The sequence below is a fragment of the Myripristis murdjan genome, chromosome 4, assembly GCF_902150065.1.
Source record: "Myripristis murdjan chromosome 4, fMyrMur1.1, whole genome shotgun sequence".
In the NCBI taxonomy this organism is placed as follows: domain Eukaryota; kingdom Metazoa; phylum Chordata; class Actinopteri; order Holocentriformes; family Holocentridae; genus Myripristis; species Myripristis murdjan.
This window is the reverse complement of record NC_043983.1, coordinates 25,849,218-25,960,830: the sequence shown is the minus strand read 5'-3', so window position 1 is coordinate 25,960,830 and position 111,613 is coordinate 25,849,218. Positions and strand designations below refer to the sequence as shown.

General features: G+C 41.7%; 3 protein-coding genes across 5 annotated transcripts; 1 reads left to right on the top strand and 2 right to left on the bottom strand.

Moving 5' to 3' along the window:
* Positions 1-663: 663 nt before the first annotated feature.
* On the top strand, positions 664-69,009 carry ddah1 (dimethylarginine dimethylaminohydrolase 1). Of its 2 annotated transcripts, none has more exons than XM_030050340.1 (6): positions 664-712; positions 50,408-50,507; positions 53,020-53,093; positions 57,910-58,029; positions 64,161-64,304; positions 68,098-69,009. In XM_030050340.1, exons 2-6 carry the CDS (start codon positions 50,417-50,419, stop codon positions 68,212-68,214), a joined length of 546 nt encoding a protein of 181 aa, XP_029906200.1. In that variant the 5' UTR covers positions 664-712; positions 50,408-50,416; the 3' UTR covers positions 68,215-69,009. The 2 variants fall into 2 exon arrangements, with proteins under 2 accessions (XP_029906200.1, XP_029906199.1); XM_030050339.1 differs by lacking the exon at positions 664-712 and adding an exon at positions 5,545-6,047.
* A 6,170-nt stretch (positions 69,010-75,179) lies between these two features.
* On the bottom strand, positions 75,180-83,670 carry mpl (MPL proto-oncogene, thrombopoietin receptor). The gene is made up of 12 exons (XM_030048910.1): positions 83,484-83,670; positions 81,911-82,034; positions 81,255-81,430; positions 80,387-80,538; positions 79,655-79,796; positions 79,439-79,550; positions 79,090-79,250; positions 77,313-77,455; positions 77,048-77,207; positions 76,801-76,873; positions 76,504-76,591; positions 75,180-75,927 (listed from the first exon to the last, which is right to left on the bottom strand). The coding sequence occupies exons 1-12, from the start codon at positions 83,581-83,583 to the stop codon at positions 75,460-75,462; spliced, it is 1,899 nt and encodes a 632-aa protein (XP_029904770.1). The 5' UTR covers positions 83,584-83,670; the 3' UTR covers positions 75,180-75,459.
* A 4,448-nt stretch (positions 83,671-88,118) lies between these two features.
* Positions 88,119-111,018, bottom strand: tie1 (tyrosine kinase with immunoglobulin-like and EGF-like domains 1). 2 transcript variants are annotated; one of them, XM_030050504.1, is made up of 24 exons: positions 110,750-111,018; positions 109,104-109,400; positions 108,781-108,891; positions 108,283-108,438; positions 107,228-107,359; positions 105,949-106,089; positions 105,342-105,470; positions 104,679-104,824; positions 103,766-103,910; positions 103,228-103,386; positions 102,241-102,381; positions 100,758-101,060; positions 99,928-100,218; positions 99,267-99,460; positions 98,910-99,056; positions 98,728-98,791; positions 98,399-98,509; positions 94,790-94,980; positions 94,130-94,243; positions 93,317-93,387; positions 92,035-92,075; positions 90,362-90,458; positions 89,902-90,001; positions 88,119-88,882 (listed from the first exon to the last, which is right to left on the bottom strand). In XM_030050504.1, the coding sequence occupies exons 1-24, from the start codon at positions 110,811-110,813 to the stop codon at positions 88,811-88,813; spliced, it is 3,417 nt and encodes a 1,138-aa protein (XP_029906364.1). In that variant the 5' UTR covers positions 110,814-111,018; the 3' UTR covers positions 88,119-88,810. The 2 variants fall into 2 exon arrangements, with proteins under 2 accessions (XP_029906364.1, XP_029906365.1); XM_030050505.1 differs by lacking the exon at positions 100,758-101,060.
* Positions 111,019-111,613: the final 595 nt, after the last annotated feature.

Here is a 111,613-nt window from a genome sequence, read left to right as displayed (position 1 = left end):
TTTTTCTCTGTGCGTCTTAAAGGAGTGGGTAGAAATAAGTTTAACAGCGTCTATTTCTGGCTCTCTATTGCCTTTATTCAGAGGAGCTAAGCGTTTCCAGATGCGCACCAGAGCTCAGACGTAACAATATTGCCATATTTGGTATGGCAGTAGCCTACATTATTAACATATTTCTCTCTCTTTTGGCCAGCCGACCACAAAGCATTCCTGACAGCTTAAAGGCTTGTTAAATATGTTCTTCATGCAGGGAAATTCCTTTGCATCCATTCCTTGAGTTAATTTAACTTTTCACGCAATCTGTCCATCACGTTTGGAGGAGAAAAAAAGTGGGTGTAAGAGTAGTGATCCAATTTTCCACAAGAGATGTTGGTTTTGTGGGGGGGAGAAAAATACTTGGTCTTTGTCTACTTTTTACATCAGGGTTCTCAAATAAGTCCCATTCCACCGAAGTTTTTAAATTATTCCGATTGTTGAAGTCTTGATCAAAGAAACGAGATGCGTAAAGACGCACCATAAGCGATTATTACCGGAGGCACTCTTACAATGCATGAGTACAGTTTGTTTATTTGTGTTTCTTAAGGTTTATAGAAGGACTGGGCATAAGCTATAACTGGGCAACTTTTCCCTTGTAACTTAATAGTCTAGACTGAATATGACGATAGTCAACTGAGAGAGCACAGAGCAATGTCAAGACGGCTGAAGAGCCACTCCGGTGAGTTTGTATTTCTTCTGCTTTTCAGTATTTCGCCTGTTACACTGATGGGTTGTGGAACAGCTTGTTCTCTCAAAACTCTGAATCACCCTGTTCCCCTTAGGAAAATGAACTAAAGCAATCCTGGAATAAATTTCATTCGACTATTATACAAATAGCCTATCACAGATGGAAATGGTATTACAACACATTTTGGTGCGTGTCGCTTTGTAGATGGATAGAAACTCTGATCGGTTGACATGAACACTGAAGTCTTTATCTTCTCCATGCGGGCTGTGTGTGTGTGTGTGTGTGTGTGTGTGTGTGTGTGTGTGTGTGTGTGTGTGTGTGTGTGTGTGTGAGTGTGAGTGTATGTGTGTGTGTGTGTGTGTGTGTGTGTGTGTGTGAGTGGGCTCATAGGTTGTCATTTTGTGGACAGTTTTCATACTTCCAGTTCAAGACACTAGATGGTGATGTGCTAAGGATAACTTTGTCGCTTGATTTGTCTAAAGTTTTTGATCTGGTATACAGACACAGAGATCGATTAGGAGATGACAATCAGCAGTATGATTCTTCTTGTAAATCGGACAGATTCTGATTATTGCATTGTTCTGTTTATGTGTGAGTGCATGGGACAACACGGTCCAAGGTGATGAGCGGATATTACGTGTGTGTGTGTGTGTGTGTGTGTGTGTGTTGTGCATAGCTCCTTTCAAGCAGTATTTAATCATATTGAAGGGCCAGCTGTGTTTTGCCATGCACTACATGAGCCTGATGTTCTTCAATACTTCAATAGGACCTATGTCATGCTCTGTTTAACTGTCCTGCTGTGTTTTCCTCAACGCTCCCATTTTCAAGTCTGCGCCTGTATGTGCGTGTGCGCGTGTGCACGTGCATGTCTGCATGCCTCGATGAGTGTGCGTGTGCGTGCGTGTGTACGCGTCCGTGTGGCTGCACATGGGCACCCGCCCCTGTGTTATAGGAAACAGTGTTGTCATTGTACGTCAGTGGAGAATAACATGTAATAATCTTCATTCCATAATTACCCATTCAGTTCAGGAAACACTCCAAAAGCTGGACATGTGCCTCCATGTAGTAATTGCCCTGGCATAATAGTTTCCACTAAGACTGTCTGAGAACCCCCCCCATTCCACACACACATACATGCAGACACACACAAATTAGCCCACATAAAATGATTATCATTATATTACCCCCATTGCTCCCTCAGTGTCTGACTGTATATGTGCTTCAGTGATTTCATCGTTCACCAAATTTTGAGAAATTGCATGTTTGTCCTCTGAGCTAGTGTAATGGAAATCGGTTGTCAGATCCCACCAGAGACTGTCCTGTGTCCCATAGTTGCAGAAACAGGGGGCCACAGACTCTGCTCACAGGAAGTTTGTGACTAAGCAGCCCCCCCTTCTCCATTTATTTCTGACAGATGGAACAGAACAGAACAGCTCTGTGTGTTTAAACAACAGATTCCACTGTAGTATATTCAAGATAAATGTCATAACTGGTATGCAGTGTGTGCTACCTACGCTTCCTCTCTCTGGCAGCTCATGGAGCACCAGGAAGTCTGCTGAGTTATGGTTGTTGTCATGTGCACCGGAGTGAAGATTAGGCCGGCTACTAAATGGCTGAAATTCAAATTCTCAGGAAGTAAACATCTTGATCGGACGTCAGGGAGCAGAACTCAAGACCGTCCATTCATATGCGCATTGCACTTTGTTTGTGTAACAGCTTTGATTTCTGCATACCAAAAACCAGTCCATCTCCTAACAGAACAAGTTTAGTCCTGGTAGGCAGATGTGCCAAGGAGTCAGCATGTTTTCCTTTCAGCCAGAAACTAGTCACACTTGTTGATGTGAAATAAATTGGCGCAGGTTACGTTCGACCTGTAATTATGCTTTTGGGCGGATGGTGGATCATTTTCAGATCTCCCTCCATATTTGCAGCTCTAAAACACAGATTTACAGATCTCACTACACATTTGTAGATCTCCCTACATATTTACAGTTTCAGACACACACTTGCAGATCTTTCTACACATTTGCAATAAAGTCTTGACTTTATTTCCATACAGCATCATGTTCGATGCCATTTTAAGATGGACAGCTGATCCAGATGAGTGACAAGTGTTGGGCTGTGAACTTGATCAGCTGAGTGGAGGAGGGCAGGCTGACTCAAAGTGAAGAGTTGCATGTTGTAGCTCTCAGTAGAAAGCAGCGGGTAAAGGCAAAGGTGAAGATGGGCCACTGTGGGGGGATGACTTGCAACACTGGCTGTGAGCTGAACTTCAGTCCATGAAATCACGAGTAAGTGGTATGTGCTATCCTGCTGGGCCAACAGGATGCCCTATGTTTTTTGTTTTTCCCAAGCTAAGATAAGGAACAAGTTTAATATGGCATTAGGAAGTGCATCACCTCTTCTTCCGCATTTTTAATGTGAGGTGGAACCTCTGTTGAATTTGTTGCTGCGTCATAACCTCCCATTAGATAGTTTATCAAAGTTATGTGGCTTTGCCTTGCCCAAAGCCTTTGCGCAGTATGTGAAAGGTGTGAGTTAGAGAACAAGTTACTGTAATCTTGGTGAAATAGGGTCAGTTGACAGCCACATCCCAATCCCTTACTGGAGGAATCTGAAGAATCTTAGGCTGCGTCAAAAAAAAATGATAAAAGAGGAACTTCCTTATTCTTTTCCAAGAAGTAATTGGCAGCTAAAGTTCCAGGGGAGTACTAAGAGCCATTTGTAAGTTTTTCAAGTACTCTAGTAATAATGATAGAGTGACAGTTAAAGGACCAATCCTTCCTCAGACACTCTTATACTGTTATACATCATCAATCTGGGATATGTTCAATAGATTCCAGGACTTTATTTATGGTGAGGAGTTGTAATTTACGTTTTTTTTTTTTAGTGTACTGGCTTTCCCTCAATCTTCCTTGTCCACTTCTACCTCAATTAGTGATTCTGTAGCTAAGTAAGCCAGACGGGTCTTGTGAGTTAATCACAGTGCCACAAAACCCTGTCTGGCTTGAGGCTAGATTTTTCTACATCTCCCAGAATGCCTTTCGTCACCCCATCTACACACACACACACACACACACACACAGAAATGCTTGCTTTCGATCAAAGATGGGCATATAGACACGGAAATATAGCTGCTAGGCAACTAGTTCATGCACATTGGTATGTGTGATGATAAATTCAGCCATACCCATTAAAGTGTCCCATAGCTGCATTGCATTATGGTCTGTTGAGGCTACTGTCCGAAAGTGGAAAGTGACTTCTAACAGTATATGTAATGCAATCAAACTTCATTGTAATGCCACTGGAACGTGATATCACTGCATCTGTGTTTTGGCCAGTCATCCACAGGAATTAGAAACTACTATACAGTACAGCACAGGAATAAGTAATTACAGTAATGAGGTTGTCTGATTGCCTAAAATTGGGCATGCTCTGTGCACCTGTGCATAATCTAGACTATGTCTCTCCAAAGCATATGTGTCCTGTGTCATTTAGACATCTAGAGTCCTGTCATTAGTCCAATCATACCAGACAAATACGAGGTGTTTTCGGTGCTGCTTCATCCGCAGCTGGAGGAGCGTCTCTGCTTTCAGTCATTTTTTTATAGCTGCAGAATGTACCAGCCAGGTGTGCCTGTGAGGGCTTTCCTTCGTCTAAACTAACCTAAATTCCTCAGCGGGGAGAGAGGACAGAAAGAGAAAGAGAATGTCTTTTCCGGGCCAGACATCCGTCCGTGATGTGGAATGATGGAAAAAAGTCTGGGTGGGGGCAGGTGCCGGCGGGGTGGGGTGTGGGGCGTGGGGTGTGTAGCGGGGAGGGGGGCAGTGGTCCTGGCTGGAGTGGAAAATGGAATGCGGGGCTCCTGGAATGTTCTGGAATGTTTAGAGCAGCCGGGGATAATTGAGTGAATCTGGAACAAGAAAAGACAAACTGAGGTCCCGTGGTGGAAGAATGTGCTTCTGGGATGTCTGAAGAAACATTCCATCCATTCAGACGGCTTCACCGGGCCCAGAGCCTTCCTTAGATGGCACCATGGGGAATAGGAGTACCTTCACACACACACACACACACACACACACACACACACACACACACACTGCACTCCCTTTACACTCCCCTTATTGTCATACACTCAAGTTTTGTCCCATGTGACAAGCCAGTAATCTTTTTCAAACATATTGTTCTTGCACTTGAAAGTTTTTAAAGCTATCTGCCCACATCTGACAGCAAAATTGGTTGTATTCATGAAGCTCTTAGGCACAGGAACAGAATCTAAATTGCATCTAGGTTTGAGCGCACCTCTTCTTAATAAATTCCGTGCAAAGTTAAGTTTTGTCCCAGGGGTCTCTCCGCTGTCTGTGGTGTTGCTACACGTACGCTGACTCCAGTAATAAACTGCAGCCTTGCACTTCACCAGGAAAAATAGCTGAGGTAATCCTGTCATAAATCTTAGGATCATATACAAATATTACAGCAAAACTGGAATCTCTATATTGCTGTTACATAATGAAAATACGATTTTGTATGATACAGTCTAGACTGGATCCCATAGAGAGTAAGTGCCCATAAGAATATTATAGGAACAACATTGGGATAAGATTATTATTAGCTGCTCTAAAGTCGTGAAACTATGGAAGTGCGACTCTTTTTCGCTGTTCCATGGTAAGAGGGGAGAGCTGAAGGTTTACTCCAAGAGCTTAAGGTTTACTATACTGCTGTCACTTGTTGGGCTGAGCGCCTCACTCACTGAGAGCTGACAGACTCGTACACGTGATTTTCGGTGCGCGTCACCGGTGCGCTGTCGCTCGCCTGGAGACTGGAGCGGGGCTGACACTTTATTTAGGAGGCTACTGTAAATAAAGAATAAAAAACCAAACAAAGTAAGGGGAAAACAAATAAACAAGCAAGGCTGCAAGATTCGGGGTAACTGACAGTGTTTCTTTTCATTCATTCGCTGGGTTCTCTTCTAGGGTTTTTGTTTTTTTTTTTTCTCCCAGGTTTTGAGGTTGCCAAGTAGGAAGAGGAAAACATGGCTGGTTTAATGGCAGGTTTTGGTAATTTCACCCACGCCGTCGTCCGGGGTATCCCCGTGTCCCTGGCCAAAGAGGCGCTGAGGGGCAAAGAGTCGGAGGTGGACGTGGCCAAGGCGCGGAGGGAGCATGAGGCTTACGTCGAGGTCCTGAGGATGAGACTCGGGCTGGAGGTGGTCGAGCTCCCCGCGGACGAGTCGCTCCCGGACTGCGTGTTCGTGGAGGATGCGGCCGTGGTCTGCGGTGACACGGCGCTCATTACCAGACCCGGGGCAGAGAGCAGGAGGAAAGAGGTAGGGAAGTGTCAGCATATGTTTCACAGCATGAGTCAGTGCGGTTAAAATTAAAGTTTGATGTGTGAAAGTGTGTAAATACACGTCCCCCCAGTTGTTGCTGCCTCTGTCCCGCTCATTTGGCACAGAATAAAAAGGCTGCGGGGATGTAGCGGGATAGAAGGTGGGTAAACTATATCCTGCAGCCGACGGCATCGCAACAACAATAAAACATCAAATCATCCACTGGACAATTAATTCACATCAATTTGATACCTCTAACAGTGATGCACAATATGAAATAATGTATTTGACGTTTGTGCCAGCCCAATAAGATAAGTAACAAACTTAAAAAAGGTGTGTCGCCTATACTGAGTTTTGGATGGGTTCACTCTCCACTTGTTCCCTGATAGGCTGTAAGTGAGTGCCATAGCGAGATCACAATGTAACCACAATGTAATCGTACGCCAGCCTGTACAAAGGGATATGGTGATTAGGCATCAGGCAACGCCCTATGAAAGATGACCAGCGGTCAATAGATGGAAGAAGAATGGATCAAGGCTTGTGTTAGTGTTCATTTGTAAAATGTGTGTGAGACTTGCGGTGCAGAGCATCAGTTTGCAGAGCATCTGATTTTTCTATGCCTCATAGCATAATGTATATTGGTCTTGTAAATAGGCTATTATAAAGTGTCACTTCATGTATTATGTAGGTTGTTTGCATACTTCATTATACTTAATGTTTTGTTTAAGTTAATGTATTTCAGCACCAAATCACATGGTAATTGGCTAATTAGATAGCATGGAAAGACATGGCTGCCTATATATTTTTAGTGTTAAGAGAAAAACTTTATGAATTGAGAGACTTCACAAGCCTGTCAGCCCAAAACTGGATGAATCAAGAGGATTTTGAGAACAAAACAATCATGTATGCACCCAGTTTTTGGTTGCCTAGTGAGAGTGGCTGCACTCCCTGTGTGTGCGAGTGACAATGAGAAAGACGGCAGGGTGGCTTTTGTGAAAGCCTCTGTCATTTCACATCAGAGTCACTTTGCGCGGCTCACTGGTGCTAATGGTCCCCAGCCTCACCAATGGCAGGGATATTGATTGAAAAGCTTGGTGCTGCAACCTTCACCCAGCGCAGACAGCCTTTATTTATGCAGGATGTGGTGCAAGATACATCCGCATGCACACATGCACAAATAATCAATACCCATCATTTTCCAGTTTAGAATTTTTTTCAGTTGTATTTATTTATTTATTTATGTTTCGTAAAGCAGTATCAACAGTTTATTTGTGATTCAAGTCCTGCTCTTTGGAGAGGTCAGCTGCCTTGAAACTAAAAAATAGCAAAGCCTGAGGTACAAGGTCTGCAAATTATGAGTAATATGTTTGTGTTGAAATTCAGTGGAATTGCAGCTGGATTTAGACAATGTATGCAGGACATTTCATTGTCTCGGTTGCCTGGTGTGTAATGTATTTTGCTGCATGTCATTTTTATCATGTGCAAGTCATGCATACACTTTCAGTGCACTAATGATGCCTCAAAGCATAAGTCACTTAAAATTAAATGTTACAAATATTATAATGTGCATTCTGCTTTACCAAAAAATTGTATGGCAAATCAAAGTGAACGCAGCGGTCTCCATTTTTGTCCACCCTCTTTGGAATAAATCCTGCGGTGGTGGAGGTGGGTATGTAAAATATGTTTGTGCGATCGATGACCTCCATTTACGCTTGATGGATGCTTTTCCTCCCCCGACATTTAGCCATACTGTTTGTCTGATAGTCACAATTATGCTACTGTGTTTGAAGGCTCTGTGTCTTAGCTTCACATGTCCCTATGTTGACATAATCAGCATCTCCCACTCTTTGTTGATTGAATCATGGAGGTTGATTCTCATCACATAATTATGTCTGACTTTTCGGCAGTCTTGCGTGTAGATCAGGTCACACAACAACACTGTGTCTTAATACTGTGTTATTAGCTCAGTATTACACTGAGAGAAAGTCAAGATTGATTCCCAAGAATCAACAAAGCTTTAATTGGATGAGTCTGTTTTCCAGCCTAAAAGATTAATGAAGCACTAGCAGGGAATGGCTTTTCTATCAACTACATGGTTGATCAGAGCTGTGTCTGCCTTTTCTGCCTTGATTCCCATATTTTTTGGTCTTCTCAGTCCTTGTGGCTGCAAATTAACAGCTGAGATGTATGAGGCTAGCTTCAGTCAGTTTCATTTATGTGTGAGGGGCTTGTTACTGATTCTTTCCTCATCTTGCCAGATTAGTGGACTTAGGCATGTCAGTCATCAGACATTGTCAGTGTTTGAGGTGGTTGAATACATTTAAAAATGTTTAACTTGTAGGAGAAAATTAAAACCAACTTGATTGCATGGTTTGTTATATATGTGCGCAGCCAGAGAAACTTTGGACTTTCAAGTTTTAGTAACTTATTAACTGGTAGGGAAGATATCTTCACTCCAGCCAAAAATATTTCAGTTAAATAAGTTGTGTTTGTGCTGCATGAGAACTGAGTAATCTCAGTTGGTAGCAGTCACGCTATACCAACATTTTTCACTTTGTTTGCCGGGATTATTTGAACATCTTGTATTTGTGAAGTCCTTAGAGGAAAGACTAACCAGCTTGTTCACAGCGTTTGATCATCCTACATCTCTGCATCCACAGGAGGAGGCCACCGTTCTCATATTTGAGCATTTGCATTGTAAAATTCTTTGTCACTCATGTCCATAAGACCAGAGGGAGTTATTACATATCTCTGCAGGTTGTAGGAATCTTCTGTCCATTAGGCTGTGGCTTAAAAGCATTTTTATAGGAAACGCTTGTCTAAATGGAATTCATCATTTTGCACTACGGGCCACAGCATTGCCTAAAACACTCCAGCAATAAGCCAAAGTGAACTTAAAATAAGCATTAGTCTACCTTAAGCAATTTAACTGAAGCAAGCTGTAGCTGTTTGCTCGCTAAGGTGGAGACACAGCTGCAGATAAAGTCAGCTGACCTTTAGTCTCTGTTTCACAGTGAGCCCATCTAGAAATCATAATGGGAAAATGTTTTGATAAGATTGTTTTCGAAAACTGCCATGAACCTGTTATTATTTTATGATTTAGTCTTTCTGAATGTAGCTGAGTCACCAAAGTGTTTTTAAAAAGTCAACTTAAAATCCCTTCTCCTCACACCGCTTATGGAATTTTACAGTGAACTTTATATTTTATGTGCCCTTTGGTCATAAGCCACCAAGGACCAAAACAGGAGCTACAAGGCTTTCATTTGACAGCATTGTCTCAAATTGTACGCAGTCACCTTGTGCAGTGCAGTTGCATAACTCAGGGACTGACCCACAGCCAGTGTCTGCCACTGGTTATGCAATGACAAATTGACAATTGTTTGGTTTCCATTTTGAATTTCTGCCGAACACATTTCTAGTAGACTCTTTGTGCTGCCAGTACTGAGAGATGTCATGCAAACAGAAATGGTTCAACTTCATATTATACAATGGAATATTGTTATTATTATGTTCCCAGTATTTCCCTATGGTCACTATTGAAATGGGCTCAGCAAGAAATTCTCAATCAGGCTTGCACGCAAAGCGACATGTTTTGTGTATTAATACGGCATGCACAGTATAAATTTGAAAACCTTGTGTTTGCGCAGCGCGATGCTCCACAAACACCTCTGATGAAGCAGTTCAGGTCAAACAGACAATGACATATGCTCCGCTAAATACTCAGAAATGCTGTCCTGACAGTTTTTGGTCATTTTCCCGCCCGTTTCACCATGTTTTCAACAAAGTGAGAAGTAGACTCTTTGCTTTCTGGTGCATTTTTGAGTGTTTAGTGGACTATATATATATGTCACAGTGTCTCCTCAGGGCATCAAACATTATCATCTTGTTAATAAAGGTGCATGCAGGTGTTGAGCATCATGCAGTGTGTGTTTCTTAGTCTCTTTGGTAAATATTTCTCTGTCCATTACCTTACGCAGAATGTGCATATAACCATGATTTTCATCGCAGTTTAACACTTCCCATAAGGCAACATGTAAGTGAAAGAAGGGACACTAAAGCAGAGCCAGGACACGCCAGAGGGATGACAGCTCCCAGGTGGCCCAGGAGGAGCCGGAGACTGTCCTGGCTGTTCTGCTTGCCTTGTTGTCACTGTGACCCTGACCCAGATAAGAAAGTTAGATGGAGGAGGATAGTGACATGGACGAAGTGTTGACACCACCGCAGACGTGTTATTGAATATTTATCCCGCGAGCTGACGTCCAGTTAGGCGCCCTTGATAGTGTTAGATGAAGCATCAAAAGAGTATTGTGTCTCCCAGTTTGCCTCGGTAATGTGTTCCTCTGTGTGTCTCAGCTGGCAGATGCAATCAAGGGCAGGGAGAGCAGAGCTGAAAGCGATTAGCAAGACACGCGAGTCTTGACTCAGCACAGTTGTGGTTAGAGTTTTTTCAGGCCAGTACTCTCTAGGTGATCCCTTGTGATTGCTTCAGTATCAGAGTTGCTAGTATCAAGTGTCCCGGAGTAGGAATGCAAAGTATGCATAAAAATTGAGAATAGGAGTGCTGATCTAAGCCCAATCTTCCTGTTTAGTTTTGGCCCCCGCATAATATTTGCAGTTTTTGATGTGAATGAATGTGGATGTATTTACAGTCCGACACAAGGGCCTGCCTTCGCTGGTTAGCTGCTTGATTGCTTTCATTTTATTGTAGGGAACATCACAGTTTGTCCTAACACAAACACAGAAGTATTTTCGGGCTGTTGGCCATAATAAATGAGCATCAGCAAAAGGTTGAATATTTGTTGGGGACAGCTTGCAAAAAAAGTTTAAAAAATCAATTTGAAACGGTCATTTGATCCATGAATGGACTTTATAATATTTCTTGTGCTCACTGAAGCTTTGGGTGCCTGGGTCCTAGAAGCAGTTCTGGTTCTTGGATGATTATGACTGAGATGGTCAGTGGGACCTGGTCACTGTTCTTACCTAGGAGCTCAATACAATATAGTCCAAATGAATAGCTCTGGTCAGACATAAAGTTTCATAACAGCTTATTGAACCTAGTCGCAGGCATTGGGCATCATGATAATTGAATATGGACCGAGATTAGAAATTGATTTAAAGCAATTGTAAACCCAGTTGAAAGGGGTATTTTCTGAGTTAGTGTTATTCTTGAGCACCATCATCATTGACCAAGATTTAATGTCATAAAATGGGGTTTTAGGGGCTGAATTTTGCGCAGTAATACAATCCATCTGTGTGCTTCTTAGTTCCCATCAGAGTAGTAATATCGTCTCGACCATGGTAGGATCAACCGACTGTCCAGCAAAGTGAAAATATCCATTTTGTTGGAGCTGAAATGGCTTCAGGTCTTACTAATGCTGCAGCAGTATGTCAGCTGATGTTTTCCCAGCTAACTTTGCTGTATTTCTCACTTTAAAAACTTTAGAGGCTTGAAGTTGATGAAGGTGATGTGAGAAAGTCCAAAATTGATGCCATTGCTAGCTAAAGCTCTACATCAGATTGAAACACTTTGCTCGCTCTCGCCTCTTTTGATATAACGTTAGACTGGTAATATAATCCTTGCTCAAACGGTGGATTTTGTTTTTCCAGGATTCCAGCACAAAATCAGTGCAGTGTGCTAACAAGCTGTTGAGCCAAGCGGAGCATAACAGGTGCAGTTGGCGAGAGGAATAAAACTTGTCTTCTTCTGATTGGATCGCTCCACTTATATGTGTGAAAGCAACTTTTAATCACCAACAGAAATGCTGGTTTGACTCGGGAGAAATCAACCAATAGGCCTCTCTTTGCATTCAGATTCAGATTCTCGCAGGTTTGTGATTTTTTTTTTTTTTTTTTTTTTTTTACACCCAATGATAACCAGAATCATTTTAATGAAAAATTGCACATTTTACCTCACAATACCTTTTAAGATTTTTTGAAACCTATATTGCCTGTATCCGCACAATAGATTATAATGACAGATGATGCCTGCTGTAGGCATATATGTTAATTCTCAGTTCTGGCGGTGATAAATGGACCTCAAGTCTCAGTCTGGCAGCCATGACAAGCAGCGATCTTGATGAACTTTAGTAATCTGGTCCATATTACTCTGGCTCTCTTCCAGGCATTTGAAAGCGTTTATCAGTGCTCTGATGCAGCCGGCTGGATTTTTCTCACTATTCATACGCTGAACCTCAGATTGTGGTGGCTGTCTTGCTGCCACTCTGACAGTGAGTCAGAGTTAATTGCCTTTAAGGAGGAGGACGCTCCACTCTTGATCTTCTACCCCTCCTTTTTTCAGTTTGTGCCTTTACCAGAGTGATAAGCATTGAGTTCAGAGCAGGCTAACACAGGACAGATGGTAGATCTAGCCTGACTGATCGTACATGCCGCAGCTAAAATCTTCCATGAGGCAATTAAAACCACTAAACCTGCTGCCTTTTATTAGTACTGTTCAATTACTATGACAGCATAATTATCTCAATTATAGCGCTTTACATTTTTGACAGTAACAGTCTTTAGTTCGTACTTACTGTATCATATAATGGTATATTTCTATAAGCGGTAGTTAGTTGCCATAAGTTAAGCTCACTGTGTCTGTGGAAAATAATAGTGATAAAACATTTGTCATAACGAGGGTAGAGGGGTTAGGTTGCGCTTTAAGACTGGAAACCGGATGGAAAATTCCGCTCCGCAGACACAATATTTAGGTCACGTTTTTACAGACGTAATATTTAGGTTCAGTCTTTGGAGTTTATGTGTCCATGCGGGCCCCTTTCCGGTCATGCCTCGCGGAGTTGGCCCCAAACTAACACCAGACAGCACAGAAGCCTTGTTTTGACTAGATTCCTCGCCAGCCTCCCCGCTCTTATATGACTTCCTTCACGGAACCGACCTGGTTTCCTTCAGGGGGGCTTGACATCCGTGTGTGAAAGGGGTGGAGAGGGATTGGGTGGCGGGCGGGTGGCGGGGGAGGGGGGGTAGCACCGCGAGCCCGCCGGTTACATGTGGGACGAGGTCAACGTGCCTTCCCCAACTGTCTGTCACATTCCGACCACATTCAGCCTGCCCTTCCTCTCTCTGTTTGCCTGTCTGACTCCTTGTCTGGCGTGCACATTGCAGTGTCCACCACTTGCTCGTCTGCTCTCTCTTTCTCATCCATTTTCATAGCCGGGGTATCGCCGAAGAACGGGAGACTGTGCGTGCTTGGATTAGTCTGGCTCTTGGCCATACTCTCATCAAAGTCTTAATCAGGTTAAGCTTTTAACATGCACAAGCAGCTCTGGCCATGAATTAACCAGTTAACAGAATACTCCCGCCCACAGATAGCACGGTACATCTGTCTTTGACTTGAGTAATATTCCAATACTGTGTATTTTTAGTGTCTTTTTTTTAATTGACGTTAACATGTACCTGCAATGTGTAAGCCAGAGTTTATACAGACGTGAAAACCAAAAGCAAAAGGAATGTGATTTTTACTTTTTGCAGTTAACATTTTAATAAGGCGGTAAGCCAGGGGTTTAACCTTGTTTCTCTTAATTAGAGGAGCAGCTTACTCTACTCTCCTCTTGGAGTGATAATTTATCTAAAACCAGGTTACTTAATTAAGATGCACCACGCAAAATTGCTAATGGTTTATGTAACTGCGGACCCTTGAGACTCAAAAGTAAAAAAAAAATATATATATATCATATAAGCATGTAATTTCTTATCATCAGGCTACTTATTCCATGTTTTTTGTCAGTTGAGTCTCACTCAGCAATTTTGCATAATGTACCTTTAAGAATAGAATATGCCAATGAAGGAAACAAATTATTGTCAAATATTTTTCTCTTTTATTTGCCATGTTGTCTGTCTGTTCCCCACCCGTTTCACTTTCATCACAGATCGTTCTGTATGAGTCGGTCAACACGTGTTGTGTGCCTTCACCTCTCGTGCACCGGGGAGGGTTGTGTAAAGGCGGCACAGCGTGAACAGACCAAATCTCTCTTTCCCCGTACGCAACGACCTTGGACCCTGCCCCCTTTTGGCCCCAGGTTCACCCACTCCGACTCCACCGCCCAGCGCAGTGTGGCAGGCTGCGAGACAGCTGCAGGACACTTGTGAACAGGAACTCCTCTCAGCCTCGCAGGATGACCGGGTCACGCTCGACTGTCACCGGGGGTGTGTGAATGTCTGGTTTGGTATGTGAGACTGAGGAGGGGAAGACACAGGAAGAGAGCCAGGCATGGCGTGGTTGGGAAAAGTCGCGCTAAGGTCAGAGGGGGTGCAGTGTAAGCTAGACAAGGACCTCTACTTATCAAGGATGAGATTTTTCTCCTTCTGTGGAAGGCTTTCATGTTTTAGACACAAGTTCCATTAATAATAGACAAAAAAATGTACGCTTTCACACTTATATCTTCCCAGCTTTTGTCTGTATGAGGAAATATATCGGGTGTATATTGGGAATCTTGGTTTGTTTAGACTAATGAGAGATATTTAAATGCTGAAACATACATTAAACACAAATTTGTTTGTATATTGCTTGATAAGTAGGGACCCTTGTTTCATTATGGTTTAATCTTAGTCATAAGGATGCTTTTGAGATACAGAGCAGGTTGTTGAATAAGAATATATCATTGTGTAATTATATGTCATTATATGTCAGCATGTGTCATTTTATTGTTGGAAATTATTGTTTTGAGTGCAGTCTTTTTTTTTTCTTTTTTTTAATCTGTCAGTCTTTATTGAATTAACAGCATAAACATATTACAGTCTTATGCAGCCACTGCAGCTTTGCATATTTGGTTTTATTATGTGATCAAGTCTAGAGGGCAGCCTCAATGTCAGCCATGATCCCAAGAGTGACGATGAGAATAACTATCTGAGCACTAGCACTCCAACAAACTCCATCCACAGATGAAGAAATATTGGCCTCAAGCTTTTTTTTTTTTTTTTTTTTTTTAAATATATATTTACTCATTTTCCCTTATTTCTTATATTTCCAGTCTACAAAAGTGACAGTGACATCCAGGTTGAAACCGTCAGCTTGCACTCAGTTTGTGTGTCTGTCTACATTAATTTGTAATAGGTGCATGCTTCGGGCACACTGGCCATTTGTTTTGATTGAATAGAGTTGACAAGTGTTGTTGTGTGTAGGCGGAGTGTGCAGCAAAGCAGCTCCAGGTACTGAGGAGTGGTACTTGTATTTGACATGCATTGCTTTACTCAACGGTGGTCCTCACTTGAACAAGCATCGGCGCCTCAGAATCAAAATCGTGATGGTTTCTGCCACTTTCTGCTTTGCACTGTAAATATAGCGGAAAGGATTAATTGAGAATTAAACTTTAAGAGATCCCATAATCTCTCTTTCTTGATCTCTGTGTCTTCCTCTCTCTCTTTCTCACATACACACATGCACTTTGTCTACCTTTATCTCTCTCTCTGCAACTTTTTCTGCTCTCTCGACCCCTCCCACGTGTTCTCTCTCGTTCCCCGCGCTCTCTGGAAGATACTAACTGTCAACATCAGCTTCATTGATTCAGGGAGATGCAGAGCCAAATACAATCCTGTGTGTCTCGCGAGCAGCAGCCATCAGTCTTGTCTGTCAGCCTTGTTGAGAGTTATGGTTAAATGCCCGGCTTTCTCTGCTGCCATTGAAGAATGACACAGGCTTAACAGCCTTCATTTTCTCTCAAGGCCAGCTGCTGTTATTGCGCTGCCACTTCTCGTAAAAGTTTACTGGACCGGCTGGTGTGTAAAGGAACTCGTATACTTGCTCATCCCTATGCTGCATCCATCCATTTTTGAAATTATGCTGATTACACTGTAAATTTCCAATGTGTTCATGGACAATAGGGTCAAACTACCGTCAGCTGTAGAGTGTGGTCAGGGCTGTGACGTCTCTTTCACTGGATGGTCTGTTGATGAGGAGTTTGAGATTTCATATAGGTGCTGCTCTTTTCCCTGTCAGGTCAGTAATGGTGGTTGTTGCTGCTCATGATAGCTACCTTGTTTTCTACTAGCCTATTTATTTGTCCCAGATTAACTGGTATTCCTGCTACAGGGAATGTAAAATGCACCACTTTATGCCCATCAGAGGATTTTGGCGGGAGGGATCTACCAGACATGTTCAGTACTGTTAATGTTGAATAATATTGTGATATATCAGTCAAATGTCAATAGTTATTACATCAGTGCAAACAGGTTTTGCTGTTAGTTATCGCTTAAAAGTCATTAATGTCAAAACATAATCACCAGATCTCACTGCATGTAAACTAACTTTCAATAAGCTGAAAGAGGCAAACACATAAATACCGCTTCTGAAATGCTAATACCATGCATTCATTTTTATTATCTGTTTACTTTTGGTTAATTATTGAGCGCACTGCAGTAAAAGCTGTGGCATTGAGGTTCAGTGAGAAGGCGCCTCAAATTGTGCCACACAGGTGACTTTAACTGCAAAACGTATTTTTAGGACTTTGTTTTACCCCACCCAAACAAAAGGTTATCTTGTGGGTTACAGCTGGACCTGTGCAGCAACCATGTCATCTTATACACTGAGAAATTTGCCTATTTAATGCTCACTAACCAGTTTTAAGTAAGTGCTCCACCGGCCTTTCACATTGTGAGAAATTCCTCTCAGAGCTACTGTAATTTTAGGCCGTCCATGTCAATTCCAGTTGAGCTTCCTCAGAGTGCAGTGCCTCCCAGACACTGAGTGTATTATAAACTCTTCACCCCTTTGCCTCCCATTACTCGGAGGGCTGGGTTTTGTATTTACGTGTCAAGATTAAGCCAGCATGAACCAGACCCCTGAGGTTCAATGGCACATCGCTATGAAGCCAACATCCGTTCCAACACACAGTTTAAAATAGACTGACCTTTCACACTCCCATTCAAGGTATAACTAGCAGCACCGTCTGGTTTAACTCTGGTTAAATGGGGAAAGGAAAAAAAAAACAACATTCACGCAGAGGCCCGTGCACGCAGTGGTCACCCACCGTGGCATGCATGTGAATGTATGCTAAATTCCACACTTTTAAAAGCATGCACCTGCAGACATACTTACATTACCCACCACCCCTCCCCTCCACAGCCCAGCCATCTATCTTGTTCACTGATATCGATGCCCAGCCGTAGTCAGCCTTGTCAAACCTCAGTCTCATTTTGGACGGCGTCCTGGGAGGACAAGCTAATGCAAGGCTCAGTCATATTTCCTACGATTCTCCGGCGGTGTCTCTTTAAAATATGAACCTTGCAGAGCACTGCCCAGGCAGAGACACTGTTTTCACATCTGCTTGACTCTCTCACAATTTAGGGAAGCCAAGCCAACATTGTTTCAAAATTATCTTCCTGACGGGAACATGGAGTGATTTGCCTCAGCAGCGCGCTCCAGTTTATGCTTTATCCTCGTCATCATTTCTCTCCCGTCGTGTTCTTGTGTGTAGGCTGAAATCTTTACTCTTATCTTTATCCCTTTTCCCCGCAAACCCTTTGTAGTGCAACAGATTTATAGACACCTAACCTGAAACTGGATAGGAATGCAGCCTTCTGAATCACATTTGTTGACACATGCACCAGTCACAAACTGATTGTAACTCATCACTCTTACGAAAAATTCATGTTTGGAGCATGCATGCACGTGCCTGCTTTTAATTCTTGCCCTATCCATCATGGTTTGCAGCGAGCGCAGCCTATTCCTGTCATTGTATGAACTTATTCTGCTCCCTGCTTTGTTGGACAGGCCTACTTTTCAGGGCCTTAGATAGAGATGATATATTTTGTAGATCCTGGAGCGATAGTTTTCTTTCCAGACCTTCGTTCTGAGTTAGCATTTTTCTTTGCTTCATTATTCAGTCTGAATAATGTTGTTCCTGGAATGCTTTTTAATCATGCGAAAGTAGAGGGCACTGCTCAAATAGAATTTAACAGTGAGAGAGTCTTGCCTAAGTAATGAGAGGACCTCAGTTATTTAACAGTATGAGCTCCTGCTGTATGTGGGTTGACCTGGCTGTCTGTGTGGTGTTTACTACATCGGTGTGATTGGCCATTTCCTTAGAAGAAAGTCATGTCAGACTCCTGAATCAGCTCGCAATTTGGAGTAAGTGGGATTAGCGCGATCGTGGCTAATGGCATTGTGATTCAGAGGATCCAGGCAAATACAATTCTGGAAGGCAGCTTTTAGGAGAGCACCGCTCATGTTCATTCAATTTTATGAGCACTTACGAGGTAGAAGAGAGCTGATACCGATCCTCCGTTTGAGTTTTGTATTACATTAGGCTGCAATGTCTCAGATAGAGAATATAGCCTCCCAATGTGAATATTCAGTCAAATCTGATTATTTGGATCAAAGTGAAGGGAGTGTCTGCGGCTCAGCCAGTGAGCCTGGTTTTATGGTGCCTTTCAGAATCAGGACTGCATATAAGCGAATATTTGGGTATTGACAAGTTTTTAAAGATTATTGTCCAGGCATTTCTGTTGTGTTAGACAGGCACAGCTTGGAGAGATATAGGAAAGACAGGGCAGTGAGAGGGAATGACGTGCAGCATAGGGTCTCGGCCGGGTTCAAACCATGGGCCTTGCAGCTTAGCCTGAATATTATGTGGTACTCTCTGTGGTGAGGTTTATACTTTATTTGACAGTGACAGTAGAGAGAGACAGGAGAGGACATGCAGCAAAGGACTGGATTTGAACCCAGGCTGCTGCAGTAAGGACTCAGTCTTGATGCTCTACCAGGTGAGCTACCAGGGCGCCCCAAGTTTTTGTCAATGTGCAAAAATTTTAAATCTAGTTTTAAGTTGCTGATTTTTGGAATTTGCTCTTAGTTTAGAATAAAAAAAAAAGTACCATTAATGTCCTTTCTGCATTAGCAGTCCCAGAATTGACAGTATACTGTAGATGAAGAAGTAACTGGCTAACTCCATTAATTCACGTCTTCCTCAAAGTGTGTTTGCGTATTCATTATTGTATGTGTATAAATAATTATGCATGGTTACATTCATTTGCACACACACACAGTTTCTGTGTGTGCGTGTGAGTCCATTCATTGAGAGGCTCAGGAGATGAGACCGAGGTGTTTAGTTTCCACGCTGGTCAGAGGCTGAGTCAGGAGGCTAAGTGTCGACTTGGTGCCACAGTGTTCTCAGAGTGTCAGCACAAGCACAGTAGGCCATTGGGAGGGGCGATGGTGTGTTTGTCTGCCGCATCTGTTGCACCTATGTGTAGTTTGTGCATGTACGTGTCTGTGTTGCTTCCTGTCTTTATTCTCTCACTGTAGGAGCAGATTCTGTTTGCAGCCAGCGGTACAGTCAGAGTGTGAAGCTTTGCATGAAGCTTTGCAATCACCCCCCCATATTCCACAGTACTGATACTTTTTATTAAGTAAGACGGTTGATTGTAACTCTTGTGCTCTTTTTTTTTTTTTTTTTTTTTTTTTTTAGTTAAACATAGGCACCGTAAAACCGTGACCTGGAGGCAGGAGCTGTACATGAGAGAGATGTTGATGAGGCCATTACAGCTCTCAGAGAGATGTTAATGAATGTGTTAATATCCATGTTCAGTGTTGGAATTTTTAAATTTGAAGTTTCATTTAAGATATCTCTATCAGTATTCCCAACACTCCTGATGTCATTTATCTCATTGAAGAACAGGGAAAAGGGCTTGTCCCGAGAATTTACCTCTCAGGCATGCTAACCACATATTTCAGTCCATATTTCATAAGTCTTTGGTGTCTTTTTAAAAATGATTTTTAAATTGATTATCCTTGTATTTGAGAAATGTACACAAATTTACTGGAATACTCTTATATATGGAGAGCATGGCTGTTTTAACCCTATAAAGCCATTTGTATCATATATGATACGCGTTATCAAATAACACATTCCGTTTTCAGTTTAATCAATACTTGACCAAAATACTGTTGTATACCTTTGGACACTTTCCCAGTTCACCCTGGACCATACCATTGGCACTTCAAGTACTATCATATATAATACAACAGAAAAATCATATGTAATAACATATTTTTTGAAAAATCTTTTTTTTTTTTTTTTTTTTTTTGTTATAGGACTAAATAAAGGGTTCAATTTCAAAAAATTGGAATTTCCTGCCACTTCTTTCATAGTTCAGGCTTTATAGGGTTAATAAACCATATTACACATTTTAAAAATTGAATATTGTGTACATCATGTGCAGTTTAATTAAGATAATGAAGCTGTTAAACGTGTTTGTGTGTGTGTGTGTGTGTGTGTGTGTACGTGTGTGTGCATGTTCACATGATGAATAGGAGTGTCTGTGTGCAAGCATGCGTATGCGTGTGAGGTCTGGAGGGGCAGGGCAGGTAGCAGGGCTGGGCAGGGCGGTGTGTGTTGCTTCCTCTGTCTGCCCTGGCCTGTCACAGTGTGGTGTGATGTCCGCTGTCAGTCTGTTCTCACGCCAAGGATCAAGCTCACAAAAACACATACTTCGTCTCTACTAGTCATTATACACACACAGACACACACACACACACACACACACAATCAGGCACATGCAAAAAAGTGCACATATGCATGCCAAGTGTGTGCAGGTGCATCAACAAAGTGTAGACGCACAACACGATATGTGCACACCTGGACAGAGTGTATAACCATCCAATGATAATAAAAAAAAAAAGTCACACCATGCAAAGCACATGGACATGGAATACAAATTGCACACATAACACAAGCAAAACACACACACGCTTGTGTAAGCTGACCCCACTTTTGGAGCTGACTTCTCAAAACATGCATTAGTGTCTGATCTCAAAAGCTCGTACACTCCGTTTTCTGGACTCCCACCGGTCTCACAAACATGCACTTGTAAGGCACGGCAGACAAGTAGGCCTGAAGCTAGAGAAGTACTGATATTTTTGCCAATATCTGTCTTATGCACTTAACTTTAAGCGTTGGTTGTATTGATACAGAAGACTGTTGTGATCCATTTCTTCGGCTGAACAATACAGACTGACGGCATTCGCCTGAGCTCACTGGACAAACAAACTGAATGACCTTTAAACAATGTCCTCTGTCAGGCAGATCTAAAATCTATCTAACTTTAATTTCTGATATATGATGATTCGTGGCTCTTGGCATTACATTTCAGGGAAGCTGGAAGTTCCTCTTTGACTCCAATACCAAAACCTTACATTGGCCATGGCCTGGTTTGTCATGCAGCAGTCAGTGTTGGTCAAAAGACAACATAAAATGGTCCATGGGCAAAATGTTGCAGCCATGCATGTGGGGTACATCGCCACTAACAGTGTTCAATAATACTTTGTCATGCTAATGCGATTCCTAAAAGGCCACTGTATCATCCGTATCACTTTCGTCTCGAGTATTGATTCTTTCCCGACTGAAAGCAATCACGCCCGTCTACAGTGTCTCGCAAAGATATCCGTGTATCACGTCCTAAAAATGTGATGTAATGTCTAAATATGATGCAGTGCTGGATTAAAAACACCCAAGCTGGATGGAGTCTATAGAGGATCTATCATACACAGCTGTATCGATGCTGTACAACAGCATACTTACTATGCAGCTTGTCAACACATCATGTCACATATGTGTTAATGTTGGCAGGGTTTTTTTTTTTTTATCACAAACACATGTTGCGTTATAACAGAGCATGTTGTAAAAAAAGACTAGGCATGTAGCATGTACGTACTGTATGTAAGCAGTAGTAACGGGGGAGGGGGGTGATGATGCTGCCGTAGGTATCATCCTCAGTACAGCGATAGGTTCCTGTGTACACTCAGATAGGTGTGTCCCACGCTCAGGTATTTGACGAGGCTCATCCACTAATCCCTGCAGATGGGATGTTTGTTCAGATGGGAATAGTTAACACCAAATACTACATAGAAGGTTGATGTGATGAATGTGTGTGTGTGTGTTGGGGTAGTGGGGTTTTGCAAGCTCATGGCTGTGAAAATTTTTAGATTTGAGAACGAGCATGACAGGTGTTACATAAGCCCCCCCGCCTTCCCTCCTTCCCATTGTGTAACTGTGTTTGTTTAGTTTTCCAGTGGATAGTTTTGTAAAGAGGTGAATCTCAGGGAGAGGGAGAGGGAGCCTCGGGAGGATACACAGGCCTCAGAGGTGCTACAGCTGAAGTGTTTTGTTGGCACTGCACTTGGAAAAAAAGACATTTACGCTGTTGGAAAAGGCTCTTTAGACGGCATTGGGAGGTGCGAGACAGATTTTTTTTTTCATTCATGTAAGGAATGCAAGTACTTTCACAGTTTAGAATGTTTTTTACTTTCTGCCTGGAAAGAATGTGAATTTGGCTCCTGTTCCGAGCCATGCCAGGCTACCTCAACATTGTTTGAATTTATATTGCTTTTGTAGTTGTCCTTGGTGGCTGGTGTGTGTCACTGATCATTTTCAATGTGTTAAGGTAACCTTTGTAGCTCAGTATATCACTGCCAGGACTGAGGAGCTGTTTGTCACTGGTACGAGGTGAACCATATGTTAGCCTGAAACTGGACAAAGACTTCCAGTTCTAAAGACTTATCTCAAATCACCAAGGCCACATCAGTTACTAATACTGATCAAAATAATTTATGTTGCCAGGCAATAAATTCACTTAAGGCCAGCAAGCATGTTTTGGTTCATAATGCTTAGCAACAAAATGTATTTACAGGAAGCAAAAACGGACTTACTGGAGGGTTGAAAAAAGTTCCAGTACCCTCAACTCTCTTTAATACATGGCTTTGGCCCTCGTCAACCCTTGGCAGCTCAGAGGGGTCAGCGTTTGGAACGAGGGGGAAATCAGCCTTGACAGAATGACAAGCTTCTCCGCTTCTTAGCGCTTACCATAAACTCATCTAATTGCTCTGTGGCTCCAAACCCACAATACAAACTCATCCGCTGGGGCCCAGAGGCAGCGGGAGGCTCATGCAGACTTCCGGAAAACTGGAGAAAAAGTTACCATGGGGAAAGGCATGTGTACATGCACACAGACACACAGACACACACACACACACACACACACACACACACACACACACACACAGATCTTGTTGTAAGTTTATCTTTAACAAATACAATTTCAAACAGACACACTGCACTACTTGCTGTTGACTCACATCGTGCATGTCTTCAGATCCACTCAGCAGGTGTTTGATAGCAGAGAACACAGGAGCATGGGTCTATGCAAGTGTGTGTGTGTGTGTGTGTGCGTGTATGTGAATGTGTGTGTGCCAGTATATCCTTGTCTTGAGAGCAGGTTAATAATAATAACACCGCAGGGGGGATAATCACACTCAGCCAGTCTCTCACTTGCTGCCAGTCCTCTCTGAGAACAGCCTTGGCAGGTGATCACAGGCCGAGGCTGCGGGGTCAGGAGGCTGACTGATCAGCCGGAATGCCGCATTTGGCCTTTTGGATGAAACTGGCTCGCAGAAGATGTGCCTATCAGTTTGCTAGCGGGCTGAGTCAGAGCATTAGCACACCAAGAAGCCTGATTTCCAGAGCCACCTGTATCGGCTTCAGAGATCACACACTAATATCAGCCACAGTCACTGGCGGGCTCTACACTTGTGCACGCCAGCTAGTGTGTTTACCAAATATAGTGTTATTAGTAGAAGCATAATCAGTATTATTAGATTAGTATCAGTAGGCTTCTTAGTTACCCTGCATGCTAATGGTTTAACTAAGGACAATCAACCCAGCTGGCCCAGTGGCAGGCTGAGTCGCAACGTTAATACATGAATTTTCATTAAACCACAGATCCCCTTCTGAAGTGGCTTTTTGGAAATTGATATGAAATTAGAATTTGGTAGGTGTGAAGTATTAAATGGTTTAGATGCAATACTTCAGCACTGACCAGTAGATTCAAAGAAGCGAGATTAAAAGGCATTGTTAAAATAAATACTATGTTTTTTGTATTTTCTATCAATTTTAGTGAATTTAAACTCATTTTTACAAGGGCCCCTGAAAATCCCTCAAGGACTGTTAGGGTCCGAACCCCACTTTGAAAACAACGGCTTTGATCCACTCACTGTGTGATTACAAATGATGTCAAGTTACATCACACAGTCGCCATCAGAGGTTTGCATGACTTCCGTACCTTGCATGACTCAGTGGATTTGTAAGGACTTTAAAGTTGGCGATGACTCAAATAGCTTCAAGCCTTAATAGGCTCCCTAAAAGACTAAAATAGGCCTTCTTGTGATGTGATGTGCCGGAGGGCCTCACCTTATCTGAGGGCCCAGATATCTTAGCAGAGGCTGTGGAGGACTGAGTCATGATCAAATACGTCCAGAAATGTCTTGGAGACAGCACAGTGCCTTGCAGGTGATCAGATTATTATTGCATGGCTACTAGAAAGCACCTGCTGCCCATTTTTCAGAATAAATGTCTATTGTAAAAGGTGAAGCACATGGCAACAACTGAATAGAATAAATTACAGCGGGGAGGTTGAGCAAAGTTTGTCGGACAGCTCTGGGTCACCTACGCCACAGCGATGACATGCGTGACGCTAATTGCCCATAAAACGAGTTGGGTGAAGCTGCCAAAGAGACGGCACTCGGGCTGCAGTTGGTTCAAAGTATGAAATATTTCTTCATTTCCTGCCGCAGAGTCATTTTATTTACCCTTTATAAAGAGAGACATTGAAGAATTAGATCATAAACGCTTGTCTCATGCCATCTATCATATTACGTAGGGAAACGTGTCTCCTATGAAAACAGCATGTGAAGGAGTGGAGAGTGCAGGTCACGTTTTGGGTCCTGTTTGCCAGAGATAATGTGGACAACCGCAGCGAGGGATTCACTCAGCGGTAGCAGCCCCTAAAATAGCACAATAACTCAGAGCACACAGCCAAGCCTCATTCTGTCTCCGTGGATTGGCTGAAAAGACTGTACTACAACCCAAATATGTGCACACACACACACACACATATATATATATATATATATATATACACACACACTCACAAAAGTCATATTCATACACACACACATACACATCTGTATGCATAAATACACAAATGTATTCAATATATATCTATGTACTGCATATATATGTATACAAACATTCCTGACATAAGCAATCGCGTCTGAAAGGAAGCTTTGAGTACGTGCTGAGCTGGAGCGCATGGGTCCTCTTCCTCACGTGTTGGATGGCCCTCAGACGACCCACCCCCCCAGCACACACTCACACACACACACACACACACACACACACACATATACACAGACGAACACTGGCACACACAGACATTGACGGATAAACACACAAATGCATCCAGAAGTAGACAAATACACACACGCTGTATTAGATAAGACGAATCTCATCCCATGCACCCGAACACAAACATGCACACACAGACATCCCCTCCAGACACACACACACACACACACAGGTCTCCGTGTCCCAGCAGCACATTCGGCTGTGAACAGAGCGAACACAGTGTCTGTTTCCTGTTGGCCAAGGTTGTCAGTCATCGGCCAGCCATAACAGATCCCAGAGTTCCCTGTCGCTGCTCTTGGATGCTATTGATTAACTTTTTTTTTTTGTAACCAGACATGTCAGGTCAGCCTTTGAGAGCTTTTATTTTGTGTGTGCAATGGTGAGAGACCACCTTGTCCTACCTCAATTTTTTTTTATTGTTAAAAGCATTTATTGCGATCATAATCTCTCTTGTTGGTTTATAACAAATCCTGTACTGGTCAAGGCTAATTCTTGCAGTATTTACAGTGTCAGTGTCACCGTCTGTCTTCCTTAATGTCCCTGTCAGAGATATCCATAGATTTCCCCGGAGCGCTCATCCGCAACTGCTTAATTCATCTGCTTCATTAACCCCCGAGTCTGTAAGACTGCAGCTGCTTGACTGTATTATGCATACAGCAGCCATGCTAGAGGTGCAGTCACTCTCTCGTTTGTCGACCATGTGTCTCTGTGTGTGTGTGTGTGTGTGTGTTGTGTTAAATATTGACTTGGAATTTTCAACCGCGGTTTCGACTTCTAACAAAAAGCAACACCACACGAACTCAAGATGTCTGACCCAATGCACTGATTACTTCACTTTCTCTCTCTCTCTCTTTTTTTTTTTTTTTTTTTTTTAACTTGTATTATGAATATTTTCTTTGGCCTTTCCCATTCCTGCAAGGATTCAACACCCTTCCTTCCCAAGATTATTCCTATACTCTTTGAATTTTGAAACAGTTTCAACTCTTACTTCTGATTACAGTCAGTACACTTTGTTCCGCGTGCTGAGCTAAAAGAAAGACAATAAATCGACACTACATTCGGAATGGTGCAAAACACGTTCACAATTTAGTATTTAGTAATGTGTTTTGGAGTCTTCCTTGGTGCAGGCTGTATTTCTTATCACTTCTTTCACCTCTGAACAGCTTGTTTGTCAGTAAGCTCCTGATGGATGTTGCAACAGAGGGCTGCTATTGTGCCTGGCAACATATTAACATGTCATGTTAATCTAGGCCAGGTACCAAACTTCCATCACAGCTTCTTTCTTGCTTCAGGCCTCTGTGGAATGTGTCGTGTGCCAGGTTTCCTTTCATCGCAACAATGCTTTAATGATTAAAAACCCCAACGCGGCTTTGCCAAACCCCATCATTCGCTATTCTTTTTACAAATCCACCCAGAATAGCGAGGAAAGTAAAATGTTTAGCTGAATGGCTTCTGTTCGAGTGAAGGCGATGCTTTCATGAATACCCAATGAACACAAGCAGCGTTTTGCAACTTGTTCTGACATTTTCTTTAATTGAGGTTGCAGCACTCGGGGATTGTAAATGATCCTCTTATTTACCGAGGTGTTAATAGATGTAACTCCCTCTGACTGCCGAGAACGAGAGTGAGAGCAGTAGTCAGGAAATGGCTGGTAATGTCATAACATGATGTCAGACACAAGCCTGTGTTTTGTCAGAACATTAGGATCCCCCATCGTATCGCCCCATGTAAATCCTAAACGTGTCCAACGGCAGTTCAACTCAAAGGTGATGACTGATAAGTTCTTCCAGTCTTGAATCCAAAAGGAGCCAAAGGGTGCCAAAGCCATGCTGTGACTTTCAATTTTCAAGCTGTTTCTATATTTTTGTCTTGTAAAACTGAAAGAATTTTTTTGGACACAGTGTTTGGCTATGAAACGATGAAAATGTTTGCAACAGATGCTTTAGTAGAGACATCATCTACGCGGATTGAGTGTCGCTCATCAAGGGAAGCAAGGCATAGTCATTACTCTGGTCATTCAGGTGACTTCATTGAGACAGAGTGAAGGCATGGCTTATTTAAAGTTTGGTAAACATGTCAGGAGCATGTCTCCATCAGGATCGCTGGGATAGCTCGGTTCTCAGATTGTGCGACCGCTCTTGAAACACTGACCTAAGCGGTGAACTTAGATAGGACGGGCATTACGTCAGCCTCTGACACACTGTCACCCACTTACTCTCTCGCTCTTTCTTACTCTCACTCCCACACACACACACACACACACACACACACACACACACACACAGACACATCTGCACATTTTTTTGAATGCTGTCATCCGCTTTAAATAGTGCATCCATGCTTCTCCTGGCATGCGTGTGTGAGAGAGGCCATGGACGGCTTATCCACAAACCTATCAGGTAACATCCGTTTTGCCCCTTTGACCTCTGCAACACCCATGACATCACCCTCAACCCCTCCTCCCCTCCTTCCTGTTTTCCCCTCCCTCTATCCTTGCCTCCATCCCTGCATCTATGAGGAAAGTATGGAGTCGACATCAGCACCACTGGAAGCTGCCACTGCGTGCAGACTCCAGTACTCGCATCCCTTATTTTTTCACCTCAGTTCCCCCACTACTGCCACTACTACACTCCATCAGACGTAAACACAGGCAGACAGATGAATAGACCAGACCAGGGGGCTGATGGAGTAAACCGACTGATCAGACAGCGTAGGCGAGGGGAAGTGGAAATGAAACTAGTCAGACGGAGTTGGGGTCTGGTCAGGAGAATAAGGTCAGAAAACTCTGTTGAGCCTCAATCTCAATCTGTTGCAGTGTGTTTGTCCCTCTCTCTATCTTTCTTTCTCCCACGCCCACTCTGGCACTTGCATAGCCCCAATCATAGCACCTGCTTTCCCCATCATCTCTTTGTGACCATCCCACTTGGTGCAGAGTGAGCGCTGTGCTGTTCTATGGCCCACTGACTTCAAACATGAGCTACTCCAGGAATGATAATGACAGAAACATGCCTGGAAAAATAGGTTTGTCCTCCAAAAATACACTCTCCTCTTTGTGTTGCTGGTATTTTTTTTTCTGTTGTTGTTTCGTATTACTGGCATCAGTGGGCTTTCAGTGCATGCAGGGATTGATGGGTGTTCTCTTCCTCCTGTTTACCAGTATTTGGATGTGATTGGCTTGGATGGCAGGCTACGAGGCGGTAGTAAAAGGCTGGCTAGGCAATAACAGGGATTGTTCCATCTCAAGAAGCACACCTGTCCCATGCCAGAGCTGAGCAGTTGTGTGCACAGGCCCACACTCACACACACACACACACACACACACACTCACACACATAGGGAGACTGTGAGACATTCCCACTGCGCTCCACTTCACATTCCTATCCTGTGACAGCATGTCTGCGTTTATATGATCATATTTAGGTTCAAAAAAAGAAATTACACCTTCTTTTTGAAAGTATTATTCATTTTTGTTTGATGCAGTCGCTGTGCTCAAAAAAACTCTCCTAATGAGTGTGTTATAAGTGGTTAATGGAGCCGATACTGTTGCACAGCAATTCAGGCAGATCAATCTGTGGCTCAGTAGCGGCATCTCTATTAAGTCTTTCACCCACTAGTTTTACATTTTATTGCATTTCATTAGGTGGAGCACCTTGGGAGTAGTAGGAGAGATCAGAGAAAGAAACTTTAATTTGGCATGCTGTGCATAGTTTCACACATTATGCACCGGAGCCCACTGGCCTTTGCCTGTGTTTGGTTTCTTGTTTCAAATGTAGACATGAAATATTGCATGTGTGTTGAGGTTGCTTAGTATAGCTCAGGCTGAAATTATACACCAGCAGCAATGTCAGCTTGATGAAGCACAAAATGAGCACAGTATATCTGCAGGTGTTCGATAGGGTTTCTGGGCAGTGCCAGTGACTCAGTGATTCCCTTGTTAGGATTTCTGCTTTTCAAAAAACACACTTTCCAGCCTGCATTCTCCATTTTGGACCAAAAATTTTCATTTACAGTTACTCAGTGACAGAAGATGGTGCAAGACAATTTGTTTTCAAGCCAAAAAAAGAAATGACTTAATTGACATATCTTGATAGGTTCAGACATTTCTTTTTTTTGGATCTCTTTATTAGCTACCTTGCTATCTCTCTTTTGAAAATATGACATATTATCTGTCAATTACAAGTGAGAAGTCATTGCAGTTCATTGGTTGCTACTATATACAACAGAAGTTGGTTATATCAGGGGGTTTGTTATAGCAATTAATATCACATCTGTGATTTGGTCACAGGCTGCTTTCACATTTGATGACTGAAAAGATGATCTAAGGGGAAAACTGTGTGAGTATATCTTTAAACCTCGGAGATTGGATTTGTCTATGTTGAATCATCACGTGTAATTGAACAATGCAAGGTCTCTAGCAAACTAATAGTCCATCGCCCCAGTCCAATAATGACATCATGCTTGTCAACATGCCTGCCACTCTCCCTATAAACGTGCAAGTAGCTGGAAAGTCATGCATCCCGGCACTGGAATGCTCCCACCATGGCTTCGTGGCATCAAGGTCTCTTCAGGAATGTCACAGAAGTCTGAGCCGTCACCCGCTTGGCTCCAGTCAGGGTCATTTGTCGACGTTTACTTGGACAGAGTGACCATCTAAGTCTCCAGTGCCAGTGTGGATCATGACTCAGCCTCCTATTCGTGGCCCCACTAGACAGCTTTATACATTTAGCAGTGACTCGTCCTGGTGTATTGTGGTCACATTTAGGTCATCTTTAATGGCTGTAATGTAATTTTGATTGTGTTATGGGAATGGCTGTTGTTCCATGAATATTGCATTAGACTTAAAAATTGGACAGCTCAATTGTTGGGGGACCTTTGGCAGTGATGCGGTGGTAAATACCTCCAACTGGTGATCATCATAAGACAAACAAAAGACGTTACAAACAAAATGCCCCAATATTATCAATAAAGCATTAGATTTTGCTATTTTTTGGAGAAAATACCCTATTCTCGGAAAATATACATTTTGTGATATACATATACAATTTGATATGACCTAGTGTATTACAAATTCCAATCGTGAATGTTTCCATCAGTGGGTAAGCACTGTCCCTGGGTGGATTTAACAACCAGTATTTGTTGAATCTTTACATATTTTTGAGACTATTGTCTATTTTAATGGCAGCTGTATAAAGCAAACCGACCAAATACTGTAGCAAGAATTTTAATCTGAATGGTAAAGCACTTGGCTGCCAAGTAAGGCAGGTGCCATAAGGGTTAACCCTGGGTATGATGAAGGTCAAGAGTGCCTGACCATTTATGGAGCCACACACAGTTGCTAGGGAGTCAGCAAAGGAAGTAGATAGGATGACTTATTGAATGGCTATTTTATGACAAGCCTGATCGACGTAAATAAGAAAGCAGGAATGCAAAATATGTGCCCATTTTCAGCGGAGTAGTTGATGCCATGTTTGGTATGTGTAATGTATTGCTTCGTTTGAACACCTCCTGTGTCTACACACTCATCTACGGTACTTTTGTCCTAGGGAATGTGTTTTGCCACACTGTGATTATCACCCTTTCCATTCATTGTTTAGTCAAGTCGATAGGACTATAGATGGATGCAGAGTCACAATAATGAAACTGCTATGTTCTTCCACCCCAATTGTTTCTCACACTCAAGGACAATGGCTAATGGGACATAAAAAATTTAATGTCTTAAAGATTGATTGTTTCTGACAAAGGATGCCAGTTTGCATGCTGTTCATTCCATTGTCTCAGACTTGTTTTGTTGGTTGCCTTGAAAACGCAGTGACTTTCGCCATAGGAAATGCAATGGAGTTTTACAATGGAATGATTTGGCGTCGATCCAAACCCTTTCCATACAGAGGAAGAGATGAATATGCAGCTAAACGTCATTCCTCCCTTCGGTTATGAGAGGAGTCCATAGTTTCCTTACACACTCAGTTCATCTGTCCCAAGTCAAGGTAATCCTCTCAAATTGGGTCCATGACATCATCTGTTGATAACAAGTAAAGAGTCACATCTTTCGCAGGGAAAAATCCTAAATAGAAAGGGCCAGGAATCATAACAAAGTTTAAGGGATTTGCAATGGTTTTGGCATGATGTCCAAGGAGAATGTTCCTGTCAGATCTTTTTCCTCCAATGATGGGTCTATGTGAATGAAAACATTTGGTCCTGTTTTCCAGTGCTTATAGCATTAGGGCAGGGCTGGTTGTACTCGGCCCAATAACAAGGAGCAGAAGTTCATCTGGGGTCCTTTGTGTCCAACAACCCAGCTTTCCTCCAGAGTGTCTAATTTGTAACAGCAACTTTTCTGCGGAATCCCTCCCTACTTCATTTGTAATCATCAATCAGTAACTGTCAATTTTTTTTTATTTTTTTTTTAAGTTTCATTGGTTATGAGTTCCACTGTGTTCAAATGTTTCAGTTGCCAGTTCACATTACGTGATTTGGTTTCACTCTTTCATTTTGTTATATATTACATAACTGTTTTGCTGATTCCTTGTTCCATCCAGCGAGGTTTCTGGTATCCGTGGAGACGCTGATGGAATAAGTGGAACTGAACCAGCAGGGTCACGATTAGTCACAAAAATGAACTATGGTCTGCACTCATTAGCAGAGCCTCGTTTATCCAAGTTTCAACCATCTGAACTGACTTGCTTTACTGAGAGGACACACAATAAATAAAGGAAGTAGAGCAGAGGACAAAAATATGTTACATTGATTACCGGAGTTTCCTGTGTGATAGATATTATTTCAATCCCTCATGCACTGCACAGGGATTTTGGGAATGTGTGCGTGTGCACTGGTTGCATTTTCTATAATCTTTGGCTCCATTTTTTCCTGGTTTTCAGTCATAACCATTACACCACTGCAAAAGTCCAGACCTCTGTTCCTGAGGGTTTTGGATTATCAAGGCTTTACTATAGAGTCTTTGCCGCTTCTCCAAGTGTGTCAGAGATTTACACCATGCTCTGGGATTCTTTAGCTCAAGCCCTTAGCAGAAAGCTAAAGATAGTTGGGGATCAGTCACTGACAGTCGGGAAGGGGTGAATTGACAGCCTTTGTTTGGTGCGCACAAAGATATTTATTAAAGGCATGAAGTCAGTCCACTTGTGTGTGCTCGTCAGCAGCTGTTGGTTCGATAGTTAAGAGTCTGACTCCAGCTCCATTTTGCATGTGTATTTGATTATGAGTATGCATGGCTGTGTGTGAGTGTGCATTGTCTCTGTGAATTACTACGTGTCCGTGGTTGACCTCTGTGGTTGTTGTGCCCCTTATAAGGCAGACCACTGAACATACCTACCATAATGAGCACATTTTTGGTAGCTGGTTCATCTGTCAGGCTTATTCATATGCCCAGGCATCTTTATATCAGTATTCAACCTCAGACTTCTTGCTGTGACTCAGCTGCCCTGACCTTAGATCAAACACAGGTGCACTTTAGTCTACTTCTAAAAATTGCAGCAGCTCCATTATGACATCAGAGTTTTTGTGTTAACTCAGATCTTGGTAGTGCTGGTTACAAGATAGTCCTTATAATCTTTGATAGATTTGTAATAGCGCTATTATAATAAAAAAAAAAATTATTGGAACCATAAAGGAGGATTTACTGCCTTTTAGGATTCAATTGTGAACTAGACCTATTTTAAAAATGTTTCCTTTGAAATCTCCAAAGTATTTGTTTCGAGTCTAGGTTTTAGTCCATGAACATAAAATTTGCACATGGACCATGCTGTTGATGTGACTGGCCTTGATATAATTCCCTTGGGGGAAGTCATATGCATTGTCCTTTAACTGTGGATCAGAGTCCCAGTTGGCTTGAGACCTGTTTCTTTTGTTTCTAATTAATCCCCAAATAGAAACTTTGCCTCCGCTGTTCCTGGAGTACGATTAATTTTCTAAAGTTTGGGAACTGATTTGTGAAGGTTTAAGGACCTTTGCCTGGGTGACAGCTGTTACTGGTGCTATTGTTGTTAGAGATGAAGGCTCATTGCAGTTCCCTGATGTTGTTCTCTCACCATTTTCATCCATTCTCCATAATTTAGTCATTAGGCTGTCACTTTCAAAATAGCTCAAAGTGCTGCCTTCAAACGAAAGACCTCATTTTTATTCTTGTTGCAAAGTGAAATTACCTCTCTTGTTATTCTGCTTAACTGGTAAAGGGAAGGTTAAAGATGTTCAGAGGCTTATGAGACAAATTTTCTCCGAATCACTTATAAGCCATTTCATGTAGTTTGCAGCTGTAGTAATATTAAGAATATAATAGCACTATCTGGGAGGTCTTTTATGTAACGTTGAGTAATGGTTTCAAAAACCCAATGACCTGCATTACTATTAGTAACAAATGGCAACTGCCACCCTTATTTCTCAGAAATGGAAAAACTGGGCTGAAAACTTCAAAGTGGGGGTTTGATTACAAGTCAGTAGGACAGTCTTTTAAAAAATAATAAACCTTTCAACCTGTGAGGTGTGGCGGACCTAACGGCAACCACAGAGAAAGGGAGAACACTGCAGCACATTCCCTGAATCAAAATATCAAACATTCGAACAAAATGTTAGAAATATCTCACTGATACAGAGCTACAACCCCTGTTGCACAATATTCAGCTCAGTCATCTCAAATTATAAACATCCTCCTCTAGCTCATCTGCTTTTATTTTTCTCCATTCTTTTCCTTTTGAAGGGATAATGACTTTTACCTGGATTCACGCCATTCATGTTTAAAAAAAAAAAAAGTCCCTAATATTCCCCTATATTGTCCCTAATATTCCCCTATATTGTCCATAATATGACGTGCATTCTGTATATAAATCTGAATGTTTCAGAAATGTAAATATGTTGAACTTCTGAGCGAGTACAAGGTTTGGAAAGCACACTCCTTGAATTCCAGCAATGTTCCAATCTAGACCTACCACCAGGAGGTGTTTTGTATGTGTGTGTGTGTGTGTGTGTGTTTGTGTGAGACTGGCATGGACTGCTGGAATGGAACGATGTTAGATCAAGTGGTGACCACGGAATTTTCTCTCTCTGAGTTAAGCTTTCCTAAACCACCGCTGATGCTGCCAGAGACACCATCCTTGGATGATAACAAAGGCTCACCAGCTGTGAGAAATACTTTCCTTAATCATAACTTAGCCCACCCCCAGCACACCTACATGCATGCACACACAACCTGAGGCCCAAACGTTCAAACCCTTATAAGGTAAAATCGCAGGTCCATTAGAGTGAATCTGTTTTGCAGTGTCCCGGCGAACTTCGGTATTTGCGTCTGGGAAAAGCATCAACTATGTAGAAAAGACATCCAGTGTTTGTTTTCTCTGCTTCCCTGTATGCATCCCGTGGTTATGAGTGACTGGCTGCTGGCGTTACGTAAAAGCCAGACTCCATGCTTATATATTTTTTTCCATCTCAGAGTTTTGGTAAATGATTCAGCAGAGCCTGACTAAATGAATGTTTTCAGAACAGGGCTATGAGTATGAACAGCTTTCTATTTCTGATGTGCTGATCACTTTAATTTTGAAGTTTGCCTGTGTGTATATGAAGTACATGTGGCACTGTATGTGCACATGTAATTTGTTTTAATTCTTATTATTTTTTGCAAATTTCTCACAGAAAATTATTTTGGATGTAGAATCAGTCCAGAGGGCATTCATCCAGAGACCATTATGTGCATTTCCACAGAATGGGTTGTCTGCTATATGCATTGAGTGCATGTGTCCAATGTGCGCATGTGCAAGTATGCATTTGTGTGTGTGTGTGTGTGTGGTGTGCATGCGTGTGTCAGTGCATACCTGAGCTCCCAGCTATGTGGTTCATCACAACCACCCAGGGTCATTGAATCAACCCTGGTAGAAAAGGCAAATCGAACCACAGCTATCCCACAATGCCCCCCTCTCCGCTTTTTATCACCAGCTAGTAATTATGTGCTCCGGTGAGAGGCATGCAAGCTCTCACTGAAGCACACACGCATAAACACACACACACACATGCGCATGCACACACTCAGCTTGATTAGCAAACCTAATGGATTCACTTGCTCTGTATTCCAAGAACATTCCATAAAGCAGAGAGCCATATAATTGCTTTCCACCATCAACACTGCGACAAGCGTTACTGCACAACCACCACATCCTCCTCCTCTTCCTCTTCCCCCCCTCCTCCTCGTTCCTCCTTCCCTTCCTCACACTCCATAAATCAAGTCATTCTCAGATGCCAATTAAGCCACTGCATTGTAATTTAATGTAATTATTTTGTGTCCTAATCATTATAGATCTCACGCAACACTTATATCCAGTGATCTCTGGTAGTTTGGTTCTCTCTGGCAATTAAGAGGAGCAAAATCAAGGTTCTTTACAAATGCAGCACCAGCCACGCTGAATCCCTCTGGTGATTTCACATTCTGCCGAGTAAAATATCAAATTAATTAAACATTTTTTTTTTTCACTTGCACATGTGAATCTTTTGAGCCAATGTCACTCCAGCATTAGCTTGTCACACAATCAGAATTACTTTATTCCTCATGCACAGTGAAGGTGCAGGAGTTTGTCAAAGTGGGTGCCGCTGGTGCAGAACTATATCAACAACAAGGTGCTGCACATTAACACAGTCTGTACAGCCAGACATGATTGAGAGACAACAACTGCATGCATCCAGGCTATATGCCATAAAGCATATTTGGGGTGTGTCATTTTTTATTACCTATTAATTTCTCATACTACCATTAGGGTTTGTTTACATTTTTGCAGTTCAGAGGTTTGATCTGTTATAGCTGCTTTCTAAGCCTGAAGCAATGCCCATGGCTCTGATGCCCAGATAGCTGCAGTGTCAGCGTGTGTGTATATGTGATGCATGCAAACGCTGCATTCAGATGGCAAACAGTCAGACTTGAAGCCCACAGATGGACACAGCTACTCACTTATATATGGTATTTGCTCCCACATATGGCATTTGCTCCCACAAATTCATCCACACACTGGAATTAACACATGCTCACATAGGAAAACATCTTGTTTTCTCTCGCTCACAAATGCACCCACAGTCAAGTTTGCACATACTCATGCATTCTTTGTTAGCTTAAGTTTCCATGTTGAAGCAAAGGCTCGGCCGGGGGCTATTTTCCTACCAGCTTCCCTCACCCAATGAGGTCACACTGCTCAGAATCCGGAGAATGTCAAGAATGGCGAGGTTTAAGAGCCTCTGAACAGCGCTATATGTTATCAGATGGAAGAGGGCTGATTGGGGGGGGGGTCGAAATACAATCCACTTCCATAAGAGACAAATGAGGGAGGGAGGAGGGAGTGACACGCTTCTTCTCCACTGTGTGTTATACCAGGCCGTGGGTCCTAGATTTCACTTAATCACTGCTTCACTTTCATTTTTGTTTAAAAGCCGATTTGGCCACATTTCACCGTTGGACACTTTAGATGATTGCAATATCCTGACACCAAAAGCAGCATTGTAAATTGCCTATCCCTGCTAAATTACGGTTTTCAAACCCAATTTTAATTCTAATCACATCCACACATGACAGGCAAAATGCAGGCCAAGTGAGCTGTTTTGTAACAGGGCCAAATGCATATCACCATTTAAATGACCCCTCTCAAAGGAATGGTCACTGTGTCTCTGAATGAAAATGGGCCATTTACACTAATTCCGTCTAATTCTATACAATTACACCTCTGTTAGCTGAGCACTTGTTTGGGTATAACCACTCACAGTCTTTCTTCTAGTCAGTCCTTGTGCTCTATACACAAACAACCCAGTGTGTTTATTGTTTACTGTACAGTACACAGTTGTCAGGTCACCCGTTGCAGTTAACATAGGGACATTGTAGGAAATCTGGAGTGGCAGCAGGCACATGCAGCAGCAATGGGAATTTAAAGCTGATATCAGTCTGGACAGTGTCAGACACTACAACCTCTCCAAACTCTGGCAAAAGCACAGGTGACAAATACCAGAAACTCTGTTTGTGAGACAGATAATGAACAGGGTGCATGTTTTTGCCCACATTCTTTTAAATATCCTGTAACCCTTTAGGAGGTCTCGACCCACAGTCTGCGAAACACTTCTTTATCACGCAGTGGTCAGAACTGAACATAGGACGCCGAAATAACAGACTTTTTCACTGGGTCAGACTGTGGAATGTCTGCGTTTCCAGAGAGAAGTTTGGAATTACAAAGAAACCTTGCATCACTGCAAATAAGCAGATACCTACTCTGCTGAGTTGTAACCCACACAGAGTGAGAGCACACCAGAGTCAGTGTCCTGCCTCCTTTGCACTGCTCACTTGAATCCTTCCCACCCCCTTTTTTTTTTTTTTGCTCAATCTTGTTTATCTTTGAAAAATCCTCTGACTAGAGGGTTTATTATCTATAATGTATTCTAATCATTATAAAATCTGCCCAGTTATTTCCTGAAAGACGAGATGGCCCGTTGTACAGACGGGTGGCTCAGGCGGGGGAACACTAAACTAAGGCGGGGTTGGAGTCTGTGTTTTTTTGAAGGGGCTCAGGCAGGGATGCTTGCTATTCCCTCAAGTGTCTGGAAAGTGTGCCGTTTCCATTACAGTCTGTCTCGTTTCGCCGCAGTGGTGGCGTTGTTTTTGCACAGCGGCCCGGGGGTACGAGACAGCCTCTGTGGCCTTGTATGCCCAGGCCTTAGCAGCTCTAGGCAGGGGAGGGAGCGCTTGTGGTCCTGCCGGACACACATGGGCTACATGTGGAGCTTCAAAGGCATAACTGCTGGATGGGCCTGGCTGCCTGCTATCATCAAGGAGAAATCAGAAGCAGGCTGCTAGGGACTGGGCTCAGACTAACTGGCAAACCTGCTAGATGGCTGGGTGACTGACTAGCTGGTTAACAGCCTTACAGCTTCACTAGTTAGCTGACTGACTGACTGACTTAGTGGCTGGTGGGCAAGACTGCTTGGCTGGATGGATATTTCTCCAGAGTCTGACTGTGGTTAGTTGTCTGCAAGAGAATGAAAAAACCTTCTCCTTTTATGTGCACTCTTGATCAAAATACAATATAGTGGCTTTGAGTGGATTTGCATGTGATGTGCACTATCAGGAAACATTAATGGTATGATTTTTTTCCAGTTCAAGCCTACATAAGGGCCTCTAAACACAGCAGTAGTCATAAAATTCCTTCCCTTTTTATTCAGTGTTTTTGTCAGTGGTAGTCTTGCTCCAGTGGTTCCACCATTAACTCTTACGCCAAAAGATTTGGCTTTTTATGACTATGGTAGTAAGTTTTAATGAGCTGGAGGACTGGAGACTGATGCATACAAATCAGTCAATAGCCCAACTTGGTTTTCCTATGAGATGCCAGATAAATATGCTGGCTTTTTCTCTTCAGTAAGAAATTCTCCAAATACAGCAACCGCAGATTATTATTAAAGGTATAACAATGCAGTCTGGGCAACTTTTCAGCAATGCAAATTCACCAGTCAAATGGTATTTAAATATCATATAACTAACTGTAATTTCACCACTAAAACTAACATCAACTTGTATTTGCTACACTGACATGGAATCAGTTGTTGCTTTGATTAAATGAGAGTAGAGCCACCTGCCTTGACTCCTTAATGAGATTCTAGCTAAAGCAAATATTAAATATTTAATAAGCTGAAAGATCATTGTCTCTGCTGTTTCCTGCTGTACTGTATTCAAGTGACATAGCATTTTGAAATGTTTCAGATTTCAGTTGTACAATTCAGATATAATATGGAGAATTGACAACAATAACAGGAAGAAAAGAGAAAAAACAACTTCACCCTAAGAAACTGGAAATGGATGACTATTATGTAAATGATCATGTGATTTCTAAAAGGAGAAAGGAATGTTCTCTCTCCCAGATGTTTTATTAACAGATACTGTGGCCGTAGCCTCAGCTTGTTTGATCTTTGTGTGCTTTCCAGTGCCATAAAGCACAAGATTTCTTCGATTCTTGTAACACTTCATCATCCATTGTTAGCCACCTGAGTACAAATCCTCTCAGTCCAGTCACTTTCAGTGGGTTTTATTCTAGTATGCAGAACTTTTTAGGCATATTTCTGGATCCAGCAGTTCTGGCTAACTTTAGCACCTGACCCCTTGTTTCATACTGGAGGAGGGAAAAAACTCCTTCTGGGAAAGCCCTTCATTAGCGTTTATGGGAAACCTTTTGGCCCATGTTGTTATTTTTTTCCCTTTAAAGATTAAAACACACACTCCTTTTCCTCATTTTTTCCATATGAGCCCCTCCCATACATCTAACTTTGCATGGCTGTTTTGGGAAATCCCTCATAATGGGCAGTAAGTCTGTACTTTGGCTGGCAAACTCTCTTTTTTCCCCTTTGGGAACACATCCATTGCATTCTTTGGAAAGTGTGGGTGTAGCCGTGTGGTATGATGGTGTTTTCTTTCTGCAGAACGTGCTGTGTTTCCAGGCTCTTTTTAGTTTTCTGGACAGAGCAAAGAGGAACAACCGCTGGAACACCTCAACCATTAAAAGAATGCAGATATGAAAAAGGGTCAACAGCTTTTCTACAGTCTAGTCACATTCTATATGAGGTGGTGAGATGTTTTAAGTTTGTTTATTCACAGATACAAAGAATTTTATACATGCACAATGGAATAAACAAAAATGCACAGCACTGAAGGACACAGGGTCTTTCCGTCATCTCCTGTGAGGTCAGAATTCTTTGACTCTGACTCACCATATCCTCCCTCGTCGGCAGTGTGGCTTCCCTGACCTCCAAACCGGGGGTTCCTCTTTCCTTGAGCAAGCCGGCACCATGGACTAAGAGAACTCCCTGTGTGGGAGGAGAGGAGAGTGCGAGAGAGAGAGGGAATCCTTCGGCAACAATCTCCAGCCACATCTTAAACTGGCTCACACCCGTCTGTGGATCAAACTTCCTCCTTCTCCTCCTCTTGAATCCCTCCGCAGAAGCTCTGATGCACTCAAACCGTCAAAATACAGCTTCTCCGCCTTTCTCCTCCTCAAGAGAGGTCATGGTAGGTCAGGCTCCGGGATGCATAAATTCAGGCGAATCCCGCAATGTGTTTGTTTGGACATTCCTTTCTGTGGCACACATTTGGCCTCACAATTAGGTGTGTGGAAACAATTTCAATAGGTTAGGACTCTGGGTATTCTTTACCTTGGTTTTCCAGAGGCCTCAACCCACTAAATTTAAATAAACACAATGGAGATTCCTATTCAAATCAGCTAAACTATAATACAACTGATCATCACTGAATGGTACACTTCAGGTGGGTGCCAAGTTGTGATTTTGTAAGAGTAGTAAGCATTGGTTAACCACAAAATCCTGAAAGCTTGACAAGTTACACCAGTGAAGAAACTGCAGCTGTCAGACATTGCAGGTTTCATAGTCTTATGCACTGCCCACAACCTTATTTTTACACAGCAAATTAATCAAAGCGCCACAGCCGACATCTGAAGCATTTAAAAATCATCATCATCGTCATAGAGTTTCCTCTCCCTTCGTCCTAAGTCTATGAATTGTCCTCCCTCTGAATGTCAGTCGGTGTACTCGGACTTTATTGTTCAGCCACAGCGTTTAGAAGTTCCAGACTCACACACAGTTTCTCTCTAACATGCGAATTATTATGGAAAGCAGTCACCCTTTGTAAATGTTTGTCCTACATGCAGATTTTCTACGGCTGCACATTGAGTGATAGTGATGGACACAGACAATGTGCCCTGAGCTTAGTATTCCTATCCTTGTCACCTTTCACCAGAGATGTGGGTGGTCCTGTGTCTGTCAGCCCAGGTAGGCCAAAGGTGGCCGCCTGGGAGTAGGGTTTCTCACTTTCTGGGTTTCACTTTGCCAGAAAAAAGAGCCCTCACTACCTGTTTCTTCTCTTTGTTGCTCTCAGCACTTATGTTGTTAACATGTGCATCCCAGCTGATAACACTGATCTGACTGTTAGCAGTTTATTGCTCAGGATAATACCGTCAGGTAAATGGCTGAGGTGTAAATCTGCTGTAACCAAAGAGCAGCTGAGGAGCTTTATAGCCATACTTAACCCTTTGGATGTGGGAGGAGAGTGGAATGACCTCTACCCCAGCAAGCACTCCTGGTGCTTACCTTCAGAGTCAAACCTCTGGAAAATTTGACTTTTTTTTTTTTTTTTTTTTCCTCCAAATTGATGTCATGTTCCCTGGTACAGGACATCCTGGCTATAACGGCACCTATACTGCTGTCTGTCAGTGGGATAGAGTGGTGCAGCTTAGAGGGAATGCAAGCTATTTGTCTTACTAAGCACCTATGGTCCTTCTAGAAATCCTTGCACCCTGCATCATTTCTACATTACTGTGCCACTGGGGTGGTTACCAAGTTATTGCTGTTGGAGATTAAGCAACAGCTATTCATCAAAATAAAAGTTTTCCGTGGAAACTACATTTGTATGCAGTAATGTCGAGGATGCAGCGCTCCTTCATAAGACGGTGTTTTTTTTCTGATCAGACGCATGTAGCCAGGCAAGCGTGAACTATAATTCTTTATGAGATGTGTGTATGTATTTGCTTTACTCCCTTATTGGGGTTCAGAGGTGCACTCTGGGGGGAGGTTCAGGCTCAATAAACAAAAGGGACCCAGTTCCCAGTGGAGGATGGATTTACTAAAACCCCCTTTGTCTCTTCTGATGGAAGCTCATGTCCATTCGTAACCAACAGCCCCCTCCTCCTCCTCCTCCTCATCCATTCCTAGCCTGCAGCTCTCCTGTATTTGTGGAGCCATCGCAGTGTGAGGTAGGCAGACACATTCTTTACAGCCCTGCTGATTGAAGCAAGGAGGAGGCACTTTATTTGCACTGGGACAGACCTAGGCCTCGTCAAACATACTCATATGGCAGTTTATTTTTGTGTTCCTTAGCTCTGCATGCATGTGTACCTGTGTGTGTGTGTGTGTGTGTGTGTGTGTGTGTGTGTAGTGCGCGTGTGTGTGTGTATAGTGTGTCCAGCAGGGTCCCACAGTACAAGATGTTTTCCATTTTGTTACCCTGATTTTCAAACTGACAGGATCACTGAGGGTTTGAGTCTCACTGAAGTAGATAGAGAAATTGCTTTATTAAATACTTAAGTTTAGTTCATAGTTTAACTTACCGGAAAATACCAGAAACACAAGAATCTCTTTCTCTTGGCAGACAGTCTTTCGTGTCCACCCAAGACCCAAATCGAACCATTGTTCAGTGAAATATACTAAGATTCTTATAATGAAAAGCCACCTGCATACAAATGGATCCTCTGTGTATTGTGTGGCCTAACTTATGGTATCAGAGACAGTGTAATTTTGGTATTATATTTCAATTTCACTTTTGTATTGAATAAGAATAAAGGCGGTGGTATTAACAGGATCAGAATGGGAATAATAGAAAACTGATTAGGTCTTTATCTCTGTAATAATGAGCCTGTGCAGTGTGCAAAGCCAGCCATCGACGGTTTTACATATAATTATATGAACTGAAACGCAGTCTTTCTCAACTCTTTGAATTAGAGATTTTATCTTGCCCATATAGAAGGTGCCTTTGCAAAGCATAATCAACCAATGAAGCTACCAATCTGAGGCATAAGTCACCCTACCCCATCTCCCACCCCCCACTCTTTGTGTAACTCACTCCCACTCTCCCTCCAATAATTTGTGCAATCTGTGCACCAGCAAACTGTTTTCTGATTATGGTGTTGCTGCTATCTCTCACTACTCAGACTGTTCTAAATGTGTCCAACCAGTGGGGCATTTTCCTGCCTCGAGCCCTGATATCCTGGGAGCCCCAATTGAAAGGAGTTTGGCAGGGCTCTGGCTTTGGCTGAAACAGCTCTTTTACCGAGGCAGACTGCCAGATGCTTGTGGTTGATGTGGTGTGAGGGTCTCTAGATCAGCTACTGTTAACTGTACACGCCTTCCCATTGACCTACTTCTCCACGTTTATGTAATCCTAAAGATGATGAAGGGATTGCGAGAGAGAGGGAATGTCATGGCTTGGTTAACCACAGGTATTTTTCCAACATATACCAAGGATTTGTTTGGATAATGCAAGGACAGGGCATGTAGGGTTTATTTTCTCTTGGCTGTTGCTATATGAGATGTTGTCATTTCATCTTTTCGTTACAGGTCGTGACAGTACTAACCTACGCAGTTTGCTCCCTGGAATGCACAATTTGACCACCGTGACAGAATTAGGCTAGGCCCCTTTTTTCCAAGTATGCATGCACCTGTGTGCATCCTTTGTGTGTGTGTTTGTGCCTGCATGCATACATGTGCCTATGTTTAAGCGTCTGTGCTTGTGTATGTTAAGTAGGTGCCTTTGTAATTATTGTTTCTGCAGGAGAAACTAGCAGAAATCATCAAAGTAATGGTTTGCATGAGTTTGATACAGACTGGAAACTGTATGTGCATGTGCATCCATGTTCACACACGTTTACTGCATGCATTTGTGCCTGTATGCATGCATGTGCACTTACTGTGTGCAGTTTATGACAGGAACAATAGCCGTGCCAGAACCCCATTAGAGCCTCCATACAGTTTCTCCATCATAGCTGCCATGAAGTTTAGCCTTCAGGCACTCACTCTGAAGAAGCTCTCAGTGAAAACTTCTGCCCGTGGCAGGCTTTTGACAAATCTATGACTCTGAGTCTTGTTATCTCACTTACTCCTTTCAGCAAACAAAGGGAATCATCGTTCAGCTTCTTCCATGATGTCAAAGATTTATTACCTGAAAAGTTCAGATAACCATATCCGCTGATTTTTTGCATCACTAATGAGGTATATTCATTCATTTTAAATTCCTCTTAGTCAGTCGCCCTAAAATGCCATCATTATTCCCATTCTTCTCTCTTCTGGTCTTTGAACTTTTCTCTGCAATAGGCCTCTGCTATCTGTAATGATCATCTTCTGTCCTGAATGTCCAGCCAAAAAGCTAGCTATGACGCACGAGCTGCACTGTTCAAACCTGTGCCCCATGTCCATACAAGCAAGCCCCTTTTCATTTGATGTGCCTTTTAAGATTGCAACTCTTTAAGTCATTCAGTTGCTACTCCTGACTTCATTATTGCACGTTCACCTCTGAATTGTTCTCCATGTCTCTATGGCAAACATTCAGAAATCTTGTCAACATCAAAAGGCAGAGAGATTAATTTTAAGAGTTTGTAGATGTTCTTCTTTACCTTTTTTCAGTCTCATTATTATTGTTAAACCTTGCAATCTCTCCCAAAGCAAGAAATCAGAGAACCACTGACGTGTGATGTTATACTAATATGTAGCCCAGAGCTTCTCCATTGTTTGTCTAAACCTTTACATCAGAAAATCGTCAAATAAATTGTCAAAAAAGTGGGACAGAAAGAGTCATGAATTTGCACTTGCACAGACCAAGCTGTCTGACGTTATATGGAAGACATATTTCAAAGATGAATTTCAGTGGCATTTCCCACCGAACTTGTCAACCTCTGAAACTGCCTAACATACTGTAGCTGACTGCCATCTAAAGAGGTTAACTATCTTGTGTATGAGGCTGAGAAGAATGCTGTATCCCCATTATACTGGAGCGTGGGACTCTGTCACTTGGTGTAGGGAGGCTAGGATGACCTTCAGGAATGCCATTGTTGTGTACTCTGTTCCCCGTCCAAATGCTCTGCGCTCTATCAGACTGATGGTCCTTTTTAGCAGAATGCGATATCCACGGGTACCAGGGGCAAGAGAAGGGAGGGGGGGTCCATAAAAAGCTCTAAATAAAAGGCTGTTCTCTCTGCTCCGTCTCCCCTGTCCTGTGCTGGAACGGCAGGAATGTGGCAGGCAGACCGGCTGGCCCTCAGACCCCAAAGCCCCTAATGAATTTTAAAAGGCCTTTCTCATTCAAAGCAGGGAGCTGGTTAACAGCGTGTCGCCTGGCCAAAGCACTCAGGGACAGAGAGGAGGGGTGAATGGAGAGGAGTAGAGGAGAGGTGGGTGGGGGGAAAGGAAGAGTTTAAGGGAGGCTGGGGTGGAGGAAAAGTGGTGGTGGTGCTGGCAAAGTGAGTTGGCATCTACAGTGGTCCACAGGCAGGATGGGGTATTGGGTGTCCTCTCCAGTGGAAGATAATAGGGCATTTTGCATGGGAAGCTACTGTTGGAGCATTATTGGCCCTGCCATTAGGGCCCGGAGAGAATGGAGGGAATGTGAGAGACAAAGACAAAGAGAAAGAGAAGAGAGGGCAAGAGGAGTGGGAGCGAAAGAGGGACAGAGGAGGTTTGGCAGTGGGTAACAATGTGCTTCAAATTTGGTCCAAACAAGGCTCGCCCTGGCAGTTTGATATATCAATGCCTACTAATGGACAGCACTTGATTGTTGATGATAATTGAGTGTTATTTCAGAGAATTACCTTCAGTTGGACAGCATATTGACTCAGATGTCAGCCAAGGCCATGCCTCTGCTATCTAACAAAGATAATGAGCTGAGCAGCTTGACTTCCACAAGCTCGTCAGATAAGAAACCACTGACAAAGATATGACTGCCTTAATGAGTGAAGGACCTGGGCGTGCTGACCGTTTCCAGTGGAGAGATTCGTCTATGTTTTTGTGAATTCACTGTGAACCACAGCAAGAGGCTATTCAATTCCAAGTGGAGAGTGTTTCTCAGTTTCAAGCTTCATCTGTTCTAATTAGCAGCTTGTCTGTGGGGAGCTATTTAGGACTTGCGGTGGCATGCTAATTGTTTTCCCTGTCTGTGGCTGATAGCAGAGCTGTGTCAATCATGATTACAACGGTTACTGGTCTGCCACAGCCTCGAGCAGCACTCATGAATAAAGCAAACAATTATTTATTTTATCAGTCGGACTGACTGAAAGAAGATGACTGAAATGTCAGTTACACTCACCGGCCACTTAACTGCATGTTTACACAAACAGCTCTGTCTTGTAGTCAATGAATCATCTTGCTATGATTCAAAAATAGGCCATACAGGCACATACAGGCAGGGTCGAGGCATTCAGTTACTGGTAGACGTAATGTTAAAATGGACAACATGATCTAAGGCCGTGTCACACTTGGTATTAACATTTGACTTAGTGGATTGCTGTTCACACCTGACACTGTCATGCATTCCCAGTCACAGCAGTGACAACATATGATTAGATTTATGGTCAAACTCATATCAATCAGAATGCCTTCTTTCCTATGTTTTCATACTTTGATTTGTCTGTACCTTACTCCAGCTCCACCTGTTCCCCTCTTTTTCCTCACTTCTTATATTCCATGCAGCCATTATTTTCCCTGCCTGTTTTATTCTCTGGCCCTGGCTCACTCACAAAGCAGTTGTACGCAAGCACGCTATTTGGGTTACCTGTCGAAGACGCTGCCTGTCACTGCAAAAAACAAATTTCCTTCAAATTTGTATTTCAAACGCTCCTGCCTTCTACAAAGCGATTTGGCAGTCCTTTTGTGTTTTCCGGGACAGATCGGGACATGTTAGTGTTCACACTACAAATGATAGGTGGCCCAGTTCATCCCTAACTACCTCTCACATTGGACCCAGTTCACACCTGTTTACTATAGTGCAGTCCACTTATGATTAGATCACCAGTAACAGATCTTTAAATGGGTATTTCGTGACATATGATCATTAGTGCCTGATTTGCCGGTTGCAGAATCTTAGAATGGGAACTCTTCTGGGAGTTTTGCTCACTACAATGTTTAGAGTTTACTGAGAATGGTGTAATGAAGAAAAAATAAATCATCAAGCCATTTGCACTCGGGAATGGAAACACCTTGTTGATGAGAAACATCAGAGGAGAATGACAAAAGTCCATTCCAGTGAAGCCAAGTTTTTTTTTTAATGGTGATAGCAGTGTCAGAATTTGGCTTAAACACCATAGATCCATTCTGCCTGGTATCAATAGTGAAGGCTGGTGGTGTAATGATATGGAAAATGTTTTCTTCACGCCCATTACACTCACATTAGGCTTGTTCATACTAATTAACAGACCAGTATCAGTTGATTTGCAGTGTATCATTGTGCGGTTGATGCATATCACACTTGCTGTGTACACAAGGCCGCTACATAACTACTCTGCATTTTCCCCTCTAAGGAAGTTTAAGTGAAAGAAACTCCACGTCAAAAGGGACACACCTAGAATATGCCCCCATACATAGAAAAAAATCTTCGTGATATGTGATAATCATATTCTTACGGCATTCAATAGAGGTGCCATTGCCCTTAGTTCTGCTGTAATATTGCTCAGAAAATTTGCATTTATGCATTGCCAGATTTGTAGTGACATAGTACCAATACAGAACCACTATCAAATATGGTGTCACAGCTACATCGCCTGCACAAGCGTACAAGTGACCATTGATTATTTTATTGCAGACGCTTGTTCTGTTCATTCCTATTCTTTGGCTGCACATCACACTTCTGGGTTTCTGCACACATTGTATTTTCCATCTGGAGTAAATCATCCATCCATGCCATGCAAACACATGAGCCGCAACAATTTCTGCATCCATGTGGAAAGAGAGCCAAAATGATGTGCTGTACACACACACACACACACACACACACACACACACTGCATAACCCGTCTCTTTACTGTTGTCTATGTATAGAGGCCATTACATTTCACTTGGGAGGCCCCTAGCACCCTTTGGTCACATCACCTCCAGTGATGTCAGAGGAAATGCCTGCGAGCTGAGGTAAAGGGCTAGTCCATGCACTCTGGCAGATTCCTGGGGAGACGGCAGCTGTGATCGTAGAGGCTCCAGTGTGCCACAGAAGGAGGGAGAGGGGAGTAAGCGGAAGTTGATAAAGATAGTGGAGAGGCTGCCCTGGGTTATTAAACAATCCATAATGTAGTACTCCGGGTGGTCCAATAGGCAAAGGTGAATAGTTGCCTCTTTTGCATACAGTTTGTTTGCAACCTCTTTAAACACAAGACAGAACAAATATGTATTAAATGCAAGTTCTTGGCTTTTGAATGAATTTAAAGTAGGCTATGCATAAAGAATATAATTGATTACTATCCATGAAAGGCAAACCACAGTAGCTACTATTTGTGTGTTTTAAAGCTCATAAATGGTCATAATAAGTGGCTGGAGCAGAACCTGTATCCCTAAATCTAGTCACTTGCCTCCCTGATGAGTACAGACATGTAGACAGTCCTCACAAACAAAACAAAATGTGGGCACATGAGGTACCGGTGATGGGTGCAGACCTTTTCTGGCTGAGACCACCCAAACTGCTTTCATATAATTCAGACCCCAAAACTATGTAACACAAAGAGAGCATGACGTGTGATTTTAACAAATGTCAGGAGCGTGAGGTCCATGTCAACCCACTGAGTTGTTTACTTCCTCAAAACTTGACTCAAAGTAGTCGCTCAAAATACCTAGATACCTAACTAAATGAAAACCAGAGCTTGTTTGGCTATGGAGTGCTTTACACAGACAAAAACATGCAAGGGATTAACTGTAACCTATGCTTAATGTGCTGCATACTGCTGCTATTACAGTTTTGGGGAAGCACTAATGATTTTGTGAATCCACTCAGTTGGAAGGACACTGTGTTCCTCCTGGTTGTCTAAAGCAGAAGGACAAGTAGGGCTGAAGAATATGGACAGAATCAAATATTACAATATTTCTGACCAAATACTTCAATGTCGATATTGTGATGATACTGCCCATACTGTGATGCAGCCTTTACAACCAGGAAAAGACAACATTAATGCCATATCTCAGTCATATGATATCTAAAATGACAGATGGTATCTGGTCTAACATCACTATGATAGGTCAATACAATATCAATATATTGCCCAGTCCTACGAGGGTGTATAGTGAAGATGAAATATGGAGGAGGGAGAATTCCTCACTTGTTGGCGACGGCTCAGTAGCTGAATAATTCAGACATGTGCTGTTGTATTTAGGAGACATAGCTTCAAAAGGCCATCTATGAAAAGTTCACCCAAGCAAAGAGCCATACTAATAAACAGCCTCTGTTAAGCAAAGGTTTTAGGGCCTGTCATGTCGCTGTTATTGTACTTTTAAATCAAGGTCCAATGCATGTGTGTGTTTGCATGCATTTCTGTGTGTGTAACCTACATGAGGATGCATCCATGTTTGTCTATGTGTGTGCATATAGATATTTGCGTGTGTATTGAGGCCTCTACTGTGTTATCTAATAAGTGTATGGCAGTCTACCTGGATGACCTCATGGTTTGGACAGAGGAGACTGAGGAGAAGCAGAAGCTTTCTGTTTGCCAGCAGCACAGCAGGCAGGCTGAGGTCATAGTAAGATAGCGCTTGTGGAAACACTGATGCTCTCACTAACATGACTGGCCTTGAAAACTGCTCCCTGAGGAACCCCAAAAACAGGACAGTAAAATCACACTGGGCGGTCAGAGAGCAGAGCACAGCAGGCACTACTCAGCCAAAACAGACCTCCTCTTTGCTCAAGTTTCAACTTCAGCAGAGTTAGTATGCAGGTCAATTATGGATTCCCCTGTTTTTTTTTTTTTTGTTTTTTTTTTTCCACATCAGGGATGCATTGCATAATATATGCTAATAGTGCCAGGGTGAATCCATCCAAACCGCCCCTAAAATCACCCTTTCCTCATTATAAAGCACATTCTGAATATATGAATGATATTTGACCTAGAGGCTGAGGACAGGGAAATGCATTTTTTTTAAAAAAGAGTTTTATTGTTTGTTTTTAAGAGCTCTTTTTTAGGGAATGTTTTGGTCCTTTCCTATATTGTCTTTTCCAGAACCGGAGCCTTGTGAAAGTTTAGCGTACTTCCTCCAGGATGACATCAACTCATGGTTCACTGAAATTATATCATCGTGACCTGTAGGAGAGAAAATGTTTTGTTGCATTGCGCATGCTCTCTGGAACCAAGGCTCTGCCAGATAGTGTGTCTCTCAGTTGTTTTATTTCCAGAAACTCGCTGTAATCACAGGAGATCTTCGGTCTGATTCTCCTCATCTTCTTTGCAGATGTTTGATTGGAGGTTGACCGTATTATATTCTTGGAGATAGGAAATGATGATGACTCCGTGCACTTGATTGTGTGGTTTACTGTTCTGCATCAGAATGTAATCACTTGTTTGTTATCAGCAGATGTTTTAACTGTAGTCCCGTGTGTGTCTGCGTGTTTGTGCGTCCATGTGGTTGTTCCAGACGGAGGCAATGAAATGTGCGCTAAAGGAGCTGGATCTAAACATCGTGGAAATGACTGATGAGACTGCCACACTGGATGGAGGAGATGTCCTTTTTACAGGTATCCCCTTCCATTAGTCACACTGCACCGGATTTCCCTGAACAGGTCCTACTTTTACACCGATATTCCATATTTCTGCCATCTCCACATGGATGACTTATAAAAGAAATCCAGTAGTAATCCTTCCTAAAGGCCTATCATTCCTAAGTTTTTGATTTAAAATGTGAATTCTGAATTATGTAAGGCAAATAAATAAATAAAAAGTGACTACATTTACGTGAAAAATAAATGTAGATTATAAAAAATGTGATGGGCACCAATTCATATTGTACCATTCTACCAATTACATGACAATAGCAAGTCTTCTGATGTCTTTTCCACTGTGGGTCTTTACTAAAACACCATGATGAATTTTATTGAATATGTTTTAAGATTTGTCAGAATGAGTAACACAAAAACATCGAAGGATAATACCACCCTACATTGTTTGCTTTTCTTTTCTTTCTTTTTTAAATGGCACACAAGTGAATAGAAGCACAGGACAGAGATGAGGCAACATTGCAGGAGCCACTGCAGCCACAGGATATGGACAGTTCACCCAGCAAGCACACTGCTCTGCTAGTTACGTCCCAATTACATACGTATATATTGTCTCTCTCCTAGTCAATGCCCGGGATCCTTCAAACAGCGTTCCTCTGAGCGGCCCTGGTGACCCAGTGCCTCTGCACACTAAGCAGAATTTTTCCCCAAAATAATTTGTAGAAAAAACAGTGTCGACTGTATTACATGATTGCAATCATGATCAGCAGAAATCCAAGCGCTCACCGCTGGATTGTAATAGCCCTCTATTATTTCTCTGGCATGGAGTAATAAAATTGATGAGAGCAGAGAGACAGAAGCATGGTGGTCTTTATTAGATTTTCTGTACATTCTGTTACAGTTGTGTGGTGAGCTGAAATGTGGGTCACTGTCTTCTACACTGCTAAAAAAAAAAAAGCAGTAGTACACTTAATTGGGTTTCTAGACGCTGGCTCTGTATTCTCGTTCCTTCCAGCTGAAATAGGTTTCACATGGCAGGGCTAGAAACATTTCCTGTTGGCAGGGCCTTGGCTAACGGCTCATTTTGTAAAGGCTCAGCAGCTACACTCGGACCCCCATCCCCAGATTCAGTGTGCTGCAGCAGGTTAGCCAGGCATTCAGGGATCTTTCTGTCTCTCCTCCGCCATACTGACCACAGCTGGCCTGTCTCACAGCCATGCATAAAGTACACACTGCGGTCAGTGCTGTTTCCAGCTGTAGCCAGGCTTGCACCACATTGCCATTGTTAAACAACTTGTTATTCCATTCAGAGCCTTAGTCAGCCAGAGCTTGGCCACTGGGCAGTTGTGTTGGCTCCTCAACCTTGCAGTAATTTGATTTGCATTTTGTAGTTATAGGTTAATTTGTACCACTTAGCAAATTCTATTTCACTGCCAGCAGATTTTGTGCAGATTTCAGTTTCTGTTCTAGCTTACATTAGTTAATTCCCATGCAGTCACCATCTATAGTGCATTTTGGTAAGCTTATCAAAGTGTCAGCCTTGCTTACTTTTCCATTTGGCTGTAACTGCTGTCAAATGACTCAAGAATGAATGAATATTTTTGTGATACCAATGTGCATTAAGAGAGACTCATGTCACTCATGTCTCAGAGTTCATTGCTGAACAGTTGTTATTAATTTTGTGCATGAACTTGACCTGCAAGCGAGATCACATGCACACATACATAAAAAAAAAAAAAAAAAAGTCAAGGAAAACTTCTACGAAAAATGACCCATTTTAATTATAAAACAAGGTCAGATGTGGCCTGAATCTTCCAACAGGATCAAGAGACCTCCAAGAGAGCCTGGTTGCATCAGTAGTGCTGTACCCCTGAAGTACCTGGACGTATTAAGGCTCAGTCAGACACACCAAACTGACATCAAAGAACTAGCAGCAACACAGGCCAACTGTTCAGTCACCTCACATCGTCTGTGTCGTGGCCAAAAAGTTGCATTTGAACCTAACAACTTACCAAACAACCAACTAGCCTGTACATTTAGCGCCTACGTGAGAGGAAATAACTCTCCATACCAGCAGGTGGCAGTGGTCTGTATTTGTCAGTGTCAAAAATGGAAACTGGAAGAAATGAGAAAAATAATTCAGTTTCTCCTCTCATGCGCTGACTCACTAAACTAACTAGCCAATTAGAGTAATCTCTCTCAGCAACCGGCTCCACCGTTGATTCAGCAGGTTCAGTTGGCCTGAAAGCCACAGACAAGGGTACAGCTTGTACCAGCAGTGCTACTGTGGGGCACGCTGCAAAAACTAGGGCCACAGATGCTCACCGATGGCCAAACATTGGCTTGGTGTGTCACAGCCTTAATGTGCACAGTATCTGAGATCTATCAAATGAAATATATTACTGTATTATTATTATTATTATTATTATTATTATTATGGAGGGCTGAGGTTAAAAATTTGCTGGCATTTCTTAGCTGTAGGGAAGAGGGAGCCCTGATCGAGTCTAACAACAGTGTCTTGTTCTTTCACCAGGACGAGAGTTTTTTGTGGGCCTTTCTAAACGGACCAATCAGAGAGGAGCGGAGATCTTGGCAGATGCCTTTAAGGTGAGCTGGAGCAGTGCACACTGGGATTGTTTCAACGCTTAATCAAGCAGCTTTAAACACTCCCAGTGGTAATTATGGAATTACTCATCAGTGCCCTGGTCCAGCCTCAGCTGGTTTGGGGGCATTTTTAATCAGCTATTGATTCAGACCTCTACAACATCTGCACACCATGAGAAACCAAGCCGTTGATGACACTGATTAAAAAGGTGTCCTGGGAAAGGAACCTTCTAGAGGTTGTAGAGTTGAACACCTCTCCAGTGAATTATTTCATGGACATGTTCTCCCATCTTGTGCTATTTTAATTAAATCTGCCTGCGTATTAAGTATTGGCTTGCTTGTATGAATTATTGAAGTGCAGTTCTTATGGAATGAAGCTCCTCACAACCTTCAGACTCCTTAAATGAAAATACAGCTCTAATTTACAGAAATCCTTTGAAGCAGTTCAGATGTAAACAACAAATCTTGAGCTTGAAACTGCATTCAAAGCAAATTTTGGAGTATCACATCCTTAAACTTGCAAGTGAAAGCTGCCATCCTCTGTGGGATACTTTCATCTTGTTTTTTGCTACTAGTAAAACATTTTTAAAGCTACAATATTCAATTTGACATAACTTGACCTCCTTCCCAACGACTGGGCAGCTTCATTTTCAAGCAGCGTCGCTTCTTCAGTAGGAAGCTGACTAACATGCGGTGTACAAGACAGGTCTGTGTCACATCTCAAGGCTTTTGTTTTTTCAGATGGAGAGCGATTCTTGTGTTTTTGTCTGACAGCACAACTTTGCTGTTCTATCTGTTTGCCCCAAATGTGCATCACAGAAGCATCACAGGAAAGTCAGTTTCAGGCAAATTGGGAGATTAGGCCTGTGTGTAATGTATCGTATTTCATGTATTGATTTTTACTGTAATGTGAAAAAAGTTTTTTGTTGCAGCTTTATAATTGACTGTATGCTTTTGGGATTTTACATCAGATACCTGGACAAAACAGACAAAGACGCTGACTCACCGGTTCGTAGGGGGGTCATGTCCTCATAAGTTCGCCTCATTGCAGCAACCTGAACAGCCCCTCTGCCGTGCTTCCGTCTTCCCGTCTGTATCTGATTTGAAATCCTCATTATTGCGTCTCTCTGTGTTTTTCGTTATCCTTGATAAGCTGGGGCTTAATGATGCGTCTCTGGCAAATCACACAAGGAAAAACCTCTTCAGCTGCCATTATTGTTTTTTCCGCGTTTTTGATTCCTCTGTCGCTGTTGTTTTTTCCACTTCTTATCAAATTAGGGATCATTTTATAGCCTGCTTTGTTTAGCACTCCGCAATTAACTGCAGATGTGAAGATCTTTTCATTGTGGCCCTCACAGAGGTCAGAGTTGAGCTGTTGATGGAAATGGTCTGTTCACAGGCTTATGTGGGGTCCATAATTCCTTGGCTCCAAATTTGTACCAGCTTGTACCTTAACAACACTCAGGCACTGCAGCTAATAATTATTTTCACTGTCGATTTGTTTGTTTTGTGTTTTGTGTGTCAAAAATAATGACAAATGCTAATGGGGAGTAAGCAGAGCTCAAAATTATGTCTTCAAATTACTTCTTCAGTCTGACCAGCAGCCAATTTTAAAGCAATAAAAAATAAAAGTAAGCAAATCTTAGCATCTTAGCAATTTTGATGAAGGTGTAAACAGCAAATGTTCAGCTTGTTTACCTGCCAAATGACTAAAATTATGTGTTGATTAATCAAACTAATTAACCGATTACAGGATTAGTAAACACGATGTTTTCGGATCACATTTCAGGCATTTCAAGGAAAAACAAAGGATGTTGCAGTAAAGGAAGATGACAAAGCAAGTCTCTCTCTCTCTCTCTCTCTCTCTCTCTCTCTCTCTCTCTCTCTTTCATTGCACATTGGGGATTCATCCTGATAAACATGGGGAAAGGAGGGTGTGTTATCTCCTCTGACTTAAGGCTGCAAAACTTCCTTTTCACTTTGAAGGCATAAAGACAGTTCAGATTTCATCATTCCATGGGCTCTATGCACTTTCAAAATTGACTCCGAGAAAAGGGTTCAGACCCCAAAAAAACCCATCAGGGATGAGTGGAGTTATGTTTCGAATGTGATAGACTGTCAAGTTTCAGTTTTGCGCGGGTGGATATTTACTCTGTCTTGAATGTGTGTGTTTTTCTGTTGAGTGAACAAGCTCTGAAACACGGCACTCACTGGTGATGTGTCTTTGCGTCTAGTTGAGGCTAAGACACATTGCAAATGTTCAGCTGAAGGGCATTGTTGGTGTTGTGTGTAAAGCTCACAAATTTATAGCATATACTTACTGAAATTGAAAATGTACATACACAGGGGTGTATGAATTTTGGTGCTATAAAACCCACTCAGAGTACATTGTATGATTAAAAAAACACATGGTTGTCATGCGGAAAAGGAGAATTATTTTCTAAAGTCCAGAATCCAGAAGTTATATGGCCTTATAAATCTATTCACATAGATTCAGGAAGAAATGTGTATGGAAAGCAAGCTTAAATCTCATATCACACCGTAACTCAAAATGCTGTACAGTTTTGCTTCAAAGTTTACAGTCTTCAACAGCACTTGTCTCCGAGTCAGCAAATCTCAAAATATAGACTTATGTTAAGCTGTTGCACGCTGTGAGTCCTTATATCAAAAGCTTAGTCAATCAGCTTGAGAGTTGGAAACGCTGCAATCCAGTAAATCAAAACTTCCAACAAATACGGGGTTCGGATGATGTTTCCAGGGTGTGCCACGCCGAAATTATGGACTTTAATTCCTGCAAAGGAGGAGTTTTTCAACTGACAGCAGTTATATGAAGCAATCAATCCAAATACCAAAGGCTGCAGACGAATATATCTTTTTGGAAGAAGGATCTTTTCCTGTAGCCTTTGGACTATTTGGCTGTTCCTGTGGCTGTCACAAATGACTGCTTCCCGGTTTTACTCACAACATGGCAGCTGGGTCAGAGATTTTATTATCGTAGGAGGCTTGTATCAGCTGCCATTTACAGATGTTTAATAAAGCTATAATTAACAGCAGAAGTTAGATTAATAACAGTAACTGCTATAGAAACACGTTGTTCTGTATTTGTTCTTTTTTTAATATCACTAAAACAGTGTCAAGGATATTATTGATTCCCTCTGACTGCTGGCATTTCTGCTGCATCTACCACTGCAGACCCCAGCTGTGAACGCGACCACTCAAATACCTTTTGTTTGACTTTTTTCAAATTTGCTGTGCACGTTCGTTTAGGACCCTAACTCTAGAGGAAGAACTCTATTGGTGCTGGTGACACCATGACCTCTGCTCTAGTGCAGAGGCTCTCGAAGCTTTGAAGACTGAGGGCCAGTTTAGCAACCCAACACTGGATTAAGGGATGCCCAAGAAAAAAACAGAACACAGTATTTTTTTTTAATAGTCTATTCTACACTGTATGTTGTGTTTTCTGGAAGAGAAAAAAATCCCATTTGTTCATTTGTACACGTCTGCAATTTATGCTTTTGAAATGGTTTGCAGCCAGTAATGTTTGATGAAGTTAATGACACCCATGAACTTGTCGTACATTTTATGATTGGTATTATAATGCCATTTTATGTTGCACATTGCATTCGCCGGTTTGCAGATTAGGCACTTTGTTGGACAACGAAGTAAGTGTTGCTCCATTTCTCCTGAAACTTCCTTTTCTCCTCACCGACAAAATGTTTTTTGCACGATGGCCCCGGCTCCTCCATCTCGCTAAGCGGCCAACATACCTGCAGCGATGATGTCATGTGTCTCGCCAGCGTCTCACGAGTCACACGCAACTTGCAAGGTGCCTAGTTGCCCTGCAACCATTCTTAATAACAGCTTAGCCCAGGGGGCGCAGTTTTACCATTTTTAAAAGCAAAGCACTGTGTGACGTATGGTTGGTTTAAAACTGTAATGGAACTGGACCAAATATAATACGTGCATCTCATCATGTCACCTTAACTCTTTGTGGGCCACCAGAAATGTTTCCGTGGGCCACACTTTAAAATGCCTGCTGTAGGGTCCCCATCAGGCCAGATTTTAATTTGTAAATGCAATAATTCCAAAAGTGTTTTTCATTTTCCCCCCAGATTTGCTGCAAACCCAGCTTTGCTTGCTACCCAGCTGTTATTCACCGGCAGCACATGTCTAGTTGTTATACTTGTAATGACAAAGTCTGGCATGTGAAGATACAGCCAGAGAAAGGCCGACACTTTGGTCTCTAATCACACCATGTGGCCTGGGGCTCAGTGACCTCATCTCCCAAACACTCCTGCTGTTTCTGCTCCTGGGCTGTCAACTCACTTTTTTTAAAAGCCACTTTACTCCTGGTGAAAAGACACTGCACAAACCACCACAATGTTACTTTGAATTTGATTAATGCACATATTGTGGCAATTCCTTCACATTAAATGGAACTGTACAGCAATGTTGCCCAAGCAGATCAAATGGCCCTTGAAACATTCTGACAGTCGCGGACAAAGTGCAACATGGGTAACTGTAGGGGGGTGTTTTTCTAGCTAATATATTGGGTTGTGACATTTTGGCTATATATTGAGTTTGGCTTGCAGTGCAAACCCAGTAGAGAATCACTACGAATTACTGCTGAGAAAGGAAACAATATGACAGCAGGTGGAGAGCCAGACTCCTGGCACCACAAATAAACTCAAAGTGCTTCACCTCGATGCTCCGCGGTTTGGCCCCGGAGAGTAGTCCCGCTAATTGAAATCGATCAGTTTTATTGTTGGGACCCATCCTGTGAGAGCTGTATCACCCAGTGGTGGTTTGTGATTTGCAGGACTACGCCGTGTCGACCGTCCCCGTGCTGGAGGGGCTGCACCTGAAGAGCTTCTGCAGCATGGGGGGACCGGGCCTCATCGTCATCGGCTCCAGCGAACCAGCTCAAAAAGCCCTCAAAGTATGGAATCTGTGTACATGCATGTATGTAGTGTGTGTGTGTGCATGTGTGAGTTTTAGGTAGGTGAATACGTGGCCATGCTGCTCCAGTAGTTTCCCTAATTTAACCTCTATTTTTTTTTTTTTTTTTTTTTTTGACATTGACACAGCAGATTTGTTTTTCTTTTATTCCCTTGTTGATTTTTTGGCTTGATCCTTTTGGTGCGAGCTACTCCCTGTTCTGCAAGGTATTCAGCACGCATAACACTGCAAGACAGGGCACCACGCGTGTTGATTCAGAGCAGATTCCTCCACTGCAGTTTGATAGCTGCTTCCCACTGCCAGCACATAGAAACCACCTGCCACCTTAATCTTCCCTCATTAATTCATATTCTCAGATAATCTGTGGGGATTGCCCCCGGCGCTCACACTCCAACCTCTATTACAAAGCTATTGTCCTTCGATTAAACAGCCTGAGCTCATTACCGCATAAAGGGCTTCTGAATCAATAAAGCTTCATCACGATGATAGACCTTAAAGAAACCCCAGGGGATGCAAAACGACTCGACATAAAGGAGAGGCAGTTTGCACCCTGACAGAGACAGATTGGTCGTTTTCATGGAGACGGTAATAAATCTCGGCCCATCCCTCTGGTGGAATTATCCAGAAAATGTCCACCCATCAGTGTAGACGATTGTATGGGAACTTTCTGACTGCACATGGGACTAAAATGCTGTGGAGGTACATTCAGCTGTATTTAAATAGTATAATCAGCTTGTATGCATACAAACACACACTGACACATTCACAGACACACATGTATCTAAGCACATAAGTAGACACAACAAGCAATATACGCCTTTGGCCTTGACAAGCCCCTCTCTGGCAGAAATGATCAGTTGCCTCCTAATCTGATATCGCCCCCTACTGGTCCAGGGGTAAACTGAGTCAACAAGTTAGAGTTACTTGGTGCATCACAGGAGAATTTCAAGCCTGTCCATCACACAAAATTCCCTAATGAAGAGTGCTTGCACTTTCTCAAGTACTCCTAAAGTACTTTAGAAAAGGTGAAGGCGACTTGCTGTTTTGTAAGCTAATTCCACATAAGAAATAGTAAAACATATTTCTCCTGGTTAAACACTCGTTAATCAATTATATGTAATGGCAAGGCAGTGTTGCCTCATTAAGATTCCAGCTTGTTCGAGCGCCCCAGTAATTAGCTACTGGAATGAGGAGTGGTGGTTGGCAAGACTTAATGACTGACTCCTCGCTTTCCAATTACAGCTTACGTCACCCCCTCTTCCAGCAATTAGCTCCTGTTTTAAAGGATTTTTAACGACCCTGGATTTGTAATTAGTTAATGTTCTCTTTGTGGGTGTAGTGAGATCTTATGAATGCTGTTTTAATGAATACAAAGTGCTTGTTTTGGATGTGGATGCAGGTCTTATGTCAGCAAGGGTCTCTTGTCTGTACACCCTCGGACAGAGACACTGTGTGCCCATTAACGCTGCAGCTCCACTGGGTTACCTCATGGAGTGAGGAAACTCAGGAACCACTATATTTGGTTGCTATAGAATATTAGCCTTGAGAGCTGATTATTCTATTGAGATCAGTTTGTAGGATTAAATTTATTTCTAGTATATTATACCACTGATATTAAACCATGATAGTTACTGTATGACTGATTTCTGAAACAGTATGGTTGCAAGGCAGATATCCTCTATTTACAAATGAGTGTGAGTGTGTGTGTGTGTGTGTGTGTGTGTGTGTGTCTGTGTGTCTGTGTGTGTGTGTGTGTGTGTGTGTCTGTGGGTGTGTATAGTCTCCAGCCAATGTTTAGGCCTCCTAAGGATGAGAATGTACATTGACCGGATGGATTTCATCATCCAGACATGCTCATAACAACAGTCATCCCTCTGTCGCTGTCATTGCCAAGCTGCAGTCATGAAGTCATCATCCCAAAATACCCTCTTCATCAGTGGCTGTAGCACTCTTGGCCTCACACACACACACACACACACACACACACATACACACATACCATTTCCTTCCCAGCAGACTCACTGGCTGACTTTAGCCCACCAATCACCCCTTTGCCTGGCCCAGTCTGATTCATGATATCATTGTGGATGTGCTCCCCGGTGAGGACTTATAGGTGCATCAGTGTCCCAGATAATGCAGATATATTCCGGTTAAGGTCATGCTCAGGGTGAGTCGTCTTTCACAATCGGATCGGGATCATCAGTAAAGCCCAGAGGTTAACAAAATACTCTGAATATTACCACAGAAACAACCCACAAATAAGCAATAAACAGAATAAGATGTATACATACTATCATATTAATTTTTTTCCTATTGTTTTTTCTAAACAGGATGTCATTTGCATGGTCCAACTGTTAAACAAAACACATGAATTTACTATATAATATCAGAATATCCCTGTCCAAGTTCCTCACTGAGCCCTTCAGTCAGCCTCCGTGACTTTGTTGAGGGAGCAGTGATTAATACCATATATTAGGTTACTGCCTTAGGTCTTGGCAATGAGTTATTCATATCCATGTAGAATGAGTGGCTGTGGATCATATGGAAACTGCATGTGAATTCTGTTTTTCTTTACTTGCTAATGGAGCCCCACTGCATCCTTTTCTCCTCTTCCTTGCCTCGCAGTCATTTTGCTCCCATTAAGACACTTTAGGGCGCACAGATAAACACTCCATATGCAGCAAAATATTTTCAGGGAAATAATGCGTGTCAAGGGCCAATCATAAACATTTACATCAACAGGAAGCCAATTTCACTCTCATTTCCCATTTCCCGGCTCCCTTGCCTATTAGGATTTGGAAGCAATTTCAGGTGGGATTTGCATTGTATGTGCTCCTGTTTTTCACCACTGAGAAGAACCATTGTGGAGCTTTAAAATGCTTCATGGGAAAGATTAGTATGAACATTATAAATATTCAAAACGGGGTCCAAAATGCAGAGCGCGCTGATGACCATGGTGGAAAGGCATGCAATCCAGTAAACTGTGGCAGTGTTTTTGTTAATTGGTGCAGATTGTCATTGCTTGCGGGGATTTTATTGCCTTCCAGTAAATATTTTGTTTGAGTAACTCTGACTGAGCACATTCTGCTGCCCAGTTACCACTTTGCGTATTAACTGGACCTCAGCCACTAGGCAGAAGTTACTTGCTGCTGATTGCGCTTTAGCTGTGCTCTTGGTTGAAAGCCAACATGACTATGCAGAGAGCTAAGGCTAAGTACAGTATAGCCATGGTTCTTAAATTCCTGAGGCCTTACAAATGACCTAAGGCAAATAAAATGAATGTTAGCAAGAGCCACTGAAAAACTATCATGATAATATAAAATTGACAGCCTGGCATACTCATCGTGCAGAAAAAATACACAATTTTGAACATATTTGCTTAAGTTGTAACAATATTCCCCTTATTTTTCTCCATGGTTTTATCCCAGCAAAATATTTGTGAACCAAGGCATTCAAGTATTTTATTTAAAAGGACAAGTCATTTTGCGTCCAGTAGTTTAACCTAAAATGAACCAGTTTCACTGAAAAAGCACCCTTGTGCATAAGGCAGCCTAGTAATGTTTGCTGTAAACCAGCTGCCTAGTCAGGATTTCTCCTTAACAGATGATTTTTATTCAACATTGTTATCCAGCAGTGATGATTGATGTCAACATTTGTATTCTTATTTCCATTTGCCGCTGGAAAATTGTTTTTGGTTCATCTGCCAGTTTGCTTAGTAGCATCCAAAACATCACATCAAAAATGATTAAAAAAAAAAAAAAAATCATCATCAGATCACATCGACATTTGGATCCATGAGCAACTCTTACACAAATGCAATTTAGTCTGACACTCAACTGTTGCACTCACTACTGACAATGAGGGGGGCCAACACTTCTGGACACTGTGCTATTATCCAGGTTGATTTTTCCAAGGACTTTAGTTTAATGCATTTCCTGTTTCAGGTTTACAAGCGCTATGATGAAATTCTGTGGTAGGAAATTTTCCTTAAGTTCCAAATTGTTTCTCTCACCCATTTTACTGAGGAAATGAGATATCTGAGCAAGAAAGACAGACCGACTGAGGATTAGGCTGACAGAAAGTGAAGCGGTGACGACGCTGCTCTTCGGTGGAGTGAAAGTTTATGCTCCTCTCCTCCAGACTCTTAATCCTCCTGTGTGTGAGAGACAGCGCTGGTGGTCACGCACATAGACAGTCTTTTCATTTAGGGCCGCTACTCCCAGGAGTGTTATGTGATGTGTACTGGAAGTGTTTCTGGTCTGATTGCACACACACACACACACACAGCTTATATCCCAGTGTAATTGTATCATCTGTTTATGTTACCAGTTAGTAAATAAAAAATGAATCAGTGGACAATGATCCATTGGTCAAATACTAGCTTTGCTTTATTTACAGACACAAATTCTTGCCACAGCACTTTTGATCAAGCATGATAAAGTGGCACTCTGTGATTTTTGCCATTTTTGATTGTAGTGACATCTTTGGCGCTGAGTGCTCATTGCTTTGATTTTGTTGCACCGAACTTCCCAGAGATCACCTGTCAATCAAACAGTGTGTCCAGCACCGTGACACCCTTTTCCTTGAATTTTCTGTCGATGAATTTTGATTTCTGTAATGTGGCGCTCTTTTCTTCGTCTACCTTCCCGAACTACCCAGTTCTTTTGTTTATTCCAAACAAACCATTGTTGTTGCTGTTGGAAACGCCTATTCCTGTCCAGCCCAGAATTGTTACATGGGAAACACCAGGCAGTGAATGTAAAGGCTTTCATAAACTGGGTATGTATTTGATCCTTGTCATGTAATATCAGTTGATGGTAAAGAGTAGCAAAACAGACATTTGTTGGAATGAAGATGATCTCTCCCACCTCTCTTTAACGTTGTCATTTTAAGAGCACACAGGTTATGCCTGTAATCAACACATACACAAGTAATCAGCTGCCAGATAATACTGTATGGGTTATTTGGGAAAAATGCAGTCATTGTAAGAAAAGCATTTTCATTCATGCACTTTGGTCCTCCTCACTGCAGCAGCTGTACTACCAGTGGAGAATGAAATGAATAAACACATTTCTAACTACAGTGGTCATTGTATATCAAAACCACACACACACACACACACACACAAAGCTGAAGCTGCTTTCTCCCACATTTGTAATTATGCGATCATCACAGTCACTCATACCCTCTCTTGCGAACCACTACTTCAAGCAATCATCAGATGTTCTGCTCGCAGTGTAAGCCCAGTTTCTCTGTTAGTGGCAAATAAACATGATGCACTATTTTACACAACATTTAAAAAAGTACATCCACATCCATTCAGCTTTTAATTGATATAGCTTTGAATCCACTGTTTGTCTGCTAATCTAAAGCAGCTTATTCCCTCCTCTCCATGGTTAAAGATGAGGGCAGAGAGGAGGATAGACAGAGCAGACTGCTGGAAATGAAAGGGGAGAGAGACAGGAGAGGAGAGAAAGAGCAGCCAGACGAACATAGAGTCTGTATCTGGTGGAAATCTCATGTGCCTGTTCTCAAAATACCTTTTCAGAATGTTGATGCTTTGTGGAGGGGAGGGGGGGGTTTGCTTTCTGTCTCCCCTTCCCTGTTCCTCTGCGAGGTATCCGTCCGCAGATGTTCTGGTCATAAACACTAAGAGGCACCTGCCCTGCATTCTGGTCATAACATCCTCACCCCCCGACTTCCACTTGGCAGCGCGGGCGTCTTCTCAGCCTGTGCTTCCACCGCCCGCCCCACCTTCCAGTCCTTCAGATTACATAAATAACATGACATCTGCTGAGAAAGAATGTCTGCGTGCTCCTGTGTTCTCCATTAGGGCCCCCCAGGCCCCAGGAGCGCTTCGAGCCAGCAACTGGATCTGGTGCTGTCTTTGGTATCGTGGCCTTGCCTCTGAGAGAATGTGTCTGTTAGTCTGAATATCTGACTGTTTCTTTGTCTGTCTGCCTCTCTGTAAGTCTCTGTCTCCGGAGTCTCACTAGTGGTTGTTTGTATAACTGTCTGACTGTCTTTCTGTACTGCCTGTCCTGACCGTGTGCCTGTATTATAGTCTCTGTATTTGTTTGCTAATTTCTCTGACTTTTTATCTCCCTGTAGACCATGCAGCAAATGAGTGACCATCGTTATGACAAGCTGACGGTGCCTGATGACCTTGCTGCCAACTGCATTTACATGAACCTGCCCAACAAGGGGCATGTGCTGCTGCACTGCACAGCAGACGAGTTTCCAGAGAGTGTTAAGGTACTGCACAGCTTATTGCATATGTTCACACTTCCCACTCCCACATTAAATATTTTTGCAACAACTTATTGCCCAAAAGTTGCACCTTTGGCATTAAGGAACACCATCAAGACAACTCAACAAGGCCCTCAGAAAGATTCAAGGCTCTTTGGAGGGTTTATCCTCTTAAATTATCAGGTCACTTTCCTTTGCTGTGTTTCATCCAATCCAAACCTCTGAGAAAAATGACTAGTTAGTGCAGGAAACCATGCAGAAACCACCTGGTTCTCCTAAATAGAGGACTAGGTCAACTAGTCAACCACAGCCTGTGCTGTATTTTTCTTAACAAAAGATCCCGTGGCTTGGCTTGAATTGACCTTTAATTTGCGGTATTATGGGTCACAACACCAATTATGGGCCAGACTCTCAAAACCCTCTTAGTAAAACAACTAACTCAGCTTTATTTGTTAGTATGTTTGCTGCTAGTCCTAAGAAAACAGCTAAAGTTGATATTAATATGGTTCTGTTGTGTTTTCTTAAGTTTTACTTGCTGAGGTAATTTCAAGAACAGTTTTTTTTGTGAAAATGAAGTTTGCATAACTTTAGCGTTTATAGTTTAACTTACTGTATCTTCTGTTTTAACTGTAAGAATGTATTAATCTAAGCTTGTCACTATTTCTGTTCAGTTCATGCCTCATTAAACAAAACAAATTACACTTAGGAAGTCTCAACCAAAAAGCAGTAACACATTTTTTCCCACAGTTAGTTGTTTACTTAAGTACATCATAAATATAGCCAGGTTCCAAATTATTGTATAGGTAAAGTACTCTGGGTTGCAGCTAAGGAGTTAAATCCCTTTTTATGTGTGTTTACACCACAGTTGCTTGGTAGGCTCAGTATGAAAAGTTTAAAAACAGTAAACCAAGAGAAGTTAATAGGAGATTAGCCTAATCTTTAATAAAAATGAGAAATTGCGCTTAAGAGCCTTCCTAAGAACTCCCTTCTTAGTTTAATTTAAGGTCCTAATATCCTAATAACATTTATGTGAATCTTGCCTAAGGACATGGTCAGAGTTAATAGCCAGTTTCTCACCTCATTCTTCTGTATTTTGTTCATCAGGCAACCAGGAAAAACCTTGGTTACAGTTACACCCCCTACCTTTTACCCAGATGTATTAAAAAATCTCTTTTGTTGAGCTTGAACTACTTTAACTATGTGTTGGTTCTCTTTCAGTGTCTCATAGCACGTAGTATTAATGCATGACACACACAACCATAACATTCAGTCATACATTAAGTTAAATAAATACATCCACGTATTTCCCTTTTGAGTCTGTTAAAACTGGCTGTCATTTTCCGTGGTAGCTTGTTTCAAGTGACGTATTTTTGTCTCACTATGTCTGCTGGGGTTTGGAAAGGATGAGCAGGAGCCGTGTTATTTAGATGCTTTAGGGTCACTCCACATCACAACAAGTCAAAAGGAGCTCCTGATTCTCACAGGATTTAACCCAACACCCTGCAATCTGCAGAGACAGTGCTCAGACCTCAAAATGTACTATGTGGTTAAAACCCCAACCTCCGGCAGTTATTTTTAGAACGAAGAATTCACAAAATTATGCGTCTTTGGATTTAGATCCACTGTGAAGGCTCGATATTTTCCAGGAAGATTAACTAGGGGAATTCAACTTGAGTGCTATAAAATCCATTTGTGTATCTCACGCTTCCTGCTTTGGTGAAGCACTTTGTAATGGACCCTACATGGCTTAAAGCCAGCTTTTTTCAACTTTTTGGACCCATATCTCAGAAATGTTGAATTACCCCAGGATTCAGTCCAATCAAAGCTCATATTCTTCATAAGGCTGGACCCACCAGAAGCAGGGCCATAGTCTATTGTGGGTTCCAAATCCTCATTTCAGAAATGGTAGCATAAAAAAAAGCTGGAAAAATTATTTTTAACACAATAAAGAATAGGGCTACAAGCAGTAAAACTGCATGGATGGTTTTATCACTGACTTGGTGGTCAAAGTCTTGTTCTGTGTACAATAGGCCTACAGTTAGTACTTGTTTCCCAAGGGAACTCCTTTTTGAGCGATGGAGAGATTTACCAGCTCAGTCGCTGAGACAATCTGCAAGACTTCTGCCGCTTTCTAGCCCTACACATTGTCTGTCCTAATCTCTGGTCTATTTTTAGTTTGCTCGTGAAGTTACATAACAGTCCCACATTAACAAAGGCAGGGGGTCATGAGAGAGGATTGGTAGGGTCGATGGGGGGCGGAGACGGGGCATCTTTATGGATGGCAGTGGCGACGGCTTCAGAGAGCTGCGTGACGAGATAAAGAAACCAAGCAGACAAAAGCACCGGTGAAATACAGCAGCCCCTACTGTGTTGGGCCACGCCACCCCCCCAACATATAAATTTCAACCGCAGTAATGAGAACTCAGCTGGAAATGATCAAAAAAAAGACACACTATGGAGGCAGAGATGCTATTCACAGTGGGAGATTTACTGATGTTGTTGTGGCGGAGTGCAACTTTCCCTGACTTGACCTTCTCCTAATGCACACTGTAGACTGTGGGCTCAACGGCAGTATTTCTCAGTATTTTTCAGCAGTATTTTTCAAGATAAAAATGAGTTAGATATATATTTAGTTTGCAACACAATGGCGGGAGCATTAATATGTGTAAATGTTTTAGTCCCCAAATGAGCCAAGGTTTCCTATTTGGGCTGAAAATGCTTAAGATTCAATAATGGGTCTTAGAGATATGACATATATATCAGAGTACGACGTGTTATATCATATGACCTACTGTTTTGGGGTGGAGTCAACCTGATTAAAAAATGTAAAGGTTCCACCTTCAATAAAATACAGGCCTAGAGGAATGATGAGGTACAACACTCTCACCATTAAATCCATTAAAAAGTGATCTTTTATGATAGGCTTAAAAAACATGGCATCTGGGCCACCGGAGCCTTCGTCATCCATGTTGCATCATGAGAGAAGAATTTGTTTAGTTGGTCCCTCTGGCTGTGCTGCGAGGCCTCTCGGTATCACAGCAGGGTTGAAGTGAGAGTTTAGAGAGAAAAATATCCTGGTTTGGAAGTCTGGTAGGAAAACACTGGTTTTCTTCTGGAAAAACTCCACAGGGTGACACATTGCTTTACGAGGGTCTTTTGAGAATGTCGTAATAGTTCTCACTCCATTTCTTTTTCGTTCTTTCTTTCTTTCTTTTTTTTTTGCCAAGAGACAAGGAACCCTTACTGAATGCTTGTTCGACTACCTCACGTCGTGTGTCCCTCTCCACTGCATTCATATCACGCTACTACACAAGCTGACATGTAGAGTAAACACAGCGAACTGTTGCATAACAAGTTCTCTCTTTCAATTTCAGCTTTGTCAGTTGAGCCGAGCTTTCGCTTTTTCGTGAAGAGATTGAGGTAGCATTGGTCGGAACTTGTATTTACGATACAAGGTATTTATTATACCTGGTATTTATGTTTAAATGTGAAAGACTGAGGTAAGTTCCTCTCAGGAAAACTCAGAAGAACCAATGGTTAAGATGTACACAAACGTTGTGTCACTATTTCTGCCTTTGGAAGTGCATACATTTGGTGCCTTTGGAAATGCGCATATGCATGACAGTGGAATCAGGACAAGCCATTGAAAACTGCAAAATAGGACAGGATAAATGTTGAACCTATACAATAATCAGGATTTTACTGTGTTTTATTGTGTAAATCTGCATCGTAGGACGTTTGGAGATGTAATATTTTGCCGTGGTGTTTCTTGTGATAGCCCTGTTTGCATGTCCTGCAGGTGTTTGAGAAGCTGAAGGACCACATGCTGATCCCCGTGTCCAACATGGAGAAGGTCAAAGTGGATGGAGCCCTCACATGCTGCTCTGTACTCATCAACAAGAAGGCCAACATCTGAGCATGCTCACTAGGGGGTCTCTCACTGCATGGTAACCAAGTGGAGAATGTAGCTGACCACCGAGGTTTCCCAAAACGATCTTGGCACTTTGTGGAAGCTTGACGGTGCTAGAGTGCCAGAGAATATGCCCTCATCAATAGGGGGCAATCATCTGTGCCACCTTTCTTCTCCTAAACACTTGATTTGCAGTTAGGGGTTTCAAAATGTAATCAAAATATTAAAGATAATCTGGCTGACATGTAATACTATCAGGCCATTTGCTGTATGTTTCTCTTGCTGCAATAGAGCAAAGGTGATCCCTGTGCAAAGATAATTTGGGAAACCTCAGACCACTAACAGTAAGTTAATCTTTTTCTTTGCTCTTGACTTGGACTCAATGTAATGTGAATTTTCCATAAAATACTGCATTCACTCTTTTATAACTGGTCTGGCAAGACTTAAGCTAGAGTTTATCCAAGGAGAGGAGATCTGATCCCGAATCAGTCGAGGAGGAGCAGGAAATCATTTCAGCTGTGTTGCCATGTCGAGACCCCCTTCTGATCCCAAACATCCCCCAGTGCTCATGTGTAAATCAGTCTCTGTGCTTACTGGTCAATGTTTACAACCCTTTAAGAAAACCATATAAAACACTGGAAAAGCCAGATAGACCTGTTTGATAGCTATTTTTTGTTTCTATGAAGAGATACAGTGTTTCACACATTGTGCTGTAGATTTATGAAGTACATAACTAACAGAATCATATATAAATAAATGATATATATATATACAGTAGGTGTACAGTGCATTCAGAAAGTATTCAGACCCCCTTCATTTTTTTTCACTTTTCCTATGTTGCAGTCTGATGCTACAATCATTTAAATTAATTTTTTCTTTCATTAATCTACACTCAGTGCACTATAATGACAAAGTGAAAACAGAATTGTCGAAATTTTTGCAAATTTATTAAAAAGGAAAAACTGAAATGTCACATTGACAGAAGTGTTCAGACCCTTTGCAACAACACTTGAAATTTAGCTCAGGCTCCTCTCATTTCTCTTGATGGTTGCTGAGATGTTTCTACACCTTGATTAGAGTCCACCTGTGGTAAATTAAATTGATTGGACATGATTTGGAAAGGCACACACCTCTCTATAGAAGGCCTCACAGCTGACAATGCATATCAGAGCAAAAACCGAGCCATTAGGTCAAAGGAGCTGCCTTCAGGGCTCAGAGACAGGATTGTTGCAGGGCACAGATCTGGGGAAGGCTACAAAAAATGTCTGCTGCACTGAAGGTTCCCAAGAGCACAGTTGCCTCCCTAATTCTCAAATGGAAGAATTTTGGCACAACCAGGACTCTTCCAAGAGCTGGTCACCCGGCCAAACTGAGCAGTCGTGGGAGAATGGCCTTAGTAAGAAAGTAGTTACCAAGAACCCGATGGTCACTCTGACTGAGCTCCAGAGATCCTGTGTGGAGATGGGACAAAGTTCGAGAAGGACAACCATCACTGCGGCCCTCCACCGATCTGGGCTTTATGGCAGAGTGGCTAGACGGAGGCCTCTCCTCAGTGCAAAATGCATGAGAGCTTGCTTGGAGTTTGCAAAAAAGCACCTGAAGGACTCTCAGACTGTCAGAAACAAGATTCTCTGGTCTGATGAAACCAAGACTGAACTGTTTGGCCTCAATTCCAAACGTTATGTCTGGAGGAAACCAGGCACCGCTCATCACCTGCCCAGTACCATCCCAACAGTGAAGCATGGTGGTGGCAGCATCATGCTGTGGGGGTGTTTTTCAGCAGCAGGGACTGGGAGACTGGTCAGGGTTGAGGGAAAGCTGAATGGAGTTCAGAGATATCTTCAATTGAAACCTGTTTCACAGCGCTCAGGACCTCAGACTGGGCTGAAGGTTCACCTTCCAACATGACAATGACCCTGAGCACACAGCCAAGACAACATGGGAGTGGCTTAGGGACGACTCTGTGAATGTCCCAGAGTGGCCCAGCCAGAGCCCTGACTTGAACCCTATCCAACATCTCTGGAGAGACCTGAAAATGGCTGCCCACCGACGGTCCCCATCCAACCTGACTGAGCACGAGAGGATTTGCAAAGAAAAATGTCAGAAAATCCCCCAATCTAGGTTTGCAAAGCTTGTTGTGTCATACCCCAAAACACTGGAAGCTGTAATTGCTGCCAAAGGTGCTTCAGCTAAGTGCTAAGCTAAAGGGTCTGAATACTTATGTCAACATATTTCAATTTTTTTCTTTTTAATTAATTTACAAAAATTTTGACAATTCTTTTTTCACTTTCTCATTATGGGCTTCTGAGTGTAGATTAATGAGACAAAAAAATGAATTTAAACGATTGTAGCATCAGGCTGCAACATAACAAAAGTGAAAAAAGTGAAAGGGGTCTGAGTACTTTCTGAATGCACTGTATACTGTATATATGTGCCATTTTGGTTGTGATTTCCTGTGTTTGGTTATGTAATACATTTAGAGCCCACTTCGTAATTCATACTGATGAACTTTTTATTTGGAAGAGAAATGAAGAAAACAAAACCTACCACTGCTGTTAAATGAAAACATCCCATTTTCATTGTTGCTATTTAGCATTTTTAGATTGTGTAAGGTTTATATGGTTTCTTAATAGTTGGTGCTGACCCCGCAGTCTCCCAAAACTATTCAAATCCCACTGTTTCCTTTCAAAAATACATGGCTGTTTTCCAGGCTGTTAAGCTGTTTTAAGTCTTTGTTTTTAAAATTCAGTTCTTGCAAAGCTATCTGTTCGAAGGTACACTGTGAGGTTTTGGTCTGCCTGCAGCGTTATGATTGTGATTTTCTTTTGATTTGTTATTAATGAAGATAATGCCACTGAGACCTGAGGTGCTCTTACTTTGCATGACTTTTGCTTAGTTGTCATTCATATGGGACTTGTTGGAGGTGATACTTGTGTCTATCATTGCCATTCACTCGATGCTACCTTCTGTTGCCATTATGTTTTAGTCATTTTGTATCCCTCCCAGCAAGCCTTTGTTTGATTCATTTAGGGATGCAAAATTGGCGCAAGTGAAGGCAAAATGGAGTTTAACCAAAGTTCAATCTGGGAGACCATCTGCATGATCTTCACAGGCTCTCTCATTGCTTTTCCTCCTTTCACACCAGCCAATGAGGCCGCTCCATTTTCTGCTGGCTCTTTGCATCCTATCAGAGTCAGCTCATTTCCCACGGGTTCATTCTAGGATATTTTCCCACACAATCCAACTTCCAGCTCATCTGCCTGTAGGTGTCCATCATCCAGACATCCAATCAGAATCTCTGCTTCCCACTCGCCCACTGTAGTTGTCTTTCTGCATATATACCTCGCCAGTACATGTTCATTTTTATTCAGCAAAGTCTCATTTTGTTCATTCAAATTGGTCTCTGCTGATTGAACCATAATTAAACTGCGCCTGCCCAACAGAGGGTTGATAACTCCCCTGCTCTCTGCATGGGAGATGTATGTTTTTATCATTGTCATTACATTAACTAAGCTCTCTTTTACTCCAACATAACACCTCTTCTTTCAATATGCAGTGCCTCTACAGAAACCAATGACTTAACTACTGAATCTGAAAGCACTGTAGCAGCCTTCTTTAGCTCACACACTGCTGGCCCTGCCTGTGTTGATGATGATTACACTGGTCCTTTTTTACCCCTGACTAGCAGTTTGCACCCTGATACTGTTCAAGAACATGCTGTGAAATTGATGTCTGCTCCACAAAAATTCAATAGCACCAAATGTGAGTGCAGTGAGAGTTTGCACACAGTAGCAGAACAGCCCGACATCCCCTCTTAGTTACATGTCCCATTGTGTTCACACCGGTAGCTGCCAGATGGAGTTTTTATGCGCGTTGACGAGCTCTTTTCTCGTGGCCTTATCGCTGTTTCGGCTAAATTCACGTTTGAGTCTTGCGTTTGGCAAGCGCGACAGCCCTCTATAGTAGCTGTGCATGTGTGTGTACATGTTAACGCCCAGCAAGTGTTGTTTCTCAAGTGATTGTGAGTGAACGCTGAGGAAATGACATCAGTAGGTGATCCAACCCTCCTCGGTAGTAGTTTGGGTACGGGCAAGCGGGCTGTGATGAAACATGGAAAGAATTCCTTTTGGGAGGAGAGGCTTGTATGCCAGTAAACATTGACTCTCTTAAACTTTCTCCTTGTCTTTCTCCTCGCTGTCTCACTCTCTCACTCGCACTCTCTCCCGCCCTGTGCTATTGCCTCATAGACAATTCTGGGGTAATTTATGGCCATGATATCATACAGTCTGGCAAATAGATGTGATGTCCTGCCATTAAAGAGCATAATTTGTGACACTAGTAGTATATTTTACAGGAGGCAGTTGGCTGAATGAGTGGTGATACCATAGTTGCAGTGCGTCCAGCTCTGATTCTCATGCAGTTAGGAGAGAAAGCTGTGCCAGACGGGACTAGTTATTCTCAGCGGTTGATTTGGTCAAAGTGGAGCAATGGGATGGAGGAAAGTGCACTGTCATTTGCCTTGAATTTATCTTTAAATCGCCAGACAAATACAGGGGCTGTGTTATATAGTTTGCTTTAAAAGGAGGCTGTCATCCCCTCTTGCATCTCCTCAAATCATCCCTTAGCTCTACCGCTCGGAGACATCATTACCACATCCCATCTCCATTTTTTTTTTTAAATGGAGTAAAATATGCTTGAATTTACATTGTCCAAACAGATTTAACCTCTTGTGTGATGTTATTGTGACTGTCCATGTTTCAACTCAGGTCTCTTGGTTTTCATAGTTGTGCAAGAATATTAACTGAGCATTTTGACTCTACATCTTAAATCGAGCTTTTCGTCTACTTTGTATAATAAAGTTACATCTAGCATTAAAATGTGCTGTGGTGTTGTTTTTTTTTTCTGGTTGAAAACTGTAGGAGCAGGTGCAGGGTAACCTTCAATTAGTTAGAATTATAGTGTAGTTGTAATTCATGGTTTGTTTTGCTGTTCAGATTTTGGTGCAGGATCTAATGTACGTGTTTTAACCTTTATCCTCAAACTCAACAGTGAGCCACTTGATGTGGGAAACACAAAGCTTAGAAGAGTTTACCTGCACCCTCATGTCAATAGTAGCTGCAGGCTGATGAGTGTTGTCTCAGTGTGCTGCCTGTAAACTGTTGTACTCTACCGCCACCTTGAGACGAGAGGCTGCTTTTAAACAGCCTCCCCTCAAGTCTCCTCCTGCAGCAGATGATCAAACATCTCCTCTGCATGAACTAAATCACAGTGTGTTTTGGCATGTCCATTAAAACCCAGCTACCTACCATGCTGCACAGATTAGGGAATTAATACATTTTAATTAAGATCCTTCAATTAAGACAGTCAAGATTCAATTTCCTGAAAGCTGACAGTAAGCTATACCTTAGCGATTAATGAATAGAAAGTTCAACTTCGGCGTAATGTTTAAAATACAAAGTCCAACAGAATGGGCGGAAAAGGAAGTGCTAATGCACCACACAAGTCAGACAAAAAAAACGTTTAATTGAATTTATAGGAAATACAATGTGAAGTTACATGGGTAAAATGAAAGACAGATAAAAAAAAAATAAATGCATCAATCACATGATCAGGTGCACATTGAGGTTAGTAATGAAATTGTATACCATTATTAACAAGAAATATGACATCAAAATTATATATATAAAATGCATCAAAATACAAACATTCACAGGCCATCAGAGAAGTGGGATCTCATATCAGTGAATAATCCTGATTCCCTCATTTCTGTCACTCACCTCCTGCCCACTATGCTCTCTCTTATCTCTTCCCAGTTACTCTGATAGGAGATTCACTCAGACTCCCCTCTTGAGGACCAAAGCCAATGCGTGTCTGCTATGTATTTATATTTACTTACTAACAGTCCCCCTGATCTACTCTTCCCTCTAGTGGACATAAGAAGTCACTACAGTGTAGACTGTCTTGGGTAAAATCACCAGCTGGTGCATCCTCAGTTGGCAAATTCTGGGACTTATATGGTTTTTATCCGTCCTTCATCTTTGACTCGATGGAGGACAAAAGAACATCAAGACTGAGAAAATCTCTGGGTCAGAGGAGCATGTAGTTTACAGACATCACTTTACAACATTTTGGGGTAATGGAAACCCTAAAAAAAAATTTATCTAAGCTATCTCCTGCTTATACTTGGAGCTTGTACATGCAAAGTTGCAATGTGCAACTTTTAGTGATAAGTTGGATAAACTCTGTTTTAGCCTGTTGTATCCTACATTTCACAGTTTGCTCAAATCAAAAGGCATAAAATTGTATCTAAGACCGATGTTACATGTGAAGCTTTTTCATGCAACCTGGTCCCATGCATCTCAGATCCATCCTGAAAATCATGACCTAGGTAGGCGTCATCATTTGGAATGGTCCACATGGGCTTGGTGACATAGTAAAACAACAGTAAAAATTGAATTTACAACATGTAACTAATCACATGGAGGTTGTGCTGTGTAAAGGCGGCCTAAAGACTTGCACACAAAGCAAGAGGCAATCAAAAAATGTGATTCCAGAGTGCCTTAACACTACAAGTCACAAAAATATATTTATATATTCCCCTTGGTTATGGTCATTGCAATGTTTGTAGCACAAACTATGTTTAATACATTTATTTTGTCTTGTTGGCAGGTTATGCTAAGAAGTCATAAAAGGAATAATAATAGAGATGTGCTGTAGCTCACTAAGCCATCAGGAAGATCCCTGCCTTTAAACTGTTGTGCTCCCAAACCAACAGACACACTTCAGAGAAATATTTACAGCTTCTTCACACCTATACAAGTCTGTCTACCCCAGTATGGGTTGATACAACGGTATATATACACACAATGATTTCTTTCTTTCTTTCTTTCTTTCTTTCTTTCTTTCTTTCTTTCTTTCTTAATGCTATGTCATAATAATGACATGGTACACACCTTTACTGAGCCGGAGGATGGTGCACTTTACTCTTCAGATCACTTAAGGCATGTTATTTACTCCTTAGAAAAGGAAAACTTTAGCTTTTATGTTTAAATCAATACATTTTCAAACTTGGTGGTGAATAAATTACATCTATTTGCAACTGAATGCATACATTTCATGCATAAATGGTGCATCATTCACAGAAATCAAATGTGCACCACAGTACACTGTTGTACATTTTATCACTTGGTCTTATGATACTGGGTGTGACTGTGTATGCCTGCACCTTTAGCTGTTTGCCTTTGTTGGACTCTAGAAATTGACATAGAGATTGCCTGGCCCTCTAGTGGCAGCAACCTGGCAGTGCAGTTTGTCCACAGACTCTGCCAGGGGCAAGTAGGAGCGGTTGAGGTGGTCACTGCTGGTGCATGATGGGACACTGAACGACTTACCGGTGTAGGAGCAGTGGCAGGTTGTTTGGTTGACTCTGTCCGTCAATCCCAGACCTCCACACTCGCCAGCCTGCTCATACACATACTCATTTCCTTTTGGACAGCGAGCAACATTATCGGTGCTCAGTGTCACATAGTCTGGGCTGACCTCCTCAGGGCTCCCATCCACCTGCTCCCCGCCCGAGGAGCCTTGTGCTGCTGACAAGAGCCGGTCTGATTCCACAAGTGGACTCCCCGGTCCTGAGGCCTCATCCTCAGACTTCACCACCACCACCACCACAGACGCTGGGGTTTCATCATAGAACTGCTTTGCTGTGAATATGGGATCCTGCAACATGGGCACACACTAGTTATTGATTTTTAAATTTGACAAGGAGCACCGTGGGGAGCTAAAATGTCATGTCAAAACAAAGCTGATGCTGTGCTCCCTTTCGTGCACCACTGCTGACACAAATCTGAAATTTCTCAAACTGTTTGTAAAATAGACTCTTTTTTTTAAATTGCCTTTAAAAATCAACTCTTTGAAAATTATAATTTTGTTTTAGCTAAAGAAATCTGTCCAAATTCTTCCAAAACATTTCACTCTATGTAAATGGAAGGCTTTTCCTCTCTTTCACAATTTTGTCTAATGTGGTACTTATAATCCCCTTTGAGCAAAATACTGCTCATTTATGATATGCACCTATGTTCTTCCATCTAGGTAGCTGATAATGTGAACAGTTAGTAAAATGCATTTGCATGCCCTGAATTCTTAGTATATCTAAATCTGTAGCTACACCCTAATGGAAAAAATCCAGTTTCCACACACGGCTCAATAAAGTTTCATCAAATGTAATGAACTGCAATCAAAAATGGCACCTTTACATTATAGACAGCAACTTAATTATGTGTCTAAATTATTTACCAATGTTTTCCTGTTGATTTCTGTCAGAAATCCTTGAAGGACTTTGTCAAGGTTGGGAACTGGTGGCCAAAAGTACCTCTTGAGCTTACTGTGGAAATAAAAGTAAATAAATAAAAGAATTATTTAAAAAAAAAAAAAAACGTTAAAATGATGGAATCTCATAATGTTTTACATCAGGTATTCAAATTTAAAATGTGCTTTGAAGTGATTTTGTAGTATGTAAAATGTGGTAAAAGAAAAGAACAGGTTTGAGCAGAGATTGCCATGTATCTCTTTTGCAATGTTGTTGGATCCTACCTGAAGTACATCGAGATGAAGACAATAGTCACAATCAACAGCAAGACAGGGATGCACAGGATGAGAAAAGCATCTGTAAAGGTCATGTTGTTACACATGTTATTCATATTGCATCAAAACAACAAAATAATTGCATTTGAATGGGCTGAAAATAGTTTATGACATTACTGCCTACCATCAGGGACAATCAGCTGAATGAAAGCATTTTCTAGCATTTTTTTGACCAAATTGGACTGATGTCACTTACTTGTATCAGTGGGGATGTCTCCGGTGATTTCCTGTGACCAGTCACTCCAGTGGCCTGAGTAGCCGGCCCCGTTGGGCTTGGCTCGGACCTGAGCTCTGTACCGGCATCCTGTTGGCACCTCTAGACACGTGGCAGCCTCTGGACCTGTCAGGAACACCGTCTGAGGACAGAGTATTGGCTGAGCTTTTGGGATTCAAAGTTGATTATGTCAATTACAGAAAAAGACCAGAATTATGATGCGTTAAAGGTCTAAATGACGTCTTACCGCCCAGTCTGCATCCTGTCTGGGCTGGTAGGACACCTGGTACTGCAGGTGGGCCAACAGAGGCAGAGGAGGGGCGTCCCATGTCAAGCACAGCCTGCCCCTCTGCAGCTTTCCTGTCAGATGCCCTGGTGGAGATGGTTTGACTGTGAAAGCACAGACACACATACAAACACACACACTGTCTCAAAACATGTTGCAAGGCACAAATTACAGCGTCTCTGTAAACTTCAGAGGGTGGAGCCAAATGATCACAGATTTTCTGTTTAAAAAAAAAATGGATGAAAAGAGGCAATATGATACAGATGAGTGCTCTTCCTGTCACCTGAAAAAATGCAATCTAGCCACACCAAATTAACCAGATTAGCTATGTGATCTAGTGGAGCCTCCAAATTTAAGCCAGCCTGTAGCTATCTGAGTAACTCTGCTGACCTTGAGAATCGTTAATTCCATGGTTATGACTGAATGAATGAAAAATAAATTTAAAAAAATAATGTACTGTTATTCAATATGACATAGACTCTCAAATTTAAATACCATATTAAGGTGATCGGATTATTTTCAGGGCAAGATCAGAGATATTTGCACAGTTGTTTGATTGTGTGCTAATGTTTTTTGAAGGAAAATATAATATGTTGAAATACAAAATTGTTTAATTCCATTAAAAAAAAGAAGAGAGAACTTTTATGCAGAGCTCCAGTCATTCCTGCTCCTGACCGTGCCGAAAGTTAGGTTAAAGCTCAGAGGGGAACGAGCTTTTGCCGTAGCGGCTCCAACACTTTGGAATCAATTGCCGCTGCACATTAGGCAGGCCTCCTCACATTTTAAAACCCTTCTTAAAACCCACTTCTTTTCTTTAGCTTTTGATACCATGTAGGATTTATGATTTTATGATTTATGATTTTATGTGTGCATGTTTTTTCTTTTATGCTGTGCGGGCAGTGCATTTTACATTATTTTATTCTATTAAAATTATAATTGTATTATTATTTTATTTTATTATTTTATTTTAATATTTTTATATATTTTATTTATTCTATCCTATTTTGTGTTATTATTATTATTATTATTATTATTATTATTATTATTACTATTATTATTTTACTTTATTTGATTTTATTTTAATTGATCTTATCTTATTTTATCGTGTTATCCTACTGTGTTTTTTACCTTTTTATTCTGCTTCTGTGTTATCTTGTGGTGTTTTATCTTGCTGTGCAGCACTTTGGAAAACCTTGTGTTTGTTAAAATTGTGCTATATAAATAAAGTGGATTGGATTGGATTCTTCAATTCATATTTTTCATTTTGTGCCAAAATCGTTAACCTGCATCTCATTTGTTTAATAAACCAGTGAGACTGTTGGTGTCTCAGTGTGCCACGGGGCTGCACCTCACAGAGAGGAAAAAATGAAAGAAAAGAAAAGAAAAGAAAAGAAAGAAAGAAGGAAAGAAAGAAAAGAGGAAGGAAGGAAAGAAAGGAGGAAAGAAAGAAGAAGCAGAGGAAGAAAAGAAGGAAAGAAAGAAAAAGAAGGAAAGAATTAAGAAAAAGAAAGAAAGAAGCAAAGAAAGAGGGAAAAAAGAAAGAAGGGAGGAAAGGAGGAAACGGAAAGAAAGAAGGATAGGAGGAAAGAAAAAGAAGGAAAGAAAGACAAAAGAAGGAATGGATTAAAGAAAAAGAAATAAAAAGAAAGAAGCAAAGAAAGGGAAAGAAGGAAAGAAAGAAAAAGAAAGAAGCAAAGAAAGAAGAGAAAAGAGAGAGAGAGAGAGCGAGGTCACTCACTGCTGCTGTTCACACTGAAGGGCTGGCTGTAGAAAGTTCGGCTGAACGGAGTCGAACCGTTGCTCAGCTTCACCTGAACTTCCCTGGACTCATCGCCATGGAAACGGCAGAGGCCAGTCAAATTCCCATCAGACACACACTCGGTCCAGTCCGTAGCTCGGCTGTTAGGCACACACACACACACACAAACACACAAGCCAAACCAAACCAAAAAACCAGTTCATTTTTATGAGAGTCATGGCACTGGGCACTGCACAGCATGTACAATCAACCAGCGAGGACCTGCTCTTCCACAAAAACATGATCCAGGAATATGAAGGTGATGGACTCTGTGTGGCTTCTGTCTCACCTGGGGCTCGTCTTGTAGAAGAGCTTGTAGGTAAACCGCCCATAGGTGTTCTCATTCCACTCACAGGTGACACTTCGCAGGTCAGACGTGTAGCACAAAAGCGAGATGTCATCTGAAAAGGGATTGTTACATGTTCGCTGGTGAGTGTGTCACTTTGTCTCAAGAAAGCCCCACACACAGACACACAGACACACTGACACACACTTTGTCACCTACCTGCACTTTGGGGCACCATTGCACGCACAGGGTCAGTCCAGTGGCTCCATTTTTTACTGAGGTGGTGTTTGACTCTGATCTGGAAGTGAAGCAACTCCCCAGGCACCAGAGAAACCAGTCTGCTGATGTCTTTCTTCTCTCCCTGTACAACCCATTAATACTCCAGTTTACATCATCAATATTAATCCCCCCACCCCCCACCCCCTTCCCCTCACTGTAACAAGCAATACAAGCCTTTAGTGGGAATAAATGGAAAACTAGAAAAATCATCAGATCTTGCAGGACACACAAATATTACCATGATCAAAACCACACAATAACATGCAAAGTAGAATTACACTGATTTATCAGTTTATCAATACATCCAGCTGATATCTTCCTATTTTGAATCTTAGATATCAGTGTGTCCATATTCATTGTGAATCAAAAGATTTTAATATAGTTTGACAAAATCTCTGTCTATCTTTTTTCATTCACAGTGTTCTGTTTGTTTAGTCAGCCATTTCATTAAAAAGAGATTTTGTGTTTAATTTTTACATTCATAGACACTGAACATCAGCATGACATATCAGCTATCAGGAGTGTGAGTAGGAAAACGATATCAGAATCAGTATTGGTCTTAAAAACCCACACTGGTCAAACATTTTAAAGGTGTAAAGACATAATTTGTTTAAGTAGTATCTCCTTACAAGTCAGTGAAATATTTAATTGTAATAAGATAAGACAAGATACCTTTTTTGTCCGCTCCACCAGCCTCCTGGAGGAGTATCGTATCATGTAAACAACCTGGGTTTCCCACTTCGTCTGGATGCTCCAGGTGGCCTGCAGCTCCCCTGCCTGGTCAGTGTTGTGCAGAGACACATCAACAGGGGCGTCCAGGAGAACTGCAGGCACAGACAGGCAGGGAAAATGAACAAATCACACAACACGTCAGTGTGAGTGTGTTTCCCAGACCTGAAGCAGACAGAGATCATCTGATTTTGACATGAAGAGCAGCTGATAAAGCAGGACTGAGCAACCCTCTGAATGAACACAGTGAAGTTACACTCATTTAATTGTTTTAATGTCATGTCCAGTCTACCTGGGCACACTTTGATTATTATTATTATTATTATTATTATTATTATTATTATATGTCTCTGTATATTACCAGTGTATAGTCTTTTGTCAGCATGGGCAGTGCTGTGATTTTTTTTTTTTCCCTGTGTTTTGTGTGACTTTGGCTGTTTCCGTATAATAAAAAATAAGCTTTGTGGGATCGCTGCTCCTCAGCGCTCAGAGGAACCGGCTGAAGTGTCTCAGATGCCTTGTAAAGGCTGTCCTGGCTAACCGGGAGGAGACCCCGGCATCGACCCGGGACAGGCTGGAGGGACTGCATCTCCCACTGGTGATGCCTGGCCTGCTCTGCTTAATGCATTTGCATGGATGGATGGAAATAATCATGCAATACTGAAATAATCTCATGGTAAATATTTGTAAGGTGCTTGAGCCGTGTTTTTGTTCAGAATGTGTTTCATCATTTTGGTCTGCTTTTCTTGTTCAGGCATTAAATACTGCAAAATCTTTGTCATGCATGTGTAAAAAAAAGAGAATGCCTTACACTGGTCTTCCACGCTCACGCTGCGTGTGAACAGGGTGGTGTTGGTGCTGGACTCGGCCACTTTAAGATGTATGAGGATGTACAAGAAAACATCATCACTAGGGAATGTGCAGATGTGGAGGAAAGTTTCCTCCTCTGTTCTCTGCACAGACAAACTGCAACTCTTCTCTTCAGGCCTGAAATAGAGGGCAAGACACGCACGAGTGACAAACAGCACAGAAACAGTCAGTCTGCATGTATAGACTGTATGTGTGTTGGTGGTCCATCAGTGTGGTTGTCTGAAGGTCAGTACCGATATAAGGTGCAGCTGAAGGAGATGATAACTGATATGCATTTAAAGTATTTATCAGCACTTTTATATTTGACCTTCTTATTCTTTCAACAGATAAATGAATGAATGAATGAATGAATAAATAAATAAATAAATAAATGAATGAATAGCAAGAGTCATTGTTTCCCTCAGATTTGTATATTGGCAGTGAGGAAAAGTCACTATGGAAGAACTTTTAGACCACAGGACGTTACATCTTTCCACTGAAAAACAGGATGAGGAAGAAGAGAAAAAAAGGAGTGCTGGTTTGACATTTTCAGATCTCTCTGAGATTCCTCAATAAACAAAACACACTCAGAAACTAAATAATGAGGAAACGACATACTCATCTTCGATCTTGTAGGAGAAATTGTAAATCCCGTCGTCTTTGGTCTCAAAAAAGCAGGTGAAGTCATGTTGTGTCCGGCTGAAACATTTAGGATCCTCCTCATCCTTCAAGAGCAAAACATCTGCCCCATAATTGACACATGATGCACGATTATTAGTGGCACTGGCTCAGTCTCACACATTATTTATATACTCAGAGAAACATCTTAGTTCAGTAAAAAAAAACAAACAAAAAAAAAAAAAAAAAAAAAAAAAACTGACATTTTGGCCCAGTATAGAGTACTCTGACTTGTCACTTTTTTTTTTTTTTTTTTTTTTTGAAGTAGTTCAGGTTCACATGGGCTTGAACAGCCATGTGTGAAATAATAAACAAAAACAAACAAAAAAACAAAACAAAAACATAAAAAAGCAATGACATGAGTAAACTGCAAATAAAAGGACTTTGAGCAGAGATATGCTTGGCCTGCTTGTGGCTTCTTTAAATGTAAAATTAATATTAACTTGTTAAATATTAACAAGTCATCTGGTGTTTTACTGTCCTGACATAAGGGCTGTTATTATCCTCCATTCATGCTGATTTCTTTTGGCTGGATGAAAAACCTGAAAAAGGAAAGAAATCTTCTTTGCAGCAGATTTTTCTTCACCAAACTTGGGTGAAAAGGCAGAATATTTTAAGACTGAGCTGTGTAGTAATCTGTAATTTTGTAGTGAAATCTTTGACTTGTCTTGTAAACATATGAGGGTTTGACTGTTTATGTGCATGACATAGAAATAAAATAACATCAATCCAGTTTTATATTTTTGCTGATATAGTTATTATAGTTTTGTATTTTTCATTAGTTTTTATTTAAATTTTTGTTTTCAATTCATTGCAGTTTCAGTCCGTTTCCAGGATGAGTTTGCTTGTTTTAGTTTAGTTTTTATTGGTTGCAGCATCAGTTTTATTTTTTCAAAGATACAGTGTTTGTAAGGGTCTAGATTTAAGAAGTTCAGAATTACAATAGAAATTATTACAATAGAAACACAACACTTTGTGAAGGCAGCTGACTCTCAGTCATGTCGACGTCCCAATCTCAGTAAACATCAGCACCAACGCCTCCTCATGTTGTTGTGTTGACAAACTGACCGAACTGACAAAGACTAAAACTAAAGACATTTTCTGAATATTTTCATTTGATTTTAGTTCATTTGTAAGAACACAGAATTTCAGTTGACTAAAATGTTTTTCACACCTACATTTAGTTTATTTTTGATTAACTATAATAAACTTGGTTCAACTTAAAGTCAAACAATTGACAATGGGATCTGGAATGGAAATATATTTTTATAACATCGGAGGTTTCGTAAATCAGTTGGAGCTGCTGTTGTTGTATACTGTCACTGTATTTTACCACCATATCTAACTAAACAAGCGTGAAGCGCATGGTGTGATGCAGACGGGATCAGCTGATGAGTGTAAATAAAGTTCACTGAAAGGACAAAGAGGAAAATGCAGCTACAGATCAGACTGAACTGAAGGTGAACCAAACCTTTCTTCAGGTCCACACAGACACACTGTCATGCAGCCGTACCTTTCGCTGGCAGGTAAGCACCAGCTCCATCCTCGTGGTGTATCCCTGGCACGCAGCCCACCTGTATCCACACGCTGATGAGGACTATGAGTAAATCCATGGCATTCAGAGTTATGTACCCTAACCCATCATGGCACTTGCACAATCTCTAACATGGGGCCAGAGCAGGTGCATGTGCATGTGTGTGTTTTCTGTTGTCTGCTGCATATCACTTTCAGTAGGCAAGCCTGGATTGGCCCATTCTGACAAGTTGTGCTTGTGCAGGAAGTGTGCTTTGTGTAAACTGGGGGCAAGAACCAAAAAAGGCAGTTTGCATGAGTCAACCAAGTGGTAGGGAGAGAAACAGAGAAGCTTTAGAAATGGGGTGGATGTGGTTTTACTGTCTTTTCCACATGCAAATAGGTCACAAAGTTTGACACCACTGGCGTGTCACAACTGCTAAATTTATGAGTAAGTATTAGGTAAGACAACATTTTACAAGTGGTCAAGAGCACTCTTAGCAAGAGGAGAAAGAAATCAGTCCACAAATCAGTTGCGCAACACATGGAAAGACACATACAAAGATACATAACTGAAGAACATAAAAAATGCATAATATGAATGTCAATCCATAATCTCATTTAAATTATTATATGTTTTGGAGTAATTATAACGATAAGATTGTTAAAATAAAAAAAAAAGAATATTTGAATGCAGGCATTTAAATGGTCATTGAAATTACAATAAAAAGTCTCTATGTAAGATAGGTATTAAAGAGTTTTATGCACAAATGAATTTTCAAGTATTTCTGTAGTCAAACTGTGTTGGGGTTTCAGAAACTGTCCTATCCTCCTGCTGTCGTCATCGTGGAGCACTTGGCTATACACAGCATCACAGATTATTTACCATTATTAACTTTTTGACTTTCCCCTAATGCCAGTACCACTTTTTTAAGTTAACTGAACAGCACTTTGGTTCCTTTCAGCCTCAGCACAAACCACACAACCACAATCAGCTTTGATTTCAGCTGCTGAAGTTGTTTTTCTTCCCAGAGTCTTGTTGGCTGGACCACAGCAGTGTCCATCACTGAGGGACTCACTGACTGAGTGATGAAGTTACACCATCAGTCGGCCGAGTATTGAAGTTTTGCCATAGGCCGTTGCTCTTTCAAAATGAATCGACAGTTTTCTATTATGTCCCCAGGGTGCGCTCACAGCAGTTCAACTCATTGACTGCAGCTCATTCAAGAATATTCTACGCTACGAACAGAATAATTTGCTGCTCTTGACTACCACTGAAGACCTCTGCATTCATTTTGTCTGTCCACTGACCTCAACTCTTTTCAAATTTATCACAAACTAACAACGGAATATGTCTATGCCTCAAAAAATTGGCCATAATTTCACACACTGACTGTACATACACAGTCCAGCCATATAGTAGCTTTTGGCCCACACCTAGAGACTGTTATTCTCTAATTAAGAGCTGCATTAGAGATGCCACTCTTTGTTTTGTTAACGTTTGTGTGTGTGTGTGTGTGCGTGTGTGTGTGTGTGTGTGTGTGTGTGTGTGTGTGTGTCAGAGACAGAAAATGAATATATTAAGTCACACAAACCAAGAAACAGTTCGCTTCAAACTAATGAGCCTGTTTAAAGCAGGCAGCCATGATTGTACTGTGAACATAGAAAAACACCAGACGAGAGATTTTAAAATTTGCCCACATTTCCACTTTAATATAGTTTTGAGACTTCACTACTCATATAACACTGTTTGCACGCCAAAGCTTTTGAGTGTGGGCTCTTGCATCAGTGTTTTGTAAAGCATTCTTATCTGCAGACACATGTTGACCACAGTCTGATATGATCTCTGATTTCTGGTTGGCACTCTGGGTTTTGATGAACCTGCTTAAACTGCTGTGCTTGTGTCTTTACCAAGTAACCCCAAGGTTTCTTTCTGTTACTTTATTACACTGAGTGCTGTCTGCTGAGCCTTAGAAATCTCTAAAATCATAAACTCGTTTAAATCTAACAGCCCTACAGATATTGCATGGCAAACAACTAACAGTTATCACTGTAAAAGTCCTGTTTGTTGTAAACATGTGGGCTATAACTATAAAACTTTGGTCTTATATCTATTATAAGTTGGAGCTCTTTGATTTTAGACTTCACCTGTCATTCACACAAGAGCTCACAAGTGAGGCAGCTGAGTCTTCTGGATTTTTGGAGATAAGTAAGGATGCAAAAGCTAATTTTATAGGTGAAATTGAGAATTAAAAAACTTAATTTACTGCTCCTAGGGAGTAATAAGTACTAATACTAAGTAGTAATACTACTTTTGACATGAGTAATGCATATTTTTGGGTGCAGAACAAACATTGCTCAGTAATCCTTATGTTTTCTCCGCATCTCTTGACAGTTCAGATAATGTGTGTGAAAATGAATCTGCCTTAAAGCCAGAATTCAGAACTAAGACAAGAAGCTGCAATCTTATCTAGCATCAAGTCTCATGATGCAGGAGAATTCATTGGATATGGTGAAGGTGTCTGCCTGATAGGGATGAATCTCATGGCTGAGGGATAACATTACCTCATTTACGCGCATTAGTGTGTCTGTGTGTGCAGCCGGTGCCTGCAAGTGTGTGAGCTGTCAGGAAGCTGGCCCTGTTTGACAGACAGTCCTGGGTGCCTGTGGTTGATTTGTGGGGGAAACCCGGTGGCAGATCAGCGCAGTGCAGCAGGGACAAGATCAGCGTCCCTGGAGCCCCACGAGGCCTCCTTTGACACCCGGTGGCCTGGCCTGTGGTTTAGCTGTGCCACTCCCTCCACGCTCTCCCTCAGCTATCCCAGTGACAACAACAACAACAACAACAACAACAACAACACCATAAGCTCCTTTCACCTCAGCACCACCAACAATATGTGATGATTAAAAATGTCAAATTATGTTGTTTTTTTTTTTTTCCACAGTTCTGCATTTTACAAATCCAGTAACAATCCCCATTTATGACCCATCATCATAAATGGGCAATAGCAAACTTAAGCTAGTGCTGGGCAGTATGACCAATTATATCGGTTTCATGGTATATGACAATATTTTCTTTTTTCATGCACGACTGGGTGTTAACCACATTTTCTAATGATTTAGAGAAGAATTACTGCAGTAAATTAACTTAGAATGACCTATTTTACTGTCATGAGAAATGAATACTGGACATTACTGTCCAGACAACTGGACATTAATGTCCAAGTTGTCCACCCTAGTATTAATACAGATTTACATGACAACACAAAATGATGCAAAGAGGTGGCACTCATGATTCTAATGAAGTGAAGGAATCAGAATGCATGACAGTTGCCGTCAAAATACAGAACCTTTTTATTATGCAAATTTAAGGCCACCAAGACTTATTTGACTGATTTAACAATATGTTAAAATATTATTATTATTTTAAAAATGTGAATTACTTATCAAATAGACCTAACAATTCAGCTACCAATGAATGAGCAGTAGTATCCATGTGATAACATAGATTGAAAAATAAGCTGAAGTGATACCGCTTCTCTGAATAGACAAGCTAAGCCAGTGTGCTGCTGTTAGCCAGTGAAAATAGAGCGGAGTGGCAACTCTTCACTTTGTTACACAATCTATGTCAGTGCGCTGCTGTAGCCTGGAAAGTTTCTTTTCCTTTGCCAGAAGGATTTTTTGAAGCCGAAGAACTTCCAAACAGCCGACACAGCTCCTCTTTTTGGTGAAAGTTCTTCAGTTTCATTTTCTGAGTCCCCACTGCTTAGAGAGTGCAACTGCAAAAACAGTCCCCCCTAATACGATGTCCCGCGGCGCTACGTTCCGCGTGCTGCTCCAAACGTTATATGCGCTACGCACACACACACACACACACACACCGGTATTGGGTTATCTGAAAAATTCATATCATAAAAAAATAATAATAATAAAAAAAAAATAACACCAGTATTCGATATGAACCGGTATACCGCCCAGCACTAACTTAAGCTATAAATAGTTACATTTTAATCGCATAAGTGGTGCACGGGAACAAATGCAATTTCAGGCAAAGCAATTTCGGCACATATTATTTATAAAGATTTTAAAGTTATTTTGAGGAACTAAAACAACAACAACAACAAAAAAGAGGATGAGGAAAGTTCCAGACTCCTGAATGTTGCAACAGATGTGAGACTTTGAAATGACTATATGCATTTCTCATGAAATTCACCAACTGGTTTCATATCAGCGTGCCAGTAAACTGCTAACGCATACAGGGCAGACACTGAAATGTCTTTCTCTCTTCCGGCTTCCATATGACTAAAGTATTACATTGATCCATCAGATTACAGCACATACAACATTCATCTCTCAACCTTGTCATCACCTTTTTTCTGACTTACACTTGTCACTTTCTGTTTTTGCATATTATCAAAAATAAATCTTAAAAAAAACAAACAAAAAATAAAAAACATGCTGTGCAGTCAGACTTTATGTGCAACTGGGGCTCAGATGCCTCTTGTGATGAGTCCAGTCACCACTCAAAAGCTTTATTTGAGAAACGACTTACAGAAAATATAATGTACAGTCTCACAGAGGGAATATTATACCATGTAATGAGATATTTGATACTTTGATACTGTGATACTTCTACGTGCTCTTTAAAAAAAAAAAAAGAGGGGCAAAATACATACAGTAGTAACATTCAAATGGCAGTGATAGACAATACAGAAAGACACAAATGACTTGGATACAGCTGATTTTAAGTGCTACATTGCATGTTTCATCTGTCCTTTTTGATCTGAACAATCTGAGAACTTGGCTGTTTCATAATGTGATCAATAGTGTGTCCTTTTGGCTCCTCATAAAAAGTAATCCTTTCTCCATTTAAGGCGTTGGAGAGAAGGTAAAGTCCAGCATTGACGCCCCACAGACCCTGTGATATGGTGCAGGAAGTCTTCTAGCACCGTGCTGTTCGCCACTTCCCCTTGTCTCTCAGAGAAAAGGGTACAGCATTGTAGTTTCTGTCACAGCAAGAAGCACAATGTTGTATCCTTTGTTTCTGGGATTGACCGATGGTGAAGGAGGCAATGATCCCCAAAGGCTATCCACAAATCCAGCTCTCCATCCGAGGCCACCCAGCCATCCTCGCGTCTTTCCTCCACCTCTCATACCTCCACACAGTGTCCTTTCACAGTCCTCTCTCTATAGCCAGGTGGTTTTGGGAGAGCGCCGCGTCCTCCTGTCCCGTCGTGGAGCTGCAGGTGGGTGGCAGTAACGCGGTGCCCAGCCTGGGGACTTCCTCTTGTGGCTACGTGGCGTGCTAGGGTCTGGGGGGGCTGGTAGTCAGGCCTCCTCTGCTGTGGCGTCAATTCCAGCGTAGGTGAAGTTCTCAAACAGCGCCATGTTCACGTAGGCCTGGAAAGTGGAATGAGAATAGTAGAATGTGCATTAAAATCAGAATTGAAATGTAAAGGCGCACTATGGAATGTTACCCAGGGTTGAGTTAAGCGAGCACAATTTAGGGTGTGTTTCATCCCACGGATAAGATCGTTTGGGGATGTGTGAATACACCAATTGCACTTGAATGTGGGACACAAGAGGCAGGCTGAGATCGCCAAGAAAGGCTCACTTCCAAGCAAACCTGCAGTGGTTTGTTTGCAATGAGAACGCATCAACTCAACCAAGCGAAACGACTCAATGTTTCCCTCTAAATGTAACTAAGAATACCATTCAGGTGTATGGGAATGTAATTTTTAGGAGATGGTGATGCAACAACAAACTCACATGCACACACACACAAACCGTAAAGCTGAGGTATGAACAGAGCTTAAGTATTTTGTCATTACAAATCTCTCTGTGGGAAAATCAAAGAGCTCTGAGGCAAATCAGTTTTCTGACCAGTGAGGGAACAGTTTGCTGGCATTTGTTTACAACTTTGGAGTGCGGTTCAATGTTGCCGAACCGGGGGACAAACGCGGCAGTTTCTCTTCTGAATCAGAGCAAAGCGAATGAGCCACATGTGTGAAAGCACTCTTAGACTCAACTGGCAAAAACCATGGTAATTTATCATTAAGCTGGGCTGAGAACCACAACCATCAAATTACGTGCTCATTCCACATTTCATGTTAGCTGAAAGAGTGCTCTTTTCAGTCGACCCTGCAGTTTTACACAGAGCACCTTTAACACTATTTGCCATGTCATTGGATTAAACTCTTCAGTTCTGGCTAGTGAGGGCAGTCTTGTAACATCCTGATCTGTGAAATGCTACAGTGGCAGTTAAAATTTAAATTTATTTAGGCTGATGGAAAGAGGAGATTGCATGCAACAATTATGAAACAAATTTCATAAACATCACATACTCCTGTTCCCACTAAGACTAGGTGAACCAGACACTTGTACAGTGTGATAGCTGTATTTTTTTTTTTAAGTCTTACCTTCCTGGCCTCCTGCATCCTGTTGAGCTGGACAGAGATTTGAGAGAATGGAGGTCTCTCATAGGGCCGATCCCTCCAGCACTGCCTCATCAGCTCGTAGCTGGACAGGGAGAGATATCCGAAAGAAAGCAGGAAAGAAAAAAGGAAAAAAAGACAGAAAGAAAGATGAGAATCAAGATGGTGGCGTGCATTGTCGCAGCAACACAGCGTTCTCTGATTCGCAGCTTAATTGTTCTTTTGGTAATTGTTATATGTCTTCCAAGTTGTCTTTTATACTGTTTTATTGTGTTTTTATTGTGTATTTCCTTTTTATTATTTCTGTTTTATATTATGTCATATTATCTTATGTCCTCTGCTGTTGGATTGCAGCAAAATTTCATTGTTTTTGCAAGGACAATTTAGGATATATCTTTAAAAAATGCTTCTAGCTTCTATATTTTTAGCTACGGTGGTTACTTACACTTCATCATCACAGTTTCTGGGTTGCTCCATCCTGTAGCCTTGGGGCAGTTTTTCATAAAGCTCAGCACAGGTCATCCCACAATATGGAGTACCACCTGAAAAACACAGGAGGAGGGGGAAGAGGGACAGGGTGTTCATTTTACTTCATTTACTTTTACAGAAGAAATAAACATTTCCAAGCACAGCAGGAAACACAGAGGTGAGACAGCAAGGGGAAGGTAGCAGGTTGAGAAAGGGTCCAGTCTAGATGATAAATGCATCTTCTAAAATCTGTGTTCGAACTCTCGCAAGTGCAGTTAGGCTTAATTTTAAGAATAAGATTAGGATTAAAGTTAAGGGTAAGGTTAAGGAAGAGTAAAGCATTACTGTGCTGAATCAAGTGCGCATACACGAGAGTTTCGCAAATCTAGGGCTACCATCTAGACACCACTGAAACAGTTTAGTGAAGGAGGAATAGGGTGGCATGACAATGATGATGATGATGATGATGATGATGATGATGATGATGATGATGATGATGATGATGATGATGATGACAAAGTTAATGAGCAGCAGGAGGAGAAGGATTGTAAGCTACAGTTCTGGCCAAAAAAAGGTTGCAATAACTATTCCCTCCAAAAGCATCACCATCGTCATCATTTTGCTCCCAGATCATCATCATCATTATCCTGGGCTTTTCACCACTATCATCATCATCAGTTCAACTGTGTGTGCAGAGCAAAAAGTAGGGATGGTCAATTCACTTCAATTCAGAAAACCTTATTTATCCCAACGGGCAATTCTAAAGCCAACACAGGAGGGAGGGAATGCCAGACTAAAATTAAATATTGGTATTGGAAATTTTGCCCAAAGTAACAAGTAGCATGTCAGATATAAAAGGAAATTGTCTTGAGTTTCTCATTTTGGCACACAGAGGCCTGTGATTCTAAAATGGTGACAGGAAGATGAGTTTTATCAGTTGTTTCATTCAGTGTCTCCAAATGCATGGTCCAAGACAACACTGTTCAGCACTCAGTATCGGTTGATAATATATATTAAGGCTCATGTGCTGTGTAACCTCCAAAAGGAATGAAAATGCGCTGCGGCATCAACTAATGTGTCTGGGCCTGGGTACAGGCTGTAGATGTGCACCTCTGCCATTCTCTGAGGAGCATGAAAGTTGTGGTTGAAACCGTGAGGTCTGCCTTGCAAAACGGCTTTGATCAGCATTTAAATCTGTGTCTATCTACTTTCTGAGAAAGTGTTAAAAACTGATTTCCATGGAAGAGCTCAGATATTATCTTAAAGACAGTCAAATTCAAAAGAAAAACACCTGAATAAAACCCCTCAAGCTCTATAAACACAGAGAGGGGTTGACAGGCTTGCTGAGGGCGCTGTTAAAGTTTTCACCAACTTTTCACATCATATATTAAATCTCTCTATGTATTTTTTTCTTACAGTGAATTATATTTCTTCTTCACAAGAACCACAGAATCTGGGGGTGATTACATAATGTTGCAAAGTGCTCCCAAAGTGCCTCTGCATGGAGAAACTCTAATTTTTCTGGCCTGTTAGCCTGTGGGTGGTATTTGCGGCTGGTAAAAACAAACAAACAAAAAAGGACTTGAACTCCATAAATTTGTCATGAGTGTAATTTGTGTAGAAGTTCACGGAAAGCTGCAGTCTACTTACCTAAGCTTACAATCTCCCAAAGAAGAACGCCGAAAGACCAACTGAGAGAAAAGACGAATGAGACAAAATGTCAGTAAAGAAGAAAAGACAAAGATAGGAGATGAAGAAAAAGAATCTGCGTCAATCTGAAACTGAACAGAAACATCAGCATTTAGAAATGACAAGTAAAATCTTTTAACTCAGCGGACTCTTTTCTTGATGATAATGGATACAATTAACACTTATTTAAATAGCATTATGTTACAATTGCCAATGTGCTTACAGTATATGGAATGAAACTTATTTTTTTTTCACATTTTAACTGCCTTTTATGTCATCTACACACACTCTAATCCCCCCCAAAGTGCTAGTTTTGGAGATTTTCATAGTATTTTCTATAGTACTGGAAAACATCATCACCCAATAGGACCCATAAAACTCATAGGTAAAACAATAAGTGCAGGGGTGTCAATCTTGTTTTTTTTTTTTTTTTTTATTATTATTATTTTTTTAAGAAACATAAAGTTTGATGCAGAGAACAAAACCACAGTTTGAAGCCAACAACTCTCCTGCCGACTGATTGGCCAGCAAAGTAGGTGAACCACCAGTGGTTTCAGATACAGCACCACAAAACAGTGTGCTGGATGATGTGAGCTGACAATTGTTTTTTTACCCCATCTGTCTGTCTTTCTCTCTAGTCATTTCTGTTCTTTTTTTTCTCCGTACAAGAAAATCTTGTTTACATCCTCCTCCCTGTTCACTCTGTCTCATATCTTTATAACTTGGACTCTCTCTCTCTCTCTCTTTCACACTAACACACTCTGTCTCTCCGTCTCTTAACAATGTTTACAACCCTCTCTTGTCCTGGAGCCAGCCTTCGCCCCTCTTCCGTTAGCTGTCCTTCAGTCCTCAGCTTGTTCTCGGCTGTGTATAAATAGGTTGTAGTTGACAGACCAACGTCTCAGTCCGTCTGCTAAGTTGTACCCTGGGTTTCCTGGTTGTGCTTATCAGTTTCACAGCACATTGTTATCACTCCACAAGTGACAGAGGGATTTTTGTGTGTGTATGTGTGTGTGTGTGTATGTATAAGGAGGGGGCGGAGGGGTCATGATTTGTAGTTTTCTGGGTAGGCATTTTTGTGTTTTTTTTATTATCTTAAGTTTACTGGAGGTTGAAATGATGCTGAAAGGCTTCCAGTAAAACTAAGCCGGAACTGAGAAGAAAGGGATCATGGTTATACTAATAAGTTACTCTTATTGGGATTAGATTAGATGTGCCTCAGGAATCAGGATGTGACACTCACACATCGCTCTTGGTCGTATACACGCTGTAGTTCAGGGACTCGATGGCCATCCAGCGTACAGGCAGCCTCCCCTGCAAGTCAAACAACAACGCACTGTCATTTTAAATTTGCTTGATGCATAACAAGGTGGTAGATGCAGCACTCGAGTTGCAGCCCTTTTTGAACAACACACAACTCAGGTGTCTCAAAGCCTGAAAAACTTTCTTTAACTTGGCTGGTTCTCTTCATCTACATCTCCTTTGTGATTGTAATAGATTAAATAAGTGAAATTGGTAGGGGATAATGGCTTTTTTATGGATTCATCTCATCAATGTCAAGTTGTCTTGATTGTTATCAAAACCTCTGCATTACTGGCTGGCTGTCAGCCAGGTAATTGCCTATTATACATAAAATCATGTTATTCTGCATGAATTTGTGTCAAATCATGGTAAACAATAACTGAAAATTGACTATATTCTGGTGTTTTGCAGGAATACTCGGAGATGCATGTTACTGTCTATGCCATGCATCATGGCCTTTTAATATATTCACAGATGAGCTCTGTTTTTGTCTTCAAAATTGCCTTGAAATGAGTGTGAATCTAAGTCTGCAACAACTACAGAAGTGATAAACAATGGTAGAATATCCACCATTAGTGCCCTGGAGGCCATAACCACTGAAAAGCGGAAAGGACATTAAAACAAAACAAAACAAAAAAACTCTCGTCTCTCAAACAACTGAACAACTGGTGTTGCTCTCAATGGGCTGAAAGCAAATATTCCAAAACCAGAATATTCTGAAAACAGTGCAACAATGCATGACCTCGCCACTCACCATGGTCTTCTTAACATAAACCTCCTCGCCACGGGACAGGCCGAAGTCTGCTATCTTTGCCACAAGATTGTCTCCTACAAGAACATTCCTGGCTGCCAAATCCCTGTGGATGAACTGTTGAGGAGAGGAGAGGAGAGGAGAGGCAGGAAAGAAGAAAATTTGACCTCAAACATGAATCCTTCACACAAATACACTGTCAGCCTCATGGAATGGAATATATAATAAGCTGAATAAGAGTTTTTTTTATGGGCATAATTTAATATCTGAAAAATAATCTGGTAACTTTTGAAACGTAGCAAAATGTTTCTCAAAATTGTTTGAACAAGTAATAACCTCTGTCAGTGTAGAAATTGGTGTATATGTCACACCCCTTATAAAATATTCACCAGTTAATGTAATAATGTAATGCAATGCGATAATCTGATATTATTACATTATAAAGGAACTTATTGCAAGTTGTATCACATTTCCAGACTTTTAGCAGATTGTTATTTAATTTTGAGAAGTTAATACACTGTAAGTTTATACATCATCAATTTGCTACAGGGCAACTGAAGAACAGATGTAAGAAAACTGCTCACTTACTCAATCACCCACACATACACACGAACAAATGCATAAGCGCCCACCCACACACCCACTCTCTGTCTCTCTTCCTACCTGTTTGTCGCTGAGGTAGTGCATGCCAGTAGCCACATCCACAGCAAACTGCAGGAGCTGCTGGGAGGTGAGGGTGGAGGCGGTGCCATGCTCCTTGGCAAAGGCCGGGTCAGTCTCCAACACTCGACTCTTCCTCAGGAAGTCTAGAAGATTCCCATAAGGGGCGTATTCTATGGCTATGTACAGGTAGCCTGGAAAAGACAGACAGATAAGTGGTTATAGTGAGCAATACAATAGGGGCAGTATTGGCCATGAGGACTTGACCTTGGGAAGAGAAGAGAGAGGCTGCAGTCGCCCCTTTAACTGTTTAACTGGGAGCCGCAACAAATGATATAGCAGCTGTGTTGCTATGGGTTCATCATTCTATTGAATCGAGCTGGATGTGATATTAAATAGAGCATATACCAAAAAATTACGTCAAAGTTTGGTTCCTCTGATCTTTCCCGTAACTGGGACATTTCCCTCATGTTCTTCATCTGTGGTTTGGTGTCTTTGGACAACGAGACATAAACTGTAACTCTGATGTCACAAGTCATGAGCACTGTTAACCTGAATTCAACAAAAGTAGCAGCAGCAGCAGCCTCTTACTCACCCACAGAAACAACTAACAAAGATTGTGCCTGCCACCTGTACAAGCAGTTAGCAGCTTAGCTGGACTCCCACAAGAAGAATGTATTTTTCTCCCCCAAAAAGTATGTGACCATGGCCTTGGCTGCCCTGTCTGCAGGGTCCCGGAGAGAGACCCAGCAGCAGCTGGCCCGGGGCTTGGGCTTCAACAGTTCTGTATTGACACAGACAGAGGTAGAGCAGGCCTTTCATGAAATCCTCACAGAGCTCAACCAGATGGCTGCAGGAGATGTAAGTTCAGGAACTGCTGTATTTGCAAATAGCAGCTCTCAGCTAACCTTCAGCAGGTCATGAAACATTTGTTCTGGCTGGAAGGGTTTGATGACAACTTCACCAACACCAAGGAGAGTACCACCACTACCATCAATAAGTACATCGATAGGAATACCAACGTGAAGACGGACAAACTAATCAAACAACTGGATTGTTTCTGTTTGGATGTTCCTCGTCGGCCCACCAGAAAAAACCCAACCAGTTTTTTTTTTTTTGTATGACTTGGGGTAGAACACTGTTGACTTATCCATGAGTTTGCCTTTCAATCATTATTTTCCAGTTGTTATTGTCTCTGTTTTTGTTGTGCAGCACTTGAAGACACTAGAAGGTATTCTTCGATCCTTTCTTTATATTTACAAAGAACTCTAGGCTCAAAGATCTATGATGAACAAAAGGAAGACATTCATCACCTACTATGACCAGGCAATTTCTGCTTCGGTCTTCCTCCTGCCTTTCAACAGTTTCTACACCACGCTACTGATGTTGTCAGATAATGGTCTGATTGTGCTGGAGGAGGTCGTTGCTCAGAATAAAACACATAAGGCCTAAGTAAGGATAAGCGAGGACCTGCTGTTAGTCAGTCAGTGCAATGCTGTATTCAGTGGCAGCAGAGTTAGTGTTGCAATCCTACTCCATGGCTGGTGCTGAATAACCTAAATGAAATGCTAAACTCAATGCTGAATGCCCTGTGGACAGACCTAATTCTTATGCAGGTATCTTGTCTATCTAAACAGTGAGTTTGCTCCAGGTCTGCTAGGACTAAGATACAGTCAACCGGGCAAAGGTGTGTTAGCACAGACAGAAAAACAGAATAGATTGTATGAATAAATACAGTAACTGAAACCAGAAAATACACAGAGCAGAAAAATCCCACAACATGGCCTCCCCTCCACATGCACAAATTAATAGAAATTAAGGAACAGCTTGTGTTACTTGGCAGTGTGAGGGAGTCTCTTTGGTGCAATGCAAGAAAATGTTTTCCTTTCTGCAATAAAAGCTCTGGACAGGCCAATTGCACCCGGACAAATACACCACAGTCATTGCTTGCCGGTCTGGGTGCTGCCTTATTTCTCATGTAGGTCATACAATGTATTTTTTCCCACACTCCACATAAAGACCCCCTATTCCCTTAAAGATGTGTTAAGTAAAATGGGAAGGCAGATGTGTTTGGTGCTGCAGCAGATTTCAGCGGCATTTCAGAGAAGGTAAAGCTTGAGAGGGTTTCTCAGGAAGTACGCAAGCCGATTGCCCCTGAAGGAATCATCTCTTCCCTCAAGCTTTCCTTCCTTCCTTCTTTTCTCACTTCCCTCCCTCCCTACTTTCCTTCTACCTTCTCTCCATCATTCATGCCTCTTTGTTTTCGACCTTCCTTCCTCACGTCTGTGAGTCCTTCCTCCTATCTGGCTTCTTTCTCCCCCTCCTACAATTCCTCCATTCCACTTTTCTATCTGTTTATAGCTTGCATTGTGAACCAAGCCAATCTAGACCCTAGATGAGACTAGAGCAACACCAGCTGCATATGCTGCAAGGACTTATTTCTGCTGCGCTCCAAAAGAAGTGCTGGCCTCTGCATCGAGGTCCAGCCCCTTTATGGCTCTTTTCACAGATCCCGCCACAGAGACCATCCTCTTCATAGGCAAAATTTTCAAACCAAAGGCATGGGCCTGACCACTTCTCCTCAGTAGTTATTCAGCAACCATGGGCCAACACAATAAAAGTGAAAGGAGTTGAGGAGAAGTGAACTGGGAAAATGTTGCATGCCACCAAAAATAATAATTCACTCATGCTGGTTTCAGTGTCAAATTGTTAGGATTTAATGTTTAGTGTAATAATGTCTTGCACACCAGCAGACCCCAAACAATGGGGGAAAAAAAATCTTCACACCGGGTGAATTTCACAAGATAGAGTTAAACACAGATGTAAACACACTAGGGCAAAGGCTTGCAAACCTGCACGATCTAGCACTACGCTGACATGGGACGAGCAGTGAATAAGTCAGAAGTATAATTTTCAAGGATAATTTGGTTTTGTAATCTCCCCATTGATGCACTTTCCATGCTAAACTTCCTCTCTCATATGTTATCAATTCTAAATCAAACACAAGCAATTGAATTATTCCGTGTAAAAGCCATCGGATGTGGCTGGGAAAAATGATACTTCATGCTAAGAATTGGGTCCAAAGAAACTTTAAATAAACAGATATATAAATGCCGCAGCAGTTTGCTTGTGTGGCATATGGACAAGGCAAACAAATGTGATAGCGCAAAATGCTCCTGGCAGAAGAGAGATGTTTAGGTTGGAGACACTCTGGTGCTGTCCAGGTGCAGGTCAAATGAACGTATCTATTTGGATCGGGACTGGGGAGAATTTAACCTTTTCATGTACAGTACTGCACATTAAGACCTCAATTATCAGAGTCAGGATCCTGTAGAAATCTCTCATCTACAAAACAGTTTCTTGTCTTACTGGAGGCATGCAAGTCATTTGGCCATATGGCAAACGGCACGTTTAACAGAATTTGTGATGGAAGATTTTGAATAGGTATACATTTATGGGCAATTTTACAACAATTGAATATGTTATTTTACAGTTTTGCTCCATTCTGTCCCACGTCAAATTGAAAATCATCATCCCTGCTTAAGGTAACACTGCCGTCATTGCTTTATGCATGTAGGTATCCATAAGGGCCACTAGGTGTCGCTCACTCACCTCTGTTCTCACAAGCTCCTATGAGGTTGATGATGTTGGGATGCTGGCCTAGTTTACACAGCACCTCCAGCTCCCCTGCAAAGTCTCGGTGGTCATTCTCTGAGGCAAACTCTGCAGGAAGATCAGCACACACAGCATAGTTAAGTAAAGTGCAAGCAAAGCAGATTTGGCTTGCTTCTTTGAAATGAAATTTTCACATCAATGAGAGTGTGCACTGGGTGGGATTTTATTTGCTCTGTGTTATAAGCTTGCTACATCCATGAGTGAGTCTGTGTGTTTGCGAGGGCATACATGGATCTGTGTGCTCACATACATATGGTAGAAGTTACCTTTCAGCATCTTGATGGCAGCACTCATCTTGTTGCCGTCCTTCTTGATCATGGCTTTGATGACCTGGTTTTGAAATTGTTGTTAGCCCAAACATTTAATGCCTAGTACAAATGAAAACAATTTGATGGTGACCATAAGATAGAAGTATATAGAAAGCAAAAAATAACTAAAAATTATTTACCTGGCCAAAGTTGCCTTCTCCAATGACATCTTCAAACTTAATGTCCTCCCACTCCAGGATTGGGTAGGTGAGGGGCTCTGGGGTGGGCTTGGGCCTCCGTGTCAGGGTCAGAGTCCCTGAATTAAACTGCAGAATAGTCTCCTCACCCTGGAGAATAGACCCAAGTTCAGCAATGAATACAAATATATTAAAGGCATCTCAAGCAGGAATTTCTCTGAATAGATTTTAGCCTTGTAAAATGAGTTGTGATATTAGGCATCATTCCATGGATCCCGTTGAGCTTTAGAAGTAAAAGCAGCCTAAAAACACTACTACAAACAACATTAGGAAAAAATGTTAGTGTGTACAATATCTCACCGATCCTGACTGGTAGGTGAATGTGCGTCGACGATTGAGCAGGGTCTTGCGAATGAAGAAGAGGGCCAGCAGTGCCAGCAGGATGGTCACACAAGTGACGGTCACTGAGCCCACCACTGCGACCAACAGCTGGTAACCCTCCCCAGCAGGCCTCGCCACCACACCCTGGGTGGTCGGGGTGAAACTCTGGACGACTTGTTTGGCAGAGAGAAGGGGGTTGGGGTTGAAGAGGGAGGATGGGGAGCACGGTGGGTGATGGTGAGAAAAAAGCATGTGGTAAGATGGAGATGATCTTTAGAGAGTAGAGATAAATAGGCTGTTCAATGTGCATGAATAATTATCCTAAGGAAATCTTTCCTCTGTGGGTGGCCATGCTCAAGGCCAGCTGGAACAAGCCTAATATTATCTCAAAGTATGGTAGAGATTTTCCATTCAGAGATATTTTTAGCCTATGAGGGACCTAAACTTATATCCAAGAAAACCATTAAGACTCATCCAGAGAGAGAAATTCAACTTCTTATTAATTCCTTTTGAAAAGACTAGCCACTCCATGACTCCCACATGGTAATGTTGTGTAACCCCATAGAGGAAAGGTTTAGAACATTCTGCGGTGCTGATGCTGGACAGAAGTAGGTGGTGGAGACTATAAATGCCAACTCACCATCCCCTTGAGTCATCGCATGAACAATCTTGCTCCACTCTCCTGGGACTTTGGAGAATGCCCTCACACGGAACTGGTAGAGTGTACTGCCATTGAGTGCTGTCACGTCCTTGGTGGTCTTATTCCCATCGTCTGTATCCACCCAAGGGTGAGGGCTTCCCTGGCCGACTGGCTGGTACTCTATGACATATTTAACAATGCCTCCATTGGGATCCTCAGGGGGCTGCCACCTCACCTGAACAGCTGACACGGACAGCGGCAGGGCCTGGACGTTGCGTGGTGATGATGGGCCTGAGGGACGGAAAGATATCTCAATGACATTCAGTCTTACTCAGAGAAAAGTCTTACAATCATCGACTAGAAGTTGACAGCAACCATTACATTACTGTTGAACGGTTATGTTTTGCATCATGTCTGCATTGCCTGAAAAAAATACAAAAGTAGTATATGTTCTGACACCTGAATATCAATTTCTAACCACTTGCTGAATCCAAACAACATTTGTGGGCAGGGAGAGAGTCAACAAGCAGCCAGCATCCACCAATCATACTCTTTGCCTGACTGTTTAAAGGAGCTGTGGTTACTTTTCCCATATATTTATTCTGTGTTATGTATGCATTATTGGCAATAAAAGCAGACACAATATGTGAACTTATATATTGAAAGATATACCCAAATGCATTGTCACAACAAATGCCTTGAAAATGCTGCAATTTTTTTAAAGAGTGTAGCCACTTTGAGGAGCTTCATTTGCCACCCTGTGTGTTTCTGGCCAATTGAATGTGCTTTCCCAGAACCTGTGCCTAACTAAGAAGAGAAGTTCTAGTTACCCTGGCTGTTGATGCGCAAGGTGTAGGGCTTGGAGGGCGGCCCCTGGCTGCCACAGTTGATGAGGCGCACCACTACGGTGTAGTCTCGCTGGTAGTCCAGGTTGTGGAACTTGGTGGAAAGCACATTGAGCAGGGTGGTCTCCTCACAAAGTTTCTCACTTCTCTCCCCGAAGAGCTGCACTAAAAAGCCGCTGGCTGCACCTGCACTAGTGCCCACACCGTTGCTGCCAGGCAATCGCCAGCGAACAGTAGCATTGCGGCCTTCCCACGAGCTGATGTCAATCTCAGGCCGAACTGTGGGCTCTATAGTGACAGAGAACACTCAGTCAAGATGAGCTGAAGGGATTTACAGCTCCTTTTATATTTCTCCTTCCTAAGTTAGTCATAAATCTTCTATTCTCCTATCCACTTTTGTGTTATGAGTTTGACCTGTTTGACAGGTAAATAGTTTATATCATAGTATCATAGTATCCTTTGATGTAGAATTGCCTTTGCGTCATTTGTGGTTTAGAATACAACTTCTAAGTCTCTTGCCCATGGCCTCAATATGTTCTCTGGTCCTTCCCAAAAGCACAAGAGACAATGAAATCAAAACAGACTGTTACAAATTGAATGTGAAAGAGGCCAGAGTTCCCTTACAAAAATAACATTTGAAGAATTTTAAAAGTAGAAGGTCTTTCTGGCTGAGACAACACCATCAGTATCCCTCTCTGATATACGCTAACAACACTTTGATGATTTTTTGAAAAGTATCAGTCTAAAAAAACCGACCTCACCTTGACAATACACATTTTCTAACCCACGTCTTGTCAAAGATTTAAACTTACCAAACCCATGTAGTGGGGGCTGTTCTGATCACAATCCACACACAGGCTAAATCCTGTCACTTTTCCATTTCAATTACTTGCTCCTTCCTGTACTCACACACTCACAAACTCACATACTCTCTCTCCCCTTGCACCACAGACAGCATGGAATAAAGCCCCTTACTCTTGTGCCTGATTACAGGATGTTCAAAGCCTTAACTGGTTTTATGATTCTTCGCTGACTTCAACAAAGGCCAGTTGACAAGGCTTTGGTTGATATTCTTTGCTTTTATTCTGAGGAATCTACATCTTATTTTAGCCAAGCCTCAACCACAGATATCTTGGTCCCTTGGGGTGTTCTCTATATTTTACCCAAGCTTGCGTTGTCAGGTCATGTCTGCCTACAAAGGTCAAAGTTGGCTCACTAAGACCAGGGAAAATCACTGCTCAGAAGACATGATGAAAAACGATCACCAAGCTGCCCTAACTTCTAAACAAAAGATAATTGTGCTTCTAAAAGCACTACATGTGATTCAAAACAGTGATATTTGTGTTCCTAGTGCAAACAACTGCTCCCAAAGCAACATTTCCATTTAAATACACCCTTATATGGTATGTGTGCTATCCATGCTTGCTAGACGGCCCAAATTAGCAGCGGCTGCCTCTTTGACTCTTACCAGGACAGTCAGTCTCTAACATGGCCTCTGGCCCTGGGGCCCCCTCTCCTCCTTCCCCAGGACGGGTCAGTTGTACCCGAACATGGTAGCGTGTCGATGGCTTCAGGTTCATCAGGGTGATGGGCTCTCTGTCACTGTAGACTGGCATAAAAGTGAGGGTAGGCTTGGTTAAGATTATATTACAGCTGCTTGATCATACACAGAATTAAATTTGGATTACCTTTTGCCCAAGGCATGCATTAGTAACAGCATCATAAAAATATAATTTAGCAAAATGCATTATTAATGTGTTTTTTACACATATTATTGTTTGGAGAATCCTATGTTATTAAGCAGACTAAGTACAGCGATGACAGTCCAGTCTCTAATTTCTTCATTTCTGCAACTGGCCAGGCACTTAAACTCAGTGGGATATGACATGTACTCCTTCTGGTGGAGATAAAAGGCTCTACAAAGAGAGGCTTTGGTTACTTGAGCTGCAGAGGGCTCTAAAAGATATGTGGTTGGGGTGTTTCTTTGAAATAAATATAATCCACTTTTGTCCATCTGTGCCAGCATTTCCATTGCAGCGCTTATCGGTCTTGGAAAAAGTGAATTTTCAAGTCTGTACATCTATTTTGTTATGATTTAGAGCTATAAATGGAATGATTTTGACATCGTTGCAAATATATAAATTTTGTAAATGGACTGATAATCTTTGTGTGTATTTAGGGGTCACTTACTTCATCATAGTGTGCCGTAATGCTGGTCATGGCCAATTGCTGTAATGTTTGTTTTTACAATAAAATAAAAATTATGACGTGGCATAAAATGGTGCAAGCCTGTGTAAGAGCCTCTAATGGCTTATATACCTATATACATCATTTGATTCCATTTTTAATTCATTAACTTTCATTTTTATTTTACATAATCCCTGAATACTTACTGCACGTCAGCTGAAAGAGGTGTGTGTGTACTGGTCCACTGTAACTGTCTTTGCATGCTCACCTATGATGGAGGACCATGAGTCTCCATTTGCCATGGGCTTGTAAAGGAGCTTCGTGGAGATGATGGGGCCGTCACCTCGGTAGGAGTCCATCGCCAACACCACAAGCTGCTTGCTCCTCTTCTCCAGCAGCTTGGGACGAGTGGTGGGCACTGGGGGCTCTGAGCAGGCACAGGGAAAGATTTCACCCACACTGTAGTCATCACAAATTTTCTGTGATTGCTGTCCCACCCAAGAGAGGAATTGTTTGAGAAAACTCTGCAGAACTCAAGGGGATTTCCACAAGTGCTTCTTCTGAACAGACAGATTGAGACAATTAAAACGTATTTTCTTTGGTAACAAATTTGACAGAAGAATTCAGAGGATTCCCCTTTGTTGCTTTGGCACACCCATCTGCTGTAAATGGACAATAAATTCATCCTCTCCTCTATTTGAATTACATTAAAAGTATCTTGTGATATGAACAACAAGGAATAACATCTTAGTTTTATTCATAGCACATGCAGATATTATAGCACACAAAACCACACACATTCTGACCTTTGACAGTGAGGTTGAACTTGCGGGAGTCCTGGCCTCCGTTGGTAGAGACCCTGCACTCCCAGAGCCCTGCGTGTTCGGCGCTCAGGCAAGGTATCTCAAACTGAGCTGTACTCTTATTTGAGTCCATGGTTGTGCGAGAGGCCTGCGTGTAACATACATAACACAGTGCATAACACACCACATTTCCATTAGTTTTTCTGCTTTCCTAATTATGTCCGGTGCACCCTGACTGTGTGCTAGGAAGTATTAGTTGTCTTAAGCAACATGAAGAATGTGTTTATAATGAACACCATAACCCCACAGCCCGGTCAGCGTTGGCTAGAGCGCCATGTTTACCTAAAGGAAGAACTTTAAGAACAAATTATAGCCTATTGTCTGTGTGTTTAGCCCAAACCAGTGCCAGATGGTTTTGACATGAATGTCTTCACTCTGAGATTTGTTTTGTTCCTGTGGAAAGGTCTGGGACGCCTCTTTATCAGATTTTTCTAACATTGAGGGAACAAGGCAGAAAGAACAACACACAAATTGAACTCGTCACTTAGCAAACTATGTTAACTGCTGCATTGCAGAGCGATATAGTCTTATCTGGTCAGCCCATTGTGTTGCTCACTTCCTCAAAGCTTTACTCAACCTTGAAGTTATTAGCCCAGCCTTAAAGGCACAGTACTGCTCAATATCTCACTTAGATTCCCATTAGCAGACGAATTAGGAACACCTAGTCTTCCTGGGGTCCATAAACAAACTTGTTGATTTTATGTAACCAGCTCAGTTCAGATATTTTAGGCATTTAGCTGGGGCTGTTATTCCCAGTGGCTTATAACAAATGAGCAGATAAAGAATCAGTGTCTTCCTCAATGCTGCTTTGACCCACTGGCTGCCGACTTATGATAACAATTTCTTGTCTTCCCACCTTGAGCACAGTGCTGTCCAGCTTGCGCAGCTCGATGCTGGTGTGGCTGGGCAGGGGGTTGCCAGTGGCTGAACACAAGATCTTGGGACTGGAGTTCAGATTCCACTCCAAACTGCTTCCCATCTCCAGGATCTGCGGAGCCCGGTCTGAACAAGGAGATGAACATGACATAGGATAAGAAAAACAGGAGGTGGAAGAAACAGAGTGATGTGTGAAATGATGTTGAAGGCCGACAGCAGAATGAACATATCGACAGACACCTATATATGAGTTGTTTTTGCAACAGTATGTTTCAAAACTATGTAATGTCCCAGCAAATATTTTGCCATTGAATAGATGTTGATAAGACAAACTGCATCGATGCTGGAAACATGATTAAATGGGGCCAAAATGAAACTTGACACTATGTTTGTGCTTCATAATTGATACCTTTACCATTTGCAAAATCTGAGTCTAAGTACCTTTCTTACAGCAGTTCAAAACAGATTACATTTCATTTTTTATGTACCATTATGTAATACTGGTTATGGTAATGGTGATGAGAAGGAGGAAGTAAAGCTAGAGGAACAAATGGAAAAGAAAAGCTCCAATAGATGATAGATGATAGATGAGGAGGAGGAGGCAGAGCAAAGGTAAGGATGGTATAATTGTGACAATACCTACCTGACTTTTCACAGTGCTGTCCCCTCCATCCTGTGGGACACTGGCATCCACTGAAGCGGTTGCAAACTCCTCCATTCTGGCACTTACAGCTCAGCCGGCAGTCTGGCCCATACATGTCATTATGGCAAGCTGAAAACAGAAAGCAGATTATTGCAGAGTTTAACTCAAAATGACATGTGTGCTAAATGACAAATTCGGTCCATGGGGTGAGAAAATTCCTTATTCTTTCCAGTACATTTTCATGTTTCAGGAGTTTTCTCAGACAAATGCCAGCATCTTTAGACTGATCAGTGCTTGAGTAGTATCAATAAAATTCTTGAGACAAGCTAATTTGCACTGAAGTCATCAAAATATAAGATTTTTAAACTGAGCACTTTAATGACTGAAGGATGGATATTGTTCGCAGTTGAGTGACATAAGAATACTATCCTTCCACTTAAAGCATAAAAAAAATTAAATGATACAAATGACAGTCTAAGAAAACCACAACAATGTATAGGAAACACACAAATCTGTTTTTACTCAAAGAAAATATAGCTTTAGTTCCAATGGATTTCCTTCAGAGACAGATACATGAGATGATGCACAGAAACCATAAAGGACTCACGCATCTCACAGTGTCTCCCAAACCAGCCGCTGGCACACGAACAGCCATAAGGGTCTGGTAGACAGAAGCGAAGCCCCTTACAGTCCAGCCCTAAGCCACAAGACTCCTGGCAGTTTCGGCCAAACATTCCTTCTCTGCAGGCTGGAAGCCATTAGAAAACAAGGGATTATGACATGTGGAATTTTGTAATAAATAAAATCATTCAATTTTGCTCCACCATGACCCTGACCCTGCTTGCAAAAACAGGTCAATTTAATGGTATAATGGTAATAGCAGTAATTTAGTATCTGTGGCACAGTGACCGTACCACACTGATTTTATCACATTGATTTTTACTATACGGCTACATCTCACTGCACTGCTTACAGCATGGGAAAGGATACATACTCCTAAATATGTTTTCATCAAGCAAGCATGTTGACAGCTATAGGGAGGCAGGCAAAATGCACACTGTGAAATGATGACTGACATTTCCTTCAGTGCCTACCTAAAGTCATACTATAAAACCTCTAACATTAAATCAAGATGTTATGTAGACTTACAGCACAGGCAGTAGCCAAATTTGGCCTAAGTGTAACACAAATCCAATATCTCTATCACTGAGCATTGCCTGAAGGTGCAAATGATGCCTGGCCAATTTTGTAAAATAATTTTGTATGCAGTCACACATTCATGTGTTAGAAAATACAGCAACTTTGATTGTTACCTCTATAGAAATATCTGACATCTGTATGTGTAAACATCTGCCTTGGAAAAAGAGCCTGACCCTGGAACGGTACACCAAGCTTGCCAAGAATCCAAGTAAAGTTTTCAATGTCCAAACCAAGTGTCTGGACTTTTGTGTGTCGCCTTTTGAGCAGACACAGCCTACTGCGCCGCTGGTGCAGAGCCTTGTCAGCAGGTGTTTACATGTGCAGAGGCGAGACATTTATAAAGAGATAACACTGTATAGTGGGTCTGGTGAAGTGCGGCTGAATGCAAAATTAAGATGATCTTTCATATATTTACATCCATATTCTTCATGGTATGCATGTCCTATGTGTATCAAAGTGTGCGTTCTCTTGTTTCATTTGGGGTGGAGCAACAGTGAAGCAGAAATACAGTGAGCAGACTAATTATTACAACTTGAAATTGACAAACATGAGATTAACTTGGTGTTGATGACACAACAGACCGATAACTGTTTGGGCGTACAGACACACATCAACACACACATCCCCACAAAGACAAAACAGTCACTGTCTGTCAAACTCTCTCTGAGCCCTACACAAACACAAACCTGTCTCACACCGTGTCCCCATAAACCCTGGAGGGCAGATACAGTCTCCATCTGTATCATGACACATTCCCCCGTTGAGACACTCTGGACAGTCCATGTCACAGTAAGGACCCCACTTCATACTGGGACAGTCTATAAAAAAGAAAAAACAAATCTTACTGTACCAGAGCATTATATTACATACAGAATAAGCAAGAATTCCATGCATTTTACTTAATATCCTCAGGTGTGTGTACACTGAATATTCCTGTGTACAGTGCTGTCTTTTCACCAAGAGGGGCCAGAGCAGAGAAGCAGCAAGGAAAGAAGATCCTTAAGGATACAATTTCAAAGAAAAAATTACAAACCTCCAAGGTGTCCAGCACCACCAGGCACAGGGTTTGGGTCAAATCAGTTTTTTTGCACTCAGTTCAGGAAGTAAATTTAATTGAACACTGACACTGGGCAACCCTTTCAAATACATATTATACTGTTTACACACTCACTGCATAAATGATTGTGATGTCTTCCTCACATTAGGTTGCAGCCTCTTTTGCACAATCTACATCTGAATTGTATCAGTGCTTAAAAATATATATTATCTCCTCTCATCAGTATACTTTATCAAAACAGCAAGCATGGAGTTGCTTTATTAGGTAGTTACAGAGATGGACAGTATACTGCCCACTGTGCATGTGCATGTGTGATGTCTCTGTGTGTGGCTGTGTGCAGGTGTGTTTCTGTTCAAACTGTGTGCACGCCACATTACAAAAATGCTACATCTTAACACATCATTTAGTCTCATATTAAATCTACCAGTGGAATGAGATAATCCTACTTTTTTCCAGGGCAGTTTCACTTGTTTCAGGAGTTTTTTCTGGGAACAAGTATAAGTATGTTGAAACAAGGCAGAATAAGGCAGATCAACCCACTACTATCAAGAAAATGAAATGTTATTCAAGCATATTCTGGGAAGAGGTAGATAGCGTTATTGCATCTGGGATTTTGATAAAACTAAGATTGTAAGACTGAATATGAGACAAAATCACTTTTTTTCAGTGCACGATTCAACATACCTCGTACAATCAGCCTCATCCAGGCTCCCTGAAGGGGGCTGTCCCCCACATAGCTGGCGCTGTAGATGCCTTGGTTGGCATAAGCTGCATTTTCCACACTCAGCACAGCAGTGCTGTTGGTCACATCATTCCAGTGAGTCATGTAATAGTAGTTCCCTACACACAAAGCACATTGCAAAATTCAGTATCATAAAACAAAATCATTGTTGATAAATTGTTAAAACAGAGTCCTTGCCTCCATGTCCATGTTCATGTCTACTCTGTTTTAGTGTGAAATTTTCCTTGGATCCGTTTTTTCAAACCCCAAACCAAAAATAATGTTGAATAATTACTCGAGTCTCAAAAGACAACAGCACTTTACTCTTTATTCACTGTTCACTGTATTTTTACTGTTAGTTGAGTCCTGTTTTGTCACCAGTCCATTGTACTTCATTTTCTCCATTTTGTCTCACTCCCCTGTCACCACACATGACCTCTACACTGGTAAAGTTGGCTCACCGTTGTATTTCCAAGTTACATCTCTCTTTTGGGTGCTGAGGAGCTGCATACTGAGGTGAACTGTCTCTCCCTTGTTGGCAGTCAGTGTCAGGTGGGCTGGGACAAAATTTGCTGTGACAAACACAGATCACAAGCACATGAATGTCTAGAGAAGAAACATTATGCATCAAACCACAGAGGCAAGGTATAAGTTTCAAGTATGTACAAAAAAAAAGGAGGGTCATCTGTGTAAAAATCTCTACGTATGATGAGGTTACAGGTAAGGTATGGCGTCAAAACAGGAGGAGTGTGTAATTGTCTGCACTCTTGGCCTCTGGACATACCTCTGCCAAAGTTGTTGATCATCGTGACCTTGTCAAGCGGGGCAACCTCCTGAACGGTTTCACAGTAGAAGATGCCAATGTTGTCCAGCTCACGGAAGTCTGTGGCCACTACTTCCTTACTCCTGGGCCTGTGCAACTTGAAATTGGGTTTCTTGGGAATTATGAGGATTTTGTTGTCTTTCTTGATGTCCAGGTCAATCTGGGCAGGCTTGCGGTCACCGTTGATGCAAGAGATGGAGAAGGAATTGACGCTGGTTGCCTCTGCTGTGGAGATCATGGTCAAGTCCATCACAGCATCTGTAGGAAGTGGTGTTATATTTGAAACAGCTGGTCACTCTCTTATATAAAGCGGCATTTTAGCAATCATAAGTAGCATTGTTGGTTATGCACAACACAAACTTCAGCCTTGGACCCAAACTGAGTCAGTGTAGTTTCTCCCTGGTCCCAAAACCCATCAAAACATATTGGCATGGAAAAAGATATGGACCCAACTTGTAACTACTCTGACAAGTGTAGTTTAACATGTGCAAGTGAGTCATAATTCACACAGGAATGGCTAATAGGGATCAAGGTTAAGAGCTATAGCCTACAACAAACAGCAACCAAAAATACTTTTATATGTGTGATAATTCACTAATGATAAACATAGCCTGGGTTATGAACAAGTTGTTCGACTGTTTTTTGCGATCAGGGTTAGATCTGTCTCAGCATCTGACGTGCCACACTGGTTATTCTCCTTACAGCAATGTTCAACCATGTGTTTTTTTTTTCTTCTTCTTTTTCTTCCTTAGTTATTAGTGCTTACTTTATTACGAATGATTCCAATGGATTTCTGTGCAAATCTTATTGTGACACTTAAACTGTATAAATAACTCTGAATCAATCACCTCACTGATCATCATCTCCACACCGTGCAACTTGGCTCGCATACAAACAGCAGCAACAGCAACTCAAGACATGCTGCAAATCTAATATTGTCAGAAACATTTCACTGGATTGGCTGATTGCCTACAGCATGACATCAACACCTCCTCATTTTCCTGACTGCAGCCCACTCAAAAATAGTCTACAGTGTTAAAATTCCTGCACATGATGGCAAAGAAATGGTTTGCATCCAGTGTGTCTCCGCAGCAGTAAGGTGGTGCAATTTTGACCTCATGCAACGCATCACATATGAAATAAAAACTGTGATTTAACACCGTGAGGACATATCCAGTGAACACATGACATTTTCCAGCACTTTGCCTGTAGCGGATTACCTAATATAACATTACCAGCTACTCCAGCACATGACTTTAGTTCACGCACAAAAGGCTCACAGTTTATAGGAACTTAAGTGCCAAACTTAATAATGACAGAGAAAACTTTATCAAGCATTCCTGCTCGCTGTTAATTCAGCTCCAGATCCACAGAACAATGGCAGGAAACCGGGATGAGCTCCTGTTCTCCCCAAGGGTTCACACATTACACTACAATCTCCAGTTCTTTTTTCTTTAAGTGAAGTGTGAAACACGTAGTAATCAAATAAAAGAGTAAAAGACGATAAAGTAGCGGATACTTTTAAGGAAGATGTCTAGAAGTATATACATAAGTCACATTTCTGATGCCACCAAACTACATTTAAAGAAACAAAAAGTTCCCCTTACCGGATAAATGGATTAGGAACACTACATACACCCACAAAATCCCAATCATATTTGTAATCCTCATTGGCAAATAGCGGTCTTTCAGTCGGTTGCCACGGAGAAATACTCTACATCCACAACGGTGACGCTGCGTCACGACAAGCGGTGCGCGTTTTTACGCATAACTTGGCGAGTCACTCAACGCGCCGGTCCAGGTGTAGAATCCCTCCGTTGATTCTCTAATGATCATATAATTATTCCGTATAGTTTTCAAGACGGTTTCACGGTGCCTCACACTAAGCACAGAGTTGGAGTTGTGGAGAGGCTCAGCTTTCTCTGGGTGGGAAAGGAAGGAAGAGCGTCACCAGACAGCGGAGACTGCTGGCGCTCTCAGCCTCCCCGATCCGACCAATGTATTTATGAGTTTAAACTTTGTCGCTTTTTGTTCCACATAAAGAGCCGTGGCCTTTTTTTCTCCATTATGATCTCTCTTAATGCTTGCCCCTTGACAAAAATGACTATTCTTATAATGAAATATTATCAGGAGCTTGCAGTGTGTACTATTTCATAGTGGGATTATATGGTCCTTAGAGTGCTTTATGGGTTTTTCTTGACTGATTGATTGATTGATTGACTGTTTTTGAGTCTTTTGTGGCACTGAACTAACTTGTCCGCAGGGTACTGCAGATATTGTTTATAGATTTGTAGTGGTTTTTGTCCAGCATTCAAACATGTATTATTACAGGATTACTTTTCTTTTTTTTTTAAGGGCCATAGCACACACTTACTTTTTGCAGCAAACTGAAATAGCACTGGGATTTACTGATGTTAAACAATTAAAAACACACAATGCATGTGTCTTATTATGCAGACAAGAGTGTATTC

Coding starts and splice junctions, on each gene's coding strand:
- ddah1 (XM_030050339.1), top strand. CDS start 5,754: ATGGCTGGTTTAATGGCAGGTTTTGGTAATTTCACCCACGCCGTCGTC. Junction 50,508..53,019: donor AGGAGATGTCCTTTTTACAG/GTATCCCCTTCC, acceptor TTCTTTCACCAG/GACGAGAGTTTTTTGTGGGC. Junction 53,094..57,909: donor TCTTGGCAGATGCCTTTAAG/GTGAGCTGGAGC, acceptor TGTGATTTGCAG/GACTACGCCGTGTCGACCGT.
- mpl (XM_030048910.1), bottom strand. CDS start 83,583: ATGGATTTACTCATAGTCCTCATCAGCGTGTGGATACAGGTGGGCTGC. Junction 81,431..81,910: donor TCCTACAAGATCGAAGATGA/GTATGTCGTTTC, acceptor CCTCTATTTCAG/GCCTGAAGAGAAGAGTTGCA. Junction 77,456..79,089: donor CTTCAGTGTGAACAGCAGCA/GTGAGTGACCTC, acceptor GTGCTTTCACAG/TCAAACCATCTCCACCAGGG.
- tie1 (XM_030050504.1), bottom strand. CDS start 110,813: ATGAGGATTACAAATATGATTGGGATTTTGTGGGTGTATGTAGTGTTC. Junction 98,510..98,727: donor TGCCATCAAGATGCTGAAAG/GTAACTTCTACC, acceptor ATCTTCCTGCAG/AGTTTGCCTCAGAGAATGAC. Junction 93,388..94,129: donor TTTATGTTAAGAAGACCATG/GTGAGTGGCGAG, acceptor TTTGACTTGCAG/GGGAGGCTGCCTGTACGCTG.